The sequence below is a fragment of the Vanacampus margaritifer genome, chromosome 10 (assembly GCF_051991255.1).
Source record: "Vanacampus margaritifer isolate UIUO_Vmar chromosome 10, RoL_Vmar_1.0, whole genome shotgun sequence".
Lineage (NCBI taxonomy): Eukaryota > Metazoa > Chordata > Actinopteri > Syngnathiformes > Syngnathidae > Vanacampus > Vanacampus margaritifer.
The window spans coordinates 8,460,159-8,604,337 of record NC_135441.1 but is presented as its reverse complement, the minus strand read 5'-3'; the positions used below and the strand labels follow the sequence as shown (position 1 = coordinate 8,604,337).

At 39.1% G+C, this 144,179-nt stretch overlaps 8 protein-coding genes across 13 annotated transcripts in view; 5 read left to right on the top strand and 3 right to left on the bottom strand.

Annotated features, from left to right (window-relative positions):
• The first annotated feature begins 11,726 nt into the window (after positions 1-11,726).
• On the top strand, positions 11,727-12,743 carry cysltr1 (cysteinyl leukotriene receptor 1). Its single transcript, XM_077578601.1, has one exon. The coding sequence runs from the start codon at positions 11,727-11,729 to the stop codon at positions 12,741-12,743; it is 1,017 nt and encodes a 338-aa protein (XP_077434727.1).
• A 38,702-nt stretch (positions 12,744-51,445) lies between these two features.
• On the top strand, positions 51,446-69,147 carry LOC144059632 (endothelin receptor type B-like). Its single transcript, XM_077578867.1, has 8 exons — positions 51,446-51,591; positions 56,116-56,642; positions 60,608-60,720; positions 60,807-61,011; positions 61,902-62,051; positions 63,726-63,859; positions 63,969-64,077; positions 65,958-69,147. Exons 2-8 carry the CDS (start codon positions 56,256-56,258, stop codon positions 66,096-66,098), a joined length of 1,239 nt encoding a protein of 412 aa, XP_077434993.1. The 5' UTR covers positions 51,446-51,591; positions 56,116-56,255; the 3' UTR covers positions 66,099-69,147.
• Positions 69,148-71,821: 2,674 nt separating this feature from the next.
• On the bottom strand, positions 71,822-81,460 carry polr1d (RNA polymerase I and III subunit D). The gene is made up of 6 exons (XM_077578721.1): positions 81,319-81,460; positions 80,661-80,786; positions 80,158-80,255; positions 79,993-80,069; positions 77,612-77,694; positions 71,822-72,101 (listed from the first exon to the last, which is right to left on the bottom strand). Exons 2-6 carry the CDS (start codon positions 80,697-80,699, stop codon positions 72,054-72,056), a joined length of 345 nt encoding a protein of 114 aa, XP_077434847.1. The 5' UTR covers positions 80,700-80,786; positions 81,319-81,460; the 3' UTR covers positions 71,822-72,053.
• Positions 81,043-86,879, top strand: sybl1 (synaptobrevin-like 1). Its single transcript, XM_077578720.1, has 8 exons — positions 81,043-81,206; positions 81,477-81,642; positions 82,569-82,626; positions 82,755-82,892; positions 83,173-83,263; positions 85,139-85,206; positions 85,304-85,396; positions 85,860-86,879. The coding sequence occupies exons 2-8, from the start codon at positions 81,497-81,499 to the stop codon at positions 85,923-85,925; spliced, it is 660 nt and encodes a 219-aa protein (XP_077434846.1). The 5' UTR covers positions 81,043-81,206; positions 81,477-81,496; the 3' UTR covers positions 85,926-86,879.
• Positions 86,880-87,418: 539 nt separating this feature from the next.
• Positions 87,419-112,024, top strand: mtus1a (microtubule associated tumor suppressor 1a). 2 transcript variants are annotated; one of them, XM_077578788.1, is made up of 16 exons: positions 87,419-87,569; positions 88,508-88,617; positions 94,554-96,111; positions 96,338-96,506; positions 97,137-97,358; positions 97,640-97,717; positions 98,506-98,622; positions 101,867-102,075; positions 106,654-106,720; positions 109,048-109,262; positions 109,342-109,447; positions 109,577-109,650; positions 109,729-109,821; positions 110,300-110,416; positions 110,497-110,594; positions 111,044-112,024. In XM_077578788.1, exons 3-16 carry the CDS (start codon positions 94,648-94,650, stop codon positions 111,267-111,269), a joined length of 3,255 nt encoding a protein of 1,084 aa, XP_077434914.1. In that variant the 5' UTR covers positions 87,419-87,569; positions 88,508-88,617; positions 94,554-94,647; the 3' UTR covers positions 111,270-112,024. The 2 variants fall into 2 exon arrangements, with proteins under 2 accessions (XP_077434914.1, XP_077434913.1); XM_077578787.1 differs by lacking the exon at positions 88,508-88,617.
• A 1,847-nt stretch (positions 112,025-113,871) lies between these two features.
• On the bottom strand, positions 113,872-120,655 carry pdgfrl (platelet-derived growth factor receptor-like). The gene is made up of 6 exons (XM_077577728.1): positions 120,197-120,655; positions 118,573-118,846; positions 117,609-117,760; positions 117,241-117,534; positions 117,024-117,160; positions 113,872-114,160 (listed from the first exon to the last, which is right to left on the bottom strand). Exons 1-6 carry the CDS (start codon positions 120,249-120,251, stop codon positions 113,972-113,974), a joined length of 1,101 nt encoding a protein of 366 aa, XP_077433854.1. The 5' UTR covers positions 120,252-120,655; the 3' UTR covers positions 113,872-113,971.
• Positions 120,656-121,708: 1,053 nt separating this feature from the next.
• On the bottom strand, positions 121,709-135,731 carry slc7a2 (solute carrier family 7 member 2). Of its 3 annotated transcripts, XM_077577726.1 has the most exons (13): positions 135,464-135,731; positions 135,312-135,377; positions 133,355-133,732; positions 133,135-133,290; positions 131,372-131,537; positions 131,108-131,244; positions 130,697-130,919; positions 129,236-129,375; positions 126,670-126,772; positions 125,378-125,592; positions 125,059-125,225; positions 124,864-124,972; positions 121,709-123,259 (listed from the first exon to the last, which is right to left on the bottom strand). In XM_077577726.1, exons 3-13 carry the CDS (start codon positions 133,722-133,724, stop codon positions 123,120-123,122), a joined length of 1,926 nt encoding a protein of 641 aa, XP_077433852.1. In that variant the 5' UTR covers positions 133,725-133,732; positions 135,312-135,377; positions 135,464-135,731; the 3' UTR covers positions 121,709-123,119. The 3 variants fall into 3 exon arrangements, with proteins under 3 accessions (XP_077433852.1, XP_077433851.1, XP_077433853.1); XM_077577725.1 differs by having other exon boundaries at positions 135,312-135,731; XM_077577727.1 differs by lacking the exon at positions 129,236-129,375 and adding an exon at positions 128,878-129,014 and having other exon boundaries at positions 135,312-135,731.
• Positions 135,732-143,266: 7,535 nt separating this feature from the next.
• mtmr7a (myotubularin related protein 7a) overlaps positions 143,267-144,179 on the top strand; it is an 11,729-nt gene continuing 10,816 nt past the window's right edge. The window contains exons 1-3 of one of the 3 annotated variants that reach the window (XM_077578002.1): positions 143,267-143,499; positions 143,787-143,909; positions 144,029-144,179. The exon at positions 144,029-144,179 is cut by the window's right edge and continues 12 nt beyond it. In XM_077578002.1, the coding sequence (XP_077434128.1) occupies positions 143,476-143,499; positions 143,787-143,909; positions 144,029-144,179 (298 nt within the window). In that variant the 5' untranslated portion in view covers positions 143,267-143,475. Of the gene's footprint in view, positions 143,500-143,558; positions 143,692-143,786; positions 143,910-144,028 lie in introns of those variants that run through there. The other 2 variants (XM_077578004.1, XM_077578003.1) reach the window with 2 other exon arrangements.

The window sequence follows — 144,179 nt, the reverse complement described above, 5'->3', positions numbered from 1 at the left end:
TTTTACAAATGTGTTTTATAATATTGGTCACAGTAGTGTGTAACTGACTTGCAATAGTGTCTCATCATGTCAGACTGTGTTCGTGAGATGACAACAAAACAGCATTTTTATAAATATGTGTATGTTTTTAAATATAAGTGTGTACTGTATGTTATGAATTTTGCAAACAGTGAAGGAGTTATACAAAATGAGTGTGGTGTTTGGATCATTTTGGCAATATTTTGAAAAAAAAGAACCCTGTTAAATGGAGAAATGTAGTGACTTCAATGGGAACTTCTCTGATTAGATTGTGCTTGTGCGCAGTATGTTTTTAGTTTTTCAGTGATAAAGACATGCCTCCAGCTGTTTTCATTAAGTATGCAACATACATAGCAAAGTAGGCCCACTCTGCCTATGGAAATGCTGTCACTATAATATGGAATTTTCCGAACACATGGACATGATGGTCATTGTGTGTGTTTGATTATTTAGGCAGTCTTCACCATAGAGTATACTGTTGAGTCTATCATCTTTCAAACTTACTATCGTTCCTTACTGGAAGCTTTCATCTGTATCTACTAACTCACTGTGTAGTCCGGGAAAACAGGTTATTAGCTGCCTGAAATTGCAAATGTTTCAATAAATGTCTGCGGTCGCATGGAGCATTTATGTGATAGATAACATGACCTATAAAAACATCTGCAGGGTATTGCTTACATGCTCTGCACATTAAATGAACCATTCAAAAATGCTTCTCTGCAGATTTCACTGATCGCAGGCCACCCAGGCATTGATGATACGATACGATACGATATACTTTTATTTTCCCCGTGGGGAACTTTTTCCTGGATGGTGCTTTACTTAAAAAAAAAAAAAACGTTTTCAATTTGCACTCACCAAATCTGTTTGAATTGGATGCACCAACTGCCATTTTGCAACTAAAGCAGTGTAAAAGGACTGAAAGAAGTCCGAACAGATGAGATCAGAGGTTGCTCTCACTTCCATGTATGGAGCTGGAGCTGCTGGCTCAAATATGCACACTAACAGCGAGTAAACACAAGACATCAAGAGCACATTCCTCACCACATATACAACAACAGTATAAGGTGTGTTGAAAACTTTATAGATTTTTAGCATGGCATATGGCTGTTAGGTTGGTTATAACAAGCAAGAACAGTGCACTGTAGCAGCCAAGGCACAACTAAAAACAGGCCTTCCGCCGCTATAATCACCTTCCATATGAAGCTCATTATCAACATAGCCCAGAAAAAAATATATTACCTGTGCAGCAAGAGCTTGATACATTTTGTGTGTGGGGGAGCTTTTTGTTCCTGAACCCAGCCCACTGTTGCATTCATTCAGTTGATGTCTTATGTACTTAAATTAGCATGAAAGATTCATTGTTATTAAAATTGTCTACACACATTTTAATCATTTATACCTGATCTGATCAAAAGAGGCTCCAGAGCAAAATAGTTCCTCTGCTCTACAGGAGCACAAACAGCTCTCATGAGCACACGAATGTCATAAGACTTTGGTATTAACATCACAAGTATATTTTAAAATGTAAGCGAGTCACCAAACTTGTCTAATATGGAGGGTCACATGCGTGTTTGCTCAGAAACTAGTTTGTTGTAACTGGAGCATTTCCTGCCACATTCAAATCAATGCAAGTTATCAGTACACAACATTCTTGTGTGGTGATGGGTGTACACACCAAAAGTAAAATTGTAAAGCCCAATGAATTTAATTTTTATTGACACGTTTAAACAAATGCATGGACAATGGATTTGATGAATTATAATTAAAATGTCAAGATTAAAAAAACATTAGTTCACAATGTTTTGTGCAATACTATTGAGCCACTGGGTTATGTTGTTCTTTTTTTTTCTTTTGTCCATTTGTTTGAATAGATGATTGTCGGCATTTACAGTTCAACAATGCTTTAGCTACAAAAAAAAATGTGATGTGAAGAGTTCACTTTTGCCTGGTTCCTTCGCGTAAACCTTTGGTTTCATGTTTATTTTTGCTAGTGTGTAATGACTAAATGAGTTAGAGCAGAAGTGGCCCGCCCTTTCACCACACAGGCCATTCAACTGTGAAAATGAGTTTGTTCATTTCCACCGAGGCATCCGGACTTGATTTGCTAACCACAAAGCAAACTCATTAACAACTTCCAAAGGAAATGCTGCTGAATAAACAAGCATCCTCTATAATCACTTACAATAAATCACTTTATTAGATCTGGTGCTTACCTTTTATCATTTTAAATTCCAATCTGCATTTTGGACCTCAAGTAAAAGCAACTCAGATGAGTCAGGCAAATGTAAACAGTAGTTACAATGTTTTACATCTGGTTATTCCAAGCTGAAACGAAGGGGGGTGATGTCACCTTTGGAATTTATTTTACTGAGAGCCATTAGAAAACCACTATCATTTAGTTATAAAGGTTCAAACAGTTGCGAAGAAGAGGACTCTTTCATATGTATTTGTGATTCATTTGCAGTTCACCAGAACACAAGCATGCAGACACACACAGCATGTTAGAAAACAACGGAAGTTGATTTAAGATCTTAGATAACAAATTAGCAATAATAAGAACAAATTGTTGTGATAAAGTAATTTAAAATGGCTGCTGAACAGCCTGATAGCAAAAGGAATAATAATGATTTGGAGTACGGTATATTTTACTTCTACTCAGAGGGGCATGCTTTTTTTTCTCGGGGAGAGCTCAGTATTGATCATTTGACATGTCATCATCATTGTTCTCCCTTTTTTTTTTTTTTGGTATGTGTGTGTGTGTGTGTGTGTGCGTGCGTGCGTGCGTGCGCGTGCGTGCGTGCGTGCGTGTAAAAAAAAAAAAAAAGAATTCCCATACCGTTCACCTAAACCGAACACTTCAAAATCCAGCCAGAGTCGTGGGGCCGCCAGGAGACCCAAAGAGGGACCAAAGAAAAGAAAGAAAAGCGAAGCCCAGCACCGACCAGACACCACCCACCGGGCCACTAACCAGAGTCATTCACCAACCCCAGAGACATCTAAATTCCAACAAATCAGGGAGACCTCAAGGGCCCGAAGGAGAAACTGAGGAAAGGTAGAAAGGACAGACGAAGCAGAGTGAGATCCACAGACACCCGCCTCCACCGAATCAATGACCTGAGGGAGAAACAAATTGTGTCTGAGTTTCGATAGATGATGGTGTGGTGGATCTGGCATGCATGAAAATCTCCACCAAAGAGGGGAGCCATCGACCCCCGCCAGGACAGAGCAAGCGCAACACCTCAGGGCCCCCCAGGCCGCTGCCGCGCCAAAGGACGACCCCCGGGCCCCGCAGGGGCCACCGGCCGGAGAGCAAACCCAGGAGCAGGAGCGCCCCCCACCCCAACGCGGCCCGCGCCCCCAACCCAACGCAGCAGGACGGGGCACCCAGGCCCACCAGGCACCCCACCGGCCCACAACCCCCACTCCCACTAAGACCCCCCCCCCCCCACCCCCGCCATCCACCCCAACCCAGCCCCAACCGCCCCCAGGTCCCCAAATCCCCAGACACCCCCCCACCCCAGAACCCCCCACCCCGGCACCCCCACCACCACCACCCCCCAACCAAGCTGCCCCGCCCCCCGCCCCCACCACCACCCACCGACAGCCCCCCAGACCCCGGGGACACACCGCACCCAGGCATCTGCGCCGAAGAGGGGCCGGGCAGCGGAGCGGAGAGGGCACCCGCAACCACCCCACCCCACCCCCCCACCACGCGGAGGGACGGAACACCAGGGGCAGAAGGGGAGATGGGGGCACCGGAGGACGGGCGGCATCCCCGAACCCCAGGCCCAGCGGGGAGAGGCCCCGGTCGTCACCCCAACGATCTAAGTGAAAAACTAACCCTTTTACTGAGTTCGCCAGCTTGCCGACTGGCGAACTCTACCCCTAAACCGTGAGTGTGACCCCACCCAGTGTATATACAAGTGTGTGTGTGTGTGGTGCATTAAAATTGGGGGCAGGTGAACCGGAGCAGAGGGAAATTATATCCCCCTCTGCTCCGATCCACCCGCCTCCCAGGCATGTCAAGGAGTTCCTCAGAGGGGCATGCTGGTGGCGGCCTGAACTGGGCGGACAGCACGTGGTCAGGTTGGCTGAGAATGCTCTTTGCCTTCATTTTCACCTGGTTCTCCCATAGGGAACACAAATCTCTCCAGTTTGACCCCAATGATTTTAGAGCAAAGCTGACAACGCTGTTCTTGTCCTTGACAGACAATCCGTTGAACCAGAAGACAAAGGAAAATGTTAACTGACTTGCGATAAATGAACAATAAAAATAACCTAAAATCCTCCCATTGACACTGAAAAAGCTCAGATTCGTCATTAAATTTATTCTATCGTGTCTACTTACAATAGATTCTATAGACTCAGTGTGGAAGTCAAACAAGGTAAAAAAACAACTTTACTGCACATTGTTTGTGTTGGTAACATGACTTTCAAAACAGCCGCACTCCATAAGTACTGTCATTTTTCATTTGATAGCGTGCTTCAGGCTAGATGTCGACACAAACCCAAATCATCTTGGGTTCATCTCATGTCTCTTGCATCGTTCCTAGCTCCCGAAAACATTGAAAGGACATTTTGACAGCATTTCAAAGAAAACAAGCATTAATATTCTCACTCATATGCATAAAGTATAATAAAATGAAACTTAAAGCATTCGTGCTTGATAACTAAACGGAAATGGCAGGGGAATGCACTTCCATACTGCTCTTTGAAGGCGTACATGTTTTGCTCACAAACCGGAAGTTTGTTTAGCAATAATAGTTTTCCTTTAAATATGAATACAATTTGTAATTATCAATACAAACAATTGGAACCTTTTTTAATGACAAATAAATTATATATATATATATATATATATTAGGGGTGTGAATTGCCTAGTACTTGGTGATTTGATTTGTATCACGATTCCATAGGTCATGATTCGATTCGATACCGATTAATCCCGATATGAATCTATAAATTGTCCGTCCGTCCGTCTTCTTCCGCTTATCCGGGGTCGGGTCGCGGGGGCAGCAGCTTTAGCAGGGAAGCCCAGACTTCCCTCTCCCCAGCCACTTCAGCCAGCTCATCCGACGGGACCCCAAGGCGTTCCCAGGACAGCCGAGAGACATAGTCTCTCCAGCGTGTCCTGGGTCGTCCCCGGGGCCTCCTGCCGGTAGGACATGCCCGGAACACCTCCCCAAGGAGGCGTCCAGGAGGCATCCGAACCAGATGCCCGAGCCACCTCAACTGGTTCCTCTCAACGTGGAGGAGCAGCGACTCGACGCTGAGTCCCTCCCGGATGACCGAGCTTCTCACCCTATCTCTAAGGGAGAGCCCGGCTACCCTGCGGAGGAAACTCATTTCGGCCGCTTGTATCCGGGATCTTGTTCTTTCGGTCACGACCCACAGCTCGTGACCATAGGTGAGGGTAGGAACGTAGATCGACCGGTAAATCGAGAGCTTCGCCTTTCGGCTCAGCTCCTTCTTCACCACAACGGACCGATACAGCGTCCGCATCACTGCAGACGCTGCACCGATCCGCCTGTCGATCTCCCGCTCTAACCTACCCTCACTCGTGAACAAGACCCCAAGATACTTGAACTCCTCCACTTGGGGCAGGACCTCCTCCCCGACCCGGAGAGGGCACTCCACCCTTTTCCGACTGAGGACCATGGTCTCGGATTTGGAGGTGCTGATCCTCATCCCAACTGCTTCACACTCGGCTGCGAACCGCTCCAGCTCTCGCTGGAGGTCACGGCTTGAAGAAGCCAACAGCACCACATCATCTGCAAAAAGCAGAGATGCAATGCTGAGGCCACCAAACCGGACCCCCTCAACGCCTCGGCTACGCCTAGAAATTCTGTCCATAAAAGTTATGAACAGAATCGGTGACAAAGGGCAACCTTGGCGGAGTCCAACCCTCACCGGAAACAAATTCGACTTACTGCCGGCAATGCGGACCAAACTCTGACATCGGTCGTACAGGGACCGAATGGCCCGTATCAGGGGGCTCGGTAACCCATACTCCCGAAGCACCCCCCACAGAACTCCCCGAGGTACACGGTCAAACGCCTTCTCCAAGTCCACAAAGCACATGTGGACTGGTTGGGCGAATTCCCACGCACCCTCGAGGATCCTGCTGAGGGTGTAGAGCTGGTCCACTGTTCCACGGCCGGGACGAAAACCACACTGCTCCTCCTGGATCCGAGATTCGACCTCCCGACGGACCCTCCTCTCCAGCACCCCTGAATAGACCTTACCTGGGAGGCTGAGGAGTGTGATCCCTCTAAAGTTGGAACACACCCTCCGGTCCCCCTTCTTAAAAAGGGGAACCACCACCCCGGTCTGCCAATCCAGAGGCACCGTCCCCGATGTCCACGCGATGCTGCAGAGACGTGTCAACCACGACAGCCCCACAACATCCAGAGCCTTCAGGAACTCCGGGCGGATCTCATCCACCCCCGAGGCCCTGCCACCGAGAAGCTTTCCAACCACCTCGGCGACTTCGACCCCAGAGATAGGGGAGCCCACTTCAGAGTCCCCAGACCCTGCTTCCTCAAAGGAAGGCGTGTTGGTGGAATTGAGGAGGTCTTCGAAGTACTCTCCCCACCGGTTCACGACGTCCCGAGTCGAGGTCAACAGCACTCCGTCTCCACTATACACAGTGTTAACGGTGCACTGCTTTCCTCTCCTGAGACGCCGGATGGTGGACCAGAATTTCCTCGAAGCCGTCCGGAAGTCGTTTTCCATGGCCTCACCGAACTCCTCCCATGCCCGAGTTTTTGCCTCAGCGACCGCCAAAGCCGCATTCCGCTTGGCCAGCCGGTACCCGTCAGCAGCCTCCGGAGTCCCACAGGCCAAAAAGGCCCGATAGGACTCCTTCTTCAGCTTGACGGCATCCCTTACCGCTGGTGTCCACCAGCGGGTTCGAGGATTGCCGCCACGACAGGCACCAACCACCTTACGGCCACAGCTCCGATCGGCCGCCTCAACAATTGAAGCGCGGAACATGGTCCACTCGGACTCAATGTCCCTCGCCTCCCCCGGGACAATGGAGAAGCTCTGCCGGAGATGGGCGTTGAAACTCTTTCTGACAGGGGATTCTGCCAGACGTTCCCAGCAGACCCTCACAGTACGTTTGGGCCTGCCTGGTCGGACCGGCATCTTACCCCGCCATCGGAGCCAACACACCACCAGGTGGTGATCAGTTGACAGCTCCGCCCCTCTCTTAACCCGAGTGTCCAACACATACGGCCGCAAGTCCGATGACACGACTACAAAGTCGATCATCGAACTACGGCCTAGGGTGTCCTGGTGCCAGGTGCACATATGGACACTCTTGTGCTTGAACATGGTGTTCGTTATGGACAGTCCGTGGCGAGCACAGAAGTCCAGTAACAAAACACCACTCGGGTTTCGATCGGGGGGGCCATTCCTCCCAATCACGCCCCTCCAGGTCTCACTGTCATTACCCACGTGAGCGTTGAAGTCCCCCAGTAGAACGAGGGAGTCTCCAGGGGGTGCGCTCTCCAGCACACCCTCCAAGGACTCCAGAAAGGGTGGGTACTCTGAGCTGCTGTTTGGTGCATAAGCACAAACAACAGTCATGACCCGTCCCCCCACCCGAAGGCGGAGGGAGGCTACCCTCTCATTCACCGGGGTAAACCCCAACGTACAGGCGGCTAGCTGGGGGGCAATGAGTATGCCCACACCTGCTCTGCGCCTCTCACCGTGGGCAACTCCAGAGTGGAAGAGGGTCCAGCCCCTCTCGAGAGGATTGGTACCAGAACCCAAGCCGTGTGTGGAGGTGAGTCCGACTATATCTAGTCGGAACTTCTCAGCCTCGCACACCAGTTCGAGTTCCTTCCCTGTCAGAGAGGTGACATTCCATGTCCCCAGAGCTAGCTTCAGTAGCCGGGGGTCAGACCGCCAAGGCCCCCGCCTTTGGCTGCCACCCAACTCACTGCGCACCCGACCCCTTTGGCCCCTTCCACCGGTGGTGAGCCCATGGGAAGGGGGACCCACGTTGCCTTTTCGGGCTGTGCCCGGCCGGTCCCCATGGGTATAGGCCCGGCCACCAGACGCTCGCCTTCGAGCCCCACCTCCAGGCCTAGCTCCAGAGGGGGGCCCCGGTGACCCGCGTCCGGGCAAGGGAAACGAAAATCCAATGTTTGTACTCATCATTGGGGTCGTTTGAGCCATGCTTTGTCTGGTCCCTCACCTAGGACCTGTTTGCCTTGGGTGGCCCTACCAGGGGCATGAAGCCCCGGACAACATAGCTCCCAGGCTCATTGGGACACGCAAACCCCTCCACCACGATAAGGTGATGACTCACGGAGGGGATCTATAAATTGATTATTGTGATTTTTTTAACCCAAATTTAGAAAATACTAATCACTAAACTTGTACATGTACACTGTAAAATTTGTATGAAAATGTATTAATCTGAAAATTCAGGTTGCAGTCCGTTTCATGTTTGAACAGCACTGAAGTAAAATATTAAATCTTAATGTTCCATTAATATAACATTCTTCCATGCTTAATGTGTAAATCCTAACCCTAAATAAGACGTTTTGTTGAATAATCCCCCAAAAATTATGTTTAAAAATCGATTCGGCCGCATATTGAATCGATTCGAGAATTGCGCGCTGTAATGTTGCGATATATTGCTGAATCGATTTTTTCTAACACCCCTAACATATATATATATATATATATATATATATATATATATATATATATATATATATATATATATATATATATATATATATATATGATTTTATTTATTTATTTGTTTTTTAACAACCTCCACTTAGCTGAAATTCACCTATTGTTTGTAACCTATCACCCGTGAAAAGTGAGGAAACACTTGTTGTGTTTCATTTTTTATGTTTGTTCATTTGCGTTTTTGTTTTTTTTTATGTTGAAAAACATTAGTAATCCTACCTACCATTAATTCAACCTAAAGCGATAATGACTGCGCTTTAAAGTGTGAAAGCGTTTTGCAATGAATTAACTTTTACTTGATTCAACAGGAATCTAGGAAAGTTCACCTGCGCCATTAAGCATCCAGGTATTTATTTCACAGTCACACTGGTTGAATTTTTTGCCTAAAAAGTTCCTGAATCCATTTCCAATCACAGAATCTTTTTGGAGCGTATCATTCTTTATTAACCAAAAAAACAACTTTCCTTAAGTGATACAATTGGGTTAAGTTGGGGGAAATTAATTCCGGTGTATTTCCACATTATGCTGTGTTAGAATACAGTAATGTCATTAGTGCATTGACCAAGATGACGAAAGTTAAACCTCCGGAGGTCACCAAAGATGTTTTCCCACAGATGATGACATCACCATGCATGATGCACAGTGATAGTGAAGAAGTCCCACCTTCAAGAGATTCAAACTAGATGACGCTCTTCAGAAGCAGCCACCTGCAGGAGCGTTCTTCTTCAAGCACGGTTTTGACATCAGGCAGAGAGGACCAGCCATTCGCTGACCGTGCATCGGACTGAAGTGAAGATCAAGCACTGTAAAGGGACTTATTGGTGAGCGTTCACATTTAATCAAAATGAAATTCAGCTTGAGCAAGATTGACTTTAACATGTCAGATGGGTCTCTGATGTGTGGTTTAACTGAATTTTAGTACATACGGCAGATCGTCATACACATACACATGCATCCAATGTGAGAAAAAGCATGATTTAATATTGGAGTACTTGAAAGTTGTGCATGACTATACTCCATTATAAAACAATTGTGATGATTGATGAGCAATTTTCGCTGCATGAGGCTCCCCTCAGGAGAATGCTCTGCCTTTCTACACTACTGGAAACTAAAACTACAAAGAACAGTTGCCAGTTCAATATGGATCTCATTAGTATGCGCAAATGTAGTGAGTGGAGATGTCAAGATGACTGTTACATTTTCTTCATAGTGGCCAATATAGTGGCAATATCTGAGTGTTTGTCAGTTTTGCTTTATTTAACTAACTAACTAACAAACACTTTTTGTTTTAACTTGTCAATATTAATGTTTCAAAAACTTTCACAAAAATACGAGTTGTATTTTTGTGAACATTTTTGAATAAGAGATCTACTGAAATTCACTATGGATATAAACGATTTCATCCCAAAAATGTGGTGATATAACTATTGCAAATGGGCAAACCTTTCCGCCTATTTAAGTGTAGTCATGAGTAGTCCCTCACTCTATTGCTGTGTGTGAAAAAAGGAGAGAAGAAAAAAGAGTAGTCCTTCACTCTTGCGTGTTGATTCTACAAAAGTAGAATGGAGCAAGATTAGGATGGAACATTTGATCACATTTAATTAATTTATTTATTTCATTCTTGGGCATTGTCTTCTTTGTTACTCAAATTAATATGCTATATGAGTAGAATAATAATCCAAATAAATAATAAATCTGCTTTTGTAGTTTATAATTCTCATAACATTCACCACAAAAATTCTGGACCTCCTTTGAATAAGTTCCCTGTAAACAGCAGGTATTAACAGCATGAACAGAACATTAAAAAGAATAATAATCAGATCCGCTATAGCATTTTTATTTTATTTTCATCAAACATCTGTGATGATGAGGCAAATAAATAATAGAATGTTTCCACGTACCCCCTGTAATGTGCTCACGTAGGACTAGTCATTGTGGTTTGGTGCACTGAATTAGTTTTTCTATGGAAATTTGAGATGTGAGATTTGAAGTGAAGTAGGCTACTTGGTTTTCTTTTGCTTTTCCACGCAGCTATCGGTCGAAATACAAGCACTTGTTTATAAAATTGAAAGATCAGTGTGTTGTTTGCGTCTTTAAATGAAAAGTAGTAATCACGTCTAGTAGTGTGACGTCATTGTGTGCGCGCTCCCGTGGCAGGGGATACGATTTTTTTTTCCGGGCTTAAGTACATTGGCACAACACATGTTACGTACGACGTATATATATATAGATATAGATATATAGATATATCTATATCTATATATATATTTTAGAGGGCGGGGTAATATTACGAGAGAAAAACTTGCAAATTTGCCACTTTATGAAGTTGCGAGTTTTTTTCTCGTAATATTGCCCCCGCCCTCTAAAAAAATATATTTGTACGTGGCCCTAATACGCTTTTGTAGTTACGCAATGGGCGCTCTCGGCCCCGCGTTCGTGGAAGAATTTATTTAATTTCACTCAATATAATATGGGCTCCAGGAGAGGGCCGCAAATTTACCTGGGGGACGAACCAGCGATCCCAACTATGGACTAGGAGCTCTCGCCCGCTCTCCAGGCGCTCTCGGCCTTTGCGTACGTCTAAAAAATTTATTTAATTTCACTCAATATGGGTGAAAAAAAGAGGAACACAAAATGTATGCTTTACACACTTTTATTTCAAATATTACATACTGATATTATTATAATAACTATTATTGTGATTTTTTACAAGCTTGATTTTTTGCACCAATACATAATACACCCCCCCCCCTCCCCAAAAAAAAGTGCAGAGTCTAATATGCTTAAGTCAGCAATTTATTCTTAGATTTTAGATTGATTTTTAGATTTGAAGTGGAACAGTTACCATGTGACAGGATAAATGTCCAAGCTAATCAGAGTTCTTGGCTTCCTCTTGTTCGCATTGCAGGTGAAAATCTGTGAACTAATCTGACTTTTTTTGAGTGTCTTACATTCAATGTCGTAATTTGCCCTCGTTTCAGCAGCTGCAGATGGAGCAAGTTAATGAGACGTACAGTGAAGAGAGCAACTCTACTCTCTGTCCCTCCATCGATGACTTCCGCAATCAGGTTTACTCCACGTCCTACTCCCTCATCACAGTGTTAGGCCTGGCTGGAAATGTCTTCGCCTTGGTGGTGCTGATCCGAACGCACCGCCCAAGTTCTCCTTTCCAAGTCTACATGCTCAATCTGGCTGTGTCCGACCTGCTGTGTGTCAGCACTCTGCCCATGCGGGTCGTTTATTACGTCAACAAGGGACAGTGGAACCAAGGAGATTTCCTATGTCGCATCTCCTCCTGCGCCCTCTACGTCAACCTCTACTGCAGCATTTACTTCTTGGCGGCCATGTCCGTGACGCGTTTCTTGGCCATTGTCTTCCCTGTGCAGAACAGACTCATGGTGACAGTGAAACGTGCACGTCTGGTGTGTGTGGCCATTTGGATTTTTATCTGTTTAGCGTCCTCACCCTTCCTGATGTTTGGCCAGAAGTTTGACCCAGCCACCAATAAAACGAAATGCTTTGAACCTCCGATAGGTCAAGCTGTGTCAAGACTAGTCATGTTGAACTATTTGTCTTTGGTGCTGGGTTTTCTCCTCCCCTTCCTTATCATTCTGCTTTGCTATGCTGGCATTATCCAGACCTTACTTTCCCGCACCCTGGGGGTTCGACGTCAGCGGGACACGGGCCCTAAAGCCATTCGAATGATCGTCATTGTCCTACTGACCTTCTTGGTTAGCTTCATGCCGTATCATGTGCAACGCACCATCCACATTCACTCCTTGTACCGGACTGACACATCCTGTTCTGAAAGGGTTGTTATGCAAAAGTCAGTTGTTGTGACGCTGTGTCTTGCCGCAGCCAATTCTTGCTTTGACCCGTTGCTTTACTTTTTCTCCGGGGAGAGTTTTCTCAACCGTATTAACTCCATGCGTCTGTCACGATCAGCTAGCACCTATAACCATTCGATTAGGCTAAATGTTGCTAGTATGGAGACTGGTGACAACTAACAGCTCAATGCCACTTCTTTTAGACCCAACAGGAGCGCTGTCCAATAAGGTGAAATTATGACACGTTGAAAAAGGCACAAACAAAAGCGGACTAGAATCGACAAGAATTTTGTCAAACAAAATGTAAAGCACTGTAATTAGAAGATATCCTATGAATTACTGTGTTATTGTTTACTGGGTCATTCCATGCCAAATCACCCCAAAAATCTGAGTGAACAGATTTAGATTTTATTGAAAATAAAATTGAAACTTGTTGATAGTGAAGACACAACTCTAAATGTCAAATCTTGTGTCAATTGGAGCAAGATTTTGAGAGCTATGGCAACAGGTATTGTTGGAAAAGAAATCAAATTTATGTTCTGTGTTCTGTAATTTTGTAAAGCGCTTTGCAACAGGCAGCTGCGGCAGTTTGAAAGCGCTATATACAGTTGGGCTTGAAAGTTTACATACCCCTAGGATATATATGGTATATTATGCGCGCTGCATGGTAAGAAATAGGCTTAGTGCCCATAACATCCAAAATACAATTGTTTTGATATTTTCAGAGGTTGACGTTGACATGAGTAGAGATGTACGTGTGAATTTTGGTGACGATTCGCAGCTTATCTGTGCCATTAAGCGGCGTTTAGCTTTTGTTTAGCTTAGCTTTACAGTTGTGCTCATAAATTTACATACCCCAAGGGTATGTAAAATTTCAAGCACAACTGTAAATAAAGATGACTTGACTTGGCCTTTTTTAGTTGACCTTGAAATTGATCTTTTTGGATCACATGATTTTAACAAAACTGTTCATGAAATGTAATCTCTCACATGCTCATGGTATCCATAACGTCAGATATTTACTGAATATTGGAGTCAAAGTATCCATATGATTTTCAATGAATATATATCCTGACTCCTTATTGCTACTAAACAAAAAAATTACATCTCAGAAATGTGTTGATGTTTTACAGAACATGAGAGAATACATTTCATGATTTTTTTGTTTTTGTTTTTGTTTAGTACAATGTCCACAAGGTCAAATTAAAGATCTAAAGTTTAAAGTCAAAAACGCACCAATCTTCTTAATGATTGCACATTTGGAAGCCTTGTTGAATTCCCTTTCCAACAAAACCATTTGGTGAAGATTGACCCAATAGTTCCTGAGAAGTATTCAAAGGAAGCCAAAAAATGTCAAAATTTGTGGGGGGGCACAGCTCCCAAACCAATTGACCAAAAGTTGGAGATTTAATGTTGTGCCATCACTATCAACAAGTACACCACGTTTCATTAAAATCAAAATGTGGTTGGTTAAACCCACTGGGTGGCCATGGAATGGACCTACTATGTTATTAAGAAAGCCTCCATCCTAGTTCCTTTGCTACTTTAGAGTGGCGCAGCAGCTGAATTTGGGCGAGAGGGTGGGGCACACTAGAAATCAGTCACCAGTAAATCCCAAAAAGTAACAGACATTTATTTTCCTACAATTGACTAAATAAATTGACATTGTATTTCCAGGCTTCTTTTCAACTTAAAAACATAAAAAGTAAAACATAAAAAAGCGAAGGGCAAGGTAATGTTTTGACAGTTTTTATGACTGTCTTTATTCAACACCAGAAGTTTTAAATAAGATAAGGATGTGTAGAAACAGTTTTGATAAAGATATTTCACACAAAACGTGGTATGTAGCATTAAAAATTCAATGTCAAGGGGCTCAGAAGAATTTGTTGTATTTTGACCAAGCTGTATCATATCTGTATTGCATGACTACTTGTGGTAATGCTACAAGTGTCGCTATGTTCTTATCTTGGCTTTTCAGCAATATTCCCCATTTGCACTAATAGCATGTACAGTATCGTCATCATTCACAACATGACTTGAAAACAATTTGCTTGGGATTTTGCTAAAGCTAGCAAAACCTTGGGTTTCATTGCTTTCGCAATCTATGTCATGGTCATGGAATTTATCATAACAATCAAACAATCACAATAAATATTGCAGATAAGCACTTTCCTGTGAATGTATGTCACTGCAATCAGTTTTTGCTTATGTCATGTACGCACGAGGCCAGGAAGGGCATAAGGATGCTGACTACCCCATGCTTGTACTTGTGGTTAGTATTCCCCTCCAGGGTCTGCGTCACATGGCTGAATGTATAGTACTTGGCTGCCAACATGGTGCCTCTAGGCAGTAAGTATCCCCATAAAAGCCACATGAGCCTTCGGTTTGTTGTAAAAAACAACAACAACAAAAACTCACCAGTGGAGGAACATAGTGATTTTTAAGAAATGTTATCAAAGTGATCATTTTAAAATGAAACATTTGCAGATATTTATTGAATATTGAATTTCAATTTGACATCTGTTTCCAATGACCATTATCAGTGATTTATTTCACTTTTGTTATTAAAGGCAATTTGAGCAAATTTGTTATTTCAGAGGTTTGTATTAAACTGGTAGCTCTCAGTTTCTTAAAAAAAACAACAACCCTGGTACCGTATATATTTCATTCTGATGGCTTGACAAGTTACAGCCTGTGTCCACTAGATGTTACAACAACACAGATATTGTCCTTGCTCTTTAATATTCCACGCAGATTATTTTACAACATTGTGTTTTCCTCTCTCCCTCTTAAAGATGACATTCCATATTAGTCCAAGGGGTACAATTCATTCATTTCTATCTGTTGTCACTGGTACATCAATCACGCTATAAAGACAACGGTGAAAGAAATACATGCACTACGGGAACCTTAGGGGCCACATACAAACAATTAACCCAAGTAGTTGGATTTACTGTAATTTACGTGAAAAGGAACCTGTGCCGTAATCCATCTTTTTGTTCAAACATTTTGGCAAAGGAGTGAGTGTAGCTTTCCATCTGTAACAATGAAGGTTGTTAGAGCGAGAGTTAATCCCAGAAAAAGGGTTTCTCTAATTTCCATAAAGAGACCACATTTACATACATTTAGACAACAGATTATCAAGAACATAACATAACATAACACTGAGATCTGAGACCGACCATGCTGATGCGCACATAGAAGGCCACTGTATTAGTGCTTCATGAACAGATTATATGGAGCACATGATGAACTCCCTCCTCCGTTTGCACAAAAAGATGTTTGTTTCTGTCAGAAAGCACAGATGGGGACCATGGTTGCACTGTTAGTTTGGCTACTGCATCTTCTAGCATTTAAAACACAGAAGTAAAGCACCTTGAAAACGGTTTCACATGATTATGGGTAACATGAAAATTGTATGTTTATTTTGATGGCTTCCCAAACGCTAGAAAGTATTGTTGGGGAAGTTTTGAGGCTTCGGTTTGCATGCCCTGGAGCAACATTGTCCAATAAAAGAAGAAGAGGCAGCACAGCTTATCAATCATTATTTGTAGGCCGACTCCCCCACCCTCGACTTTTTTTTTTTTAAAGAGCAGTGGGTGGGGGTGGAGGGGGATTTAGAAGGGCAGGTTTTAAGCCGTTCCTTCCACCCATCATTAAGGGGAATGTGAGGTCACTCAAAACTGACAAACTGATGGCTAACAGCCAGCGGGCGAACAGAGAATGTTGCCTCTTGTGGAGTCCTGGACATGAAGTTGATTTATCCTCGATTGGGCTTTCTCAGCAGGGTATGGAGTTAAATTAGAGTAAAAAGTTTTGCATTTGAAAAAATAAAATGTGAAACTGAAAATTCATATATTGATCTTGAATTGGTCATTCTTTTGAAATAAATTTTTTTTAAATTTTATGTGGGGGCGTGGTATCAACTGAGCAGAGCGTGTAATCATGATTGACAGATACACAAAAAGTGCTTTGGAACCTCCCCCAGTGACAGTGTCTTCAGGAAACAAAATCAAACTCAATACCAACATATTCATTTGATTGACAGAATGAGAATTGCAGAATAAAATTTGATGGTCTGTGTACTTTTCAGCCATTTGTATGGGTATTGCCATGACCGGCAACTCGCCAGTGCTGCCGTGAATCGTTTAAGAACTAAAAGGACATATTCTGCGCAACTGATTGTACTTACTTGGGTTATAATAGTTAAGGTATGGTTCCCATTCTATGTTTTTTATTATTATTATTATTATTATTATTATATACTGTATTACTACAATTTCTTGACAACAGCCTGTATGTTCTGAGGGTTATGGTTAGGTTGGTAATGCTGATAACTGCCTATCAACAGTGGCAAAACAAAATGAAAACCTTGTGAAAAGACACAACACAACAAATATGCAAAATGCTGTTGTCAAGAAATTGTAGTAATATATAATAAACATATGTATTTTATTTCAAACAAAACAAAACAAGGAACTGTATCCAAGCCCGTGACATTGCACTTAAAGAGCCAACGCCTTAACCATTACACCACAAGTTGGTACACTATCAGTTGAGCAGAATTTGTTTTTTTAGTTCTAACTTCTCACACGATTCACGGCAGCACTCGAGTTGCCGGTTATGGCAGTATATCCATCTGGAAATAAAAATGGGAGATGACTGCTATTTTTCGGACCATAAATTCTTATTCTGCCAATCACATTAATATTGTGTAAATAAGCATTTCATTTTGTTGAGTTCGATTCTCACTGGGGGAGGTTCCAGAGCATTTTTGTGTGGCTGTCACTCATGATTACACCCTCACGTAACATTCGGGTGAAAAGTCTGAAACAACACGTGTGTTGGAGAAGAGAAACATCCAAAACCTGCAGGACTCCGGCCTTCAAGGACCGAGTTTGGACACCACAGCAGTATATATATTTGCAAGGTTGGGTTCGGTCTAAATGGCTTTGGTTTCTAAGTCTTCCATGAAAAAAGCTGCTCATGATTGTAGCATTTCCCATAGCAAAGCCTTCTTTCTGATAGCTTTGCATGTGACTTTCAGCATCCGTATCAATTCAATTACTAAATCACATTTGGCCATTTGAAAAACATACCCAGATTGAAGGATTGCATGATCCATGATTGCAGAGTAGGACACAACAAAAATGGGAATGTTTTGAAGGGTTCTCAACTAATTGGGTTGAATTTGATGGTCTTCAATACAAAGTTGGACTTGTTTGCAGTGTAGTGAACATCCCACTAACTGACATTTACTTTTTTTTTCCAGAAAAAAAAAGAGAACTGATATTTACAATGGCTGAAAAATGGGTTGGCTGGATGGGTCAGTGGAATGTGCCGCTGACTTAGGATACATGGTAGTGTGGATCAAATCCCAATCAGGGTAAACGCTTAGGGAGTCAAACTAACACTCACTGAGAGAGAAAACTGATGTTTTTTTTAGAAGAGCTTCTCTTCTGCTCCTGACAAAATGTACTCTCTCCCAGTGTTAAATATTTAACTATTTTAAAAGTGTTGATTTAACTCTGGAGAGTGTGGTGCTTTTGTCAAGGTTCATGTGGGGTGGAGGACCCAAATGCAGAGAGGCAGGAGAACCACGGCAAGGTTGAACGGAGTACTTAACATAATTTATTGACAAAAACACCAACAGGGATACTGGGTAAAAATCGAGATAAACAAAACCAACAAAGCGCTGAAAAGAACAAAAATCTAAGTAACAACAAAACAGTGAGGGTAACAATGACAATGATCCAAACAAGGCTGAACGAAACCAAGAAAATAAATACAAGCCAACTGACGAGACAACGAAAGACACCTGGACAAGACACAAGTGGCTGGGGGAGATGATTGGATGACACTAGGGAACAGGGTGACGAGTACAGGTGCAAAGAAAACCTAACGAGCAAGACGGGACACAAAGCCAAAACAACAAACCTAACCAACCTAATCCAACTCTTAAAATCAACTCTGTGGGAGTCAATTCAGCACTGGACTTTTTGCTGTGGAAAAGATTATCCATGTTTTTATCTCTTGATTATTGTTATGGTATTGTGACTAGACTCCCTAATGCAGCATCAAACAGCTGCAGCAGCTCAATTTATGACCATAACAAAGAGATCAGAACATATTACTTGTCCTCACTTTACACTGGCTCCCAGTCAGCTGTAGAACAGACTTGTAAAGTTCTGCTTCTGGTCTATAAATCACGGAATGGTTTAGTTCCTGAATACATTAAAGAAATGCTAAATGAATATAAACCCAGTAGAGTGCTGTGTGCTACAGAGTTCAAAGCAAACATGATGAAGCAGCATTTGGCTGTTATGCTGCACACAAATGGAATAAGCTGCCAACAGAAGCAAATTCTGTCCTTCAGAAGTGGTCGGTTGGGGGAACTTTACTTCGAAGTTTTCCCGTCCCGATTAGGTGTATTTGACACACAGGGAAGTAGTGTTGCTCTACAACAGCCGAAACTATGAGCATCTCCTTACACGCAGGGGATGAACAAAAAAAACACGAAAAACTGCCATAGTGCTAAATGGATGAGTAATTTGTTGTGTAGAACTGTACTACATAACACAGACCGCTTTAACTAATTTTATACTTTCTAACTGGGGTAAGATAACAGTATTGGACACAGTCTCTCATTGTGATGTAATACAGTACTATACCACAACAAACTGCAACCACCAAAATACATATGTCAAATTAATATCTCACTGCCACTATCAAACAAAACGAGTCGTAATGCCAGTCGTCGTAATGTTGTGGCTGGTTGGTACAGCTGGAATACTATGAAAATGTTTTTGGTACCATTTTCTAACAATAAAGGCCAGTATATACACCTCTCCATATATTCATTAGGTGAAATATTTTACAGAAACAACAATGAACAAAACAAACAAAATTATTATTTCAGAGCTTGAATATAATCCCGCTCTATTAAAACTGTGCAATCTGGCACTGCCATACATTTGTGGCCAAAATATGAAAATAATCTGAAACAGTCAAAACTACCTCAGTTGCAGTATATTTAGAAGCGAAAGTTTCGTCTGCTCATGAAAAACAATCCTTGCTTCAGTCAGCCATTAACAAATGTCCCGCCACATGATTCGTATGCACGTCACTGAACAAAACCTTCATTGTCCTGATGTTATGTCATAAGTGTAGACACAGACATTGGATGTGACTGGAAACAAAAAGTTGATCGGAACATTTGAAGCTGTCTAATGCTAGTTACACTTAAATAATGTTTCATTTGTTGATTTCCCATCGTTTGACAACCATTACATTGAATTTCTGTTCTGCTTGTCTGCATTAGGGTCAGGGCTGAGCTGGAGCCTTTCCCAGCTGACTTTAGGCAGTGGCAGGGTACACCTTGGAGTGATTGGCAATCAATCGCACTACTCATTTGATCATAATACATCCATTTTGTCAACAATGCTGGGCGTAACGCTTTACAGTCATATTTTACGATTAGGCAATAACAAAGTAATGCAATGATAAATACATTTATCCAAATGTATATATTTTCTGTCCTGTAACACGTTCCAATTTTGAGGTTGTCAGACAATATTGATCACCATTAATAAAGGAGAAAGTGATACATTTCCTCACATACAAATACATTTTTAGCGGTAACCTCTCATCCTATCACTGCTTCATGTCCTACATGGCCGAGTAGTCATTGTTTTTTAGACCAATTAGTGTCATGGTTTAAATGCCAAACATAAGCAAAAAGCAGCATTTAAAATTATGAAGAAGTAAGAGTCATTGTGCTTTTTAAACATGGTTTCAATGGCTGCGCCATTAATTGCAGTGTACAAAATGGAGATCACTCTGATTGTCTGTTAGCTAGCAAATGCTAACCGTTCCTCCTCTGGGCAAAGACCTCTGCTGGCTGATGGCGTCACGCTACGGCAAATCCAATCAGACAAACTACATTACCCCCACGTTAAATAGGAGTGATGTGCTCGTTTATTAGTTCCATTTGTTCGTTGAATTCACCTGTAATCTTTGTCTCTATTTAGTAAATTGTGTTTTATTATTTTTTAATGAAAAAAAAAAGGTGGGGGCGGGAACATGTACTCAGGAAGTATCTCTCTTTATCAATGGATATTTTTGGTTTTATTACACATTCCCCATCAATCCATCCATCATCCATCCATTTTGTTCGACCAATATCAATTACTGTATACTGAATCTACCATTACTATTTGTTTTAAAAAAAAAGATCCAGTATACTACACTACATTTAAAAAAACAAACATATTGGCAATATAAACTTGTCTTTCCCATGTGTATAAATTAATTTGAGTATGTTGATAATTCTGTTTATAGCTACAGTCTGGGATGGATTATTAATTCACTAGACCAAATTCCCATTCCAATATCTATATTGTAACAAAAATGCATCTTGTTATTGATGCAAACATTAATCAAAGCAGTGAACTCCCACTAAAGCACAGGTGTAAGAGTCCGGTCCTCGAGGGCCTGAGTCCTGCATGTTTTCGAGGTTTCTCTACTCCAACACACCTGATTCAATGATCAGGATCATACTCAGGCTCCTGCAGATCTTGTTGATGAGCTTTAATATGAATCAGCTGTGTTGAACATGGGAAACTTCGAAAACATGAGGACCGGACATTGACACCGCTGCACTATAGATTCAAAACATTTAACATTAGTTAAAGATCTTTATTACAAGTTAACTTTGCCAGCTATGGTTGCAAATTTGGCATTTTCCTTTTAAAATGTAGAAATCACAATTAAATCAATTAATCCCAGATAAAAATAATAATAAAGTAACTCAAAAGTCATTTAAACTTGAGTAACTCATTAATCTACGGTACAACTATTTACTTTTAAATGCAAGTAACTAGTAATATAAAATATATTACATTTGGGAAGTAACATGCCCAGCACTGTCAAAGGATATTAGAATATTTCATAGCCCCCTTGTAGAGGCAGGGTATCAAAATCCATTCTGACGTCAGCATCAAGAGCATGTGGCCAAAATGTTGCTGCCTTAGGACAATAAATAAAGATCACAGATTATTTCTAAGGCCTTGAATGTCACAGCACTTTTGTCTGACAACATACTGTATTCTAAATGCAAAGGTGCAACACATTGGACCGATGGTATACGTGGGAGATAGAGACCCAACTGTGAGTAGTACATTTCAGCAAATATTTGACACACCCCTAAAAGTAACTGTAATGGCCCCTATAAATAGTCAAACAATAAATACACCTCAGACTATGATCCCAAATCACTTTATGAACATTTTTAACACAAATATCTTCAAGCATTACTTGTACACTTTAAAATACAGTAATTATCTTACAGCTGCTAAGTATACACAATCACAATTTAGAGCACCTGTACGCATATGTCAACAAAGACGATGATGATGATGAATAATTCATTGGAATGGTGCAATCCGAGTGTACATTTGTGAAAATGTGATTGTGTGCTGCTGAGGGACTTGAACAGAGAGTAGGACAGTCACAGCGTTGTCCAAAAGACACTCTCTTTGATATATCGATCGTGTGCTTAAGCTCGTTGTCCTAAACTTTTGTCCCAGTCTTAGGTCAAGAGTGCTCTGAAGCAGGATATCTTATATTTTTGCAATTATTTTTCCCTTCAATGCTGACCCAATTCCTGCCCCTGAAAAACATAATGATGCGGCGACCACAAGGCTTCACTGCAGCGCTGTTATTGGCCTGCAGGTGATGAACAGTGCCTGGTTTAATCCAAACGTGACGTCCAACATGCATGCCAAGGGTTGGTTCTAATTTTCTTTTCTCGTGGTCTGAAAATCATTCATGTGCCATTGGCCAAACACCAAGTGGGCTGCCGCGTGCCTCTGACGAAAGAGGAGATTCTGTCTGTCCACTCTACCATACTGGCCTGACTGGTGGATTGCTGCACAGATAGTTTTCCTTCTGGAAGATTCTTCTCCTTCTTACCACAGAGGAATGCTACTCTGACAGTGTATTGGGTTATTGGTCACCTCCCAGAAAAAGGAGCTTCTTCCCTCATTGCTCAGTTTAGACCGATGGCCAGCTCTGGGCTAGGAAGCATAATGGTGGTTATAAAAGTCTTCAATTAACCAACAATGTAGGCTCATTAGTACCTCTAATGCAGCAGAATTAATATTTTAATTCCCCAGATATGTACCGCGATACAATCATGTCTTGGAGATCTACAGACTATTCCTTCTACTTCATGCTTTGTTTGTGCTGTTTAGGTCAATTCCTGACAAATCATGCCAATTTATTAATTGGAGGGGACTTTAACTTAGTCCTATACTCATATTTAGACGAATCTCTCCCAAAGAAAATTACAGTAATTACGAGGCAGCACCCCGCACGTGAGGTCCCACAGGGCTCAGTTCTAGGTCCCCTTTGCTTACTTTGCATCGGCTCATTAATCAGGAATTTTTAATCATTCATTAAATGCTCTTGCCCCGTGCCTCTCTGAGCACCCCTCACTCTCAGGTCAAATGCTCCTGGTTGTGCCAAAAATCAGGCTGAAACTCAACAGAGAGCTCCAAAATCTGGACCAGTCTTACTTAGCAAATCAGGCAGGACTCCTATTTACCTATTTTTATATCACTCCTTAAAATAGTGCATCTCTTCTCTTTGGTCTTTTGATTATTATTATTATTATTTTTTTAATTCCTAATAATTGTATTGCTTTTTTTTAATTGTATTTGTATTTAATTGCATTTATTTGTAATTGTATTATTTATGTGAATGTCTTTGTATTTGGTGCTGTTTTTTGCAATGTACAGCACTGCACTGTGCTTGCTTTTAAGTTGCTTAACAAATAAAGTTTAGTAAAGTATAAACACAATGACAACATACAATAGATTTAATTTGTGCAATATGTCTTCACCTTATCTAGATAAGCTCAGCACTTTATTGTACTTGTATTAATTTTAGGGGTGTCAAAATTAGTGTGTTAAATTTGTGTTAATTTAAAGTTCCTTTAAGGCCACTAATATGTTTAATGAGCGATTAATGACCGCACCTTACTTGAAAAGCCTGTACTGAGGGAATTCCAGTCGCAACGCAGCAGACACGTCCACATCAAAATTTAGCAATGATAAATGGAATAATAATAATGCATATATTTGTGGAGGTCAAGTTGTATGTAACAATTTTAAAAATGTGCAGAATTTCACAATTTGCTTCATTATGAAGATTAGATAGCTATGAATATGAAAAGAAAAATGCACTGAGCTGCCACCCAACGTCGTACAAATGCAATTATGCCATCTAGTGGCAGAAAAATGACCTCAACACAAATCAATATCACACTTTTCTTTTTTACAATAGAGAACATCCTTTAAGATGACTAAAAGATGAAGCCATATTTGTATTAGTTTACCATTTTTTTCCACTTTTATGTTAACAAGAGTATGAAAACTTAGGGGGGAAAAACTTTTTATTGTACATTTAGAACAGATATAAAATGTGCAATTAGTCGTGAGTTAACTATTGCAATTATATGATTAATTATGATTTAAAAATTTAATCACCTGACAGCCCTAATGATGTTTAATGTAAGCATGGTATTTAAGATAGGACGGAAAGTGAGGAGCAAAGATGACGGAGAAAGAGGCAAAATTGAGCATGAGACGGGAAAAAAAGGTCTGTAAACTCTAAAGGTTTGAGTTGCTTACTGTAGTTTAATCTCTTCCAGTGAAATTTTCCAACCAAAGATTGACTGTAGAAGAACCTTGGATGCTTGGTTTGTTAATTCAGAAGTACTGTGCATGATAAAAAATATATATCAAAAATTAACCTTGCCATTCTCAATTTGCGATTTTATTTTTTTGTTGAGTGTAAGTCACCTCCAAATAGCTGCTAGTTAACATACAGTACAGGCCAAAAGTTTGGACACACCTTCTCATGCAATGCATTTTCTTTACTTTCATGACTGTATTTATATTGTAGATTCTCACTGAAGGCATCCAAACTATCAATGAACACACATGCCATTATGGACTTTAAGAAAAAGGTCAAATATTGAAAGCACGTTTTATATTCTAGTTTCTTCAAAATAGTCACTCTTTGCTCTGATGATATTTTTGCACACACTTGGCATTCCCTCGATGAGCTTGAAGAGTAGTCACCTGAAATGGTTTTCCAACAGTAATGAAGGAGTTCCCAAAGGTGAGAATGCCAAGAGTGTGCAAAGCAGTAATCAGAGCATGGGGTGGCTATTTTGAAGAAACTAGAATCTAAAACCTGTTTTCAGTTATTTCACTTTTTTTTGTTTGTTAAATACATAACTCCACATGTGTTCATTCATAGTTTTGATGCTGTCAGTGAGAAACTACAATGTAAATAAATAACAATGAGAATAAAGCAATTGACACATTGAATGAGGTGTGTCCAAACCTTTGGCCTATACTGTAGGCTGTCAGCTGTTTATGCACATGCATGTGTTCAATAAACTTCATATATGGTTGTTGAACTAAGGAATCATTCATTTTGAGTTACTTCAATTTGAGTGTGCAAGGTTAAAGGGCAAAATGAAAGGCGATGGTCATTGTTCAGTTCCAACTGGAGGAAGGTGATGCAGACAAAATACTTATTCGGAGCTGGCGGCGTCTTAATGAGACTCAAGCTGGCTGGAGAATATGGCTTCAATGATGGAGCCAAAACTCCCACCTGCACTCTTACTTTGAATGATACAAAACATGATGGTTCAATCCCAAAAGTATTCATATTCTACCTTAGCTAATGTGAGAGTTTGGTTATGAGCTGACTTTTACAGAGATTACAGAAACTGTAGAAGATCGAAGTCAATTGCTTTATAGGCTACAGATGTGTCTTTATAAATACAATGACAAAAATTTTGAGAACGTTACTAAAGCCAAAAAAACAAAATAACAAAAAACAAAGTATAAATAATAATAATCTCAAATGTCTAAAATCATATATTTTCTACACTTTTGTTTCGTGTGAAAATAACCCATCTCAAGTCAGTGAATTTTTAGCACCATGTCCCTCTGTTAACTATGTCACTTCATTAGCCAAGTTTGTAAGTTTCTAAGAACATTAAAATCATGTTTGTAGATAATAATTTATACATTTATAAATTGTTGCATGTTATAAAAAGGTGGTGAAAAGAAAGCTGCTGCTAATTTATGGTAATAAAGCTTTCTGTATATATGAAAGTTCGACTCTATTATGAAGCGATAAACAAATTGTTAACTCCAGCTACTGCATGTTGAATGAAAAATTTCCCCATGAATGTGACTAGTAACCATTAAAGCTTTTAATACTGCATGTCCTGTGTCTAGGGACCTTTTGAGTAAAATATGCAATTGGGCTCTTCTCAGCAAAAACGTGAATATTCATTTCACACAGATAATCCAAAATGTGGACAACATCTGCAATACTGCAGATGTTTCACAATGAACAAACATCTCATTTCACATCCTTTTTCCCATTTTCTTTTTGATATTTGGCTTCACACCATCTTAGTTACAGAGAAGAATGCAACTTTGGTGTTTATTTCTCTGGATGAAAATTCCACATAAAGATAAGTTAAGTGGAATAGGAGTTACCAAAAGATGCATACATTATTCAAACAATTCTGTTCACAAAGAGTAATAAAAGTATTACAACAATAAAATTATTTTTTGGTTTTAATTCTATAGTCTCTGTCAGGGGACAACGTGGTTGAGAACCCAAATGCAGGAAGGCAGAGCGAGGAGGCAGAGGTGAAGTCCAATAAGGTTTTTTTTAATATAACAAAAAATGAGGTCATAAAAAAGGGTAAAGGCCCGAGAAACAAAAACAACAAAGTTCAAAATCCAGGCGTGGCAAGACATGGGGGAACGTCAAGGCATGATATCGACCCATCATTTATCTAACTTTGTTGTATGTGCAATCATCACTGTTGGGAATGTTACTTTATAAAAGTAATTAGTTATAGTTACTCATTACTCGCTCAAAAACGTAACTGTAAAAGTAACTACTTCATAATAAAAGTAATAACTTGTCAGTAAGGTGGGGGCTTTAGGACCCAGATGCGGGAAGGCAGAGGTGCAGTCCAAAAAGAGGTTTTAATTTCTAATCAAAAAAACTAACTTCAAAATACAAAATAAACTGAACTAACAAAACATGAAGCTAAACATGACAAAACAACTAAGGCGAGACTAACAACATGACATGGATCCTGATAAGGCAAAAAAGGTCAGCGTGACGTGGCGAAAGACTTACGACAGTGGCAACAATGAACCGACACAGACAGGGGGGAGACAACCGACTAAATACACCAACAGTAATGACATAACAAGACACACTTGGCTGAGGGCACTGATTGGATGACACATGAGGGTAATGGGGAAAGGTGGACACAATCAGGGATCAGGGTTGACACAGACACAACACAAGGAAGGGCAAGTGACCTGAAACGAGAGGAGTCAGACTTTTCACAATAAAACAGGAAATGACACGACAACACACAAGGAAAACAGAGGCTAAACATGACAGGGACTAAACAAGACTGAAAATAAACATGACAGAACCCCTCCGTCGAGGGACGGCTTCCAGACGTCCCTCAAAAAGTTCAAAAACAGGGCGGGCGGAGGGGGCGCGGAGGCGGGAACCTGACACATCCCTCAAGACTAGTCCGGGGGACGTCCCGGACGCCAGACGAGGGGAGCCCGGCGGCGCCGATCCGGAGGGCGCCCCGGACGCCACACCGGAACAGGACGGCCGTGAGGTGAGAGGACTTGAGGCTGCCGTGGAGGCGGCCGACGAGGCGCGAAGACTTGAGGCTGCCGTGGAGGCGCGAAGACTAGAGGCTGCCGTGGAGGCGGCCGACGAGGCGCTTAGACTTGAGGCTACCGTGGAGGCGCGAAGACTAGAGGCTGCCGTGGAGGCGGCCGACAAGGCGCGAAGACTAGAGGCTGCCGTGGAGGCGGCCGACGAGGCGCTTAGACTTGAGGCTGCCGTGGAGGCGGCCGACGAGGCGCGAAGACTTGAGGCTGCCGTGGAGGCGGCCGACGACGCGGTCGACGAGGCGCGAGGACTTGAGGCGGCCGACGAGGCGGCCGACGAGGCGCGAGGACTTGAGGCTGCCGCGGAGCCGGCACGGAGTCCGGGGGCTGTCGCGGAGCCGGCACGGAGTCCGGGGGCAGAACCAGGGAAGAGACGCATGCGCGAGATGCTGTGATTATCGCGAGACCTACAGCGAGACCAGGACACCCCAACATGGCAGCGCCCTGCTGCTAAGATAGAACTAGCTCTATTATGCTAAACTAATTCGAGTTTAACCATCATATATCTTGGCTTTTCTCTTTTCTCTTTCATCCGACAGATTTGGAATACCATCCAACGTGGAGGACCTCGAACGCTTCATTGACGGTTATTTTTACAACTGCGCGATGGAGGACTCTTCCGTCGAGAAACCGTCTAAGAAACCCTCTAAAAAGAGAAAGAATGACTCAGCGACGGACACGGACGACCTAACTACTACGGAGGTCTCGGTCAGTATGCTGGAGTCCATAAATAAAAAGTTAGAGGTCCTCTCCCTAATCTGCGAGGAGGTGAAGGGATTTAAGGTAAGTATGGAATTCCTCAGCCAACAAATAAATGATCTCCAACGCAACAATGCCGAGATACACGCTACACTCGTGACTGTTTCAGCCGAGTTAGAAACCATTAAAAAGGAAAATAAAATGCTAAAAGAAACTATTCTGGATGTTCAATCCCGCAGCATGCAGGATAATTTAATATTCTTAGGTATATCCGAGAACACCTCTGACAATCCAGAGGTTGAGATAAAAAAATTTATGACGACATCGTTAAAAATTCCTCAGGAGACGGTAAATAACATCTCCTTTCACCGGGTACATCGGCTTGGAGCTCGTAGGGGCAACAGACCCCGTCCTATTATCGCCAAATTTGAGCATTTTAAACAAAAAGTATTTGTTAAAAGTAAAGGACGGGAGCTTAAAGGGACCTCATTTGGAATGAATGACCAATTCCCTAGAGAGATTAATGAGCGGCGAAAGGTACTGTTTCCTATAATGAAACAAAATAGGCAGGAGGGTAAACGGACTATGATGGTCGTTGATAAACTATACATCGATGGCCAACTATTCCGGAACCCCAACTCCACTCCCTGGCTGTTCTAATTAGCATCGATGGAACTAAACTTTGTTTGATTATTAGATGTATACATATACATATAATGTATATGTGGTTATAAAACCTAAAATATGAATACTCATTATGTTTACGCTATATTATAAATATAATAATAATACATAACTATATCGAAAAGTAGATTTAAACAAAACAAAAAAAAATCTCGCTTGGGTTACCAGTTACTGGTGTATTATAATGTTGTTTAACTCCCCACTAACGTCCTTCACTTTCACATCCCTACCCGTTTTTTCACTGTTATATTTACTTACACATTTCCTTATATTTTACACAAATTATATAAATCACCTAACTACTTTGATTCTATCCTATAACATGCCAGTATTGACAAATGGCCTATGCAGATATTTACACAGGACTGAGCCTATATTGTTTGTATGCATAAATTAGTTCTGGTTTCCTGGAATGTTTGTGGCGCTCGCTCACAGGCAAAAAGAATAAAAACTTTAGACCATCTCTTAAAATTAAAAGCAGATATTTGCCTCCTGCAAGAAACCCACCTACAAAAATCTGAAGAAAAATTACTTATTGATAAGAATTTTAGCCAAGCATACTCTGCCCCTTATAACAGCAGACAAAGAGGAGTCTGTATACTCATACATAAGAATTTACTCTTTACTCTAAATAATACAATAACAGACCCAGAGGGCCGATACATTATTATTCAGGTAACTATATTTAATAAGATATATACACTTGGCAATTTATATGCCCCTAATAATGATGATCCGGCCTTTTTCCATGAATTTTTCTCTCAGCTGTTTGATTTAGCAGCGAACTCTACTATTATTATTGGAGGAGACTTTAACACAGTCTTAAATCCATTAATTGACCGTTCTAATAACACAACATGTATAAGGCGATTACAATCTACTAAAGTAATAGGGGAATATATGGATGATTTTGGCCTCGTCGACAGCTGGAGATTTAAAAACCCAAATAAGAAGGAATTTACCTTCTTTTCCACTGTACACCGGTCTTTTTCAAGAATTGATTATTTTCTTACAAATAACTCTATTGCTGATAAAACTGTTACAAAAATACATCCTATTATTATTAGCGACCACGCACCAGTCTCACTTTCCCTACAAGTTGATTATACCTTTAAACCACCACCAACATGGCGTTTTAACATCTCTCTGCTAAACGATGCAGAGTTTGATAAAATTATAAGGAAAGAATGGGCAGACTTTTTGGAAATAAATGACTCTCCAGGCCTATCGCCATCTCTTCTCTGGGAAGCTGGGAAAGCAGTAATTAGAGGTAAAATTATATCATATTCATCTTATAAAAAGAAACAGGATCAAAAATTTGAAAATGACTTGGAAGATAAAATTAAACAACTGACGGATGAGTACGCAATAAACCCAAATGACCAAATATGGACTGACTTACAAAATACAAAAATACAGTTAGACGATATGCTAACTAAAAAGACAGAGTTTATAATACAACAATTGAGATACAACAACTTTGAATATAATAACAAATCAGGTAAATTTCTTGCAAACCAACTTCAACGCAATCGGGAAAAATCTCTTATAACGGCTATTAAAGGGACAACTGGTGAATGTACACAATCACCAGAAGAAATTAATCAAACTTTTTATAACTACCCTGAGCATATTGAGGCATTCCTCAGTAGCTTAAATATGCCTCAGTTAACTACTGAATATAAAGATATGTTAGAAGCACCACTTACTATAAACGAGTTGTACAGTGCTCTAGATAGTATGCCTAATGGCAAGGCACCTGGCCCAGATGGTTATCCGGCTATATTTTTTAAGCACTACTGGTTAATGCTTGCTCCGCTATTCTTAAGAGTAGTAACAGAAATTAAAACTAATGGTTACATACGTCCACACATGAATACATCAGCAATTAAACTTTTATTAAAGCCAGAAAAAGACCCCAGCCTTCCATCAAGTTACCGTCCGATTCCACTAATTAACACTGATATCAAAATTATTACTAAGGCTTTCACATCTAGATTAGAAACAGTAATCTCGACAATTATTCATAGCGACCAAACAGGCTTTATTAAAGATCGTCATTCTACTAATAATATTAGGAGGCTCTTTAACCTTATTAGCATGTCACAGCGGCATGATAAGAAGGCAGTTATTATATCGTTGGATGCAGAAAAAGCTTTTGACAAAGTTAACTGGTCCTTCCTCTTTGCTGTTTTAAATAAATTTGGCTTTGGGAAATCATTTATCCACTGGGTGTCAGTATTATATGATTCTCCCAAAGCTACAGTTACTACTAACGGGATTATATCTAAGAGCTTTATTTTACAGAGAGGCACAAGACAGGGATGCCCACTATCCCCTTTATTATTTGCAATATTTATCGAGCCACTTGCAATAGCCATACGCCAGGAAAGAAGGATTCAAGGAATTCACTCTGGGGTAACAGAACATAAAATTAATCTATATGCCGATGATATTTTACTTTATCTAGAAAACCCGGCGATTTCGTTAGGGGAAGTATTTAACTTAATAACTAAATTCTCACAGTTGTCAGATTATTCTATTAACTGGACAAAATCAACACTTCTACCTATTACAGAAAATTCTTGGAACCCTGCAAGCCAGGACCCACATTACTCATTTCCTATAGGTAATTTAAAATACTTAGGCATAAAAATCTCACCTAAATTAACTGATTTAATTCATTTAAATTTTTCTCCACTTCTGGATAACATTCATAGTGACTTGGAACGCTGGAATAATCTTCCTATTTCTTTAATAGGACGAATAGCCACCGTTAAAATGAAAGTTTTACCTAAAATAAACTATTTTTTCTCAATGATTCCATTTAAACCTACGGCTAAATGGTTCCAGTTGTTGGACTCAGCCGTTACAAAATTTTACTGGAAAAAAAAAAAAGCAAAGATTAGTCTATCTACTCTTCAGAAAAGTAAATCCAAAGGTGGTCTAGAGGCACCAAATTTTATGTACTACTATATAGCTAACCAGCTACAATATATCGTTCTATGGGCACAACCCAACAGAGATACTAACTGTTGGCTGGAACTAGAACAGAAGGATTGTAATAACCTCAGACTTCTAGATTTACTCTTTATTACAACATCGATTAAGCGACATAATTGTTTTAAAAACCCAATGATCTCCGCCACCCTGACTGCTTGGTGGAAGGCATTAGAAATTACAAAAGCCCAAGTGGAGCCCTGTGGGCTTTCTCCCCTATGGCATAACCCTGACTTTCGAATTAACAACCAAACGTTTTATTTAGGTGTGTGGGAGCAGAAAGGAATCACACATCTTCACCATCTCTTCTCAGATAATATGTTTATATCATATACATCTTTGCTCCAAAAATACAAAATAACAAACGGAAATTTTTTACATTATCTGCAAGTTAAAAATATGATAAAGAAACAAATTCCAACACTTCAGGGTACGCTCCAACCGCCTGGCTTAGCTAAAGATATTACCAAGCTTTCTCCGACAACAACAAAAAAACTTTCAAAAATATATAAGTTACTTTCATATACGGATAAAATGTCTTCACCCATCTTAAAATGGGAGACAGACTTGTCTATAGCTCCGGAATCTGACTTTTGGATTCAAGTTTGTGAAAATGCATTTAAAATGACAAAACACACAAATTTACAACTTATCCAATACAAAATAATCCATAGAACATACATTACTCAATATATGATGAAGAAAATGGGCCTCTCCGACTCCGACATTTGTCTCCAGTGTTTACAAAACACTACAGACACTTATTTTCATGCTTTATGGTTATGCACCCCGGTTATGTATTTCTGGACTTAAGTCTTAGAAAAACTTTCCGCTATCTTGGACTATAGGATAACTTTATCTCCAAACTTGTGTTTGCTAGGTGACCTAACAACAACTGACCTACCACATAAACAATTTCAATCTACACTTGTAGCCCTTACTATCGCTAAAAAAACAATTCTTGTTAACTGGAAAAATAAACAAACTCTGAATATCGACCAATGGTCTAACCTCCTCATAAATCACATTTTAATGGAAAAAATATCGGCCTCAAATAAAAAACAAATATCAAAATTCATAGAAATATGGTCTACGTATATAGAATATTTTAACCTAATTCTGGTTATTTAATTCTGCCTGTTACCACATCGTGATAACTTACATTGATGTCTCTGCATTTGGCAGTTTGTTACTAATGGTTGTGTTTTTATAGTCAGGAACCCAGTTGCTGTCAACAGGATCGAGCAGATTCACCTCCAATGGGCACTAAAGGCTTATATTCGGATTCACTGCATGCCAGGGGACTAACTCTACAGGTGCTGTCCCCCCTGGCTGGGCGTGGGCGGGTCTGCCCCTCTGTTGGCTGCTGGGTGGCGGCTGCGTCTTGGTCGTTCCCTGGGTCTCGTGGTGGGTGCTGTGTTGCGGGGCTCTCCTTGGTGTCCGGGGCGGCGCCGCCCCGACGCGGTCCGTCGCTCGGGGTCCGGCGACGCGGGTCGGGGCCTGTGGGCCGCCGGGGTGCCCCGTGGTTCCCTCTCCCCTCCCCCTTCCTCCCCCTTGCTTCCTCTCCCTCTTCACCTCTCCCCGCCCGTCCTCCGCCTCCCTGTCCCTTCTCCCTCGTCGCCCTTCCTCCTCCTCTCCCCCTCTCTCTGCGGCCCTGCCGCTGCCTCCTGCCCTTCCTTTCGTCTCCTTCCCCGTCCCCTCCCCCTCCCCTGTCCGCCCTCCTCCCCCTCCCCTAGGCCGGGGGTTCCGTCCGTGGCCCGGGTCTCGGCGCTCCGGGGGCCGGGGGAGTGGGCGGGATTGGTGTTGTGCCCGCCCCGCTCCGGTGGGCCTCCGGGCACTTCGGGCGGGCCCCGGTATCCGGGGGGCGAGCCCCGCCGGGGTCCCGGTGGGGTGGGTGGGGGTTTTGGTGGGCGGGTGCGCCTCCCCCCCCCCGCCCGGTTGGGGGGGGCCCAGCTGGTCGCTCCTCTTAACTCACTGCACTAGTTTTGCACAATACATTTTAGGGCTCATAACACACTTTGGGGGGGAGTGGGGTGGGGTGGAGACACCGTCTCCGCCCTGCAGCTCCCCTCCAAATTTTAATGCACCACACAACTGGGGGGGGGGGGGCATCGGTTGGGGCGGCCGCGGTATGGAGCAGTGCTGCGGTCGCCTGTCCGTGTGCACCCCCCCCCCCCCATTAACTTATTTTAATGCACCACATACGCTCATTGACATGCCTGAGGGGCGGGTGGATCGGAGCAGGGGGGGATATCATTTCCCTCTGCTCCGGTTCACCTGCCCCCAATTTTAATGCACCACACACACACACTTATGTATATACACTGGGTGGGGTCACACTCACGGTTTAGGGGTAGAGTTCGCCAGTCGGCGAGCTGGCGAACTTAGTAACAGGGTTAGTTTTTCACTTAGATCGTTGGGGTGACGACCGGGGCCTCTCCCCGCTGGGCCTGGGGTTCGGGGATGCCGCCCGTCCTCCGGTGCCCCCATCTCCCCTTCTGCCCCTGGTGTTCCGTCCCTCCGCGTAGTGGGGTGGGCGCGGGTGCCCTCTCCGCTCCGCTGCCCGGCCCCCTCTTCGGCGCGGATGCCTGGGTGCGGTGTGTCCCCGGGGTCTGGGGTCGGGGGCTGGGGGGCTGTCGGTTGGTGGGGGTGGGGGCGGGGGCGGGGGCGGCTTGGTTGGTGGGGGGGTGGTGGTGGGGGTGCCGGGGTGGGGGGGCGTCTGGGGATTTGGGGACCTGGGGGCGGTTGGGGCTGGGTTGGGGTGGGGGGGCGGGGGGTCGCGGGGGGAGCGGGGGTTGTGGGCCGGTGGGGTGCCTGGTGGGCCTGCAGTGCCCCGTCCTGCTGCGTTGGGTTGGGGGCGCGGGCCGCGTTGGGGTGGGGGGCGCTCCTGCTCCGGGGTTTGCTCTCCGGCCGGTGGCCCCTGCGGGGCCCGGGGGTCGTCCTTTGGCGCGGCCGCGGCCTGGGGGGCCCTGAGGTGTTGCGCTTGCTCTGTCCTGGCGGGGGTCGACGGCTCCCCTCTTTGGTGGAGATTTTCATGCATGCTAGATCCACCACACCAGCATCTATCGAGACTCAGACACAATTTGTTTCTCCCTCAGGTCATTGATTCGGTGGAGGCTGGTGTCTGTGGATCTCACTCTGCTTCGTCTGTCCTTTCTACCTTTCCTCAGTTTCTCCTTTGGGCCCTTGAGGTTTCCCTGATTTGTTGGAGTTTGGATGTCTCTGGGGTTGGTGAAGGTTAGTGGCCCGGTGGGTGGTGTCTGGTCGGTGCTGGGCTTCGCTTTTCTTTCTTTTCTTTGGTCCCCCTTCGGGTCTCCTGGCGGCCCCACGACTCTGGCTGGATTTTGAAGTGTTCGGTTTAGGTGAACGGTATGGGAATTCTTATTTATTTATTTTATTTTTTTCTCACGCACACACACGCACGCACACACGCACGCACGCACACACGCACGCACACACGTACAAAAAAAAAAAAAAAAAAAAAAAAAAAGGGAGAACAATGATGATGACATTTCAAATGATCAATACTGAGATCTCCCAAAAAAAAAAAAAAAAAAAAAAACATGGCAAAATGTTCTTAACGTGCGATTAATAACCGCCTCTTACATGGAAATAGCGTTTTTTGGCCCCTGATACCGATTCCAGTTTTGCAGTATTGGCCGATGCCGATAACATACCAAAACCTAGTGTGTGTGTTTTTTTCAACATTATTATTATTATAAATATTATAATTTTATACAAGGAATTCAAATTATGTCCACGCTATAAAGCAGGGGTGGGCAAACGCAGTCCTCGAGGGCCAAAGTCCTGCAAGTTTTGTATGTTTCCGTTCTCCAACACAGCATATGATGTGAACGTAGCCTAAGCGAGTGTTCCTCAAATGTGTCGCTATCTATGAGTTATCTTTTCTTTAGAGTTGTCATGGTGCTTGTGAAGTTGTGAAGTCCCGTAATGGTTCTTGGTGGGACAGAATTGTCATTATATAGACGTGACGGCCTTTTTTCGGCAGATCTCTATCAATGTTATTATGACCAACGTCAGTCTTGTCAAATGAACGCTGAATCAGTTCCAGGCCACGGACGTGGACTCTTGCTAATAATGTTCATTGTGAAGGAAGACACGCCGTGACACGCTTCCCGCGGCATCTACAAAATAAGTATAATAAATAACACTACGCATTCCAGCTGTCAAGACACCTTTATTGTGACGAGGTACGGCAACAACAGTGCCTCTAACTGTGCGCAAAAGACATTCAGAGCAAGCCTTCCGGAGAAGCGCACACGACTGGGCAACCGCCAACTTACTGTAAGCTTATTTTGAGCTTTGAAACTAATAAATCAATTGTAACGTAACGCGTTTCACGTACAATAACAATAAAGTGTTTCAAATATGAGAAAATAATTAGTTAGATTACTCCGTTTATGAAAAAAGGACGGAGTTACCAACGCCGTTACTCCCAACACTGGCAATCATACTCTAGCGGGTTATCCCATCATTTCAAGTAAATGTGAACAATTTATAGAGAAGCTCTAGCTCAACCACAATCCTAATGAGGACAAGTGCTATACAAAATGTGTGGTTGTCGGCTGATTGTAAACACTTTTGCGCTACGGCGATGTGTGTGACTACGCTATTAGGAACGTGTGACTGTGTTAAAGGTCACTGCCCTGCGATGCTGAGGAAAAGAGCTCTTTAGTTTCTGCTTCCAGTGGTCATTGTGTTTGTTTCTACCATCACATGATACCTGGTCACAGTCTCCTCATCAGCGTTATCGTCAACTACTTCCACAATCCATCACAAAGAGACGCACACAGAAAATTATGAATTCAGATACTAACAATGGGCTGCTTGTTTTTTTGGCTCATTCGGTGTTTAGAAAGCCTCCTCTTCACATTTTGCTTAAGTGACTAAGGTCGAGATCTTGATGCCCGCATGACACAATGAGCCTGATTTACTACGATCCCAAATAATGGGAATTATAAATCCACTATACTTTAAGATTGCTGTCTTTTACTAAGATTATTAACAGCAGGAATTAAATTGAATGTTTATTCACCCTGACAGACTAACACAGCCTCATCATCAACTTAGAATGGACTGCTTTTTATATAGCGCTTTTTTAGCTATAGGGCCCACAGCGCTTTACAAAGCCTCACATTCACCCATTCACCCATTCACACACCAGTGGTCAGGTGCTGCCGCGCAGAGCGCTGCTAGGCAAGGACACTTCCATGTGGTCACCAGGGGTGAGGATCACAACCACAGACCACAACCTCACGGTTTGGAGACCACCACTCTATCACTTGTCAATACCCTTCCTTAGCCATCACGGCGCTCCACAAGCTGCTGTACCTCTCCCATTTAAGGTGGAGGCTGTCACCTGTTCACACCCGCATACCATGAAGTCTCTGCAGCTGAGTTCCTGCTGGGCATATTGAACTTCCACAAACATTTCCTGCTTCGCGCACCTACTACTTGTGCTCCTTTTGCAACACATCATGTGGCAGAAGAGGTGGACCAGGCAGTAACGATGACAGCGGCTTTTGATACACCTAAAACCATATTAAATAACGCTGCTGTGCTGATTCACCCATTTCAAGTCACCCTCACAACAGACACACCCGACTACGCACTGTCCCTTTTCAGCAAGAAACTCAGTGTCAATGAAAGAAAGTACAGTACTTTTGACATGGAGATTTTTGGTCTTTACTTCGCCAGCTAATGCTTTGGTTTCATGTTGGAGGTCCAGCAATTTTAAAGCTTTGTTGTCATTAAGCCACTGACTTTTAGACAATGCTGTGGTGTACAGCAGCGTTGGCGTTCTGCCATATCAGAATCGAACACTGACATCCAACACGCAGCTTTCTCCTGAGCGGTGGGTGGATCCAATCATTTGGGACTGGACTATGCAGGACTCCACCATTTCGGCCTACTGGACAGCCCTCGTTGCACTGTAGCTGGAAATCGTGCTGTTTCATTGCATTATTGGGAGGTGTTATTTCAGTCATGAGCCAAAGATCTGTGTATACCGTGTGCATCCAATAATCTGTTTTGAATTTTGGTAACAATTTGGTGGTCTACAGTCTTGGACTGTTGTCTTTATAATAGTTAGTACAGATTTGTTTATTTCATCTGTCCCTTCATTTACGCAGATTAGATAAACATACAGCTGCTCTTAATTTACAGCAGTGTTAATTAACAAAATTTTAAATGTTTCTGTAATGGTAACTACATACGTAAGTAGAAGCTCTTTAACCCAAATTAAATCTTATTAATAAAATACATTATGTACAGTATATAGCAAAAACTGAAATATTAATTTAGTACATTATTATTTTCTTAGAGGCACACAATGTTAACACAAGTTGAGAGGGGGGGAAAGTGCATGATTATTTTCTCATTCTACTTAATAATGATGATGATTATTATATTTAAAAAATAATAATTTAAGGAGAGCTCAGTATTGTTCATTCAGTAATTTTAACGATTTGTCATCATCATTGCTCTCTGTTTATATATATATATATATATATATATATATATATATATATATATATATATATATTTCTATTATACATTTTTTTAAATTCATTTTTATTTTGTATGTGTATGTGCATGTGGGTGTGTGTGTGCGTGTGAGTGTGTATTGATTAGTTCACCTAAAACCAATTAAAAAATCCCATACCGTTCAGCTAAACCGAACACTTCAGAACCCAGCCAGAGCCGTGAGGCCGTCAGGAGACCCAAGGAAAGACCAAAGAAAAGAAAGGAAAGTGAAATCCAGCACCGACCAGACACCACCCACCGGGCCACCAACCAGAGTCCTTCACCAACCCCACAAATCCAAATTCCAACAAATTAGGGAGACCAAAGGAGAGACTGAGGAAAGGAAGGAAGGACAGACGAAGCGGAGTGAGATCCACAGACACCAGCCTCCACCGATTCAACGACCAGAGGAAGAAGCAGATTGTGTCTGAGTTTCGATAGATGCTGGGGTGGTGGATCCAGCGTGCATGAAAATCTCCACGAAAGAGGGTAGCCGTCGACCCCGGCCAGGACAGAGCAAGCGCAACACCTCAGGGCCCCCCAGGCCACGGCAGCGCCAAGGGACAACCCACGGGCCCCACAGGGGCCACCGGCTGGAGAGCAAACCCAGGAGCAGGAGCGCCCCCCACCCCAACACGGCCCGCGCCCCCAATCCAACGCAGCAGGACGGGGCACTGCAGGCCCGCCAGGCACCCCACCGGTATATATACATATATCAAAGCAAATTATTGTATCGCCACCGGATAAAATATGACAAGCGTTCAAACGTAACTTAATCGTAGCACAAAATAATAAACCACAGCTAAATGTCACGGCCACAGATGTACAAAGTATGCTGATCAGAGGAAAAACACAATGAGCAGCGTTGCGTCTTCAATTACACTGTCCGTCTACCAGTAACATGGAACATGAGACCTTCATTATAGGAGGTCCGCGGTGATCTTCTTCTTCTTCTAAATGACCCAAGGATTTAGTGCGCACAAACACACTGCAAGCAAACAGAAGTGGACAAATTCAGCCTTTCAAAACAAATACTCAACATTCCTGACGGGGGGGGCACACACATACTGACATACTCCCACCGTGGTAGACCACCATTCAAAGACACTATCTCTCAAGTGGATGGACAACATTGTTGTCTGTGAGTATGTGCAGAAAATGACCTTGAAAAACGTAATGTGACTCAAACTGACCCCACGTCAGATAACAAATCTCGTGCTCTAACCTTCTAAGGGAGGAGGGGTTTTTACTCGTGCCTTTCCTCTAACTTAACTTGCTTAACTAGAACTTGAAAACATTGGCAGTCCTGTTGTTTTTGTAGTTTCTTTTGCACAGATGTCAATTTGAATTTGTGTCTAAAGTCTGTCAAAATAAGATTATGAAATCATTTGTAGTGTGTTTCTATTACGGTTTTCAGAGTCAACTGACGAAATCTGAGTAAAGATTTTTAGTCTGTCACTCCTTGCAATGATATCATCTTCTGCTTTTCTGGGAAGAATAAAAATTATTGGTGTGGGGATTTTTTGGATGATTATGTGTTTGATCAGAGGCTGCACTCAGTGCTCTTAAAGTGGCAGTAATTGTGGTGAAGTAATAAAATGCAATAATTTTGGAGCATGTGCACTATGATGCCTCAGAAAGGCAGCCCAATACTGTAAATTTTGAATGTCAAAATTTTGACATGTTCAAAATGTGATTGCGACAAAAAAAAGGGTTCGAGAGCATAAAGATGGTTTGAGCGAGTGTGGCAAGTGGCTTTGCAACGTTTTGGAACAATGATAAAGGCCAGACGAAAAAGCAACACTCGCTAGGTGCCTGCACGGCTCAGTGAGATACGGGCGTAAGAGGATTTATTTTTTATATTGATTTATGTATCTTTTTTCTCCTTCTGGCATCCATAGCAGAAAGATGGTGGCGATACATGTCAGCTTCCAAAGGTCCGCCACAACCTATGTAATATATTAGTAATTACTACAAGCTGATGGTTATTTATTGCTACCACGCAAATTTCCGATAGCTAACATTAGCATAATCATTTGAATTTGAGCACGGAAAGCTACCAGTAGGAAAAGAGCCGAGTCCCGCAAAGGCAGCTTTGGTTGGAAATCACCCCTCACCTTTGACCTCACGCCAGCGAGTAAAAGCCGGGCTGTATTGTGCTTTTATCCAGGTAGGCTCCCTTTTTATTATTATTTTTGTTGTCTCCTCAGACAAAAATATTCATTTCTTGGGTTGTTTTGCAGCTTTTCCATGACAACAGTAATCACATATAGACGTTCGATGCAACTTCCATCTTTGGAATGAATGGGGAAAGGGGGACGGGACGTGTGCCATAAAACAGTCTGCATGTTTGTAGTTTTTTTGTGTGTCTGAGTTCCCACCATCCTCCTCAAAGTTGTTTAGTGCCAATTTGCAGTCTTCCGTCAAACCAGCAGCACACACAAATACAGACGACCATGCTTGCAATACTGGCAGCAGTGGCTGCGACTCACACAGTGCTGGCCAACACTGGTCTTATCAAGATATTGGCCATTGGCCATGTCTTAAACCTCTTCCTCTTGTCAGGGTCTGTTGAACTGTGACCTCCAGGGTAGATGCTGAAAACTTGAGAGATTAGCTAGCAGATAATATATTTGTATAAGCGTTCACTTACAGTGAAGTGTAAAGGGGAATGGAAATAGGAGAATTCAAGTTTGATGTGAAATGGACAGAAAATGCATCAGCATGTGACTTCCACCATGTGAATGCACATGCTCAAAATGATTTTATTGTTTTTTTTGTTTGTTTTGGGCTTGGGTTTTTCTGGATTTCCCAAATTGAATGCGAACTAGAAACACCTTTCAGATGTGAATTTATCTTCTGCTGCTATCGTTGTGTATCAGCAGTTTCCCCCTGACAATGTAGAGAGGAAGTACCTAAATATCCTGACTAAACAGGCCACAGACACTAACTAACCAATTGTTCTCTGTCTAAACATATGCTGGCCAGTAATAAACCAGATGCATTCAGCATGTCTCCCATTTGTTGATGTCTTTATTTAAAAGTCAACATTCATGTTCTCTCGACAACACAGCCGCCACAGTGGTTAAGTCAGTGATTGATTTTTACGAGTGCGGTAGTTGCTAGTGTTGAAACACTCAAGCTCGGTCTTGGTCTTGAGACCACATTTTTAAGGACTTGGGCTTGTCTTGGTCTTGGACTGGCAGGACTCAGGATTTTCCGTTTGATCTGTTCGATCGATCAAGATGAGCATTGAGCTGCTCAACTTCATTAACGTTATATGACAATAAGGAGAAGCACTTAGTAAAACAACAACAAGCTTCAATTTATGTGTTGCTAACCTCTCACCACCCCCGTTGTGACTGCAACATTCGCAGCGCTATGGTTTACATACAGCAATTATGTTCTTTATCAAGAATGTAGTTTTAAATCATTAAGATTTGAGATGTTTGCATATTCTGCTCAAAAGATTGGAGACACTGTTATGTGTCATTAACCCTATATGCCTAACGCCAAACCTATCATATTAAATAAATGACATTTTGAGCCCTCTATTTCATGAGTCGAATGTTTTTCCCCCCATTAAAACCCTGACGTATATGATCTGACACACCCATTGCACGGATAATCCTTTAGAGGGCAGTATCACCCAGCTGATGGCTTTTCCAGCAACCTTGCAAGATCGCCTCAATTGAGAAAGGAGAGACACCTATATTTATTAATAGTGGGAAATGTTCTTTATGATTTTTGGATATACTAATATGTTTGATATGCCTGTTTATTATTATATTTTTGACGGTTATAAATGTACGAATTTAAAGCATTGTGACTGGATGTATCAAATATGACACAAATCAAAAGTCATATGTGGAAGTTGATTTTCATTTTGTTTTGTTTTGTTGTTGTTTTTTGTTCAAAAGGACCAATAAGTACTCTATTTACAAAGAATCCGAATGTATTCTCATATATTTCACGGTTCAGGCTTTATAAGGTTAAATTAAATAGGGAACTGAATAACTAATCAACCATGTAATGATTTTTAAATTCGATTTTTATGGTATAACTTTTTTATTTTTTTGTCTTGGTGAGTTCTGTTCTAAGACAGTGTGTTTGTGAGCACAACACTCCAGTAATGATATTCAGGATTTGTCCTGAATGAATTTGACGGGTCTTCCTTTGCATCTCCCTGATGCTTTTTGGACATCCATCAAACAATTATTTCACGAAATACCCCAGTTCCATGCTGAAAGAGTAGGGAGGGGCAGCTCACATGCCATCAAGAAAGGTTCTATTTTTTTTCTTTTCCTTTTTAGCACAGACACATGCATATTGATGGTATGTGCCTATTCTATATAATAAGCAGAATGAAACAGGAAACGGATATGTAATGTATACTATAATACAATACTGTATCTCTTAATAAAAATATTTCTGCATTTTTACTATTACCTGCACCGGTCATATTATATGGGGAAAGCCCTGGGCCAGGCTAATGTAAACAGTTCTCATTTACATGTGCATTAGATTTACAGTGTGTAACACAAGAATCATCAATTGATGCCATGTTACGTGTGCAGCCACCAAATTTGAAATGCCAAAGGTTCATACGTTTTCTTTCAAATACTTCCCTGCTGTTGTTCTGTCATCGCTGACTAACCTCTGCAATACTAGAAGTTAATTTATGAATAGCTGAAGAAAAATGTCAAAATTTATGATTTTCTGAAGCCATGAGGGTTGAGCGCAGCTGGAAGCAGAATAATTGGAAATCCTGCCTTTGCAGTCAAAGAACAGAACACTGTAATCCCTGGGTTGTGAGAGGCACACCAACTTCCAGCCAACCCAGCTGCAAAGTATAAGCTTAGCAACCAACAATCCTTCAAGACACAACTATTATCAGCTACATTTATGAACACACTTTACAATATGCGGAGAGTGCTTATTCTCTGACCTTTTATCGTGGTCATTCGCCCAAAAGCCCCAAAGATTGAAGAGCAAAGTAAAATAACTTTAGGCATTCCACCATTAAAAAAAAAAAAAAAAAAGTCTGCATTGGAAGATCTAGAAAATTCCAAAACTGTGTTGTATGTGTACAACTAGAATTTGAGATATATCATATTGCACATCAATTTCAATTCAAAGTGAGACATGCATGACATTTGCCAGGACAGACCTGTCAATGACTAATGCAGAATGGTCTACCGCCCAATAGGGTGTGGCATACCAAATGTGCTGATTTAACCATTGTTGTTCGTCTGATCTAAGTCCGATGTTGGGTACCGTAATTATAAAGGTCAATTCATTCACCCATGGAAGGAATGCTAAAGCTGCACCACCCCCCATTGTTGGAATAGTGGGGAACTGCACAACTTGGTACTGACTGAGAGGTGTTTCAACTAGTATGTTGCCATTTTCCTGTAGCCAAACGTATCCATAATGTATGTAAGGCCCTCAAACTCCAAAATGCAACTGCAAATTACAACTTTGTACAGCATATTAATAAACACATTGTTCACTGAATACTGTGCCATTGAGTGGCAATGAGTAAGCTACTACTCCTGTTAGGTTTTGTTATGGTGGTAAACCCACATGCAGAGAAGCAATTCTCGGTTATTTTAACCACTGTTTAACCCAGGGGTAGCCAAGTTCGGTCCTAGAGAGTCCTGCATGTTTTTGATGTCATGTAATTATGAGCTGATGGTTTGAAACACCGGGGTTGCAGGTATGAGACTTCGAAAACATGCAGGACTGCGGCTCTCTAGGACCGAACTTGCCTATCCCTGGTTTCACCCCTAACGGCCAGTTAAATTCTTAACCCGCCGTTAACTAACCGACCGTTTAATATGCGTTGTTCAAAACATGGTTAGCCACGCTCTTAATGAACAGCACTGTCAAAGTTAACCGTGCCGTTTACGTCATTGTTTAGCACCAATATACCCCACAATTCCTCTTTCTGTTTACTTCCGGGTTGGCAAAAGAAATGGATACGGTCCGAACAAACCTTGCAGGAACTTTTCTGCTGACAAAGAAAACATTATTCAAGCAATTTAGGAATTTTTGTGTGTGTGTGTTTTTTTTTTACTCTGTGTATTTTCAGTGACTATATTGTGTAATATTTTTTGTATTTTTTCCAATATTTTTTGCAGCATATAATATTGCACATTTTTGACTGATTTTGTTTCTCATATTTTTGTCTGTTTTTGTAATTTTGACTTTGTTGTATTTTTTGTGTACTATTTTTGATTGAATAGTTTTGTATTATTTGTTTTGTTTTGTATTAGCATACTTCTGTGTGTGTATTTTTCCATCTAATATTTGTAAATATTACTAATATTTGTAATTACTGCATTGAATCAAAATTAATAAAATAACAATAATAATAATAATTGTTATTATTATCATTATTATTGTTGTTGTTATTACTGTTATCATTAAATTAATTGAAATTTAATAATTAGCTGCTATTCACAGTGTTGTTGTCTGTTTGATTTTTGACGTGAAAGCAAACAAGAAACATCAGAGGTAGCCTCTCTTTGGAATAATTTCCCATTAAATGTTGGGCAAGTCCCCTCTCTGTCCATTTTTAGAACTCATCTTAAAAAACGATTTTATTATTTCTCTTTTGATTGAGCATGAGACTTGGCATTGTATTACTGCTAAGCGGTAGAGTGTGCGTAACTCTTCATCAGATTAATCACCAATGTCAAAGTGAAGCCCTCGATAGACTCTCTTTTTCTTGCGCTCAACTGGCATCATGAAGGCAGCATTAGCCACAAACGCCATCTAGACTGAGTTAACCACACTGTTAAAAAGTTAGCGGTGGTCCTTAGGTGTACTCTAACAGCAAGTTAGCATCTTTAACAATTAAAGTTAACAGAGTTTTAAACAACAAGATAACAGTGCCGTTAAAGTTAACGGTCGGTTAAATCTACTTAACCAGTGGTTAAAGATATAACCGAGTTTTGAACAACCGGGCCAAGAAACCAAAGTTGGGTTGTTCATTATACAGTCCCTGACAAAAGTCTTGTCGCTTATCCATTTTGTAGAAACACCAGCTTATAACCTGACTTTTAATTAACCCATTGGTTCTGGAAATGGCTCATATAAAAGCTAAAAGGTGCACAGTGCAATTTTTCCCATCATGCTCTTGGTAGAAACCTACAAAATAGAGAAGCAGAAGGTAATTGTTACAGCTGCCTATGGTGTATGCAGTAGTTTGTACAGGAAAAAAAAAAACGGGGAAAAAAACAAGAAGAGTGAATTCAATTCAGTAGCAGAAAAAAAACTAAAAAAGAGTGATTTCAGCAGAATACGAGCATGGCTCAAATTATAAAATATAATTCATAACTATTATATTGTATAAAAACATTTTTATCAGCATTTAAATGAAGAGAATCAATCCCACGTCACTTCACATTAAACCACTGAACTAAACAGTTGCCGACTCTTTCATGAAAAAAGCAAGAAATATCAATGTTAAACATTCAGTAATCGCAAAAATTAAAGTATGTGAACATTCACTCAATCGTGATAGGTTAAAGAGGTTGGGTTATTGTGAACACGACTATCACCGCTCCTCTTTCTAAATGGTCCATTTTCACAGCATGGCGCGTTTTTCCGGTGTTTCCCATTCATTCACGTCACTCTTGTTCGCAAAGTAGCTCATTTATTGGTTGATGGCTGTGTCGCGTCACACAAAGACTGAAAGACTTAAGGGAGGAAACAGATATATTTTTGGAATTAATTAAAGAAGCGAATATTAATGCAATTTTAGATGGAAAACAGCAAAGAAGTGCTACGGTTTATCAAGAATTACAAAAGCAAACTCATACAACGTCCTCACATGGCGCAGTCGCTCGCAGGTCTTCTTCTTCTTTTAAATTACACACTTCTCTATGGTGTATGTATGGAGTCCCCTCTCAATATTCGCAAAAGAAGAGTCTGTTTTAAACATTTTCAGTGTATTCACTTAAAACATTTGAAACAATTGCATGGAAACCTGACTAGTGAGAGACACTTGGACAAGGCACACGTGGCTGTGGGAGCTGATTGGGTGACACAAGGGACTGGTTGTCAAGCACAGGCGGACACAATAAAACTTAACGAAACAGACAAGAACAACAGAGACGCAAGGAAAACATGACAAGTAACTAAAATCAAATCAATAAAACACAGATCGTCTCCTTAGAAAGAAAAAAGGAACATTACTTCGCCTTCAAATTTTTATTGTCCCATACACTAGGGATGGCAGAATTTAACATTGAAATAACTGAATAATTTCGAACAATTGATTTATAAAAAGAATCGAAACATCTCCACACAGTGACATCGAACGGCCAATTGTAAAATATCAAATTTGACTTCCCAGTAAGGATAGTAGCTATTAGCTGTCTGCCATCACCTAATTTGCACAATTAGCAATCACCATATAATTGTAATGGACGCCAAAAGAGAGAGAAATAATATCATTATTTCCCTTTTTTCGCACATCACAATTATCATGTGAGCAAAATGAGTTCACCAAGTATGACTCATGGCTTAAGTACCACAAAGTAATGTGACATTGAGAAAAACAATATTCTTGTGACATACAGGGGGAAAAAAAATAAAGAATCACCATCGAGTACTGTTTTATCGGACCTATGTATGGTAAAGCTAATGCTAAAGTCCACTTTGCAGCAAAGATTGAGGCTTGAATGAGGAAATCCTTGAACTCCCTGATGACATTGAAAACATACACATTCATATACATTAGCTATGGGAACTAAAGTGGGGTTAATGGTACATTATATCACCCAGGCCAAACTTCTCTACTTTTGAGTCTACGATAACAACACACAGTTAAGGTGACTCACCAGGCATGTTTTTTTTTGTACTCACTTTGATAACTACAAAATCTTCTGTGATTACATTCTCATTTGACATATTTTCTTTCATTGTTGTGTAGCATTGCTTTTTCATCTTTGTCCTATTGTCATCATTGCCCATTCATTCCCTAAATTGTCACAACCTAATCTGCAGCTACATTGTTGCTAAACCTGTACAGTAGATGTAGCGAGCTGATTATTTCTTGTACAAGGGGTCATGATTGTGCTTGTTGATCAATATGATAAACATACTGAACAGTACAGTATGTGATGGTACATGGGTTTGTTCGCTTGCATGGGGTGAGTCTCTGATGTTAAACTGCACTCACGGGCACACTCGGCAAGCGCATCCCACATGCCACTCATATGCTATCAAAGAGCTTTATTTTCAAGAATATTGAACACTAAATAAAATATCTTAGATAACTAAAATATATATAAGTAAAACAGACTCAGGCTCTGTTCACAATAAGGCCACATAACACATATAACAACCTATCTGTAGTGGCAGAACCCTAACCCTAACCATTAGATGTATTTTATCTCCTTCAGAATGTCCTCTGTTCACGTATATGTTCTATGCACCCCCACTAGTCTAAACTCTAAAATTCTGATTAATATTGCATTTGTGGAAGCAGCAAAGTCCACCTGTTTGTCCGTCTCAGGGGGCGGCCATTTTGCCACTTGCTGTCAACTGAAAATGACATCACCGTTGCTCAGGGCTCAGGTAACGACCAATCATGGCTCAGCTTGCGAACATCACATGACCAAATTCAGAAATATTTTTTTTTACTTTTGTGTTGCAACTTTCATCATTCAGATGAAACATATACCGGATATTTAATCCTAATGGCCTCTCAGGCTTTATCTAGTTTGAATTCAAAATTTCCCACAATGCTGCTGTGACATTACGGTTTGGAGCTAAATCTACTTATGCCGCTCAACTGTCTGTGATTGTACAACTACAGCCATCAGGAATTCGGGAGTTACAGGAATTTCTAGAGTTTCCCGAATGGACGGTCCAATATTGGGCCGGGTGCCCCCCGTCAATGAATAGTAATTGTTTTTCTATTTTCCTATTTTCCTGGGCCGAATTTCCCAGTCTGTCATGCCATCTGCCTGTGATTGGTTGTTTTTCTTCGGATGTAGTAGTTTCTTACTTGGCCTCTTGGAGGCACAAAATGGGCATATTTTTACACATCATATATATTATGTATAACTGTCAGGTCATAATGACAGCTTTAATAAACATGACAAAAAGTTATCTTTTCTTTAAAGGTCACTAGTCGACTTGCACTGATTACACACACAGGACAGTGTGATAGTTTAAAAAAAAAAGTGGAAAATATAAATATGCTGTGGATTAATTCTAGACATCTGCTTGCTAACTATCAAGGACTGAGCAACAAAAATTATATTCTATGGCTGTAGCGCTTTCCCCATTACAGTCTCTTAGAGAATATCTGTGAAAAGATTTTCATATTTCATGCTTGACACCCAAATATTTACTTTTCAGCGGTAGTGGGAATATTTAAGGCCAAGACAAACATTGCGACTTCCACACTGTATGTAGAAAAACCTGTGGTGCATTTTAGAGTTCAGTTGTCTTATGCTAAGGGTTGAAGTAAGAAAAATCTGAAATATTTATTGGACAGTTCCCCCACCCACCCACACACACACTTTTTAGATCAGTTGGAGCCTTGGCATGATTTACAGTCTATTGACCTTCTCAATAGGGTCACTGGCTTTGTAAACCTTTGAAGAGTGTTCAGGCACACAGCGCAACATGTAATGCAGATGCAACCGCAAAAACCATCAACCGGGAAGCGCAGGTGTGACGGAAGTCAGACTTTTTACATTTGCACATAGTATACGTTTGTTGTTTCCAGACCAAGGTACTTCATAAAGTGATGAAAACGTAATAAAACAATAATAAAAAGATGAAAATGTATATAATATGGTACAGACAAGGTTCTTTTACAACAATTTTGTCATGATTCAAGCTGTTTTTTTTTTTTTTTAACTCATTCACTGCCATTGACGGCAATAGACATCAAAAATTTATTTGGACTATTTCTATTAGTTTTACTTTTTTTCCACTTTTGTTAACAAGAGTATTAAAACCTAGAAAAAAAATGTATTGTACATTTAGAACAGATATAAAATTTATGATTAATCGGGAGTTAAGTCATGTGATTAATTACAATTTTAAAAAATTAATCGCCCATGCCCCTAATAAAAAAAGAAGATTATTAAAAAATTAAATTTTTTTATTGTAATTAATCGCATGACTTCAATAGTTAACTCGCGATTTAATCATAAATTGTATATCTGTTCTAAATGTACAATAACAATTTAAAGGTTTTCATACTCTTGTTAACAAAAGTGGAAGAAATAAATAAAACTAACTAGAAATAGTTCAAATGAATTTTTGACGTCTATAGCCGTCAATGGCAGTGAATGAGTTAAGGATTAAACCACTCCAGAACCAACTTGTGATTGAAAAAGCAGCTCATTTTTCAACAAGAGGAGCAATACCATCTCTCAACCACATACGCCGTGTAGTACTGAAAGAAGCATCCAATCTCAATTCTTGCCTGTCGCCATCCCCTTTTCTTGTTTGTTTCTCTAGAAATCACGCCCTTGTCTGCTGCTGATCAGCTACAAACACGTGAGCTGTAATCCATGTCTTACTGCTGGTTTCCTCCTGTGTTTGTTTGGTTCTCTCATCAGACACTATTTTGGTGAAGAACAAAGTGTCTCTTAGAACTGTGCACAATGTCAGGTTCAGAGCAAGCAAGTTTCCTGTGCGAGGGGATGAAGAACACCTGTTTTGGAAAAGTAAAGATTTACTCCTTACTATATAGCAATTCTTCGACGATATGCTTCTGCCAGCGTCACATGACGAAGTGATACAACATGTCAATTATGTCTGACCCCCACCCACCCCATGCAACCAGGGGATTTTTTCAAATTAGTCTTGCATTTATTTATAAAAGCACATGTGCTAATGGCAAAAATAAATGGCCAGAAAAGTTGCATCCTGAGATTGTTAGGTTAAATAGAGCGCACAAATAGGGCTTTTGTGTAGTGTGGTTAAATCTGTGCCCACTGTTGATACGAAGGTTGTGTCATGACCAGTGTGACGTATGTTTGATGTGGATGTTTACACAAGTGCTTTTTGGGGGGGGATTGTGTGACCTCAAGAGTTCACACATAATACATGTAACACCTTCTTTTTTTCAATGTGGTACGCATATAGAATAACTATTTGGTACACAATATAAGGCCATGGCAAGATTTTTTGGGGGAAGAATTCCTGATATATTTTATACTACAAGCTATGAATTGAGAATATTTTTTTTTATGACTTCCTGACTCAAAAGGTGCTCATGACTCTTTGTTTGATCTGCAAACTCACTATGCCCCCCCCCCCCCCAAAAAAAAATAAATAAATAAAATAAAGGCCCTCATTTTGCAAGTACAACAAGCATATTTATTCAGAGATGGTGCAAATGACTTTGTTTGAAATGCTAACTATTCCGGCAAATGCCCAAGAGGCTGCTGCTCCCGTGACAGAATTTTTTCAAACACAACAGTCGGAACTCTTCTTTAATCCCCAAAGCAATGCCATAAATCCACAAGAAAGAAACAAGCTATAATTCTGTAAAGGAAAATTAGATAATTTCAAGGAAGATTATGAACATGCACAGTAGGTCACAACAGCAGGCGCCGCTGCACATTCTACTCAAAGTCCTAAAAACAATAATTTGTATATTGACAATCTACTAATGGATTTGCTTCATGATTTGGGTGTATTTTATTGCATTATACCAAGATATTTCACATTTTAGTTACTACGGGAGAGGAATATAATATCAGAAGCAGCAAGTGTGTTGGATTGCATTTCTAAACGAATCTACAACCACTATATAACATTTTATTTTTAATATTAAAAAGTCATTCTTGAGTTTTATTTTTTATTTTATTATAAAAAAAATGTTTTTAAACAGCTCGTATTATGAACGACAGCATTATGTGGCAAATGAAGTGAACATCCAGGAAATGTTGGACATTAAGAGAGCTTGAAGCCCGGATACTTTTGTAAATGAATAAATTGATAAATAAATAATAATAATAAATACATTACACGAATCATAGTGAAGGCGCACTTCGGTCGTCTATGCTGTCACGTGATAGGCGGTGTGTTTGGCGCATATAAAGCCGCGCATTGTTGCTCGAGCGCATCAGAGGAGCTCACACAAGGAAGAGTGGAAGAGAGCCAAACAGCACGAGGACGTACTGGACACGACGCGAAAGAAACTGGTGACGTTTATTCATCCATCAAGACAATTACTGGAACTGATGGAATGTCGATGAGGAAATTTTAACCTCAAGGACAAGTCGCTGCATTTTTGTTCTGTGGTAAGTAATTTGGCTGGTTTGGATGAAATAACTGATATACTGTTAGAATTGGTAATAAGTTGGATGAATAAGTAACACCACCTCTTGACAGGCTTTATTGTTTATATTTAAGTGCATGCTTAAACCTTGGCAAGAAAATGTCATGTGAAAAGTTCACAGACGCTTCATGTGTTTTGGAAGTTACAGTGCTTAACAAATTTAGTAGACCACGGAATGCTGACCTATATATATATATTTTAAATATATTTATCAATTTATGTATAGCCTATCTACTATATAGTTCTGTTATGAATAACTGAAATGTTATGTTGGAGCTCAATTTGAGTGTTTTCCCAATGAAATGTAAGTTTGTTTGTTTAAAATAAGTTTAAAAAAATAGTAAAACACATTAATAAACGTTGATTAATACGTATTCATTCATGGTTAATTTGAAATTTAGTTCTTTTCATATTACTGGGGAAAAAAAGGGGGGGGAGGGGGCTTTCTTGGTTAATTCTTGATAGATTCTTGACTTCTCGGAGAAGCTATTTGAGATGACAAAAATTTAGGTAGGCTTATAAAACATTTATTCAATTTGGAAATTCAAAACGGTAAAAATGTTGATAGCTCACTGAAATTGAAAGACTGCGCATTAAAGCAGTTCCTAATACCAGATGGCCTCTGAGACAAACGGTTTTTATCTTGTCATTTGGTAGTCCGCATTTTTCATTTTATGATAAAACCCATCCATCCATCCATCCATTTTCTTAACCGCTTAGTCCTCACAAGGGTCGCGGGGGGGCGGAGCCTATCCCAGCTGGCTTCGGGCAGTAGGCGGGGTACACCTTGAACTGGTTGCCAACCAATCGCAGGGCACACAGAGACAAACAACCATCAACACTCACAATCACATCTATGGACAATTTGGAGTGTTCAATTAACCTACCATGCATGTCTTTGGAATGTGGGAGGAAACCGGAGTACCCGGAGGAAACCCACGCAAGCACGGGGAGAACATGCAAACTCCACCCAGGAATGCCGAAGCCCGGACTCGATCTCACGTCCTCAGCACTGGGAGGCGGACGTGCTAACCAGTCATACACCGTGCCGCCCTTTATGATAAAACATTTAATCAAATTAATTAGACCAATCATTTAAAAGGGCCCTTTATTTTGACATTCACACCCCTGTAATACTTGCAGGAACAAAATTGTATACTGATCAGTAAAACTACTTCCACTATAGTAGCCTAATGGTTTTAAAGATTGTACTGTGTGTATTTGTCTCCAAGATGCTTATCAAATACCGTGGCTTTTTTTTTTTGCTTATGAATTTTGCTGCTGTGCACCTAAAATAAATAACAGTTAGCTAAAGCTGGCTATGGTACCAGAGTAGTATACAATGTGCATACATTTCACCTAAATGCTGTACAGTCCATACGTGCAGCTACAAAAGCACACATTAGGAATGTGTTGCAGTTTTACAGTTGTTGAAACTGCACTTAATCACATTTGTTATTACATGCTTCATCCAAACATGGTTTGTAGTTTTGTATGGCAAACTACACATTTCATGGTTAGAGTCAGATTTTTTGTTTGTGGTGATTCATCATTATTCCTCAGCTCTGGATCACGGAATGTCTGTTTTCTTTTAATAGTCCATCGGTGTTTGTCTCTGAAAAAATAATTCAAAAATCAACAGGAACATTCAGTCCAATACTAAAGCATTGTAAAAAGAAAAAAATTATAATAAAAATAAAGTCTTTAAAAAAAAATAACTCCCACCAATGTCACTAGAAAAACACAAGCATTGATGTATGACTGGGATTTATTTCACTGTTTATTGTCTTGAATATTGTTGTTACTGAGGAAAGTTCCAGAAACAATCTGTGCAGTGTTGTAATCGTGTTTCCATTTTAGAGCTAACAAACAAAGAGAGTGGTGGAGTTTAGCGCAAATGTGTTGATTTCATACATTTCTGCTACCCTGTCTGGATTTAAATACCTGCTGATCAGGGCCGTTGTTTAATTTATATCCACTGGCCTTTAGCCTGTGTCCTTATTTACAGGCCATCCTGTGCACTTTGGTACCTTTTCACACTTTCATCATCCTTCAGCAGTCATTACTCGCGTTAATCAAATTGCCATTTCTGTTCATTTCAATTTCAATACACGAGTCCTTCCTTTCCTGGGTCTCTACTACATTTGTTGTTGAGCTTTCCATTTTTACAGACCATCTCCCTTTAATTTTGGAGCTGTCACAGCTAAAGGTCAGATGTAAAATCTTTTGGATTAAGCTCTCTAAAAACAGTTGGGTCAAAAATAACCCAACTATGGGTCAACAATTGACCGATTCTCTACTAAAAGACCCATTTCTTGACCCAAAGTTGGGTCAAGAAATGGGTCTTTTACTGTAACAACTCATACATATTGGTCTGATCCTTTACTTGGGTCCCAAAAAAATGTTAATAAAAAAAACTAGAATGTTAGGTCAAATTGACCCATAAAGTGGATCGGTCCTTTTTTTTTTTATCCATAATTGGGTTACTTTTCACCGAGCTGTTTTTAGGGTGAGTAGTTGTTTCCAATCCAGATTCACATCCTACCTACCACATTGTTCTCACTTGCACGCTCAGTGCCTAATGACCTTGTCGCTTGACTAAAATGGGCCAACACAAATCAGCTGAAGAGAAGATTGGATGGAAGTTTTTAAGTTTTTATTTTTTTGGGGGGGTTGTGTTATGTGTGTGAGTTCATCCATGTGATTTTGTCTGTGTGTACAAATACAACAAGCCTCTGTGTTTGGGACTTAAGCACAGCTATCAATGCTTGCTGTGATCGGCAGACTGTGCATATGCATGAAGGTACTTTATGTGCATTTATGTACATATTCAGCAACATTATAGTGTAAAACAGTATTCAAATCAGTTGGTGATCTACTGTGTTGGTCCACAAGCATTTTACAGTATTTCAAGACAGTTTGTGCGCGTATGATTTGAGATTCTCCTCTTTTCTTCCACATTCCAAAAACATGCATGGCAGGTTGATTGAACACGCTAAGTGAATGTGAGCGTAAATGGTTGATTGTGTATGGATTGGCTGGCAACCAGTTGAGGGTGTGCCCTGCCAAAGACAGCTGAGATCGACTCCAGCACACCTGCAACCCTCGAGAGGTTAAGCGGCTCGGAAAATGAATGGATGGATATCGTGCATATATGGGTAATTGTAAACAGATTTTTTTATTACCCTGAGAGATGCCCCTGGCAAAGTCTTCTAATGGTTTACGCATGAGGTTCCCTGAAATTTTCCATCCAACTCGTAAATTGGTAATATCCATTATCACCATTCCAATTGTTTGACAGTTGGTTCTGCTTAACACATGACAAGACTCTCTGTTCACATCATTGTAAAAAAATGTTTGCATTAGGGTTTTTTTTTTTCTTCTGGAACACATATGTTCAAGACATAAATGTAATGCCAAAGGTTCTGGCTACAAAACCTCGCAAAATGTATCCCCAGGGTCTGAGAAAATTACTTTATATTGTTACAAGGGATTTAGTCGTATAGTGGTTAACATAGCTGGCATGGGAGGCATTCTGCAACAATGTGCGCTTCACTATTGCCCTACACGTGTGGGCGGGCACAGGCAGTAGACCGCCTTTAAAGGCCAACTTTTTCTTCTTTTGTGACCTTTTGTGACCAGGGCTTTGAGGTCTACAGACTCAGGTCAATTAGTGGAGCTCGGGTTTTAAAGTAAACACGGTGAAGCGACATTTGGCAGTTATGCTGCACTCAGAATAAACCACAAGTCTAAATTCTTTTAAATCCATGGGATGGGCAAGTACCAATACCAGGTATCGGTATCTGTCAGATACCGGGACTTATTTCAAGGTATTGGTACGTTCGGCTGCCCTCTCCTGGACATTTTGCAATCAGCAACTAGATATTTGAAGAATAGAAAATTGTCATTATTTTCATAAATGCTTTATTGGGATATAGAGTTTTTTATTTAAAATGATCCGGGTGTTTTGTTTGAAGAGGGAGGATTTTGTGTATCAAACGTGCTAATGGTATCGGTACATGCCGTAATGGTGACTACTGAAGAGTTACATTCCTACATTTAATGTCCAAATCTTTTGGTTGCAAATGTTCTTAAATTTGGCAATATTTGATCTTTCAGTCATTTTAATAATCTCTTTTTTTTCTCTTTGCTCTGTGAATGTCTCCAGTTGTTCTGTTTGCTCATGTTTTTAAATGTTGTGCTTTTGGTTGTGTGAAGCACATTGTGTTAACATAAATGTGCTTTATAAATAAAGTTGCCTTGCTTTGCCATTTAGCTGAGATGCAGTTGGGGGATTTGTTCTTGTGCACAGCCAAATTATGATATGTATGATACTTGAATACTTAACTTTAATGTGCTAATAAATTCAGAATGTACTCATATTTTCTAGCATGAATGCAATAAACTCGCCAGTGTTTGAAAGCTCACCTCTAAACACATTTTTTTTGACTCGTAATGCATGATGATTTGTCTATTTTCTCCTCAGGACATACATCTTGCAAAAAGGATCCAAGCCAAAAGCAAATAAGTGTGGAAAATGGGTATGTGAGATTGTGTACGTTGAGACTGCTGCGTGCCTTTGACTGAGGAAACGCCTCCCTGTGAAAGAACCTCCCTTTCTTCACAATGAAGGCCATCGCTTTGCTCTGTTTCCTGATGGTTGTGGAGGTTGAGGCCTCTCGCTTCATCCGGGACTCCCCGACTGTGCCTGACACTTCTGAAGTCTTCAAGAATAATTCTTCCATCTCACGACAACCCCCACCGCCGGCCCGGCCGAGGGGCTCCTTCCCTCCCATGTGCATAAGGCCCACAGAGATTAAGCACGCCTTCAAGTATGTCAACACCATTGTGTCCTGCCTCATCTTTGTGGTGGGGATCATTGGCAACTCCACGTTGCTGAGAATTATATACAAGAACAAGTGTATGAGGAATGGACCCAACGTCCTGATTGGCAGCCTGGCACTGGGGGACCTACTTTATATCATCATCGCCATCCCCATCAATGTGTATAAGGTAAAGAAAGTGTGCTCATTTGGATTGCTGTCTGTGGCTTTGCATCTTATTATGTTGCCCTGGAGTCAGCCAACATTGCGGGTTTAGGAACACAATCTGCCATTTGATTTTTGATTTTAATTTGGTTCTTTATTGAACATATAAACACAAAGAAAACACATTACAGGTCTAAAATATAAATTGAAGTAAAAAAGAAAAGAATAGGAAGAAAGAAGAGTTCAAAAGGGGTAGGACGAAGTTAAAAACTTATCTAGTCCTACCCCTTATTTGTTTTATGTTAATAAAATAATAAGGTCGTGTATTTCAAAAAAAGAAAATGTATAAACCTAATCATATATACAAGTGCACTTTAACATACGCACATTTGCCAGCGACACATGCACATGAAATTAATAGACATACACCATAATACATTTATATACAATTTTCATTACACTCATACAGATACATCCAAAGAAATTACAGCATATATACATTTTTAACAGCTCATGTCTGATGTAAGTAATTTTTTAAAACTTTGCTTTTAAACAAGTTTTTTAATTCAGCAAGTGACTGACATCTTTTCAAGTCAGTTCCAAAATCATTTCACAAATTAACACCTTTTACAGAAACACACCTTTGCTTAATATTTGTTGTTGTTTGAATATTTTTGTAGACACTTGTACCCCTTATGTTATAAGGACTCTCTCTAATTTCAAACAGCTTCTGAGTACTGTGGCAGAGTAGATTGTTGTGTACTTTATACATTATTTGTGCTAATTTAAATTCAACTAAGTCATAGAATGTCATTGTATTTGATTTAATAAATAGAGAATGAGTTGGTTCTGTATATTTTGATCGATTTATAATTCTTATGGCTCTTTTTTGCAGTTTGAAAACAGGATCGGTATTTGTTTTATATGCGTTTCCGCAGATTTCCACACAATAGGTCAGCTATGGTAATAATAATGAACAATATAATGTGTTTAATGATTTCTTATTCAGAACATCCTTAGTTTTAGAGAGTATCCCTATAATTTTGGACATTTTCCTTATGACATCTATTTGTGACTTGCAACATAATTTTTCATCAATTTGTGACTCCAAGAAATGTATTTTCATACACTACCATAATTTTGACCTGTTGTGTGGTTTGTCTAGTAGTACCAAAAACTAAATTGGTTTTGTTTAGGTTTAATGATAATTTGTTTGAGTCAAACCAGTTTTTTAATGTGTTTAGTTCATTCTCCACAGTAGTCAGAAGCTGCTTCAGGTTCTCTACTTAACAGTAGAGAGTTGTCTCATTGGCGAATAAGACACTTTTGAATATTTTTGAGACACAACAGATATCATTTATATACAATATAAATAATTTGGGGCCTAGCACAGACCCTTGGGGGACACCATGAGTGATCTTCAAGTGTTTTGATTTTATATTGTTAAACTGTAAGTATTGATAACTATTATCCAAATAACTGTTCATCCATTTATATGCCAAACCTCTTTTGCCATATCTTTCTAATTTATTTGTTAGTATTAAATGATCAATAGTATCAAATGCTTTTTTAAATCTATAAAAATTCCAACAGTAAATTTGTTATTATCTATGTTAGTAGATATTGCTTGTACAAGTTCCATGACTGCCATTGAGGTGGTCCGTTTTTCTCTAAACCCATATTGATTTTCACTTTAAAGCTTATGTTTTTCAATAAAATTGTCCAGTCTATATGAAAATATTTTTTTTCTAGAATTTTGGAGAAGTTTTTGAGTTATATTGGTCTATAATGTCTTTCTCCATTTTTATGAATAGGAATAACTTTTGCTATTTTCATTTTTGATGGAAATATACCGGCTTTAAATGACAAATTACATTTATATGTGAAAGGTTGCACAACATATTCTATAATACTTTTTACTAATGTCATATCAATATTGAAGCAGTCAGTGAACTTCTATTTTTTTTATATTTTAACAACATTTAAAATATTTAAAAAATAAAAAGTCCACTGACTGCTTCAATATTTAAGGACGGACCCTTTACACTTTGAGATGCTCTTGAGCTAGGAAACTGAAAAAACTCACTGAGCCAGAGGTTGTTTGTTTGTTGATATGGAGGTCATGTCTCGGCCATGGACCATGTTAATTACAAAATTTTGATCGCAGCTTGTGGGCAGAGCATGTTGGGACTCTTGGCCTCTGCTGTTAAGAATTAACTTGTTATCATTCTACTCCAAATGCTTAGATTTTATCTAAACTTTGTCACGGATAATGACGTGAACTAATTGGTCTTTGAGGGCTGGAAACTTCCCACTGCCCCAACTACAATACCACAATAATAATCGGTTATTGTTTTTCCCTAATATATATATATATATATATATATATATATATATATATATATATATATATATATATACATATATAATTTTAACTAAATTTTATTAATTATCATGAAATTACTGTATTATTGACTAAAACATGCGGCCATATCTTTATTAGTTTAACATTTTTTCCACTTCTATGTTAACAGGAGTATGAAAACACTTTATTGTACATTCAGAAATTAATTCATCTCTTTGTTTGACAGTATGAATGCAGCATTATTATACAATGGAAAGCGTAAAGCCTTCTTCCAGCTTCTGTATTCATTACATTAAGACGTCACATCCAATTCATCATCCTCTGGCCAGTGTTTAATTCATTATGGACTTATTCCACAAGTAATTCAGTGTTCCTGCATGCACTTACATAAGTTATAGATTTGTGCTTAACAGTGGTTTAGTGGCAATCAAGGAAGGAGGAAATTACATGTTTCCTCTATTGCAGTGGACCTCCAAATACACATGACTCGGCACCATTCGCAGATTTTTTTTTCAATATTTTTTGTTTTGTTTGCTTTAGAGTTTTTTCCTTGTGAAAATATGTATTGAACGTTTATCAGTTTATCAGGTTTTTTTTTGGGGGGGGGGGGCACAAAATCAGTTCTTGCACTTAACCCAGATATTATATGCTAATCGCAAAAACTCTGAGCAGGAATAGTTAAATTTCCTGAATCAAATTGGATGACCTGAAATAACCTTGGTCGATATTATAAGTAGGGATGTAACGATAATGACAATATCGTGATATTGCGATATTAAAAGTGCCACAATCTAGTCGTCGTCATGTCACGATATTAAAAGCAGCGCATCTGATAATTTTATTCATTTATTTTTTTTAACTCAGGTTGATTTCCATTGGTGCAGATCTAGCACCCTCTGCTGGCTAGTTTTTTTTGTGCAGTTTAATTTTCATACGGCATGTTTTGATAGCTTTCTATGTTGAAAATCCAAGCTAAGGGTCAGATGAAGGGGAACGTAATATGCTTGTGAACCGAGTCAACATGTGGAGGAACTCGATGTGTGCGTGCATTAGAAAGTAAGTGCCTCAATATTAAGTGTCATTTGAGATTGTAGGTTGTTTATTTGCATTGCTGTTATGTACAAAAGCACAATATTGTGTTTTTTTAGTGAGCTAATTTTTTACAATATTGTTAAAAAAATTTATATCGCCAACCTCCCCACAATATTGTGATAATTATCATAGAGCGACCTTATATCGCGATACTATCGTATCGTGATGTTTGGATATTGCTGCATCCCTAGTTGTAAGCAAATTTAGTCTGAATATTTAGTATTTCTGTTACTTTGGTGTAGTGCAGCTCAATCTGTAACGCTGGAATTTAAGATGACATTTTAATAATAAGCTATCAGCACATGTTAAAGACACAATAAGACAAGACACAATGATTTGAGACACTGCCCTGATGCTGAACTGATTTTATCAGCCTCTGGGAGAAATAATTTATCTGAAAGGAGACACACTGCACTGTTATTTTTGGCCTGGACTACCGTATTAAAAGAGAAAAACAGAGGAATACGATTGAACTAAGATGCAATAAACCATTCCCTAACCACAAATGTGCCTGTTTTTATCATTGTCTGCAGCTAATAGCAGAAGACTGGCCATTTGGAGTATATGTCTGCAAGATGATACCATTCATCCAAAAAGCTTCAGTGGGTATCACTGTTCTCAGCCTGTGTGCTCTAAGTGTGGACCGGTGCGTATGTTTGTAATCCACAAACAACTTTAGTGTGAGCAAGTGGCTGAAAACAAATGAGTGTGCATTCTGCATTGCATGTGCAGCTACCACGCCGTAACATCATGGAGCCGGGTGAAGGGCATAGGCATCCCAGTGTGGAAAGCGGTGGAAGTGACACTGATTTGGGTGATTGCTTTGCTGCTGGCAGTTCCTGAGGCGCTCGCATTCGACATGCTGGAGATGCCGTACAGAGGCAACAAGTTGCGTGTGTGTCTGCTGCATCCAGAGCAGAACTCCAACTTTATCAAGGTAGGCAGTACTGTCGATCAGGGGTTACCGCTTCAATTGGCCAGGAGTCGGCTATGGGCACCAAAGTATTGCCCTAATGTTTCAAGTTAAATAAACTGAAGCGGCTATTTTGATATACAAAGTATTGTATCCCATTTATAAATTGTTGTAAGTTCGGTTTTATTTTACCAAATATGGTTCCTTGACAGAATAAAAAAGGGCTGTTAATGTTTAGGGACTTGATTTAGTCCTTCATCTTAACTCATTCACTGCCATAAATTCATTTGAACTATTTCTATTAGTTTAACATTTTTTCCACTTTTGTTAACAAGAGTATGAAAACCTAGGAAAAAAATGTGTTATACATTCAGAACAAATATAACATTTGTGATTAATCGTGAGTTAATTAGTGAAGTAATATGATTAATTACAATTAAAAATTTTAATCGCCTAAAGCCCCTAATTTTTAATAATCTTTTCTTTTTTAAATATTTTCTTTTTTTTTAATTAAATAAAAATTAACTAGTGAAGTCATGCGATTAATTACAATTTAAAAATGTACTGCTCTGATGCCCCTAATTTTAATAATCTTTCTTTTTTTTAAGAAAATATTTTTAAAAAGAAAATTTTTTTTTAAGAAAAGATTTTAAATATATATATATAAAAAATTAGGGGTGATTCAAATTTATAACTGTAATTAATAGCATGACTTCACTAGTTAACTCACGATTAATCACACATTTTATATATGTTCTAAAAAAAAATCCAGGTTTTTATACTATTGTTAACAAAAGTGGAAAAAAATGTTAAACTAATAGAAATAGTTCAAATGAATTTTTAAGTCTTTAGCCGTCAAATGAGTTAAATAGTTTGAAAATGCACTTCCTTTGAGTGTGTTTGCATCTTTCCAGTTTTACCAGGATGCTAAAGACTGGTGGCTGTTCGGCTTCTACTTTTGCCTACCACTTGCCTGCACAGGAATCTTCTACACCCTCATGTCCTGCGAGATGCTGAGTCGCAAGAAAGGCATGCGAATTGCACTCAACGACCACATGAAACAGGTATGACTGCAAGCGGTGTGGCGCACATGGTAGAAAAAAATAATAATTATTATATGCATTGCAATGTCAAATAACTTAATCAGTTATTAAATAACGTCATGCTGGTGGAAATAAAAAAGTGAGAAGTGCAGTGCACATACAAGAGCAGTGGAACGACGTCATTTTATACCGTCCACAATACCATTTTTTATTTTATTTTTTTACACATTAGGTCTTACTAGTATCACTATTTTGACTGTATTTCAAGTGCATACATAGAACAAAGAGTGAAGCCACAACAATGTCTGAAATCAGAGCTGCAGCATGCCCGCCTCTGTGGGTAATAATTGTGTACCAAAAAGAGGAATTACTTAATTGCCACTGCTGGGTGTCCAAAATACAGGCTCGAAAGTAGTAAGTAGTCACAGTAGGGTTTCGAGATAGTTCTATTTAAAAGGCATTGTTTTGTGATGCATCGATAACTGAATCAAGTGGTAGCCTTATCCTAATGGTTGTGGTCAACTTAAGCCTAGTACACACATAAAGAGAATCGAGCTGTTTTTGTCCCGATTTTGCCTCTTCCCGACGCCCGACAATCTTATAAAATTGTTTTATAAGATTATCTTTATGTTTGAGCTGTGTTAAGAGTGAATTTGTCCCGATAATTGGGTCTCAAAACCAGTCGGGGCCGACAATCTTAAATAATGAACATGTTCAATATTTTCGCAGAAAATCAGAGGTTCTCCCAAGCCAGCTGACTGAATGTACCCATACAAAAAAGCTTTCTGACATGACAAACGAGTGCCCGTACATTAAACAAATCAATGTCACCTACCTGAAGTTCATCCACCCATGTTATGAATTCCTAGCAGTTACAAGGACCGTTGCCGTGAATCGTGTGATAACTACATGTAGCACTATTACCTTGTTTGATGTGTAGACATGTGTGGTGTTAGTGTTTTAACGCCATAAGCGCGTGGTCGCGGGTTCGAGCCCTGCTATCTCTGTGTATTGTTTTCTGTGTGTGAAGCCTACACAACGTCATTTTTGTATAAAGGTGGGTTGCCCAGGCACCAGAAATAATTTCCAAAGCAATTATTTCCTTGCAAACATAAACATTTTATACTGCTGCCGTCTCCTGTTACCTTCGGAAACATTCGGCAAACATCGGCGCATACCCCGAAGTGCCTGGTCTTTGTGTTTGTGAAGTCACTATCAACAAGAAAGCGATGAGAACTGTGGCTTTATGCTCTTTTTTAAAGATGTTTTTATTTAAATATCGCCCCTGGCTTCTTTGTTTGTTTGTTTATTTTACTGTATTAATAACATGTTTGTGTTGTATTCATAATTTATTTGTGTATTGTTTAGAATTGTTCTATAAAGTTATATGAAAAAAAAGTGTTGGTGAAGTCACATGTGATCACGCGAGAGCTTTCCCTCAAAGGACTGAATTATTGTGTGTGTGTGTGTGTGTGTGTGTGTGTGTGTGTGTGTGTGTGTGTGTGTGCGGAGCTGTGATAGATTATCTGAGCACCCCACACACAATACGACCAAAACTGTCAAATGCCTGATTTATTTATTTTTGTGTGGGATCTGACAAAGATAAAAAAAATTCTTTTAAGATTTGAAAAAATCCTTATGTGTGTGCCAGGCTTGAAAAGCCCCCAAGTTGAACATCATTTTGTCTTTGTCTAGAGGAGGGAAGTGGCCAAGACGGTGTTCTGCCTTGTGTTGATTTTCGCTCTCTGCTGGCTGCCACTTCACCTCAGCCGTATTCTCAAGAAAACAGTCTACGACCAAAATGACCCCAACCGCTGTGAACTCCTCAGGTAGGCAAATACGCTGCACATGTCATGAGAACCCATTGTTCTCCGTCTTGTGACTTCCTGTTGAATTCACCGTAAGGCCCTGTCATCACTTCCCACTCCCTCTTTTCAGTTTCCTTTTAGTGATGGATTACATCGGCATCAACATGGCTTCACTGAACTCCTGCATTAACCCCATTGCCCTCTACTTTGTCAGTCAGAAGTTTAAAAACTGCTTCAAGGTGAGATTGCCAAGACACAATTCAAAAGGAAGATAGTTGTTAAGCTAGATGTAAATCAACAGAAAGGAGGTTTGTTTCTGGCAAACCCGTTTTAAAGCTAATACTTAAATTCACAGTTACATTTATAAAAGTAAAACGCAGAACAATGGCGCACATACATGATGGTTGGTGGTTGACTTTGGTGGTTGAATGTGAGTACAAATTGTTGTTGGTGTTGATAAGCATCGACTGCATGGTTACTATGATACAATGTAGTATCCTTTTGGAGAAACAGAAGCAGTATAGAAATAGCGATAGAAATCATATAAATAGAAAATGGATGGAAGGACAGTACACACATACATACACAAACGCACACACACACACACACTGCTGCACTTATGTGCAAAAAAAAAGAGCTGGATGATACGCATACATTTTTTAAATTAAATAAAATAAATAAATAAAAGAATAAGTACCGGTAATACAATAATGTATTATTTTTTTTAAATTAATTTTACCTAATCAAACTGAGAATAAGTATTAAATGAATCAAGGATAAAATACAATAGGGGTGTCAGGTGATTATTTTTAATTGTATCTGTTCAAAATGTGCAATGAAATATTTTTCTTTAAGTTTTCATACTCTTGTTAAAATAAAAGTGATTTTTTTTAAACTAATAGAAATATGGCTGCATCTGTTAGTCATTGATACAGTAATTTAATAATAATAATAATAATAATAAAATTGAGTTACAATTAAAAAGATGTACTCTACTGTAAAAAAAAAAAAGTGTGATATTGATTTGTGTTGTGGCTATTTTTACACCACTAGATGGCATATTTGCATTTGTAAGATGCTGGTGACAGCTCAGCGCATTTTTCTTTTCATATTAAGAGCTATCTAATCTTTAACATGAAGTAACTTGTGAAATTCTGCACATTTTTTAAATTTTAAAATACAACTTGATTCCAGTTTCCACAAATATTATTTTATTATTATTAAATGTCATTATTATTATTACATTTATTACAATTTTGACATGGATGTGTCTGCTGCGTTGCAACTGTAATTCCCCCAGTACAGGCTTTCCAAGTAAGGGACGGTTATTAATCGCAGCGTTAAAGGAACTTTAAATTAACTCAAAATTAACACACTAATGTTGGCACCCCAAATATAATTAAAATAAAAATAAAATACAATTATCTAGAGGACAAATACCATTCAAAATATCTGGTAGAAATGTAATTTTCAATGTTAACTGTTGTTGTGTACATTATAATTTAGTGCAATGTGGGTTTTTTTTCTTCTGGAGAATAAAAAATATGTATATAATAATAATAATAATAATAATAATTTAGTGCAAAATGTGTAAAATAAATAAATCGAATGAATTCGATACATCGTCGATGTCATCGAATCATTGAAAATTTGCTATGTAACTATCATAATACCGCAAGTTGAGCTTTTTAGTGCCATATTTTGTTACAATGCGTGACTGCCGTCAAGTAAACGGCACATCCAGCCAGTGCATAGGCTTGTTTAGCACTGTTGAACTGTCAACCAAGCTAGCATTCAGCATTAGCTAAAGTATCACAACGCGACAAGATTTAGCCATCACCCCTTAATACAAGACTGTATTACTGTAACTTTACTTTACAGTGCGTCTCATTTACAGTAATTGTCCATTCATTATCTGTATTTCTATTTTGCAAGGTAGTGGTAATCATTCATAAATGTCAAGAGAAATGAGCACATTAATTATGCAACACATCCCCATTGTGTGCCAATGCATGTGTTCATCCATGGGAAAGTTTCAGAGGGCCGACTAATTGGCTCCCTGCGGATAAGACCTTTCCTGCATAAAACATGATGAATAATAACCATTTTGTCCTTGCAGTCTTGCCTGTGCTGTTGGTGCTATGGAACATCTATACTGGACGGACGAGGTTCCGTCCCAGGGTGGAAGGGCTCTTACCACGGGAATGGACTAGATCGCTCCAGCTCCCGCTCCAGTCAGAAATACTCAAGCTCCTCATAAATATCCACACAAGCTTAACCTGCGCTTCTTTTCTTACAAACCCCATGCCAATGGACGTGATATATTGAAGTCTTCTAGACTCGAATTCCGAAGTGGAATGAAAGATATCAAAGGGTCAGCCCAAAGTGGACTGTACCTGCAGTGGGACGACACCAAGGCGTTACATTCACATTCCACACTTAAGCTCCTTAGGCTGAATGTTGCTCAGAGGAAGCTAAATGCATTTATCAAGTCTATGTGAATGTCTGTACATGACTATTAATTCCATGTAAAATTGCAGAAAAGCACAGACATATGTATGAAAATATATACTATATGTATATCTACATCTCTCTACTTTGTATCTATATGTATGTTTATCTACATTTAAAAATTAGGCTACGTACATGTACATACATAGGCTATACTGTATATATACTGTATATTTATCTAGAGAGAGACTATAGCCTTAGTACTCTTCTACTCGCATAACAGCACGGAGGCTTTCATAAGCTTAGAGAGAAGGCAATGTGGGAAAAGATGACCCAGATGTCGTTGCTTTAAAACGGCAAATCTTGCTTCTGCATATGAATAGAATCAGTATGTAAAACTGAGGAGTGAACATCATGCCAGAGAAATTGTGGCGATGTCACGTTGTCAAATGTCAAGCGAACGGCAGCTGCTTGGAAAAAATATATAATGTAGCAGATCATTGACAATTTGTGACACTGAGGCGGTCATAATGGCTGCTATTATTTCATTATTCCTGCTTGTTATTGCTTGATCCAAATGTGTATGACATCTTGTCTTATGACGGCTACTGTTTCAGGGCAAAATGAGTTAGGATGATCCTCGTGCTAGCAGTTATTATTTTCACCTCCGTTGCTGTGGGGTTGCTGTTGTTACGACCTTTGGCTCGGCCTACCGGTCACAACAGGAAACCACTTCAAAGAGACTCATTTGAAATCTGTTCAATTAGTTGTGAAGGACTGTGCTGTTTTTAAGAAGCACTTTTTGCTCATGTTTATAAGTCTTTATGAAGCATATTTTTTATACATTATCATTCTATCAAATATATTGCGTGGACTGAAGTCAACTTTTGAAATCTTCTGCATTTCTAAAGGTGAGACCTTACAATGTGAACGACAGTATATTTTTAAAGAGATGTAGCAAGAGTATCTAGAAAGCGCTCAGCAGTTGTGACTAAACTTTTTGTGCCATTATACAGTTCACTGTCTCACTGTCTGGACACGAATGTCGGGACACCTGACTATTATACCAACAGGAACTGTGAATGGAATAAAAGTGACAACACTGTCTGCAAGATATTGGAGTATTATTATTTTTTATTTTTTTTAACGTCAGAGGTTATTACTCATTGCTGTCCAATGTTTGATGGGTTAAGGTCAAGTTTCTTCGACTCTCATCCAAACATGCCTTGACGGACCTTGTTTTGTGAACTAGGGCTACCGTACCCGGTCTGTTAGAACATTGCAGGAAGTGACAACCTTTAATAATTTATTTCCAAGATCAATAGCCTGAAATCACAACGGCCGCTTGTCAGTCTCATTTAGGTATGGGCAAATAACCGCTAATATATTGATACATCAAGATACGAACTTATTCGTTCCGTGACCCCATTTGTAGCTCAAAACAAATGTAAACTGAGGCAAATTTTCCCATTGAAATGAATGGGAATGCAATAAATCTGTTCCAGCACCCAAATTATATTTATCAGAAGCGGGCATGCCGTCAGTATTAATGGACTGTCTGCCAGTCCGTCAGTGATGGACACCTATTTTGCTGATAAATGATGAGAAACTTCTGACGGAAGTTAGTTTTCGTCCATCACTGTAATCGTCTCTAATCGGTTAAAGTACAGACGGAGTTTGTCACTGTTTTGTTGACGATTTGTCTGTTAGGCCTAAAATAGTGGTGATGAAGTGATGACAGAAGTTTGGTTAAAATACAATGACGGACTGACGGTTACAGTTAGGTTCATCTGAAAAAAAAAAAAAAAATTTAAATGGATTGACAATGACGGAAGTGTGCCCAGGGCGCTGACGAAAGACCAGCAAAGTTTTGTAAATTGTCTATCTCTACATTTAATTATGTATTAAGAGGACAACAGCTCCTCCAATGAACAATAATTATCTTCCAAAATAAAGATCATATTCAGATGTTTTTCTTGAGTCTATTTTCTAATTTAAACCGATTTTAAAAGTGTGGGTACTCGGATGATTTGGACAAACAAACCGCTCTAACATGATAAGATGTCGGCCCACGGAAAATATTTTGCTGTATATGAGTGCTTGAAGTTCAGTACAAATGGATATAAGTGTTGTAGTATTTGACTAAATGTGAGTCAAGAATAGCTTTATACAGCTTAGAATTCATCTTACTTACAGTACAGTATATGAAGTCCCATTGTTATTGCTTAGTGTCCTGCCTTTTAGTATTGATATCGCAAACATCAAATATGTAGCACTAGCAAAACTATTGTTTGTTAAAAGGCTCTCTTGTCAACTTAATGTTGCAGCCTCCAAGGCTTTTTGATAACTGATTATTTTCCTTGTAGTTGTCAACACCTGTACATTGTGATAAGTTAAAAAATCATACTGGAATAAACATTGCTATCTGGTGACCTTTTTCTTTTCTTTTTTAAATAAACATCATACATTGTATGACATGCAATTTGGTTGACTTTCAGGCCAAGCATTAGCTGTGAGGATGACTGCAATTTGTCTGTTCAAGACAATTCAATTACATTTTTGCAAATGTAATTCTGCAAATGCCAAATTCAATTAGTACTTTTGGATCCAATGAGACAAACCTGATCTGTTGTTGGACACTTTCAAGAGACGTGTTCCAAGTTTTAACTGTGAAGAATAACAAAGACAGTGTTTGGTTTGACTGAAAATGTGTAAGTCGGTTATTTAATCAGAAGATAAGACATGCACAGCTGTCATGATGTGGTACACACTACTGCAAAGTACAGGCACAACATTGTTAAGGCGTCAATCAAAGCTGAGCATTGTGACCGTTGTAAATAAAAGCATTGTTGGATACAGCTCTTGTAATGCATATTGTGTTCAATTGATAGTCTTTGCGTTTATTCTACACTTGAACTTTGAAATATTTTTGAATTTTCCTCAATCATTATATTTTTGTGTAAGTGTGCAAAGATAAACCATTATTTTCAACTTTCACTTGTAGGCCTCCATTCATACGCTGCATTTGGAAAGTATTCACAGTGCGTTTCCTTACATTTTGTCAAGTTACAGGCTTATTCCCCCAAAAAATTATCATTACAGTTTTTTGCAGTGTAATATGTGTGCACTAGTAGTGGTTGTGAACTAAGGTCCCAGGATCTGGTCCACAAAACAATTTGAGATAAATGACGCTGTATAGGGCAGTGAGGATCGATCCAAGTATTGATCGAATCGATACCAAAGAGCTAGTAACGATCCTTTACATGAATTTGAAAATGTTTTGGTTTCTCATGGTCCCTCACGCAATGCTCTGTAGTGCATCCGCATGTATTGGCCCGCCATTCGGCAATGACAGCGATAGGCGGCATGGGAGTAACATTTTATTTTATTTTTTTTACAGTGAACAACATTTTTCACTAAGTCATATTATGCTTTGTTTGAACTTTTCCAACTACTAGTTGAGCTAGGTATTAGTGTAGAATCGTGTTAATTTTATCCACCATTTTAAAATTTAGTCTCAGTTTTAGTCTAGTTTCAATCCCGCTTGTTACTTTTTATCATAGTTAAAGGTGGGGTCTTAAATTTTGACCGTTTCGGTTTGACTCCTCCCATGGCTCAACCCCCCACTCTTCTTGTCAACATTGCACCTGCTTTCAGCAACAACTCCCGCCGCTCTGTGATTGGCTGGAGGGGTAAACATTGACTTTCCGCCCAGAAACGTCCCTCTTTTGGCAAAACACAACAAAAATGGCTGGGGGAGGGGGAAGTTGGTTGGTGGGTGGGTACACAAAATCACCACCACACAATAACAGAAGCCCATAAGTGTTGATTAAGAAGAATTTCATGTGTATACTTCCAGTGTTTATTTCTGAGTGAAAACTTAAGACCCCTCCTTTAACCTCATCGCGTTTTTTTATTTAGTCCATTTTTAGTCGACTATAAACCTGGCATTTTAGTCCAAGAAAACATAATTTTATTTGTCTAGTTTTAGTCAACAAAAAATGCCAATATTTTAGTCTAGTTTTAGCCAGGACAATCATTTAACCCCTGTATATATTATCTATTTTTTTGTGGTAGCAGATTATGTACTATTTCACATAAAATGTTCTCATCTTTTTGTTGAAAAAAAACTTCACACACAACTACAGTATATCATCAAGTGGCTACCATGGCTCCATGTTACGAGCTAGTTTAGTTAGCTAGCATTTGTTAGCGGTCAGATTAACATTATTGTTGGAACGTTATAGTCGTTTGATTAATGTTACGTTGTAACTATAATTTTCTTTTAACCTTTCACCACGAATCCTCCTCCTGTGTGTCCCATGTGTTCGTGCATGTTGCACTGGCTAGCTGAAGATTTAAAAAGGGGTGTATAGTGACAGATTAGCAGAGACAAGATTTGACAAAATCATATCATTTTTGTCTCGTTGTTGTTCATAAACTATACGTCCATAGACTTTAGTCCAGTTTTTATGAAGTGGAGTACATTTTCGTTTCATGTTCATTAGTCGACAAAAAAGCATAATGATTTAGTCCCACTTATTGTTTATTAATGAGGGTTTTAGTCTAGTCGTAACTATAATTTTCTTTTAACCTTTCACCACGAATCCTCCTCCTGTGTGTCCCATGTGTTCGTGCATGTTGCACTGGCTAGCTGAAGATTTAAAAAGGGGTGTATAGTGACAGATTAGCAGAGACAAGATTTGACAAAATCATATCATTTTTGTCTCGTTGTTGTTCATAAACTATATGTCCATAGACTTTAGTCCAGTTTTTATGAAGTGGAGTACATTTTCGTTTCATGTTCATTAGTCGACAAAAAAGCATAATGATTTAGTCCCACTTATTGTTTATTAATGAGGGTTTTAGTCTAGTCTAGTCTAGTTTTAGTGCGGTGAAAAATGTGTGTTGACGAAATTATTTTTTAGTTTGGGGCGGGGGTTTCTCCCCTATAAGTTCTTGACTGTAAAAAGTTTGAAAACCCCTGGTATAAAGTATAAAGTATACGTTTATAATTGGAATCATAGCACAGAATAACTATGCAAGCTACATGCAGGCAGTTTGTCCTGTTTAAATGTTTCCTGAGCATGGCTAAAATGAAACACAAGATAATTGCTACAGCATATAAATTCCTTTCTGAAAAAAATCTAATGTGTTGACGATTGTTCCCAAAGCTGCCAACCACACACGCAGCCATGCTTTTATATGTGAATGACAGACGGATATGATCAACCCCCAAAAACGTACATGCTATCATTTACACTTCAATACCCTCATTTTTTTCTGCCTGTCTAGGCAAAACAACTCAAGCCAAATTCTTTAGCCAATTATGTAGGCTTAAGATCCAAAGTTTGCTTCATATGTCAAACACCTCTTCAAACGGACAGATGCAAACAATTTTGTGTTCCGAGGACTACGTGCTTTGGAAAATCTTTACCAGGGTTGATACATGAAGAGTTATGAGGGCACATATTACAGATGTATACTGCAGTCTTGGAGGAGTTGAACAATGAAAACAAAAAGGAAACAATGTGTTGACACTGAACATTTATTTGTGTTCTGAAGTTTAATGTTTTCACTCCTCAAGCCAACAAATCAGGAAATAGGGTCAAGAAAAAAAATAGCAGCTTTTGCTCACAAAACGTGGACTGTAAATACTTTGAACACATTGTGCTTTCTGTATAAAACTATACTTAATATATAAAAAAGAAATACTGTATATACACAGGAAGATATGATGTTATCGCATTTTGCTTGATGGTCTTCATTCCATGGGTTGCTCCTGCTTCTCTTTGAACTCTTTTACTCTTGCCTGGAACACCAGAACAGAACAGAACATTCAGCTTGAGTTGAGACACGGACACAAGAGCCTCTTGCTGAGAGGCTCTGTCATGGGTTCAAACAGCGCAAGCTAAGCGCAGTGTTCGCTGACAGCCTGACTCTAAAGGAAGGTGACAGTGATTCCTGAATCGAACACGAGGCAGTCACGGCACAAAGGCTTAGTAGCAATATGGTAAATGGTGCTTCATTTATATAGCGCTTTTCCACCTTACAAGGCCCTGAAAAGCGCTTGACATTGATTTGACTACTCATTCACCTTCTGATGGCGCAGCATCAGGTGCAACTGGGCGAGGTCAGTATCTTGCTCAATGATACTGGTCACAACGGCATGGGATCGAACCTCTGGGTTGTGAGACAACCACTCTACCACTGATCCACACCGTCCCCATATATAATTAACTCATTCACTGCCATTGGCGGCTATAGACGTCAAAAATCCATTTGCACTATTTCTATTAGTTTAACATTTTTTATGAAAAACTAGATTTTTTTTCATTGTACATTTAGAACAAATTTGTAATTAATCGTGCACTAACGAGTGAAGTCATACGATTAATTAAGATTAAAACTTTTAATCGCCTGACGCCCCTAATTTTCAATAATCATTTCTTCTTTTTTCTTTTTTTAAATGAAGGACTACACAAATCAGTCACAGTTGATATGCTGAAATCAGAGGATTTGGACAGTTTTACATTTTAAAAAATGGCTCAAAATGATTACTTGATTATTATTATTATTATATATTAAAAAAAGATCATTTTAAACTAGGGGTGTCAGACGATTAAAATGACTTCACTAGTTAACTCACAATTAATCGCAAATTTTATATCTGTTCTAAATGTACAATAAAAAAAAACTTTAAAACAAAATTTAAACTAATAGAAATAGTTCAAATGGATTTTTGACGTCTAGAGCCGTCAATGGCAGTGAATGAGTTAATATAAGCAACTTAAACCCAAACCAAATATAGAACAAGATGTATGATAATTGTTGGTTAGTATTATCAGATGTTAGGGAGGAACTAAGTTTAGCCTGAGTGTTACAGAGAGTCCCCCCCCCCCCCAAAAAAAAAATTTAAAAAAATAAAAATAAAATTGTTACTTTTAGGGGTATGAGTTAAATGACTTGATATTTCAGCGTTTAGTTATCAAAGTGTATTTATGGTTTTAACTACAAAATGTTTGGGGGGTGGGGGTCAAACACTCATGTCCCTCTCCCCCTCACATCAGGGGGTCCCTATTCTCCACAAAAAGTGAGGGGTTACTGTAATGCAGGGGTGGGCAAACTTTTTGACTTGCGGGCCACAATGGGTTTGAAATTTTGACAGATGGGCCGGACCAGGAGCATTTGGACCTCATAGCACAGTAAAAACACACAGATAAATGTACAACCCAATTTACTTATACTAAGCACTAAGGACTGCGTTTTTCAAATGTGCAAAATCCACTTATTTAAAACAGCTTTTCCAATAGCTTCGTTTTTATTGTTTTAGCTCAACTTTTGCTGTGTTTTTATGCTTTGTAAAGTGACCTTGGTTGTTCTGAAAGGTGCTGTTTTTAAATGAAATGTATTATTATTATTATTATGATTGTTATAAAATAGCCCTAATCCAGGTAGTACGTTTGCCTCAATGAATATGCAAGATGCGGCATTTACACACTATTTGGCAAAGTGGGAGGAGAAATGTAAATAGATTATAATAGCACATACACTGTGATCTGTCAAACCTGGTGACTGCATCTATTATTAATAGATTTTAATTCAAGGCGTAAAGTTAAAGAATTTTTTTCCATTGGCCCACCCATTTTTAACCCGGGCCCACAGTACGTGTGACACATGCGGCTGCATGATAGCCGCTGCTGCCTGTCACACGCTGAGGACAAAGCGCGTACATCCAATCCGTCTCTGACCACTTTTCCATCTCCGTGGGGGACGCATAGCACACGGTGTTTGTGCAGCAGCTCAAAAAGAAGCCAAAAGCCAACGAGGAAACGCTCATAGAAGTGCTCGACGCACGCCCCGGGGATGTATTCACCAATATCAACAGTCTCCTGCATGCGCGCTCCTCACCTCACCTATGACAACACGTAGAAAGACTATCTTCAGCTGTCAAAAGGATCAAAACACGCAACAGTGCCACAATGTTGACTGATAGACTGAACTCTTTGTCCCTGCTTTCTTTCAAAAAAGAATTGACCGATTCTCTGGACTATCAGGACATTATTGCTGTGTTGAACACAAAACCCTGCCGTCTCCTGCTGTAAATGTCCAAATCCAGGAAGAATTGTATTTTATGAATCAGTTATCTTGAGTTAAGCTTACTGTCATTCTCCCGTTTATTTTAATAAATTGCAAACGTTGTTATGAATGTGCCCTGCGTATCTTTCTGTCCCCTTTCTGTGCGTAAACGAGCTTATCAGTGAGACCCAGTGATCATATTTTCCGGGTGTGTAGAAGTTACACAGCAGTGACTCTGGTGTAAAACATAATCTGCACAGGAGTCTGAGGGAAGTGGATCCCAACACCAGTCATCCACTGCTCGTACTGCTGCAGCTGGAGAGCGCGTTCTCCAGCTGCAGCCGTCACTCACAGCAGTCCTTCACTTTACGTGAGACCGCGCCAGCGATTTTATTTTCTGCGCCCTCGTAATTAAAGAAGCGAAATAACGCCATAAAACCTTACCTAAATCTAACCTCCCAATTCCAACCCTTAATGCTGAGTGTCAAGCAGAGTGGCAATCGGTCCCATTTTTATAGTCTTTGGTATGACCCGGCCGGGAATTGAACCCACGACCTCCCAGTCTCAGGGCGGACACTCTAACCACTCGGCCCACTGAGCTGAACAAAAAAAATAAAATAAAAATAATGCATTTTTTTCTAGCCTTATTGGATAAATTCGGCGGGCCGGATTGAAACGCATAACGGGCCGTATTTGGCCCGCGGGCCGGGGTTTGCCCATGACTGCTGTAATGTGTGTTAATGCCACCTACAGGACAGGAATTGAACTGCACGATGAAGCTTGCTGGTCAGAAAATTAGAATATCGAGGATCAAAGTCCATTTCTTTCAATAATCCATCCATCCATTTTCTTAACCGCTTGTCTTTACAAGGGTCGCTAGGGGTGCTGGAGCCTATCCCAGTTGGCTTCGGGCAGTAGGCGGGGTACACCCTGAACTGGTTGCCAGCCAATCGCAGTCTTTCAATAATTTGTTTAAAAAAGTGAAACTTACATGTTACATTCGTTCACCACACATAAAGTGAAATATTTCAAGTCTTTATTTGTTTCAATTTTAATGGTTATGGCAGAAAGACACAAAAGTAAAACATAAAATAAAATCAGTGTTACACAAAATTAGAATATTTCATGTGACAAACAAAAAAGGATCTCAAACAGAAGTCATATGCCCTCAGTACTTTGTTAGGCCGCCACAGTTCAGGCTTTTACTGCTTTGATATTGGCCTTTAGGTCGTTTGAATTTCAGGGTTCCTATTCCCTCGTCTTCCTCTTGGCAATACAATATCAATTTTCAATAGGGTTTAAGTCAGCCAACCAAGTGCTGTTATTCCATGGCTATTAAAGCAGGTATTGGCTCTGTGGGCAGGTGCCAAATCCTACAATGTTGAGCTGTGTCACAATATTCTAATGGAACACTGGATTTTTATTTTTGTGTCTTTCTGCCATAATCAGCAAAATTGAAACAAATAAAGGTGTAAAAAAATCACTTTGTGTGGTGAACTAATGTGACATAAAAGTTTCACTTTTTGAAACAAATTATTAAAATATAAGGGACTTTTCCTTGATATTCTAATTTTCTGACCAGCATGTGTATGTTCCATGTTGGTTGAATCTTGAGTTCTAAATTCAGAAGTGCATTTATTGTGTCAGGCTCAATCCAACATCACCACCACAAGACCTTAATTGGTTCTACGAAAAAGGTAAATAATATTTAGCGTATTTAAATATTTAAACAAAGAAAAGTGAACCACTGTAAAAATTACATTAAATAAAACGCCTGAAACGTAATGGCCAGCAAAAAGTTATTTGCAGGGCAACATTGCCACCTAGGGGTGCTTTATAGGTATTGTTGAATGAAGTAGTGCTTTCTGTTAGTAAGCTTCTGACTAGTAGGGGGGGGGGGGTATGGAGAAAACAACGGTGTCTCTACAAATATCTACAAGTTGGCCAGATCTCCTTAAAGTTCAGTGTGATGCTTTTGACTTTGACTCTATTTTTCCAGAAAATATTGGTGGTCAAACTAATTACACCACTTTGGGGGCGTTTAACTGCTGAGTTTCCACTTTATTTTATTGCTTATAAACATATGAACATATAAACTCTTTTCTTTCTTCCTATTCTTGTTTTTCTTTTCTTTTTTACTTCAACTTTGATTTTATACTTGTAATGCGTTTTGTTTTGTTTATATTTAAATGTTCAATAAAAAATAAATAAAAACATATGTATTACTCTGTTGCTTTAGGAAATTGCTCAAATGTAGACGCTTATAAACACAAGTGCTTTATGTCTTATTTGACTGTCTTAGCTGACCTCAGTTAAACAAAGGCGCTACTTGTTTTTCAAGTAAAGTATTCATTTTTTTAGGTCACGCATTGAAAATCATGCACTTTCGTTTCGTGACTATTTCTGCTTCATCAAAGTACTCTGATTGGACGATAAACCGAACCACTTCAAAGTTCGTCTTTGCATACATTGGACATGTGATGCGACATTCCCGCCAAGCCGCCAACAAGTCTTTCTGATCTGAAGATTTTGGCACATTTTGGATCACACTCAGAAATGAATGTTCCAAAAGAAAGAGCCTGTCATGACCAGCTGTGGAGTTGAGCAGATTAGCTCATGAGCTGTACTTTGTGAAGCAAGGCATGGGGATCATATGTGCGGTGTATACTGCCGACGAGGTTAGGTCATACAGGTTTTTTTTTATCCATATGGTTTCTATACCATTTATCCTGTTTTGGGTTGCTGTAGCCTATCCCATCTGATTTTGAGTGAAACGCAAATTACACCCTGGAGTGGTCACCCGTCAATCACAGGGCACATAAAGACATTAGTTGTTTCATATCAGATTCACTCTCTAAACATCAGTGACTTGCCCGATTAATTAGTTGCACATTACCACTTCCCAAACTTAATTTGTTCCAAGACTCCGTTTGCAAACTGTTTTTCTAATGTTGCCTTTATTGAGTTTAAAGCTGCAATATGGAACTTTTTCCCCCCAAAAATATCTTTACACTAGCCTTTTTATTTGACCATTTATGACTGAAATGTCTTCTCATTAGCAGATTAACGCCTTAGCTGTTCACAATGGGTACTCCTGCAAGCCTCTGGCCAATAGATTTCATGCTGGATTTGAGTTTGAATTTCCCGCGCCCTCGCGGTGTGTATGTGAAGAAGGGTCTGTGGCAGTAGCGATTCGACATTGAATATTCTATGTTCAGTAGCTTTAAGTTTATGAAGGCTTACCTCAAAAGTGTTGAGAACATGTTGACAAACATCCCGGAGCTCAGTCAGGCCCCTTCTCAGAGGCTCTACGGATGGAGTTCCGTCTGGGGAAAACAACAGCAGATACCAGTGAGGAAATGGCCTCCCAATAAGCATCAATTGGCCGAACTGGCAAATCAATTCTTCAAGGCGAGCCGTCTACTTCTCCATGTTGGTATCCAATTTGCGTAGTGTTCCAAATCTCATACAAACTACAATAGAGTTCACTCTTGTGTTGACCACCCTTCACAAACCATCAAATATGATCGCCAGCTTGCCTATTTCTAATGAAGCTGCCCACGTGTTCTGAACTATGAAATTGACATTGGATCATTTCCCGTGGCATAACTGATTACTTCTCATGGCACTCTGGTTGAGAATCACTGCTTTAAACAAAGGAGACTGTTCAAGACCAAGTCAGCTAACAGAGAAGATAAGGACGGGAGGGGAACAGAGCAAAAATCATCCGCCTTTAAGTGGAGGATTTGATTAGAAAAATCTAGAGTTATATTACTGCAGGCGGCACGGTGGATGACTGGTTAGCACGTCCGCCTCCCAGTGCTGAGGACGTGAGATCGAGTCCGGGCTTCGGACTTCCTGGGTGGAGTTTGCATGTTCTCCCTGTGCTTGCGTGGGTTTTCTCCGGGTACTCCGGTTTCCTCCCACATTCCAAAAACATGCATGGCAGGTTGATTGGACACTCCAAATTGTCCATAGGTGTGATTATGAGTATGATTGTTCGTCTCTGTGTGCCCTGCAATTGACTGGCAACCAGTTCAGGGTGTACCCCGCCTACTGCCCGAAGCCAGCTGGGATAGGCTCCAACAACCCCCGCGACCCTTGTGAGGACAAGCGGTAAAGAAAATGGATGGATGGATGGATGGATATTACTGCATACCCTCGAATTGCTGAGTGCCCCACCATGTGTTTTACAGATTTAACATGTTAGTATTAAATGGGTAAATTGCCCCGGGTAATTTATTTTCACACTTGAATGTGTGTTGCAATGTTTATCCAATTTTACCTGTGTCGTTATGTCAGGTTTTATCATGGTGACTAACCCTAGAACCCGTAAATTCTCTAATACTAAAAAGTCTAACGCAGATATAAAGATACCTCGCAGAACTTGTAACTTGGTATCAGTTGAAATCCTCTTATCATATTAAGTCAAACGTTTCTGCTTTGCCCTTTTGTGATGCACACAAAATACAACATTCTAATTGAAGCAAAATTGTAATAAAGCTATATAAACTACAGTATAGCCAATGTCGACATTGTAGATGTGAAAGTAACAAAAAAAAAAGATTGTTTATGTTTATGGAAAAAGTAAGTGTATAACAATGCAAATGATTAAAAAGTTACCTAATTGACCTATTTTCACAGTCACATTATAAGAGGACTAAAAAAAAAAAGTGCAATAAACTAGGCACATTCTTCCTGTTCCTGGAAAGGTCACTGTTAACAAGGTCAAAAGCTCGAGCGTGAGGCCAAGGATTCCTCAAGAATCCCTTCCTTATGCCAAAGACTACAAGACAGTTTTGCGTAGATCATTCATGTGATCAAACCACAGTTGAAAAAATATATTTTTTTGTTCTGTAAGCGCAGTCATTGCTCTCTTTCATGAAAGTGGAATGTGTGGGGTATAAAAAGCAACGGGAAATTTTCTTCTTGATCAAGTCACAATCCATAAAAAATATCTATTTGACAAAACTATGGGTTAGCATTTGCACTAGCCCAATGTCTGTAAAATGTAACGTGTAAATGTTTCTGTTATCCTTTATTATGCATACAATGTAGAAAAAAGTACAATTTATATTCTACCACATGCCTGTAAGCAAGGATGAAGCAATAAAATACATTTATATAGACATCCTGGGGTTACAGCTCATTGGGTTTTCGAAATGGCTCAAGCTCCACTAAAGGCAAAAGAAATTTAACTAGTGATGCAAGTTATCGCCAATCTCAACTCAGTCCTCCCAAAAAAGAAACAAACAAAAACTCCTCACATCTCTCTTTGTAGGCCTGCATGTTTGTCTGGTCTCTAACGATAAACCAACGATGAACTAACCAACCAACCAACCACGTGGAGTGAAAAATTATATTTCTCTTTATGGCTCTTAATGAGCCATTTCATGGAACTTTTGAAACATACTATCAAGGTTAGAAAAAAAAAGACCATTATGGTATTTCATAAAAATAAGATGTATGTGTATCAGAAAGCTTGTAGAGTTTTGTAGCACATGCAAATAAAATGGTTACGTTGTTGCTATATTCCAATTTGCACATGTCTGGTTAAATAAACAAAAATATATTTTTTAAATAATTATTATAATAAACAATGATTGCCATCGGGTGTCCTTTACCTCGTGTCTGAATGCGAAAGTTGATCTTGCTCTCTGATGGATGGGTGATGGTGTAGCCGCAAAATTCGACAGACTCGCTGGTAAAAGCAAACGTGAAATTATTGTGAATTTTTGATTTAAACTAATGAAACACTACTTTAGACAAAATTGGCCAAAAACACTGACTCTTTTATGATCATATATCGCAGAGAGTTCCCCAGGGTATGGTCTTCCTCATGCATCACGAATGTCACACTGCCCTCATCGGAACCATCGGCTTGGACCTACAACACATTGGGGGAAATAATACAGTTTTTATAAATCTAACAATAGCGCTCTCTAGTGGAAAGCACATCGCGTTTTGGACTACAATGTAAATGAATAAAAGAGAGCGAGAGAGAAAGAGAAAAACAAACGTGGTTTGCGTGACATGGCAGAGTTAAGGAGATTTAAGATCACCAGGAATGTGAAAAGCTTAAATGTTGATTAAAAGTAGTTTTGATTTTGATGACGAATGTTTCACGTGTAATAGCATAGTAGCAACTCTTGCTAACCGGCACAGTTGCTACTACTGTATCTTGGTGTGCAGTTTATAGTTAAAGCGGTTGCCGAGGGAGCGGCATAGTTGTTTTCAAAGTTGGTTTGCAAATTGAATAATCTCCCCGCTTGTTATGGTCAAATCATCTTACCATTTCAAGAATTCGTTTCTCCTCGCCTTCTGCAGCCATGCTTGTACGTTTACACTGCCACTGTAAATAAACAATTCAACCCGGCATTTTGTCTGACAGGCAACGGTCGGGTAAATTGTTTACTGTCTGTGAAACGCAGAAAAAAACACATTTTGATTAACTGAAGCTGTGTTATCGTCTTATTTTGTCAATATTTAAAAGTTGAATACATGATGTTAAAGCTTAAATTAGCTCCAAATATCCTGTTAGAACAAAATAGGGGAAAGCTTAGCTCGGCTTAAACTGTCGCAATACAATGACGTAATTAGAACCCTAACAAAACAGGAAGTCAATGAATGTAGTCAAACATTTAACCAATTATACGGAGCTTACATTTATGACACGTACAGTGGACTACATTACCCATTTAAACCCGTGAAATGGTTTCTGCTTGTTACAAAGCAGAAGTCACTTGAAAGGGATTTGCTAGGTGCGGAAGTCTTGTGAGATGTTGGACTTTCGTGTAAATGTGCTTAATTGAACACCGCTTATAATCAAGGTTTTGGAGTAAGTGTTGATTATGACATTCTATTGCTATTAGCGCATATTTGGATCAGCATTAAATGCGTAATGCCTAGTGTTGTCTTTGTGGTAGCGTACCTCCTGCCAGCCAACTCACCTCCTGCTGTTTGGATATTCACAATCTGATGCGAATGTTAAGGCAGACATTTACATTGCCAGTTATCCTTGATAAAATAAAATAAAAAAGTTCCATACACTGTACACGGATGTTTCAGGTTCGTCTCCTCCGATCTTTTCATGTTCTTGTGTTGACAGATCTGTGGCCAATTACAACCATGGCAATTCTATTTGCCGTGGTGGCTCGAGGAACAACCGTCCTAGCCAAGCATGCATGGTGTGGCGGGAACTTCCTCGAAGTGACTGAACAGATCTTAGCCAAAATTCCATCCGAGAATAACAAATTGACATACAGCCATGGCAGGTAGGTGTACATTTGCTGCACATGCATAAACGTTGCATCCTCCTTACCCAGTAATTCCACATTGGGCTCTTGTCATTAAAGTATCACATTAGCGTGTGTGTCGCCGAAAAAGTAAAAATCATTACAAGTGATTGAGTTATGCATCGACATTTACAAGAATTGGGTAGACATACCGCAAATTACACAATTTACTACTAGTTTCACGCAGGTACAGACAATGTTAGGGAATACCTGCAGATTAGTGTGTACTATCGTTTGTAAAATGTAAACTATCCATTGTTATCTATTTTGTATCGATTGTTTATAAAGTTAAGTTGCAATTCATCTTGTTTACAAAGAAAATCATACGTTTACACTTGGGTAGTTTATTGACCATATGGACATAGTTTAATCTATTGTGTTTAGTATTTTTCCCCCACACAACCACTCGGTATGTCAATAGAATTTAAAATGACACCTATCTGTTGTCAAACAAAAAAATAGAGCTTTTTAATTGAACTAGAGGTGCAACATTGACAGCTAATTGATTAGAAATAAGAATTGATTGTTTCAAGACCTTGTTTAATTTCAAATCCTTGTAATTTCACCCTCTCAACACTAGATTTTTGTTGTCCGCCATGAAAGCAGATGGATTATGGTTGTGTTTAATCAAAATGAAACATTTCTAAACATCTACTTTTGCTTTGAAAAACAATGATCAACAATTTTATGTATTTTCTCACTTGTGACCAAATCAGTTACTAAATGACTAAAGCATGGCATATATAAACTATGTGCCCTCTAACAAATACTTTGACAAGGAAAAAAAAAAATTAGTTTCTTCCATTGGAAAGAAAGAGTCACTCTTGTTTTCAGCTGTGTATTCTTAACACAGGGTATGCGATAGAATATGAAATAATATTCTTTAAAACCCTCTTATCTTTCAGTTATCTCTTCCATTACATCTGCCATGACAGAATCATATACCTGTGTATCACCGATGATGTAAGTATTGGTTCATGTCATCATTTAATATTCTGTTTAACCTGCTTGAAATCTCAGCCACTTTGCAAAACAGACATGCAGTTGCTGTAATGTGTTGTTTATTCGTATGCATTGTGTGTGCGCAAAAGGACTTTGAAAGATCCCGTGCATTCAGCTTCCTCAGTGAAGTCAAGAGGCGCTTCCAGACCACATATGGATCACGAGCACAAACAGCTCTGCCGTACGCCATGAATAGCGAATTTTCAGCTACACTGGCTGCCCAGATGGTGAATATGACAACAATATTATGAGTATCTTTAGTTATTTATTATTTATTAGCTGTCTTTTTTTCTGTTAAGGAAATCTTACCTAAACTTGTGTAGCTTTCATATCTCATTTATAATACCACTGATGTAATTTCAGCAGTTCTGAATGTGCATTTTATTCATTTTGTTAGGCTAGACAAATATGAAATGCTTCCAAGCGACATATGTTGCCGCAAGTTTTCGAGAAATTAGTCAAATTACAGTATGTGTGTTCTCATTTTATTTGCACTTTTCTGTGCAGAAACACCATTCAGACCCCCGGGGATCAGATCGGCTTACTGAAACACAGATGCAAGTGGATGACCTGAAGGGCATTATGGTCCGCAACATAGGTGTGTGTCTCTTCAATGTAGAGAGTTGTGTTTTTTACTTATGTTTGTATGTACTGTGGCACCTCCAAGACCAAACACAATCTAATCTGTCATGTTAGTCAATGTCTGATTTGTTTTTAATTAATGATATGAATCAGAAAAATTCATTCCATGGTTAAACTGTCATTTTTATAATAACGTCTTTACCCGGCCAGGCGGAGTTTAGAAGTTGACTTCTAATGTAATGTAAAATCCGTTACTGTTTAAGAAAAAAATAAAAGTATTGTGCATAGCAGTGCCAAAGGATTTATTTCCCTAGCAGTCAGAGATTGGCAGAGTATGTAAAAAATGTGCTCAAGGAAGAATATTGATACCTAAGATGAATATAACTAAAGTACAAATAAAAAGTAGTCTTCCAATAATTGGTTGAACAAGAGCAAGTACTCAGTGAAACAAACTTCAAGTACTAAGTAACTTGGTGAGTAACTTCTGTTTTATTTTGTTTTTTATCACAGCATAAATTGTGAAAAAACATACACGAATGTGCAACTTCAGATATTGCCCAACAATATCAATTAAACTGAAAAAATCTTTGTAAAATAACAAATGAAAGAGGCTCTATGGAAGAAATTAAATTTCGTATCTCTACTGCCATGTGTGGCCAAAAAATAAAACGCTAACGCACTGGTACGACCATAACTTTATACCTGAAGACTCAGAACAGAGTCCATACTTGCCAAATCAACCCTATCTCCTGCATGGCTTTCGCTCGGTCGTTTCTCACACTAATCTCCCAATTTTATAATAAAGTAAACAGTTTACACAGTGAGGAATATTTAACACAGTATCTGGCAACCCTGGCCTGTTTGCATGGTAAGCGGGCGGTTATGAGACTCCCGCTGGAGGCGGTGATAGTCAAGAAGCACAACGCACCTCCCCGGGCCACTTGGAGTGGGTGCTGTGGGGAAAACTTGGAAACGTTCACGCTTAGAAGGGGGGCGTGTGTAAAAGCAGGCCAGGCAAAGAGCACCTCTACAGAGTTGGTACAGCGTAGTTTTCTTACTTCACATAACTTTTAAGTGTACCTGTATGTTATTATTATTCACCACACAGTCTTCTTATCATGACACAGGGGCCCTATTTTTGTACCCGGTACAAGTCTAGCACAACTCGTGGTCTGTGTGCACCGTTGGAGTTTTCTTTCTTTTGTTATTTTTGTGAACATGTGTTTGCTCTATTGTGGGTGGGAACACAGACTACTTGCTTCCCGGCCAATCGAAGTGGCTCCTCACATTCTCTTTAAATTCAGCGCAGGAGGGGCGCATGGCCTACAATGTGGCTGGAGAGTCATATACTAAGTGATAGACGTACGTAATGTACGTTTTTAAGGAATTGCAAGAATATCTCCACTTGAAGATGATGTAAAGTTGGCCAGTGTGACTAACTAGACCTGCTTCCGGGCATAACATTTAGTCTACATTTTGGCCATCAAGTTGTCAGGTGTGCGGGGGTCGTGTAAAAGTAATACATGGAATATGTGTTGCAAATTCACAAAAAGCAAGGATACTTAGATCTTGTAATCTTTTAAGTGTCATTTTTGTTTAGAGGGCTAAACTGAAGTGTGATTTAAAAAAAAAAAAAGGGAAATATTTTGATTACATTTGTTGTGTAGTATGCCCCAAAAATGAATTAAAAGTTGTTTTTTGTTTTCAGAGGCTGATACAAATTAGGATTATTGGGCCTTGTCGGAAAGTTGAGTTCTACAAAGTGCTGTTCCAGTTTATTCAGCTTGAATTAAACATGTCTAAATTATTGTATTAAATTGGGAATGTTGGTTGTGTGCTTACTTGTGAGGTTAAACATCTTATCTTTATTATCTCCTTATATGTTTTGCAGATTTGGTTGCTCGGAGAGGTGAGAAACTGGAGTTGTTGATTGACAAGACAGAAAATCTGGTTGATTCTGTAAGTATTTTGTCTTTCTTTTTTTTGCCGTGTATACTTAATAAGAGCTAGCTGTTTAATTAAAGTAACTGATATTCCTTTCCTGTTTTTAATTTAGTCTGTCACGTTCAAGACCACAAGTCGTAATTTGGCCAGAGCCATGTGTATGAAAAACCTCAAATTGACCTTGGTTGTTGTCTTTGTGTGCCTGGTGAGTAACTGTAGCTCATATGGTTGTTTATGAGATTTAATTGTGTTTGACTTTGCGCTATGTTTGTCTGGATGTTAACTAACACTGCGGCACATTTTAAACGCACCATCAAAGTAGTACCTGCACTAGGCTGGGTGATAATTCAATAACATTATGTATCACAATCGACACACGATCAATATCAGTACAAAATGTGGTCAGCTATAATGCATGCACATGCATTAGTTGATGAGTTGTTGTTTTTTATAAGATACATTTAGATCAAATGAAGGTTAATGTAACGGGATCAGTGAGACTGCTTTGGGGTGGCATCCTCCACAAATAAGCATTTACTGTGCATTGCTGCAGGAGCATAGATTTAAACAACATTAGATTAGCTATTGCTTCTGTAAAGACATTGCTATTGTGATGTACAAACGAGTTGACCATAGGAAATTAACTTATTTCTCTCTGTCTATTTCAGGTGGTCATTTACATTATTGTGTCTGCTTCCTGTGGCGGCCTCTCCTGGCCCTCTTGTGTCAAATGAGGAGACCATGGGCGTAATAGGGCTGATTTGAAAAAGGTGTGAAGCGCCTGTTCAGTCGTGGTTGCCAATGGATAGAAAAAGGACATTATCCTTGCTTTACTTAAGCCTCAGTTCGCCTAAAAGACACTTGCTCCCACTGCTGCTTTGATAGTGTACACTTGCCTTGAGGAGAGGAAGTCCCCCATGCACTCATCCCACCCAAATGGACAGCAGCAAGCTGGCCTACAACTGATTGCGGCACAGTAGTCTTGTCAACTCTTTTGTCTTTGTTTGATTTGTAGCACTTTGTCCGATTTGTAGCACCTGGACTGCATCTGTGTGTTTCTTCCATTCAAACTAAAAACACAATGCACCAAAAGATGACTTTATTCACATGTTTGTTCATTAATGTGCACTGATGAGCCTTGATGTATGGAAACCACAGGCTTCAGCAATGTGGACAAGATCTACCAGACACTGTCCCTGGTCCCTTTACTGAATACTAATATTAGACAAAAATACATATAACAAATAAACCAGTGCTGGGGTCCTAGAAATATCAAACACATATGTTGTAAATCTGTGTGAGTTTTTCCCCTCTTAATCACATAGTAAATCATGCAGTAAATGATGTAAATCAGAATACTAAATAAATATACAGAATATTATACAAAAAAATATTGTACATCTGAATGATCATGTATGTAATATTAAATATTTGGCATGTGACTGATGATTGATGTTAATTAAATACAAATTCAAAATGTGTTGAAGAAAAGCGGCATGGATAATGGTGGATGGATGTTTGTTTTTTCCTTTGGCAAAGTCGTGTTGACTTTTATTTTTGAAGGTCTCGCATAACAATGCCCCCTTTGTCTTTTGCTTATAGTGTGGTCTTTGTGTGTTTATATTGTTTATAATTATGGAAGTATTTAACAACTGTACATTCTGATTTGAAATAAAAACCTGATGCTATTATGGGGTTGATGTCTGCAGCAGTAAAAGAAAGCCAGAGTTTCATATTAAATACTGGAAAATGTACTAAATATTTATTTTCATTTATCGACAATTTTGCCATTGACAACATGATTATGTTTTGCCTTACACAAACATAAGGCATTGTATGCATTTATTTGACCAGGGACAGCACACAACACAGTCACCAAGACAAAAGTTAGAAGAGATGTTTGTGGTACCGGGTTATAGCATGAATGCTAATTTCCACCTGTAGCCCCTGGGCAGGTTGTTCATAAAAGTAAAAGTATAAATATGTTAGTATATGAGAAGAGTAACAAGTCGATGAATTTGCATAAAAACGAGATTATGTCACGGACTGATTGATTCCAAAACCACCATTTTTATCAGGTTTATATGAATTAAAACGGACATTGGAAACTATTAATATGTAAGCAATAATTTTCAAAACAGACAAAAACTAAATTAGGACAAAATCAATAAAAAGTCATGAAAGGATTATGTATTTTAATCGACGTAACTAAATGGAGAAGGGTCAAAGTTCATGCAACTAAAAAGTAATCGAGTCACACGTGTGCGAGATGTGTGAACGTGATTCGGGAATTAGAGATCAACTGATATTTCTAAAACTCTAAAACAGGATTGTTGAAGAATTGAGGGAATCCTTTTGCCTCGAAGCTACGGTGACAGGTACACACTTTGTACGCTTTGTTTCAAGACGTTTATTACAAAGCACTCAATTATTGACTCCTTTAATCAACAGACGATAGAGTGCTCTTGTCACTCATCCTACCTGTGTCCGTAGTTTAAATGATGATAAATTCACCAACACAAACATTTCGTGACTGAAAGCTAACGGTGTTACGACGCCAGTTTTGTTCCTGTTTATTTAGAGGCTGTTGAGATAATTGACCCAATGATGTCGTGTTTGTGACGGCGAACTAATTCCTCCCTCTGGCGTGTTAATTGTGGCACTTGTGTAATTCCTAATTTTTTTACGTTGCGAATCGTCAGTCGTTGCCATTTATAGCTTTAACAACGAATGAGGTTAAAATTAGCCGTAGCTGTCATGTAGCCTTTGCTCAAAGAATGATTTATGGGCTATAGTAGCAATAGCATTTACCAGTTATTTGTTGGCTTATCTATACATAGAAACCACTTGTTGGAGGATAATCCGTCCATAATGTATGTTGGCAATCTCGTGTGTGGAAGCAGGTGATTTTAAATTAACGTTACTGCAAATAACCACAACAGGAGTCACCCATGCTCACTCAATGTCAATCTGCCAGTGTCTGCGCAAAAAGTAAAGTACTGTACACCAATTAATTCCTTCGTGATTTCAACTCCCCCGATTACATCAGAAATCATCAGATTTGTTTTGACTGTGAGCAGTGAGATATTCAACTAAAAGTGCCTCTTACATCAATTAATGAGTCGCTCAAAACTCTCAGGTCAGAAGAGACCGTGATGATTGTCCAGGCACTCACTGGTTACCTGCTAGAACATGTACCTGCGGCCGCCATGTTGGAGGCTGATACAGTGTTTTGCTTCGGTGCTTATTGAGTGAGTTGATAGCCAGTGCCAAGAAATGGTGAATTACTGTACGGTGTTCGGCTGCCACATTACAGGTGGAGTTAAAAGGTAAAGACAGAGACTGCGGCATTCACAAATCAGCAAAAATGAGATTACTCCGACCAGTTACCCAGTCAAAACCTGTGTTCTGAGCACTTCATTTAAGGTAAGCTTTATAACGAAGCAATATTTAAAAATCATGCTGTACACACAATATTAAACTAATCTTAACATTTTAGTTTAGTACTCTTAGAACAGTTTTATAAAATATATTGTTACCGAGGTATTGTACGAAATACATACACCCCAGAAATGTAAGATTCTTTGATTATTAGAATTGCAGCTGATTTCTACCATGCTAACTGCTACCTAGCCTTGAGGCTAATGTTGGGGAACTTCAGTGCTGTTTTAGCTAAAGTAAGCATCTGACAACTAGGTAATTAAGTGAAATAGTCTGTTTGATTTCCAGAAATGTTTGAATTGCATTGTTGTAGTTGTTCATGCTGGCCACTTTGCCATCATGTCTTTGCTATTAAATCCAGACCTTGTACAACATTTTAACCCTCATTGTAGCACATCTTAACTTAAGACAGGAATTAATTTGGAGCGGAGCTGGTATGACTTGATTAGGGTTAATCAGAAAAAAATGACAAAAAATGGACACGTGTTGGTCTACTAGTCTTTCTATTTCAAGTCTAGCTTATCCTCCTGATCTTAACCTTAAACATGGCACAAAATACATGATGAAAAGCTACTGTATCTGATGGAAAAGTGAGTTGATGTTTACAAATAGCTGGGTGTTTGCCCACCCCTTAGTGTGAAATGTAAGAACAAAATTTATATCTTACCTGAATGTTGTCGAATTGTAGCATCACAATTTGTCCACTCTGCAGGGCAATGTTGTCATGGCCAGAGACGGTTTGGTTAGTACGATTAGTGATGCATGGTAGCAGCTATGAGCACCCGGCACTTCTTATATTTCCCTATCAGTGCTTGTTTGGTTCTGCTCATAGTTAACTTCTGGGTTTGGGGTCTGCGGTGGTGGTCAAGTGTTTTTTTCCCTACAGAGGACACCTTTGTTCCTTTTACTGACTAAAATCTCCTAACACGTCACCCTGCATTTTGGGTTTGGATGATTATATAGGACTATTTGTAACGGCTTTCTGTCTGATACTGATCTTTGCAGTCACCTATACAAAGACAAGGGGAAGCTATTGTAGCCTGTTTGCATGGTAGCTGAGGGACTTAATATATATATATATTTTTTAACTAGAACAGATCAAAAGCAACTTAATCTGATTTATGACAATTTGTGAAACTCTTAGAAAAGTAGAAGCAAATGTTTTTTTAGGTGGCTGGGTTTTACTCTCGTTCTGTGTTTAAAACACAAAACTTGTTTTACTACTAGATGACTCGTCACAACAACTGTAGTTGGAAAATAATTAGTAAAATGCATGAATTATTAATAAATCCTCCAGTTTCCTAGACTCTTTAGCATTCTGCGCCATGAGTTAAATGCCTCTCCTCTCCAGATTAGACCATAGTACCTGGCTGTCAAGGGCCTCGTATAGATTAAGCATAAATAGCAAGTGTCTTAGTCTTGGCCTTTGGTGTCATGCTGCTGCTGTAGTATTGGGATCAAGTGTCAAGTTGTGTGTTCGACATTCGGCTAGTCATTAGTCAGTGACGTTTTCACTGTAAGATCATTGTATTTTACAGGGAGTACCAGCAGGATTACTTGCAAACTGCTTTCTGTCTAGAATTTAGGATTGTGCAGTATTCCTATGTGACACTGCATTCCGATCCTCTTTTTACTTATCCGTTTCTAAAAGGCTGCCTGATCCTTCCCCTCATAAGAGAGACTTTGGCTGCTTAGCAACAGTGAATACCATTTAAGCCTGGCAGCCTGCGGCTACTCCCCCTACACGCCCCTACACTGGGCTCAGCAGGGATGAGTTAACATGTTCATTTCTTGGCTAACTTGGGCCTGGGCATAGACTTTGACCCTTGCACTGCTACCAAGAGTTATAGGAAATGTCACTTGATGAAAGGCCCTCGAAGAGAGAAAAGCTAAGCACACAGGGCACCCTAAGCCAAAATGTAACATTATGTTTGCACAGTTGACTGAACGCAAGGAGGGAGCTGCGTCTGCGCGATTGCTGATAAGTGAGTCTCATAACTACTGCTTGCTCAGTTGGTCAGATTTAGGACTTTTTATTTATTTATTTATTTGCAAAAGCAGTAATTCCCTTTTAGTTAGTCGTATAGTGATATTTTCTTTCATTTGTTTATTTTTCAAGGTGCCGTGTATCATGATAAAATGTTGCCATAAATGATGTCGTCAGGGCTTTTTCACACTTATACATAAGATTACTGGATCAAATAAGCAGAATGTGTGCCCTGTCCTTTTGTTTCCGAATGCATGGGTGAAGTCCATTGATCTCTGAAGTGCAGGCCCTGGGAGGGTTGTGTGTGTACAAACTATAGCCAAAGCAGGATTTGAATTATAATGCTTCGTTTTTGCCTGTTACCATTCAATCAGATTTGGGTTGTTGTGTTTGTGTTTTCTGTGGAATTTTTAACTTGAATGATCTAAAACAGAGAATAATCAAAAGGTCAGATGAAGTTGCATCTTTATGTTGTTTGCTGCTTCCCTATGCCTGAATTCACAAATGAAACAAAGTATAAAATCCAAGCAAAACATGCTTTAGCAAGAACTTTTTAAATATCACTTCACTTAAAGTGTAGTTGACGCTTAATCAAGGATGTCAGTCAGTCTGCATGCTCGAACTGGGGGTGATATGATGCTCTTCTGTGGTATGAATCACAATGGCGCTTTTGTTGTCTTACAAGACTGGTCTTAAAAGTGAGAGTTCGCTAATTGCGACTTACTGAATTTCAGTAGACTCATTTTAGAAACCGCTTGAGCCTGTAAAGGGTTGTGTTGCTCGTGGCTCAAACAAAGCACTTTCTTTGGGCCGAAAAAATCATGAATAATTTGTTCACCCATATACTGTTACAATGGTGGACTATAATGAGCGCAAGCAGATGCTCTTTTGAGACTGCAAGCATCATTTTACAACCATCAGCCTTTGTCTTTCGGGGTTATTACAGCATGTCATCCTTTTCCATCTAAGCAAGTGGTTCTCAAACTTTCGACACCAAGTACCACCTAAAAAAAATAGTTGGCTTCCCAAGCATGACCAGAATGTACAATATAGTATAGTAGTATAGTTGGTCTATGTGTTAATCAAAAATTGGATATTTTACTCCTAAAAAGTATATTTAATATTATTGTAAGCAACTTGCACAGTTTAAACATTAACACTGTGCTTAGAAAAGAAGAAATACAACTTTGAGCTAAATAAACTTTTGGAGAACCAAAATTTCTGAAAGATAAAGTGCAAATGTATTGTACTTGCATGATAAATTCAACTGAATTGTACAAAGATACTGTACTACTAGATAAAAAAAAAAAAGTTTTTCAATTTCTTTCCAGAAAAAAAAATTGCCATTTTTGCACACATCGTGCATTCTAGTGAATTTTCAGAGTAAAAATGTTGTTGTAACATTACTCAGCGACTCCATATTTTTTGCCCTTATTTTATATTAAAATAATAATACAAATAAAATAAGGCTGTTATATCGGATTATAAATGGGGGAAAAAAACTGGATCGGGACCGATCGGACGTGAATTCACAATCCCAAAGCACAAACTGCAAGCATAAAGGGCACAATTACTTTGCGGGGGTTAAAGAGAAAATATTATATTATATAATTTTAGCCGAAATTAATAATGCATAGCTTACAGAAAAGAAAGCAAAACAATGAAAAACATCAGACACTTTAACCCAGACGTCCACAATCCATTCAAATACCATTGTACACGTGTTAGAACAGCATAGCTTAGTAAAAAGAGTGTGGCGACTAGACTATGGAGGACCAAAAGTGCCAAAATTAAATAAATGAATACACCATTAAATATGGAATTAAATTAATCAATGTGCTATTAAATATGTCATTAATTAATGAAATTACCTATGATTATTTGTGTGTGTGTGTGTGTGTGTATATGTGTGTGTATATATATGTATGTATATATGTATATATATGTATGTATATGTATGTATATATGTATATATATGTATGTATATATATATATATATGTATGTATATGTGTATATATATGTATGTATATATATATATATATATATGTGTATGTATGTATATATATATATATATATATATGTATGTATGTATATTTATTTATTTATTGGATGGATGGATGGATGGATGGATGATTAGCCTATTTGCTATTATTTAATTAATGACACATTTATTTAATTATTGATTTATTTAATTAATAAATGACACATTTATTTCATGACACATTTGTTTAATTATTGGTTTATTTAATTCCATATTTAGTTAATAAATGACACATTTAATTATTTCATGACACATTTTTTTTAATTATTGGTGTATTCATTTATTTAATTTTGACACTTTTTGTCCTCCTTACTAGACTGGCCTGCCTGCAGTCCAGACCTGTCTCGCATTGAAAATGTGTGACGCAATATGAAGCATAAAATACAAAGAAGACCTCAGACTGTTGAACAGCTGAAGCTGTACATCAAGCAAGAATGGGAAAGAATTCCACCTACAATTCAACGATTAGCGTCCTCAGTTCCCAAACCTTTATTGAATGTTGTTAAAAGAAAAGTGAGGTTAACACGGTGGTAAACATGACTCTGTCCCAGCTTTTTTGGAATGTATTGCAGCCATAAAATTCTAAGATGATGATTAGCCTAACATTCCAAAGACATGCATGGCAGGCTAATTGAACACTCCAAATTGTCCACAGGTGTGATTGTGAGTGTGGATGGTTGTTCGTCTGTGTGCCCTGCGATTGACTGGCAACCAGTTCAGGGTGTACCCTGCCTACTGCCCAAAGCCAGCTGGGATAGGCTCCAGCGACCCTTGTGAGGACAAGCAGTTAAGAAAATGGATGGATGGATGATTAGCCTATTTGCTAAAAAACAATAAAGTATATCAGTTTGAACACTAAACATCTTGTGGGAATGCTGAAAGCATTTATTCTCCACATTTTTTTCCCTTCAATAACTCCCACATAATATTTCCGATTGACACTGACTGTTCGAATATCAACTCGGCTTCAAAAAAATCACACCTTCCGGGGTAATTATTGTCTATTCCACATTACTTACAGTATTGGCACAATTTAACGTTACGTATCAACTTTTCCCATTAATTTTCAATTGGACTGACATTTAAATTTTTCTAACTCCCACGCCCACTTCAATGCATACAACTTCTTATCATTACCAGCTCTCTGATACTGCTCAGTGGTGCAGTTGGTAAAGTGCATTGTCCAGTAACCAGGAGGTAGCGGGCTGGCTATCATAGTTCCACTTTTTCATTTAAATGAATGGAGGGTACTGCATGCCTAGGTGGCGCTATTCAGTGAATTATTATTTTTTGTATTTTTCTATTGGATATCATTAGTTCCACTTTTTCCATCTAAATGAATGGAGGGTACTGCATTTCTAGGTGGCACTATTGAGTGTTTTTTTTTCCTTCATTTTTTCATTGGATATCATTTATTCCACTTTTTCCATCTAAATGAATGGAAGGCACTTTCAGATAATACTTTTCCATATAAATGCTTGCTTCAAAAATTCACGCCTCCCGGGTTCAAGTGTATTTTTATTCATTTATCTTTCAACTACAATTAATACTTTGTTTTTTCCCCCACATAATTTATCTTTCAATTTACTTCATAAGCATTCAGCTATTAGCATTCAGTTTTCAGCATTCCCACGTAATTTCTACAGAAACTGCACTTAGTCTAGTATTGGTAATGTATTCAATTAAATATAGTGATTTGCAAATATTTGTATTCTGTTTTTATTTGTTTAACATAAGCGCTTAAAATTGATGGATGGTTAACGTCCCGGCTTCATTGGAATTGGGTTGTGAATTATTGTATAAATAAAGTAAAAGTCTTTGAACATTGTAGGACTTTGCATTCATGGTGATTTAGAATGTCAAGTAACAATATATTTTTTTCTCATCTACAGATGTTCATGGAGGATCAGCACATTTGATTGGATTAGTGCTGCTAAACTGATGTATTTTCAGAACTTGATTCTGTGACCTTGCCACAACCTCTCAATGTCTAATTCAACGATTAACTTGTCTTACAATGAATTTGTTGCACCACACAAAGACATTCATCTGTGTCCTCCTGCTGAAAGTCCGTACGACGACGTATTCTTGACTCCATCGCTACCGAACTTCTCCAGTAGTATCACTGATCACAGAGATGGAGAGGCCAGCGCCTCACCTGACATCAACATGGCACCCAGACCTACCCTGGCAGATGTGTGTGAAAAAGTTACTTTGAACTCAGGGCATCCATACATTGGCATGACTTTCACACTGTCTAATAGCCTTGAGCTTACCTCCGAGGAAGACAATTTGAGTTTGCCTAAATCTGCTATGATTACGCCAAATGAAAAACATGGGGTTCTTCAGGGGACCTTTGTGTGTGAAGAATCTTCAGATCATAAACAGTTGGCTTGTGTTGAATCGGAGCCATTGACACATTACTCTGGAGCCTTTACACCAGATAAATGTGTTACTGTTATGCCTTCTCAGTCAATTATACAGGATATAGATAACGTTAATCAGACTTCCACACCAGTACCAAACGTTGCAAAGCAAATACTTCCTTCCCTTTTAGAATCCCCTTGCATTGAAAGCAGTTCAACAATATTCCCCAATGAACAGCAGCCAGCATCTACCACGCCTCCAAATCATTGTGCTGTGGGACTACATCCATTTGTCAGAAGAATCAAGAAAATGGAGTCAGCCTTGACCAATGTAAACTCTAAAGTTGCGACAAGAACTGTGCACAAAAAAATAGTGTCAGGGTCATCTCCACAACATAAACGACTGCAAACAATTGTGCTCACTAAATGCCCTGAACATCCTAGAGGAACTATCATAATTAGTCCAAGTAAAGTAAGGAATGGCAATGTATTTGTTCCTGTTGCTGCAAAAAGAGCAAACAGACAAGCCAGTCCAACTGCTGCTCGCTTGGGTTTAACAATCACACACCCTTCTGAGAATACTGTGGGCAATGGAACATGCAGTAGTAGCAAATCCAATGCAGCAATGAAATCATCTGTAGTGCAATGCAGAAAGGCCAGCACAGAGACGGAGAAAAATGCTTTAAGCCAAGTAGAACACTCGCCTGCTCAGTCCAAGGGCAGCCGAACCTTCTGCGTATTATCCCTTGAAAAATTCCCTGATAAAAGTTTCCAGAAAGGTCAGAAACCAACTGCAAATGATACATCAAACAAAACTGGGGTCAAGTTATGCCCAGCTTTGCGTCAGGTCAAGACGAGGCCTCATTGTTCATCAGAGACTTTGCCTTCCTCACTTCAGCCACCTAAAGAGAAGAAAACCATTTCAAAGTCCTCATCTAGCATTACAAGTTCAAGACACGAGAAACAAAATAAACCAGCGACCCCAAACAACTCTTCCCAGAGAAAACTGTCTTTGCAGACTGAGGCCTCTAAAAGACCTGCTGCAAGCCAGAGTCCTTGGGTGCTGAATAAAATTAGCCTAGCGGTAAGTAGATTTTGGTCATACAATCAAAATCAATGATCCATACACTGTTGATATGAATGTAACTGTTACTGAGAGTTGCAAATGGTCAAGACTTGAACCTAAAGGATTCCCTAGATGTGGCTGTGTTCTATTTGAAAATTTGCAGGTAGTTTGTATGTTTGTCTGATGTATAAGTCTTAACGGGAAGTTTAAAAAAGCTGGGAATCTTACACCAACCTCTTTGCAGACAGAATCTGGCAGAGCAAGAGCAGCCACTTTGGAAAAGAGCAGAACCCAAGGACCGCCATCCCAAAACCAACCAAAAGGAACATATCTTTCGCAACCTCCCAATGCCAGTCACAGGCCTGCTATTCAGTCTGTTGGCACCCCAAAGTCTAAGCAGAATATGACTGCAGGTAAAATGATCAAATTGCAGGTACATTTTAAAGGTGTTGTATAAATTATAAAGTATTTGACTTGGTTGCCGCTACAATATTTTGGAAAGTTTAGTAGCTTCTCCATTAGAGGGTGACATTTACCAGTTTGTATTTCAGGGAAACAGTCCTTTAGAATAATCTCACGTCTGGTTTCTTGTCATCTCATGAGTCTAAACGGCCGCCTCCTATCTTTCCCTTGGTCATCATTTTAAGAGCAGTCCTAGGGAAGGAAAATGAGTTTTCCTGTGAGTAGAACTCATTTTGGTGCTTGGAAAAACATGGGAAGGAACAGGAAAGTTCAGCACTGCTGTTCACATATGATCTCAATGTTTTAATAGCAACGTTGCGATCTACTCTCCAAAAGGATGCATTCTGACAATGCAATATTTTTTGTTGTAAATTTTATATTTTGTCTGGAGTATGTAACATTGGTGAGTTTTATTTAAGTATGGTCATTTAAGAATAGAGTAGGTTAACTTTTTCATTAATTAATTAAAACAGTATTAAAAGATGATTGATATGTTTTAGCAAATTTTGTGTTTCAGTCCTGAGAAATGCACCACCAAGCAGTCTGTCCATCCTAACCAGTTTCCTCATTCCATTTCATAGCAGGGAGTCCGAGGAATTGGGGAACAAGAGACCCAGCCTCGGCAGCACGTGTCAAACCCCAGCTGAGTGTATTCCGACCACCTGCAACTCTGTGTCCCACTTTCATGAGTCCTCCCTCTACTCCTACCTCTCGACTACCTCGCAAGCCTTCTGTGCCATCCAGCAGACTCAACAGAGGAAGCATTCACAGTGATCAGAATGAAGGTGCAGCAAATACACAAGGTGAGCCTGTCAGTGTCTTACGTAAGGCTGTCAGGGTCCAAGTGTGATTAGTGTGTTATGAAATTAGGCTTTGCTGATTGTTTTCAAGTATAAGATACTTTTTTTTTTATGCAAACAAGATGTTGAGGAGAGGGTCTTAATAGTGACCCACTTAAAGGCAAAGACTTGTCGAAAATCCTTCTCATTCAATGTCACTTAGCAAAGTTGCTGTTATTGCAAGGGTGTCTTGTGATACTGCCACATGCCCAGTTTTGAACCGCTTACCTATGCTTGCCTCACAGGTTCTGCTGTAGCTGCACAAACCCCTGTTAAAACGAAAGCAAGAGTCATACCAACCCCTGGAAGGTGGACTGGACAAAGTAAGATCACACCTATTTACAAAAACATCAACATGCGCATGTTGGAATGTGTCTAGTAGTGCTGATTATTCAATCGATTATTCAATTGACTAATCGACTAATCTGATTTGTTTTAATTTTGCAGTAGTGTATTACAAAAGCATCTTCCCCCTGATTACTGTTTACTAACCAGTGACTGGTGTTTATTTTGTACTTCAATTTGTATAGTGATAAAAAGGGGGTGGGGGGGGTTGATGTTGTACCTACTATGTTACCGGTTCAGTCATTGTTTTCCAAAGTGAAAACATGTTCGCAAATGTTTTATTTTGATTAAACCCAGAAGATAATCAGTCTTGACTACAGAAATCGGTGAACAATTACTGTTGATATGCTGAAACCAGAGGATTTGGATTTTAAATAAAAAAATGGCTCCTAAATGATTACTCCATTATTAAAACAGTTGTCGATTAATTTGATAAACAATTACTTGCCGTTTAGTCACTTAATTTGATAATCAATTACTCGCCGTTTAATCGATTAATTTGACAGTTCTAGCTTTACAAGAGGACTTTCACTGACAGTGTCCTTAAACACTCACAGCTGAATCCCTAAATCCAAGTATATCATTTACATCCTATCACCACAATACACTACACTATACTATACTGTAGAATACTGTACTATACTATACTGTAATATAGTCAGGAATTTGTGTAATCTAACTTTACTTTTGCCCCATGCATCACGGATAAGGTTATTATTTGATGACTCAGTTTTTCCTCTAAAACGTCTTTCTGTGTCCCTAACAGTTCTACCCACAACAAACACGCCTACAAGTACCAACAAAGAAGCTACTACTTCTACTCCTGGTCCTCTAAAAAGAAGCACATCTTCTAGATTTGTTGGTTTAACACCAAGTAAACCAGGTAAGCAGTTTTTAACAGAGGTCAGTGCATTGAGAAATATCTTATCTAGGTATAACTGTGACTCTACAAGGCTGCTTTCAGTTCAGCCAACAGTGACAAGTTTGCACTTTTAAGTATAGAAGTGAAGCAGGATGAAATGGTAGAACATGAGAGCATGGAGAGTTAGATCAAATTCCCATTGGCTCCAGTATTCCTGCTTGCTCCTCCCATCGCCACTCTCAACCTTGAGAGGCAGCCAACCCACCCACCCACCTTCCTGCCCTAGCATCCTGCCTGAGCTACAGTGCTGCTAGTGTTTTGGTCAATGACTGAAGACTTGCTTTACCAGCAGTTTGCAAGGCCTTATACGAAATATTGCTGAATGACCTTACATGGAGACTCTACCATGATGACCTGGGAGCTTTCACTTTTTCCTGTCTGTTATGTCTCAATGGCATAGATGTTTTTTTGGAGGCGAGGGTGCAATTTATGCCTTGCAGCTTTTTTGGGGTTGGGGGGTTTCTAGCCAACTTTATAACATTGAACTTTTTTTCTCTCCAAAAACTTATATATGTATGCGGTGGCATTCTACCTTGATTTTTGAGAGATGTTATGGTTACCAAAGCTCTCACCCTCAAACATCCACGTGCGTCTGACAGCAAAAGGCTTACTCCGAAACATTCATCTGCTGTCAGGATGCTGGAAAAACACGGTGGTTTTCCAAGCAGGTTAGTCATCTCATTTTGGCTCGGCTATACGGCCTCAATTTGCTAATGTTTTATTTACAGTACTTGACTGGTGTTGTAAACTGTGTGCCTCTATGTTTAGCATGGTTGTTTACTTGTCTCTTAAGCAGGAGGTTCAGCTTTCATTTAAATACAGCAGTCACCGTAATTTCATCCAGGGCAGTGGATACAAATGAGATTAGAATGTTGGCTTTCACTATACATCCATTTCAATAGCCATGCATGGTTTTTACATTTGTGCATGAGTGAAAAGGGGAGACACAGAAACGGAGAGAGAGAAAAGGGACCTTTTTGGCCACATAGAGAAGGAAGACCAATTTATCTTGTTTGAGCCTGAAATGAGGCAAGGTTATTTTGGGCTTTACGTTGAACCTCACAGTGACTGTATATCAGCACTGTAGGAAAACTAGTTGGTTTCCCATAAAAGTTGAATGCTTTAATTGCCATTTAGATTTTTGAAAATACGTATAAGGAAATTTAGTTAATTCTTATCATTAACTTATCTAAACAAATGACACTACTACTATAATTTGGCTTAGAAATCTCACAAATCTGATGTAGTAGTGAACAAACATAGCGTCCCATGTAACGTAAATGAGGATGACTGAACTGAATTTTCTTTCATTGTGCTAACAAAGAACTCAAAGTAAGTGATTATGACGTGACGAACAGAACAACTCATCACCAGTTCAATGCTGTGATATCTCCTTACATGCCAACAAAAACACCACAGTAACTGTTTTTTTTCTCCTTTTTCTTTTTGACATCTATTGTCAGAGCAAAAGGAGCAGTCTGTAACAACTTGCAGATTTTTTTTTCTTCTTGAAAAGTCCCTAATTCTACACTGCACGCAGCTGCTGTGACAACCAGCTGCACAAAAGTTACAATACGGTGGAAAATGACTAATTATTGTTTGAATAATTCCGAATGCGCTGAAGAAGTACCATTCTGTAACTGTCTTTGTCCATTCCGAAGCATTTTGTCCACTTACTCCAACAACTGAAAGCTTGAATGCTTTAAATGGAGTTGTTGCCCATCTATTATCTTGGATACAAGTAAAATGTTAACTAAACACATGTAACATAACATTACCTCTCATATTATTTTAATAGGAGCTAATTTTCCAGGAATATAGTTGATTCTGGAAAATGTTATAATTTCCCATTTCCTCATCACATTACACTGCAAAAGCTCAGTGTATATGAACATAGATTCAAGCTAATTGCAGATGTTTGAAAGTGATGGTTCTTGTACAGACAGCAGAGGGCAATCTCATTCAAGTAAACCGATTTGCTGACAGGCAACAAGAACTATAAACGTCAGATCAAGTTCATCCAATGTCTCTAGATTTTAAATTCGAACAGCATTTCCCATCAAACAAAGAATTCTATTGAGCTTTAATCTGCTCTACCAATCACAATTACTTTATATTAGTATAAATTATTATATGCTGTATTTATTTTTCATATTTGTATTATATGCCTTATTTGACAGCTTTGCAAACAACAATCATGTTGCTTTTTACTGTATAGGCATTTTGTTTGGTCTGGTTTTAGCATTGACACTCAAGCGTTCATGTTATTAATAGCGTTCCTCCATTTTTCCTGTGCTTGGGTGAGCAATCAACTCAGACCACGATGCCTGGATTTCTTTTTACATGAATGGTACTTAATGTAGTTGGCTTTATGCTATATGGATGAAATTTGTTTGATTTTGCAGTAAATCTAAAGTTATTGTAACTTAGTGTTAAAGTGTCCAGATCAGAGCACACTACAGAATGTATAGAGCTATGGTTTGTTTGTTTGTTTTAAATCACTAATTGTCTACTCACTGATTGAGTAAATTGACATCGCTGTGGGTACCCCACGAGACCCTCTTGGTACAATAAATTCTGCTCAGTGAAAGCTGGTATTCCAGATATGTCTCAGTTTAGCCTTATCGGCAATGTTGCGCAACACGGTGTATGGTTCCTCCTGGTGAACCGGACATTGCAAAACATTTTTTTTTTCAAAATGTGTGAATTATTTATGCTACTTTAAACATAATGTTTATGTTATAATAGTCTGATAATGCAAACTTTGTGTTTTTCTATTCTCACAAATGTTCTTAATAAACAAAGGTCTCTTGTTTGTTGGATTACGTGGGGGGGGGGTAATTTATTTATAAAACTGATGTAAATCTAGACTGCACTAGCAGAACAAGCTGCCCTTGGTGACCAGGTCCACAGAGCTCTGGATTGAATTAGGAAATGGAAAACTAATTGCATTTAGAGGATCCATTTGAATGCCGTGCTATCTGTGAAGCAGTGCTGGGAATTGTCAGTGCACTTGATTGGACACATGTTGACTGTAGAACCATCCACAACTTTGGCAGTGGAGCTTGCCGCATCATTTAAGACCATTTCGAGTTGAGGCGGGTATTATCGGACCATGTACAGTACCGTACTACGCTCATGGAAGGGGGATTGATGATGATGATGATGAACACTATCACGACTCTTGATGCTTTTTCTTTTACAGTAGAAAAGAACAAGCTGAAAAATTGTTCCCGACAGCAAGTCTCAACATCCAAAGCAAAAGATAATATTGGACCTCCAGATGTGGTGCCTCTTAATGTTCAACGGGATGACAGAAATGTCCAGAGGATCCAGAATCTTGTGGGACTGCTTGCAGCCTCCAACTGCAGATTTGAAGCGGTGACTATTGTCTTGCAACAAGCGCTGGCTGAGGTATGATCATTTTGGGAGGATTTTAATTATTGTACAATTAAAGAGAATTATATGCACAATTATTTTGAGAATAACGGCCAATTACACTGTTATACGGTAAGTAAATAATATATAATACAATAATAATGCTATAATACTAACAATAACAATAATGCAACCGAAATGCTATTTATACGTACAGACAATTCATCACCTCAACAGTTTTTCTTTTAAACATGGATATTTAAACACATTGTTTGAATATCATGCATCGAGCAGTGTCATGTGACTGACTTCCAGGAAGCAAATGCCTCCAGGGTTTATTCTTGCCCACTATCCATTATGAATAGGCCTGACAGATCAGGACACAGTTCAGCTTCAATCATCTTTCTTCCTTATTACATTACTGTCAAAACAAAATTATTTCTTGGGAAAATACACAGTTATTATCCCTGGTTACATATTGGTTTTTACTTTTATTTCTTTAATATGCATGAGCGTAATTGTGTTGACTTGTGTGAGACAACAAAAGAGGGATAAAAAAAATATATAGAAATTGTTGTAAAACGCCCTAATTATGTTGCTGACTGCACAGAGAATTAAATTCTTCATAGTAAAAATATAGATTTTTTTTTTTTTATTCAGTAAAATATTTGATTAACAGTGATAGGTGGTGATATGATCAATATGAATTTTCAAATTGTATTAATCACTCAAGCACTCATGGTACATTAATCACAAAAAAACACTGCAATTAGATTGATCTTTTTTTACATGTTTTTTTAGGAGAAAAAAACAAGGCTCACTTTAAAGCTGATAACTGATGTGCATCATCAGTCTTTTTGATATGAATAATCGTCAAAACAACCCCTTGAAGGATTTGAAGCATGAAAGACCTCATCCATTCATTTTCTGCGGTATTTAATGGTTTTGTTTTAGTTTTGTGGGGCATATAAGCAGTCCTACATCTCTGTTTATATAGTAAAGTGTGAAATACAGTACAGTGTATCAATAACCAATTCAGACAATGATGACAGCCACACTGAATAGCACTTAGACAGGACCTAGGCTGTGTTTGGAATCACTTGTGCTATCCACTATATAGTGGCCTATAAAGTGAGTTAGACATTTTGTAGTGCAGTTTGAAAGTTTAGTGCAAGTACTGTATAGGTTATTCTCTGTCTAGTGCCCTTACTGTATCCCAAAATTCATCTTGAAAAGTAGTGAACAACCTGTAGGGGCATATTTGGAAAGTCGTGGCCTAACCTTTTATACTACCTTTCCTTAACCTTTGTGGGAAGCATCAATGGGTCAATGCAAGATGAAATGGTGCTTCCTTTCAAACAGGAAAATACAGCATTTTTTTTTTAAATGAATCAGATTCATCCATCCATTTTCCGAACCGATTATCCTCACTGGGGCCATGCCGGAGCCGATCCCAGCTGTCAGTGGGCGGTAGGCAGGGTACACCCTGAACTGGTCATCAGCCAATCTCAGATTCCACTTTTCTTAATCAATGTCCTTGTGCAACAGCAAGTATTGCTGATGAGCGTATTCACTTGGTCGTTAAACTATGTCTGTAGCCTGGGCTTTACGTATTGTTGCCGTAACATATAATAGGTAACATTTCCTTTCAAAAAGTCCGGTCACTATGCTAAAGGTGAGTCAAAGGTATACAGTAAGGCTAGAGAATTGAAAGAGAATTTAGAATTCAAACAACCTTTTCTTTAAATATTGTGGTACCTTCTCACTCGGATAGGGAAGAGCCCCATGATCACTAGAAAAGCAATAAATTTCTTGATGCAGTTGGCTAATTATCATTAAAATATCTTTAATACAACCCCTGGCCAAAATTTTGAAATCACCGCTCTTGGACGATGATAATAAATATTAAATTTGGGAGAAAAACGACAAATAATGGCTGTTCCATAAAACTTAGCTTGTTTAAAAAAAAAAGTTGTGCTTTAGGGTAAGTAAACTTAAAAGTGCAACTGTATAGTGAGGAAAAATGGGACAATACCCATAAAATCCAAAATACTGTGGCAATTGTTTACATCTTTTCAGAGGTTGAAGTGGACATGAGTAGAGATGTGCATGTGAATTTTGGTGATTTGTTGTATTCTTGTGTTAATAAGTTGTGTTTAGCTTTTGTACATATACAGTTGTGATTCACTTAATTATAAAGTAACTGTGAAATCATGACAAAGACACTGCACCACTAGTACTTTGTTTCACCACAAAGGGTTGTGTTGCAGAACCAAGAAGAAGCATAGGAAAGGCACACACTTTTAACATACTGAAAAACTGTTTCTGAATGTATTTGATGTAGTTTTTAATGCTAATTAGTTGTCAAATTAATTTGTCTGCCTTGTCAGGTGATAGCAGGATGAGCCCTTGTGACACGATTTTACATAGTTGCAGTTCCATATCGCTGGTGTCAGTCATATCGTTTGACGAATATATGCTTTTGGTTAGTTCACATGCATGCTTTTTTTTTGGGACCAATCGAAAGAGTTGAAAATGGCTGTGGTCTTCGATGTAAAGGTTGAACAAACGTGCTGTTTTGCTAAAAGTACAAGGATTCCACCAGATGCCAACAATATGCACAATTTAAGCCTTAAAACGAGGGAGCTTCAAATTGGTTGTCAACAAAGAGTTCACTGGAAGCACATGTGGCAATATTGTTGTTGAAGCTCCCTGTGTTGAAACGGTCAACATATATTCTGCTGATACTTTTGACCCAATCACTGATCCCTGCACCATTTTCCTCTTTTGCTTGGCAGGATTGTGAAACTGATTGCATCAACAAACGCAAGACAGTGTCATTTCCCTCAGCCCTCACTCACTCCCTTTTGCAGCACACAAAGCACATAGTAGACATCAGCTCCATTAGCAAAATATAAGATGGTGTAATTAATTAAAATTCTATATGCAGTATTGTAAAGCTAAGGATGCTTATAAATGAGACGGTTATTGTGTGCCGGCAGTGCACAGTGGAAACTACTGGTCATTCAAAGGCCCAAGAATAGATGGCTCTTCCCATCACAGTGTGAGAATGCCCCAGCTGTTGGCTTGATATGGTAAAATGAGCTTGTGGCCGTACCACTTAGCCAGCTCTGCACATTGTTTCTTATCATCTGTTTGAATGGTGTGATAATGTTGTGGACAACTGGCTGTGAAAGTAACAGGCAACACGCAAATAACTTGACTCTTACTGACTTTGACATTCAAAATATTTCCCAGATACTGTAACTTGATGCACTGAAATCAAGCCTTAGCAGACAGAATTTGGCAATTTGAAATTTCGTCAGCATTTCTCCCAGTACAGAACGATTTTCTCATCCAGTGGGATAATTGAGAACTGGCTTCTAATTCCTTGGTCAACCAGCTGCAGATCATTATTGCCTGAGATTAGTTGCTAAAAAGTGAAACTGGCCATCTGATGTGTCACTGTACAAAAAGGGCGTGTAACGGTGGAATTATGAACATGAGGTCCACAGAGGGAGTGGTGCAGAGCTTTAGCGGATGATTTAATGCGGCGTTGGATGAGAGTGGGGGATGGTAGTAATGAAAGCTGTCCTCATGTCCCCCTGGGAAGGTCACTTCCCATCTTAAGGTCTGCTCCATCATGTCTACAAATGATCTGGTTGCTCCATTTGGACTGCTTGCATGTGCTGTCTTAAAGTGACCTCACCTCAGTAGGGTGGAGCCTGTTCTTCCCTTGGAAGCCTGCCCCTTTGTGTGTGTGTGTATTTGTTTTAATACAGCAGTGCACTTAGCAGTCAGTTAGCTCAGCTGGAGCAACATCTTGTAATCCAGGAGGATGTAAATGGAGGTGGTGCGTCCACCTGGACCGCTGTTTGTCCTGGCTTACTTGGTGTGTCCAAACCCCAGTGGGGGGCAGGGGTATCCAGGGATCGAAGGCTGATGTCATGGGCTGTTCAGGCAGCAGAGTGTGCCTTAATGCTCCCTGTGCTGCAAAGCAGGTAACTTCCATAGATGCTTCATTTATAGGCATTGTTATAAATGGCAGATGAAAGGCTTTGGTGTATGTTTTGTATTGAAGAGTGATGTTTGGTTCACCTTTGCTTTTATTTTTTTTAACATTTAGATTTATGGCCATTCGTTATGTTGCATGTTGTGATCACAATTAGCGATTGGCACAGTAGAAGAGTAGATTAAGTGTCTAAACGGTTACGTGTCTCTTATCTTCTTAAAAAGCACCGCAGCAAGTGCTGCTTCACAGACTTGATCTTTAATCAAGGAACCGTGCCAGCAAAAATAATTAGATAACTCTGAACATGAGTTGTCTATCAAGTTTTACTTTTATTCTCCTCCCCTTATTCCTGATGTTTACTTTTGTCAGCAACTGTAGTCATGTATTTGTATTTGCTAATATCCTGGCTAACTGAATTCATTAAACATTCCAATGAACATTTGTGACTTTGTCATATTGTTTTTTAATAATATATGGCATTATTGTCTTTTTTTTAATATTACAATAATTTAGCGATCTAAACTCTGTTAAATGTTTGTGTCAGATTTAATTCCGTTGTCTCTTTGATTTCATGTGTTGGATGTGTTTTAACTTGTGTGCAGCGTGATGAAGCCACGGGTCAATGCAGAGAACTCTCTCAGCAGTTGGTCAACCTCCGAGGAGAGCTCGGTAAGATGACCCTGGACTTGCACTTGGTGATTGTAAACACATACATGGCACTCGTCTTACGCTTAAAAGTTTCATAACTGTCAACCCAACAATGGGGAGTAAATGGGGGTGTGCATCTCTTGATGCTTATCCCAATACATGGGGTACGATACAAGTCAAGAACAGTACACGTCAAGCGGAAGCATTTGATTCAGTGGGATTACGATTCAATAAGGTACAGCTGTAGCTTCGATGTTGATATGTTATGAGCTCTGCATAGCCCAAACTATTCTAGTTCAATTCAAAGAAACAAATCATCAGCAACATTAACCCGATTACCTGTTGTCCATCTCTCATAAGACGATTCAATATGTATCTCGATACATAGGGTATTCGGTCGGTTCAATTAAATCAAAACAGATTTTCCAATTCAAATAAATTTTTGTTACACAGATAATAGTAAGGCCACGATGTCATCCTAAAAGCAGTCAGACATTTATTTTGTTCCAATTAATTTTTTTGCTTTGTTTGCTTTGAGCAGTCTTCGTTTTCAATTTTAAGCAAAACATGCGGTATGTGTGCAAGCAAAGCATCAAACAATTATCTCACAACAATCATTAAGTAAGCTTTTTGTTCATTTAGTTTGTTTTATCAAAAAAAGTCTCAAAATGTTAACAGTAGCCGTGTTAATTTACAAATGGATGTGAACGGCATCTTATTTGCATTATGCAATTCATGAAGTCGCATATTTGCATTTTTTTTCCCCTGTGGAACCTGTCTTCAGCTAAGGTTCACTGAAAAAAAACAACTCATTCACAGGTTTGGTGCTCTTTTTTTAAAGTTTCAAGATGGTGCCAACGCCCTGACTTATATCATAGAGTCAAGGAACTGTTTTGAAGTGATACTTGATTAAGCTTTTACTTCCCACCATAGGAGCATGTTCCATTAATCATTGTGAGTACTTTGAAAAGGGCAATAAGTGAAGCCTAGGGCTGGACTGGCCATCTGCCGTACAGGGCAGATGCCCATTAGACTGGTGTGTTTTGGGGCTGATGCAATGCTATCACCATATATAATAATATTTAAAATAAAAAAAAAAATTAAAAAAGGAATCTTTTTTTACATTTTGTAAAATAAAATATTCCCCCAAAAATACACATTGTAAAATTGAAAATCAATTATTTAATTTAATATTTGTCTAATATTTTGCCATCAATGTTTTGAAGATTTATGTGCCTTAAAAAAAGCAAATATTTGCAAACCATTTTCTGTCCACTTACTTGACCCTTTTGATAAAACCAGTCCTTCCAATTGATTTATTTCCATTAATCTTATTTTCAGCTTGTTATGCAGACACACACACACACCTTGTTTCAAGTCCCTCGGGACTTACACATGACCGCTATTAAATACTGAGCACTGATCTAACACATTCTTTTGTCGAGTGGTCCGTCAGCTACCCTGACCTTAAGTTGACCTTGTTGCATGTACTCTAGCAACAACTGTTTGAAAGTGTTCGTGTTCACTTTCCTTTCCAGGCCTCACATTCCTCCTAAAAAAAATCCATTGATGTCCTCAGCCAGCACTGTTATCCAGTCAGTGCCACGCTGCCTTAAAATGATGCCAGACATTGCATCTATCTCTATCTGTTGCTCCCAAATGTCCATCCCATGTGAAACTGTGGGCCAGAACATCTAACTTTAGTCCTGGTATAAAATAGATCCACATTCACCATATGAGCCAAATGGTGTTTGTTTCAAGGGGCGGAATTGGACTAAAGGCTCATATGACCAGATCACAGTTGCACATGGTTGCGGAATTCACTTTCTTGGCCTCTACATGCCACAGCCTGATAGCTGGTCCCAGTATTGGCTTTGCTTCTGCTCCTGGATCTGCTACGGTTATTCCAGTCTGCCGAAGGTGGTGCTTCACACTCCCACAGTCATTTTGATTTCCTCTGTAACCCACCAGTTTAAACTATTAGACTCTCAGACATTATTGTGAATTATATATGGATGGATGGGATCCATCATTGGTCCAATTCAATGAAAGCTGCATTAAGGATTTAGTCACTCAGCAACTACAGTTGAATATAAACAGCTGAGACATTGAGACTCGTAGACAGAAGCAGAACAAATGTCTGTGCTTAAACAATGTTCATGAGAGCAACAATAACAAGGTCAAAGGGCCTTGTCTGAAATCTTTTACCCATGGTCCAGTTTTTGCAATGTGGAAAAAAATGCTTTGCCAAGTTTGGGCAAACGCCACACATTTTAAAGCCACATAACCTCACCAGGCATCGTGGATATCAAGAGTAAGTGTACTCAATTGACATTTCCATTTTGCAGAGTGCTCAGCCAATTCATCGGAACGACTGGAAAAGGAAAAGCAGGACTTGCAGGATGCGCTGGAGTGTGCAATGCGGAGACTGCAGGAGCAGCACCAGAAGGACCTGGAAGAGCTGGAGCAGAGGCTGCGGGCCTTTTACCAATCCGAGTGGGACAAGGTCCACCTCAGCTACCAGGAGGAGGCGGTCAAGTGCAAAGCTCTGCTGGAAAAGCAGGTTTGCTGCTCTCATTATAAAAATAGTGAATGCACATCAACTCTGGGATGAGCTAGTAATTGAAATGTTTCTCCAAAAGATGGAACAACTTGAAGTCAGTCATGATTCCATGAAGCTGGAATTGGAGCACAGCCATGTAGAACAGCTGCAATGTGTTGAACAACAACATGAACAGTCACTGGAAGGTGAGTGATGGAGAGCTGCATTTCATGTCATTTTGGATTTCCACTATTTACAACTTGATACTAAATATTCAGCTTGCTCAATGTATTTAATTATTTTAACTGATTTTTTTTCTTTCGTAACTTTTTCAGAGCTCAGGAAAAGTTACACTCAGCAGCTGGAGTGTTTGGATGTAAGTTTGAAGGATTCAGAAGCGGCACTCTCTGTAAGTTGGACAGTTTTTTTTTTTCCCCAAGACAACCTGTCACCATGTCATGCATTAAAGTCTGCCTTTTTTCTGCAGGCACAGATTCAAATGCTGACTCAGGAAAACGCTGACCTGATTGAAAAGTTTAAAGCAGAGGAGAACAAGCGGAGAGAGCTGGCGGAAAGTCAGGTACTGGTCTCTGTATCTCGATGTTGTTGTACGGGTGGGAAAATCATAAACCAAACCATCCACACAAAAAAAAACATCTTAAATGACTGACCTCATGATCTGCTTGCCAACTCACTAAAAACACAGCCCTTTCCAATTTTTCATCTCTTCTGAGTGCAGTGTTAAAGCGAGTCTGCCTTTTTTGCATCAGTATTGATTCAAAACCCACTCAGCATTCTGCCACGTAATTAAGGGATCTTCATTAAACCCCGCCCACCATAGGATTGCTGACAGTAGCAGGGAAAAAAAGGCAACATTTCAAAAATGCCCTCCCTGTTAAAGCTAAAACAAATATTCTAGTTTATCACTAATTATGTAATGGGGTTGAGATTAATGCACTCAAGTTCTATTATTTATAAAATTAATTGTTGCTGGAGTGTTGTTGCCGTTTTTCTATGATCCTAAGGAGTCCCAAAATGTTCTTGTTCTTTCCCTGTAGAAGGACTCGCACACGGTTTACCTGGAGCAAGAGCTGGAAAGCCTGAAGGTGGTGCTGGATATAAAAAACAAACAACTTCACCAACAGAAGAAGATGATGATTGAAATTGACGAACTGGTAAGCTGGAGAGCCGAGACGAGGGACTGCATGCTGGTGTCAAATATAGCATTGTTCGCTCCCTTCCTTTTGTCTGCCAGCTTGAGAAAAATGTGAAGTTAGACGAGAGCCTTAAGAAGGTCCAGCAGGAGAACGAGGACCTCAAAGCTCGCATGGAGAGATATGCTGCTCGCTCAAGGTGAGTGAGTTTACAGCCAAATTATGTGCTTTAGGAATTGACTCAAATATCAATACTGTCGTTTGATATGGATTATTGGCTGTACTGTATACGGTACGAATAATTGTTCCCCGATGGGACATATTGGATTTAATTTCATCAATGCAGCATCACAAAGGTTTTTGATCACACCTTTTATTAGGTACTTGTTCTTGTTTAGTGTTATTATTACCCAAGATTTCAAAATTGACCAAAAAGGCCATCTTTAATGTTGACTCATTTATGAATGTGTATAATAAGGCTAACATCTGCCCAAGATAAAATAGCTACACTTGAACTTCATCTGCTTGCTAATGCGTGATGAAGAAGTCCAGAACATGCACTATGGTCGTCTATAAACATACGTTTCCTATTTTTATTAACGGAAATGTGTTGTTGGTTGTCTAAGCTGATGGGTTTGTCTCTCGCAGGCAACTGTCTACAGAGCAGGCTGCGCTGCAAGAATCCCTCCAGAAGGAGTCCAATGTGAACAAGCGTTTGTCGATGGAGAATGAAGAGCTGCTCTGGAAACTCCAGAACGGAGAACCCAGCAGCCCGCAGAAGATGTCCCCCAGCTCTCTGTCTCCATCCCACTTCAGCTTGCAGTCACCTTGCAGCCCTGCAGCCTGCCCGGCCTTCCCGCTCTCGCCCAGATAACGACGGCCCCTTGCTTCCAGGAAGCAAACAGACTCATTGGCATCGTCTATCTTAAAGGTCACCCTGTTGAGCTATTGGCGTGGTAACGTTATCATCAGCCTGTGGGGGTATTATCATATTTTGCAGATAGACAGAGATGCAGACTGTAAAAATGATGCACACAAGCACTTAATAAGCAAGGCCATGTTGTTCTTTGGCTGGCTATGGAGGGGATAAAGAATCTCAGGACTTGAATGTCATGAACTGTGATTTTTTTTTTTTTTTTAATGGTTTGTTTTTTGTTCTTGTAGCCACTGGAAGCTCAGCACTCACACTGCATGTTCCTTGATAACACATATTCAGATACAGCCCTGCCGTATTCAGGCTGTAGATTCCTGCACCTTTTAGTCACAATTACGTTAAGGTATGACTCAACTGTCTTAGTGTAAAATTAAACCTAACCGTTTAGCAAGGCACCAACCAGCTTGATACTGTGGCAGGTACTGCATCCCTCTCAAATATGTTACCCTTACTCTTTTTGTGTTTTGATCACGGGACCAATCCCAATTCTGTGTGTGTTCTGTATGTCGGGCCCAACTTCGCCCCCTTGAGAAATCGTAACACAGCTTTAAAATTGGGGTCTGTTGGCAGGAGGTGGCTTTGTTTCCGCACATTGTCTTGGTAATGTCTCCTATGCAGAATTTGAGTGTAAATTCTATTATTGGTGTGTTGACGTTCTTTGAAATATGCAATTAATAAACTTTATTTTAAACCTGCTATATGAAATGCTTTTTTTCTTCTGATATACTACTCACTTGGCTTTATTATTGGCTATTTGTTCAATGTTTCAGTACTTTTTGTGCAACTTGTCCTCTAACAAATTGTATTACAAAATGCATCCTATACATTTATGGGTTCAGTTAAAATTGGTATTTAAACAGTTTCCCTTCATCGTGCGTTTCACATTTTAAGAATTGATCAACAGTACTTCACGATTGCGAAACATCAAAGAAGATGATGCCACAAACTTCCACTGCATCAACGGGTTGTTACACAGAGAGACGGGAAGACAACTGGTAACAAAAGCAACGAGGTGGACATCATGGGCTCAAGCCCCCCAATAAATAAGAATTTTAGCTGAGTGTTTATGTTGTTAGGAGTTAGATGATTTTATTTTATTTATTTTTTTTGCAAGGAATATTTCAGGTGGGCACCTCTGTCAAGCCAAGGTGCTACTCATCAGGTTTCCATCCAAATGTTTCGACAGTTTTATGCGAGTTTTGTGAAAATGCGCAAAACGGACATGCGATTTATGCCCGTCTCCATCCGCTCTTCTTTTGCGATTATGCGCCGCGAGATGACGTTGCAGTGACAGAACTTTGGGACAATGGGGAGTTCCAGGTGGGAATCTTGTTTTTGACGGACTGAACAGAAGTAGTTTGTCTTGTTGGCTTCACTCCCGCATGTAAGTGAAGTGTGTCGTTACACTGAGAGCTGATGTTAATGAAGCCATCTAAAATCGCATTGTTTTTTTTAATTAATTATAAAAAGAATCGTGTTTCTCGTCTCCCCAAACATATCTTACTTTATCATCCGCCATTTATTGTGACTACAAACGTGCGTGTGACGTAGTATCGGTCAAAACATGCAACGTATATCCGGTCTTGTAGTCGCTTATTCGTTCCTTTTTTCGATACGCTTCAAAAACCACCCCTTCCAAGCGTAAAAACTTTTTTTTGCATTTCTGGCATTTCCATTCAGTTTCTTTTTCGCAATTCTTGAAAATTCGGATAAAAATAGGTGGATGGAAACCCACCCACTGACTAGCTAACTAGCTGATTGAGTGCCTGTGACCAAAAAACTTCTCTTTCATAAATGTGGTAATGGAATTGAGCTTCTGACCTTAGACTCGACCCTGGTGGACATCCTTGGAAAAGAAAAAAATATATATATATTTTTTAAATGTTTCTATTCAGTTTCTTGTTAAAGAGCAGCAAATAGCACATTGTACAGTTGGAGTTGTACATTCAAAGGTTTCGAGAAGTTCACCTGTAAAGTGTTTTAGGTTCATCCTGAAATTTCACCTGAAGGCTGAATACCTCCAACGTTTTGAGTGGAGTGTAAAAGTAACTTTTTTTTGGGGGGGGGGGGGGGCAGCAATAGCAATAGGGGGAAAAAATGCTTGTTCTTAATTTGGCATGAATATCTTGCTGTTTATTGGTAGTTGAAGCAGGTTACTTCTATCATTTCTATTTCCATTGTTTTAAAACACTCATTTTTGTTTGACTTGCTAATGAGTCTTGAGCTTTCTGTAGAAAGTCACTGTTGAGAAAGTCAGGGTGGAAGCAGCACTAAAACAAAACACGTTCTGGGCATGTGTAACACATTCCACATATGGAGCGTGTTAGAATGTCAGCCTGGCGAAGTTTTCAACTTGAAGCAGATTCTTCTGCTCGTGACTGGCTACAAGGCCACAGCAAAGCTCTTAATGCTGCCGTCGTCTTTTCTAGTGTCAAGCTTTTAGCATGAAGAAGCGCTGCAGATAACTATAAGTGCATTGTAATGTTGGAGGTGATGGGGAGCTGTATTGTCTTGTTAATTTGACTCATAATGTACTCAATCATTTAGCTTTTTAGCATTTTAATAGTGAGTCTTAAAAAAAAGAACAGAATGATTTTGCCTAATTGTGTGTTACCAATCAAGCAACGTAAGCAGAACAGGTGCTATTTGGACATGATGCTGGTCATCACCAGAGTCTCGCCATGCTTGTTCTTGGCCTTGCAGGAGTACTTTCCGAAATCGATGGTCTCCATATCATCCACGTCAAGGACGCTTTGCGTGATACGTGTCATTTGACCCCGCCCTCGATTGACCAGCCTCCATGAAGTTTGGATGTGAACAGGACGCCGGCCCTGAAAAAACAACAACGAATTTTTCCCAGTCATACGTTTTAAAAATACTGCACATGCGCCATGGAAAAGTATTTACCTCCTTCTAATATTCTTGTTTTTTGCAACTTTAATGTTTAAGATCATCAAACAAATCACACACGTCACTCACACACATACCTCAAGTTGTTTAGAAAAACAAAACAGTGAAGCTTTTTTAGGGGTGTCAGGTGATTAAAATTTTTAAATCGTTATTAATCGCATGACATCAATAGTTAACTCAGATTAATCACATAGTTTATATCTGTTCTAAATGTACAATTAAATATTTGTTTCCAAGTTTTCATACTCTTGTTAAAATAAAAGTGGGAAAAAATGTTAAACTAAGAAAAATATGGCTGCATCTTTTAGTAATTGATACCGTAATTTCATAGCAACTCATGAAATTGGGTTAAAGTTAAAAAGATGTACTGTACTGTAAAAAACGAGTGCAATATTGAACTGTGTTGAGGTTATTTTTCTGCCGCTAGATGGCATAATTGCATTTGTAAGACGTTGATGACAGCTCAGTGCATTTTTATTTTCATATTAAGAGCTATTGAATCTTTAACATGAAGTAACTTATGAAATTGTGCACATTATTAAAATTGTAAAATACAACTTGACCTCAGTCTCCACAAATATATGCATTATTATTAAATGTATTACTGCAAAATTTTGACGTGGACATGTTTGCTGCGATGCGACTGGAATTCTCCCAGTACAGGCTTTCCAAGTCAGGGACGGTCATTAATCCCGCATTTAAAAAAAATATTGGCATTAAATTAACTCAAAATGAATGCACTAATGTTGACACCGCTATTTTTTTTTTCCTCTTTGTTTACCTCCATGCTCCGTTTGATGTACTTACTCTGATTGACTGTTTACATGTATTTTTATTTTTACTTATTTATTTTAAACATCAGTCCGTGCCTGTGTGGCTTATGGTGAAAGTGACTAGTGACGCACCGAATATTCGGCCACTGAAAATTTTCCACCGAAAATGAGAAAAATATGCATTTTTGACAATTTGCCGAAATAAAATTGGAGCCGAAAAAATATGGCCGAAATAGGGTGTTTTGGTTAACGCAAGCAAAAAAAAAAACTGCTGCAAGCAAGCATATGTATGAATTAAACGCTGGGGTGAGCGTATCCCCTCACTGTTATTTCATGAGCAGTAGCCGAAAGCTAGCGTCTTGAGGCTAACTCGGTCATTGCTATCTCAAATAGCGGCGAGGAATAATGGCAATGGGACAAAGTGTTAACAGAAAGTAGTACCGTGATCTTCGTATGCGCGGAAGACAACACAAGGCAAGTGTGTGCGTTGGCAGCTACACGCTAGCTTACAGCGATCAAACATTTTTATTCTGCAACTGAAGTGTCATAGCAAATTGTTTGCTGCTGAAATGCAAATAAAGCCCCCGTTGAATAAGCAACACGGCACTCAGTTCCTTCATCTGTATTTATTTCACATGACTGAAGCGAGAACTGCGTTTTCAGCAGCGACCCAAATCAATTGAGGTTGACGAGTGACGACACTCCAAAAAAGTTAACAAAAGTAAAGCTTTATCTCCAGATTATAACGTCCAACAATGTGCAAGAAAAGCACTGTGTCGTGTGCTAACGACAACTTTATTTATCATAGAATAACAAACGCAATGATATGACACTGCACTGTGTGCTTACTGTATGCTTGTGGTTATTTTCATCCATCCAGCTCATTTATTTCTCAACCATTACTGTAGTAATATGTGTTGAAAATGTGGAGTGGACTGTAGCTAATGGTGAATCTGAGTGATATTAAACATTGCTTTTTATGTTGATACTTTTTTGAGGGGCGTTTCGGTCTTCGGGTAAGCGTTTCTCATTTTCAGTTTTTGTTTTTGGCCAAAAATTTTCATTTCAGTGCGTCCTTAGAAGTGACGTCAAAAGTCGAGCAGTATTTGGCTCACTACTGACGCCTAGAGGCTTGGCATGCTGCTAAATGAGCTTAAAAACGCACTTCTCCATTTTTGTGTGCGTTTATGTGGATGTGTTTTTTTAAACAAACAAGGCAGTGTGGACGGATTTTTTTTTCTACCAGGGAAGGGTGGAAATATTCAGTTTTAAAAATATCCTGCTACGTGTGTACAAAGCCTAAACACAAAATAGTATACATCTAAGCACCTTATGTACCCTTCTTGCAGAAGTTAGAGCTGCTACCTCTGTAGAAATGTTTGAATCTCCTTAAGCCTTACTTGCTTTTAGGTTAAACCAAACATAAGCCTGTCAGGTAAGCCACTTCCCGGAGACGTTGCTATGAAGAACTTAAATATTATGTTCTAAATTTAAGTAACTCATTCACTGCCATTGACGGCTATAGACGTAAAAAATTTATTTGAACTATTTTTTTCCACTTTTGTTAACAAGAGTATGAAAACATAGGAAAAAAATTATTGTACATTTAGAACAGATATAAAATTTGTGATTAATCACGAGTTAACTATTGAAGTCATGCAATTAATTACAATAAAAAATGTAATCGCCTGACGCGATTAAAAAGAAGAGAGAAAAGATTATTAAAAATTAGGGGCGTCGGGCGATTAAAATTTGTAATCGTAATTAATCGCATGACTTCACTAGTTAACTCACGATTAATCACACATTTTATATCTGTTCTAAATGTACAATAAAAAAAAATCTAGATTTTCATACTCTTGTTAACCAAAGTGGAAAAAAATGTTAAGCTAATAGAAATAGTTCAAATGAATTTTTGACGTCTATAGCCGTCAATGGCAGTGAATGAAATAATATCCTCAAAAGTGAATTGACTGATTCATTTGTTGTTTCCAGAAAGACTCTCTCTCACCTGTCCGGGATAAGACCAGGTGAAGCTTATGTCGACGTCCGGCTCCCCTATCACAGTACAGGTCACGTTAACGTTGTCGCCACCACTCGCCAGCTCAGAAGACGCCTTCAGGCTTACAAATGGTGGACCACTGGGGACTGTGGACAGCAGAATGAATGGTCAGGTACAGTTTGCCTCACAGCAGACATTCAATAAGCACACGCAAAGCCAGTTTTACCCTCAACATAGAGCAACTGATATTTAGTGGAGATCTGCGGTGTTCCTTTGGCCACAGCCTTGCAGTAGAACACCCCCTGATACTCCAGGCCGGGGGTCTGCAGGACGAAACCCTTAGCGGGGTCATAGGTCACCAAGGTCTCATTGGCAGGAATCTCCTCAGCCGGAACTTCTCTGTGCAGCGACACCTTGGCCTGCGGAGTGGTCACGCGACACGGCACCGCGGCCGGCTTGTCTGGCCGCAGGTATACAATCTGGAAGTGGATGTCCGATGGGACGAAGAGGTTGTCCTTATCTGTAAGAAAAGTCCGGCGTTGATTAAAGTGATTTGCTGCACATTGACATTACAAAAGCTGTATGTTCACTCACCTGCAAAATAAATGTGGGAGGCATACACATGTTCGTGGTCCTTTTGGCACTCACGACCGTCGCACACGATCACCCAGCAACTGTACTGTCCCGTGTCGGCAGCTGAGGGCGACGTCAGGATGAGCTGACTATACTTGTCGCTCTGTACGATGCTGGAGGTGGAAAGGAGAGAAAGTATGGGAAGTCATTTGAGTATTGTTTTGATATCTATATTGAGGTCCGTGGACAAAGGACGAATATCCTGGACCTTGAGATGGATATCGAAAAAATGGTCATACAGCTTTCCGTAAGAAAGCCACATCAATTTGTCAGTGGTACATGCCATGCAGGGGTTTGTCTTTACATGACTGTCCATCTGGCTCCTTCTTACTGGGCTTAGGTTGCCTGAGGCATTCGCTTAAGCAGGTCATCCACTCTTGGGAAATTCCATTACATTTTTGTCAGCTAAAATGGTTCCGAAAAACAAATTGAGGTACACAGAAATGGCCAGCATAAAGCTTAGACGGATTATGTTTTATTTTCATAAAGGCGGTATTTTTTGGGGGGCGGATACAGTTCTTGTATTGGGTCTCATTATATTGTGCCAGTATACCTATAAGTCAACCCCCCCCAAAACAATTCTTAACAATAACATATTCTATGCAGCGTCAGTAGTCTAAATATGTTTATAACCAATCACAGATGATCTGTTTTCTGAAGGTGAGCTGTGATTGGTAATTGCCTGAGCAACATTGATGTCATCTTCAGTCGACAGTAAGTGGCAAAATGGCCGCCGCCTGAGATGGATAAAAATGGCTGGATTTTGCTTCATGACTCATATTCCACAAATTTAATATTCATAAGAATGTCATAGACTAGTGAGGTCACATATAACATGTTATTGTCAAGAAATCTTTAAGGTTGACTTCCCCTTTAAAGCTACATTCCAAAGCCAAAGCTATCCACGAATGCGCTTGCTGATCACCTGAGACGAGAGTCGTTGAAGGTGTCCAGGTAGGTGGGGTAAGACCACCCGATGTTGCTGCCTTTGCATCGAAGCTCCATGTTATTCCCGGGGGCCAGAACCGTGCTCTGGCTCAGACGCAGGAAACGGCCCTTTTCCAACACCTGTGTCAGCAGACTGTGGCTTCTCGCACCTCCCTCCTTCACTTTGGGGTGACGTATCTTCCCCCGTTTCCCTCCTGGTCTAATGCGGTTCTCCCCTGAATCTTTTCTTCTCTTGGCTTGCTGGCAGGAGCCTTTAAAAAATAATTTGTGGATAGCTGACGTAAAGACCCTGTAAAGTGATTTTACTCATTTGTTTGTAAATACATTAAATATCGTCGACATAACTATTGTACCTTGCACAGATTTGAGAAACCCTGTGCCAGATGTAGCAAAGCAGCCCCAAAACAGAGCCTCTTCCATGTTTCACTGTTGGGACAGTGTTCCTTTTTTGGTATGCTTCATTTTTGTTTTTGGGGCAACACACTGCATGCTGCGCTCCAAGCAATGTCTTTTTCAGAGGCATCCCATCTCAAGACATTAGACTAGACTAGACTGGCCTGCCAGCAGTCCAGACCGGTCTCTCATTGAGAATGTGTGGTGCCTTATGAAGTGCAAAGTATGACAATGGAGACCCTGAAGTGTTGAGCAGTGTTGAAGTTGTTCATCAAGAGAGAATGGGAAAGAATTTCTCTTACAAAGTTTCAATTATTAGTGTCCTAGAGAAGCTGTACTACAGATGTAAACATTTCAAAAACAAGCTTCTGATTGGTTTATATTATAACATAGTGTGCTAGAGGTGTCACTAAATATAGCGACAAAGTTGTTAAGTTGCCAACTCTGTCCAGTTTGTCAGAAAACATAATCTGTACTTAACATTTCCATTAGACAGAAACATACCTCAAAACGGCATGACAAGTGGATATATGTGTTCTGTAATTCTTTTACCTTTGAGTTTTTATTAAGGCGCATGGGAATTGTTATCGCTAATTGGGGGGGATACACAATAGTTTTCTTTTAAGACAAATGTCCATTATTGTAAATTCATAAAAAGAGGGTCACACTGGTTTCCAAGCTGCTACTCTGTTGTTGTTGTTGTTTTTAGTTTGCAGCAGCTGTAATAACATCTGAGCAGGATGTTTGAAATCTTTTTTATTTTTTTTCCTGTCACATGTGTCCAGCTTCACTCTCACTTTTGATGCTCAATGCTGTTAATTTTATTCCCAGTGAGCAATGAACTAAACCTACCAAAACAATCTTTATTAGAGTGAGGAGTGTTACGTGTTTTATTCTTCATTAAATAATGAAGGACAGCTGCTAGCAAAGGCAGGATTGTCAAAAACCTACAAACTCAGAAAACAGGCTGCATGTGTGATTGTACAAAATGTGCTCACAACAAGCCAATAAAAGTAGCTGTGAAAAGCAAACAAGCATTTGGGAAACATGCCAACACCAAAAATGAGCTTTCGAGCCAACATCACAATTCCAAACTTCAGAACTTTGAGACAGATGTGATAAGCACCATGTTATCATGCTACCGCCAATTCCTCATGACACAAACACATGTAAATCAATTGCATTGAGGCAAATGTTGGAGCACTTACCATGTTGGAGCGCCACCCAAAAGAGTGCCAGGCAAAGCACAACACAGAGCTTCATGATGTGCTGGATGTTGGAACCTAAGGCTGTGCAGGGCGAACGCAGGCTTTTAAAGGGGCTTCAGGGTGGGAATGGAGGTCAGATTCGGAGGTTTGCCGGAACACTGCAGGCTCCAGCTACTCTCTTCAGCTTTCTAGCTCCATCCCTCCTTGAGAGTGAGAGGGAAAGAAAAGTCGGACAAAACTCAGGGAATTTGAGACTACTCACACTGCTCGCTTGGATCTGCTGAGTCAAATGTTCTTCAACGACCTCTGCTGGCCAAGAGCATGCATGACATCTGCCAGCTGTGCTTTTCATCCTGTTTTTACTTTTCTTCATCATTACGTGGATGGCGTTCGTTTTGTACATGGCTAATGGCAATCCACTGGGCTGGTGTGCAGTGAGGCGCTGATAATTCATATTTACACCTTTATGAGACAAATGAAACCAATGTATTTGCCATTAAATTATCAGCCTGACATTTAAAACTGGTAAAATTGTATTTTTGGTGTTGGCAATAGTTTAGATTTGAGGGATTAAAAAAACTTACTTTATTTATACGTAATATTCCTTGTTGGCTTTTATTTGGAGCAAAATTTTAGAATGCAGCATACTTGCCTTATGAAATGAACATGCGCAGTGAGATGGACTGTGTTGTGTTTTTCAGCAACTAAAGACATAATATTTGCTTTACATGAAAAAAAAAAAAGTTGGTAAATGAAAATGGTAGCCCATCTATGTCAGGCGAAATCCTCTCTGCCTCACATCGTGCTTTTACTTGTTGTTTTATGTGATCAACAAAACTATACAATGACAATATTACAATTATGAATGTTAATTACACTATTGCCTGATTATGGAAACTTCAAGTGCAAGTTAAAAGTATCTGATTATATTAAAGACAGGCACTCCTCTGATGTAGTACTGTAATTCTACCAATAGAAAGTGCTGTTGCCCTGTGCTACTATGCATTTAGTGAGGGACAAGCTGAAGTGAGGCTGGCTGCGGGTTGCTGCTCTTTACTCTTCCTCTGGCCTATGTATTGGAACAGGGAACAGGCAAATTCAGCCATCATCATTGCATTAAAAAAGAAAATCAATATGAAGCACAGACTAGAGAACAAAAAGTGAAAAGAAAAAAATATATGGGTTATTCATTTTTTACTCTTCACAGTTGAGGCCATCCATCCATCCATTTTCTGAACCGCTTACTCTATTTCCATCTCATGACCGTACATCCCTGTGTGGCATCTACTGGTTTTAGTATTCTTACCAAAAAAGGTACAGACTTGAAAAGCTGGAAACTGTATGAACGTCAACAAGCGGATGCACAGGTTTTTGTGTGTGGTTTTCTGGATATAGTGTCTTTCTGATACACAGTTTAAAAGGCAAGAGGAAAGCTTGTATAAAATAAACCCTGCTTCTGGCTCATTAATACCCAATCCTATGAAGGCTGCATAAAGACAACAATTTCAGATATGGGGGAAACATACAATTTTATAAAGGCTGTATTAGTATACAGTATTAAAGCCCAGTTTGCCATAGTGTGATTAAAAAAAAATCCAACACACAAAATTTCTCTAGGACATGATAATAATAATTTCTGGACTATAAGGTGCACTTGACCATAAGCCGCGCTAGCTCAATTGAGGGAATACTAGAGTTTGTTACACATATAAGCTGCACTCGACTGTAAGCCGCAGGTGTTTTAATGTTATTGCCCCGGGTTCCCGCTACTTTCTTTTCCATAATGAGGGCGTAAATTGTCTTGCTCTCGTTCTGTCTCTCCTACTGTATTTGGGCTCACTTGGTTTGTTTTGCTCTGCCTGAGGCTCTTGCGCTTCTTTTATAGTGCGCCCCCTTGTGATCTGATGGATAAGCCGCACCTTTGTATTAGCCGCAGGGTCGAATGCAAGTGAAAAAAGTAGCGGCTTATAGTCCAGAAATGACTGTAATTCATTCAGACTGTAACAGTTGAAACATACATAAAGGTTGCTAAATGAGACTTAGTGACAGCAGCAAAGAATAAGGAATTGTTACATAACACTAAATGTAGCTTGTCTCTTTTTTCTCTGGTAATTAACTAAAGCAACAAATAAATGCCTACTAAAATAAGACAATCTATCAATCTAAACATTTTTGTATTTGTAGAGACGTAATCATGTGAAACAATCGTGATGAAAATCCATCTACATTTTAGATATAAAATTGCTTTGTGCAAATAGAAAGAAAATAAAAGTGCTTTAAACTACACTCACTGATCACAACATTAGGCACACCTGGACAATGATATGTAATCAAAGAGCTGTATAAAATAATTTGAATGCGCAAAGATACTCATGTTGAGTTTGGTTAGGCACTGTCAGGGGTAAGCGGCATCCCATTAATATTTTTTGTGGTTGTATTTTGCAGTAGTGTCTCTACACAGTGCAGGTGTATATAACGTTGTGGCACATAGCACATAATTGGTGTAACACAGGCTTAAAAAATACACTTACACCATTAAATGAAGAGAGGAATTCAAAAAAAAAAAGTTTTGCAAAGACAATCTGCTTATAATGAGAACCTAAATGCGTAACAAGTAACGTCCAAACTAAAAAATATCTCCGTCTTACACCAACTGCGTCACTCTGAGGGAAGTCACTCTCCAGTGTGTTACCTGTCCTTTCCATTGTGCCCTAAACACAACAGTTTGTGTGGTCCACCACATTGAAAGAGCTCAGCTGAGAGCAGCCCCTCGTCCTATGACCACTGACACACAAAAAAATACTGACATGGCTTTCATAGACTGAATGTAGCGAGGCCCACGTTGATGAAGCTGTTAATACAAGTTCCTGAAGGCATAGCTGCTGCATGTGTTTCGCCTCAGTCTCTTAGCACTGGCGTAACCTTAAAACTGACTGGTCTTCTCTGGGCAGATGAACGTCTCCTGTTGCTTCTCGCCTGCATTGGAGCCAGTCTGCTTGCTCTGGAGAAAGCGCTGGCGCTCCACACTGTGCCACATGCCATAACCGAAGTAGATCAAGAAGCCTGAAAGAAGTAAACGGATGGAGAAAATGACATTACTAATTGGTAAAGGCTAAGAAGCTGCTTAGTGCCTCATAACCACTAGGGGGCCCACAAGTTAACTGACAGTTAAAAGAGCCTTTATTTTTTAGCTATCATTGATGAAGGACATTGACATTCCGATTTTTCTCAAAGGAGAAATCAAGACAAAAATGTTTTTTTTTTTTACAATAATATGTTCTATGTTGCCCCACAAGTCTAAACACCCTAATTTATTTCCCCTAAAGCTTTTGCACATTTTAACATGATTTTATTTAGTCCAAAATTTTCCAACTTCAAATACTTTTTTTTTTTTACAAGACATTTTTGTTGTATTACTTTAGGTACTTTTGCTCAGTTACATCATCATTTATATATGTGGGTAGATGATGGTGCAGCTTTTTAATCTCCCCGCAAAAAAACAAAAACATGACAGTTTTACTGTGATCAAATAGCATACTGTTTTTTTAGCATACCACTTATCAAATGGAATGTGTTTCAAATGAAGCCCAGTCCTGCTCCATTGCGTTTATTGCTTGAGGACTGGAAGATGTCATTCAGATAAAAATCTAATCTTATTCAACATTCTTCTTTGGATGTCAAATCCAAATATATTCAGTCTCATAAAAACATAAAGTAAGTCTCCAACTGATAACTACATTCTAAAAACTACATGGTAACTACAGTAATTTCTGGACTACAAGCTGCAACTTTTTTCACTTGATTTCGACCCTGCGGCTAATACAAAGGTGCGGCTTATCTATCAGATCACAAGGGGGCGCAAAGAAAGCTCAAGAGCGTCAGGCAGAGCAAAACAAACCAAGTGAGCCCAAATACAGTAGGAGAGACAGAACGACAGCGAGACAATTTGCGCCCTCATTATGGAAAAGAAAGTAGCGGGAACCCGGGGCAATAACATTAAAACACCTGCGGCTTACAGTCGGATGTGGCTTATATGTGTAACAAACTCGAGTATTACCCCAAATTTAGCTAGCGCTGCTTATTCAGGTGTGCCTTGTAGTCCAGATATTACTGTAGTTTTAATTGGATTTAGAGCAAGGATTAGGTTAGGTTAGTTTTTATTAGTTTTCATATTTTTGAAAATGTTTCATTTTAATTAAGTTCTTATTAGTTTTAGTATTCATTTTAGTTGTTGTTTTTTCTAAACTATATGGAGATTTTGTTGAGTGCATGATTTTGAATTGTTGGAGGGGAAAAAGGTCACTAAGTATTGCGTAATAAAGTAAACTACAATTCTCAAACATTCTCAAACTGTTTGACAAATCTACTGTACTTCTTCACGGATGTAAAACAAACCCATTTAAATAAATAAAAAATAATAAAAATAAAATAAACCCTGTATGATATTAATTGACAATCACGAAAACAAAGGCCATTTTTGCTATAATTATAGTTGCTTTTGATTAGTTTTATAAATGGAAAATCTAGTTTCAGTAAGTTCTCTCTCTCTCTTTTTTTTTAAAGCATTTTCATTTTTATTTTATTTTGCCAACGACATCCCCCCCCCCCCCCCCAATTTTATCGTTAGCTATCACGATAATATCCTTGCTTTGTATTAAGAGACTTACCTAGCGCCATCCACACAGAAAAACGTATCCAGGTGTCTCCACTCAATTGAACCATGAGGTAAATATTAACAAATATGCTCAGAATAGGCAGAAATGGCAAAAGGGGAACCTGTTGTGATAGACACACATGCACACAATAACTGTAAGCTTTTGTGATCAACAACATTAGTCTATAAATCCAGACGTCTTGTATACCATGAAGGAAACCTTCTGAGTGGTCTGCGGCTGTCTGCAGATGATGACGACGCAACTGCCAAAGACCAGGAGGCAGGCAGACAGTGACGCAAGGATCCATATTTGTATACCAATGATGGAGTCGATGTGGTAAGTGGTCAGATAGCTGATCACGCAAACCAGCAGCACTGCGTTTGGACAAAAAACACACATGCAAACATTTCATTCTGTGGCTAACTAGAGTATATCCTCGTTTTGTGAAAAATGAAATGAGCAATTGCAGTAATCTTATCTCCTCTTTGATAACATCAAATAGATGATAACATACAATTTGCCTCACCGAGCACACAAATTGCAATGTTGACCGCACTGGATGAATACTCGGAGGGTGACGGAGGTGGGTGCAGAACCGCCTGCAGAACCGAGTCTTCTGATTTTAGCGTGTTGAGGTGCGACTCGGATTCGGTCAATTCAGACTCGCCCTCCTCAGAGGACGGACAGTCCCTTTTACAGCCGCCTCCTCTTCGATGCTCTAAAATGCCATCTGGCTGATACCTGAAGGTGAAAAATTATTAGATCTGTTGAAAAATGTCAAAATGACACTTAGCAATAGATGGAAATAAGAGGTGTCAAAATTAGTGCATTAATTTTGAGTTAATTTCTTAAAAAAAAGTTCCTTTAACGCCACAAATTTTAGAAAGCCTGTACTTGGGTAATTCAAGTAGCAGACACATCCACGTCAAAATTTAGCAGTAATAAATTTAATAATAATGAATATATTTGTGGAGACTTGGGCCAAGTTGTATTTTACAATTTTAATAATGTGCACAATTTCATAAGTTACTTCATGTTAAAGATTCAATAGCTCTTAATATGAAAAGAAAATGCACAGAGCTGTCACCAATGCCTTACAAATGCAATTATGGCATCTAGTGGCAGAAAAATGACCTCAACACAAATCAATGTCACAAAGTATAGTACATCTTTTTAATTTTAACTCAATTTTATGAATTATGAAATTACTGTATCAATTACTAAAAGATGCAGCCATATTTCTATTAGTTTAACATTTTTTCCATTTATGTTAACAAGAGTATGAAAACTTCGGAAAAAAAACATTTTATCGTACATGTACATGATACTTTTTATCTTCTTTTTTTTTTTACTTTTGCCTTCATAGAAACGGATAGTAAACATTACACAGTGCAAACATGAGCTTTACAGGTTGCGTTTGATTGGCCGACACGCCAGGTTGTACTCTGCCCCTTGCCCAGAGTCAGCTGGGACAGCTGCCAGCTTATCAGTGAACTTAATGACGACAAGTGGAGGAGTGTGTGATTGGCAGGCCTGATCAAAACACAAACCTAAAAGCATGCGTAATGTAGAAAACATGTGATAACAATATTTAAGGTGGCAATTTTAAATTAGAGTAAGAAAATATTGATATACATTTACTGTATAAGTCAGCAATGGGCAACTGAGCCATATACAAGAGAGTCAGACCATTCATATTTACTTCTCTTACATCTCAAGTTGCACTTTAAGGCATAATCATACCTGTGGCTTGTCAAGCAGAAAAAAATGTTGCTAAAATAACACGTTTGTTGTTGTTTACATTGCAAATGTACCCACCTGAGAATCAGTACACAAACAGCAACCAGTGAGTAGGCCAGCAGGGTTCCAATAGACATCATGTCAACCAAAGCTTTCAGGTCAAACAGGAAAGCCATGACGGCTATACAGCAAGCAAAGAAAACACAGTTAGTGCATTCCACGTAAAAGGCATGCATACCAAACACATACCAACAGCTGGACTTCTGCAAACTCAATCTTTTCACCAAAACAGATGGCACCAAATTATACCAAACACTTAGATCCAACAAAACCATATACATTTGCAGGCATAGTTCATCATGCAGACATTTCCATAACAAAAATAGTCAAATATTTCCGTCAGCTGATAAAACAGCAGGCATCATCTCCATACTGAGTGTTGTTTGATGTGACACGGAGGTGCTGCTCACAGCTCCTGCTCTTGTGTCCCAGCAGCTGAGCACAGTGTGGAGTTGATCTCAGCTGGTCTTTGCAATAACACACTACATCAATCATAATAACACATATGCAGTGCTGCAGTTATTACTTAACACTATACCATGTTTATGTGGATGATTGTGTTCACGTGGATTCTTCTTAACTCATTCACTGCCATTGACGGCTATAGACGTCAAAAATCCATTTGAACATTTCTATAAATTTCACATTTTTTCCCCACTTTTGTTAACATGAGTATGAAAACATAGAAAACAATGTATTATACATGTAGAACAGATATAAATGTGTGATTAATCTTGAGTTTAAATAATTAGGTAATAAAACAAAAAAAGAAAATATTAAAAAATTTGAGGCGTCAGACGATTAATTTTTTTCATTGTAATTAATCGCATGAATTTAATAGTTAACTCATGACTAATCACATTTTATATTTGTTCTAAATGTACAATACATTTTTTTCTAGGTTTTCATACTCTTGTTTACGAAAGTGGGAAAAAAATGTGAAACTAATAGAAATACTGTAGTTCAAATGAATTTTTGACGTCTATAGCTGTCAATGGCAGTGAATGAGTTAAATCTGAATAATATCCGTTTTTTAAGGTTTTCCCCAAAGACAACTATGTATTTCCAGATTGTAGATAGAATCCTTTACAAAACACCCATGACGCTATATTTGTATAGACAGCAAGTGTGGTCGAGAGTAAAAACTGGCACATCTTGAGTTTTGTGCCAGCACAAGCCTCGAAAAGCTATGCTATGCAGGGCGCTTTGACTGACCAAGTGCATTTCTTTGGCATGCCTCCGGTGCACCTGACAATTTGGTGGCTGGAGGTAGACTAAACTTTACACCTGCTGGAACTATGTCTATGGTTTGGCGCAAGTAGTGCAATCATGCCATTTTGGTGATCTGATCTAGGGGAAGATAGATTCTGAGCTGTGTGAATGTGTGTGGTGGATGTCACCATATTTCATTCATGAATATGACAACGTGCATCGAACACACAGACACGTACAATCGGGGTGGAAGCTGGAAGGCACCAAGTGGCCACTTAACCCAGCGAAGATCTGTGATCAGCTTAGCCAACTTAACATCATGTGGCCATTATAGTCTGATTGCAGTTCCTCATAAATGTACTTTGCATTTGCACTTCAACCTCATGCATGGACTCTGGCAAATCAATTTCTAAGGACTGTGTGGCTCTCGCGAGCTGATTTTAACAAGAATGAGAGGAGCTGGTTCCTGCCTGTGAATCAAGTCAGCTGTGTTCACGCCCACCAACGCCACGTTGTGTGTCAGACTTGTGCTGAGAACAAATTGTCAAAAACACTTATGTCCATTTTTTTTATTTTTGGGGGGGATGTCTGCATTCAGTTGCATTTCCTAAACCTAAAAATGTAAAAAAAATAAAAATAAAAAAATAAAAATAAATAAAAAAAGACTATGTATATCTATCTATCTATCTATCTATCTATCTATCTATCTATCTATATATATATATATATATATATATATATATATATATATATATATATATATATATATATATATATATATACATATATATATATATATATATATATCAGGGCTGCTGGGAAATGGATGCAGAAAAAGACCAGAATGGTCATTTGACTTAAAAAAAAAAAACAACGTTTTCACATGCACTTCAGCAAACAATCACAAACTTGAACATGCAGCCATCACCACCGACACCGCGTGACGATTTAAAGCCAAACAAAGTCCACACCACAAGCCCGTGTAACAGGCTGTTCCTTGTCTTGGCTGCTTACCCGCGGTGGTACCTGCCGCCATGGTGGCAGCCACAGGCGACTGCCGCTTACTCACTTTGGACATAAATTTGAACAGAATGCCATCTCGTGCCATGGCAAAGAGAATGCGTGGTAGGGGAAACATGGCGCCCAACAGGCTATGGAGAAGAGGGTTCATGGTTAAGTGGAGAACACTGACGAAAAGGCACATTTCACCTGCACAACTGTGAAATCACGCATGTACAAAGAGGGACGATGGTAATGGTGGCTAAGGATTTGAATCAGAAATCGTGCAAATGGGTAGTTAAGGAGTTTTTGTTGTTGGGCAGCGTTTTTCACAGTTGATTGGTGGAGAAGCTTGATACTCCCTGGCTCTCACCTGCTACTATACCGGAGATCATAGTGGCAATAAGGGGGGTCTTCGTCTTAGGATTGATTCGGGCTAAGGCTTTGAAAAGCACCCCATCCTCTGCCATAGCATAGATTACACGAGGCATAGGGAAAATGGAGCCCAGTAGGCTGCATGAGACAGCAGACACATGCAAGACCAACACGTTAGTCAAGACGCCCAAAAGCGCGCACACACAATCACATCTTAAAAGCTTCACAGTAGGAGGGGGTGTGACTTTCTTTTCTGAAGGGTTATTGGCTGTACAAATCACAACAACTGGATTTTTTTTAAGAGGATATGATTTGATCCTCCAAGGAAAGTACTAATTGGTGCTATTTTTAGAACAGTCTTTCATTGTTTTAGATGTCACAACAGTTTGCGCTTGGAAACAACAACTATAAATGGAGCCAAAAAATGGGAAAAACTGCAAAAACAACTTGCTCTGTTGTAAAATTGGCAATGGCCAGATATTACCGCAAACACAAATAGTGTACCGTGGGAAAAGAGGTCAATTAAGCAATTAAATTTGGAAAAGAAAGAAAGAAAAGAATGCACATTACCGTACTGTATTACAAATAAACACAAACTATCAGCAAAGAAAGTCACTATACATATATATTAGGGGTGTCGGGTGATTAAAAAAAACATTTAATCACATGACTTCAATAGTAAAAACATGATTAATTAAATTTTTTATATCTGTTCTAAATCAACATTAAAATGTACAATAAAGTTTTCATGCTCGTTAACGTAAAAATGGAAAATATGGAAACTATGGCTGCATCTTTTAGTCATTGATACATTAATTTCATAATAATTCATGAAATTGAGTTAAAATTAAAAAGATGTACTGTACTGTAAAAAAAAAAAAAAAAAAAAAAGAGTGTGATAATGATTTGTGTTGATGTCATTTTCCCTGCCAGTAGATGGCATAATTGCATTTGTAAGACATTGGTGACAGCTCAGAGCATTTTTCTTTTCATATTAAGAGCTATGTAATCTTTAACATGAAGTAACTTGTGAAATTCTGCACATTTTTAAAATTGTAAAAAATAACTTTATCCCAGTCTCCACAAATATATTCATTATCATTGAATTTATTGCTGTTAAATATGCATTACTATTAAATTGCAACAGGAATTTCCCTAGTACAGGCTTTCCAAGTAAGGGGAGGTCATTAATCGTGCGTTAATAAAATTAGTGGCGTTAAAGGAACTTTAAATTAACACACTAATTTTGACACCCATAATATATATACACATATACAATCATTTGACATGAAAATATGATTGGCCATTTAGATTTATTTTTTTAATGCAATGCAGAAAAAAGAAGCCCCTTCACCCACAATATCCCAATTAGCAACGCATATTCCAATAGCAAGACTGGCAGCATGCACAATTATAAATATTTGTATCCCATCATTTTTTTTCAAAGTCAATTGCTTACCTGGTAGACAGGGCACATAATGAACCTACAGCGACCACATATTTGGCAGGGCTCCATCCGACATACTCAAAAGCCATGGGCAGGGGGCTTTTCTCATCCAACAGGTAGTAAGGCATCATGAGTGTGAGTGCGGCCGAAACACCAAAGTAGGCCAGGAAACACACAGTCAGTGACACCACAATGCCGATGGGAATGGCCCTCTGAGGGTTCCTCACCTCCTCACCTGCAGTGAGAAACAACCAAAACTACATCTATAGTAATCTTGTGACCAAACATGCTCATTGTGTGACAAGTTTGGCAATGTATGTAATGGTCTGAATCAAACATAAACTACATATCAAAAGAAGATAAAGCATTTCTTCCCAACCAATTCAACATGGAGGAATTTACAACCTGAGGTCGAGCTCATACCTGTAGTTGCGATGCAATCAAAGCCCACAAAAGCATAGAAGCAGGTGGCGGCTCCAGCTAACGTCCCACTGAAACCGTACGGCATGAATCCTCCAGCTCCATAATCACTGCTCACGTTGCCCACCACTGATAAGTTCCTAAAACAACAACACTGTCATTTCATCATAAATGGTACAAAGGACAGGGAACTGTGCATTATTTAAAAGAAAAAAACTATTTAAGAATATATAATAATGGCATTATTACTGGTAAAACTATAGTTACCTGGCCACTATGGTGACATTTACTAGAGATTCTTCAGTTATCTTCCAGTTGCTTGCATCTCCCTTGACAAAGCCAGAGATGATGACAAAGAGCAGTACAAGCACATTGATAGACGTGAAAACTTTATTGACCCAGGCTGACTCCTTCACCCCAAATGACAGCAGACCTGCATGAGCACAAACAGACAAATAACACACATTTAGAACAAAATGTTGCCATCTGGTATTTATTTATTTATTTATTTGAGTCTAATCCACGCTGCTAGTTTAGGCTTGGTTCAAATTAGGGGTGTGTTAAGGGGGAAAAAAGTGATGACCATTCTAAGAGCCCATAAATGTTATGCAACAGGGGTCAGAGACAATAATATTCTGTAAGGCTCTATATTCCTGGCAGTGACCCCAATTTTATTATTATTTTTTATTAGTTGAATGCTGAGGAGAATGTTTTACTGTAATATCATATTTTCCAGACTATTAGTCGCACAAGGCAAAATAATAATAACAACAATAATATAATAATAATCATCATCATTAAGAAAATAAAAAACAAATACAGTATATATATATATATATATGTGTGTGTGTGTGTTTTTTTTAAGTTGCATTGGACTATCAAAGTTTTTAGGGGAAATGTATTTTCAAAAACTGACACTAAGAACAGTAGAGCTCAGACTCCTACCCAAAATCCCCGTTGCCTAATCATGTTGACGGCAGTGAACGAATTCCGGTTAAATTAGAAATGTCTGCTTCCAACTACAGAAAAGTTATTCTATTTACTGTAGTTTAATGTCTTATTTCATAAAATTGAGTTAAAATAAAAAAGATGTACTATACTGTAAAAAACAAAAAACAAAAAAAAGTGATATTGATTTGTGTTGAGATCATTTTTTCTGCCACTAGATGGCATAATTGCATTTGTAAGACATTGGTGATAGCTCAATGCATTTTTCTTTTCATATTAAGTGCTATGCCCTGTAATTGGCTGGCAACCAGTTCAGAGTGTACACCGCCAACTGCCCAAAATTGGCTGAGATAGGCTCCAGCAGCCCCGCGACCCTTGTGAAGAATAAGCGGTTAAGAAAATGGATGGATAGTAATAGCTATAATAACAATTAATATAGCCAACCATAAAACAAAATGTAAAAAAAAAAAAAAGTATCATGTACATGTACAATAAAATGTACGATAAAATATATATTTTTGAAGTTTTCATACTCTTGTTAACATAAAAGTGTGTGGGGGAATCTTAAACTAATAGAAATATGGCTGCATCTTTTAGTAATTGATACAGTACTTTCATAATTCATAAAATTGAGTAAAAATTTTAAAAGATGTACTATACTGTGTGACATTGATTTGTGTTGAGGTAATTTTTCTGCCACTAGATGGCATAATTGCATTTGTAAAACATTGGTGACTGCTCAGTGCATTTTTCTTTTCATGTTAAGAGCTTATTATAAATTTCATAATAATTAAAAAATTATAAAATACAACTTGAGCCCAGTCTCCACAAATTATATGCATTATTGTTAAATTGATTACTGCTAAATTTTGACGTGAATGTATCTGTTGCGTTGGGATTGGAATTCCCCCAGTACAGGCTTTCCAAGTAAGGGGAGGTCATTAATCATGCGTTAATAAAATTAGTGGCGTTAAAGAAACTTTAAATGAACTCAAAATCAACGCACTAATTTTGACACCCCTAATATGAACTACTGGCATATGCCCAATACAAAGTGATCATCTTTTCTTTTTTTTTCTTACCAGACAGCAGCAGAATCAGACAGACTGCAAAGAAGTCAGGATATTGAGCCAGACCAGGAGAGTTCATGCTGAAGTACGTTTTACAAAATATTTCAATATGTCCTCCTGTAATTTCATCAAACGTTCCGCTCCAAGCACGAGCTACTGAGGAGGTACCTGTGACGGAAGAAAAACAGGAATTAGGATCAACACAGATGTCGGCGATGTGGCAGTAACTCACCAATCACATAGGAGAGAATCAGGTTCCAACCGGTGATAAAGGCCCATATCTCCCCGACAGTCACATAACTGTAAAGGTAAGCAGAGCCGGTCTTTGGGACGCGAGCTCCAAACTCAGCATAACAAAGGCCAGCCATGACAGAGGCCAGGGCAGCAATGAGGAAGGAGATGACTATGCTGGGTCCAGAGTCTCCCTTGGCTACTTCTCCGGCCAGGACATAGACACCCGCACCCAGAGTGCTGCCCACGCCGAGGGCGATCAAGTCCACAGTTCCCAGGCAACGACAAAGCTTGGAGTCCTCCAAACTGCTAAGGTCGACCAACTTTCGGCGCACCAGGGAACGGCCAAATGACAGGACCTGCTCTAGCATGTTGTCACCTGAAATTATGTAAGCAGTTAAAGCATGAATATTTGCACATTGATTTTCAGCGTGTTGAAAAGATCTTCCAGCTTTGATGCTGAAAGATCATTACCAAAACACACAAAGAATAAACTAGTGGTAGACCGATACGTTTTTTCAGGTTCGATACAGATACCAATTATAGTAGTCAAGGAGGCCGATAACCCATTTCATTTTTCGTAAAATAGAAAAATTTTTTTTTTAATAATTTTGTTTAAATGCCATTAAATATGTTTGTTAAAACAACTTATCAAATTTTCAACAATTTGAAGGTTTTTCTCTTGTAATTTTAAACATATAAAGAATAGACAGCTTTGTTTAAAACTGATAAAAAAAATTGCTGGGAGCTTCCCAGGTCATCACCATGTGATGAACTAAATAAAAAAAATAAGCATGTAAAAGGCTACCTAAAGTTTTCTACTGTTTTCCAAAAATTCAACCATAATTTCTTAATTTTAACAAAAAATTTAATTAAAGAAAAAAGTGTAGTGAGTTCCCAGTGTCAGCATAATCTTTTATAAGTAAAGTGGAAATTTAAATAAATTCATGAATGAAAAGTTCCTTGTATCTCACTGAGCGACAAATGCATGCGAATGAAGCTGATTTGGGTTTTTTGTCAGGGTTCATAAAAGGTTCCAAAAGATCTTCGCAGACAGTAAAAAATTGTCTGAACATGTACCAAATTTCTTTGCAACAAATCAAAACTGTCTGTGATTATCTTTCAAATCCGGATGAAAACCCCAAATCCCCTACATTCGCAAGCATTCACAGCTCAGTGAGATGCCAGCTTTATCAGCCTTCAGATTCGTAAAAAGGCTGGAACCGATAACCGGCCGGGCCAATAATCTTTTCATCCCGAGGAAACAAGGTGAGGCCATTGGGGGATTTGAAATGGCCCTCACCAGAAATGTCATACAGTTTGGAATACTGCCAAGGGGTATAGTGGGGTACCATTCATTGAGTGAGGATCCCATTAAAAATCAATTGTTTGGGGTTGTGGTGCAAACCGAACAATTCAAAGGACTGCATTCACTAATAAATGCATCATTATGACCCAGCAATCACATTCCAATATCGCTCAATAGAAATTACACTACACCGGACACAGAGAAACTGCATGTTCTTCTTCATTTATTATTACCAAAGTGTGGAACGGAAAAAGCTCCCTTACAATATCAAATTAGAAATTAAATATGTCTCCAATTAAAAAAAATAATAATAATAATTTTGCTTGAGGTGCTTTGAAGTCCTTTGTGGTATTTATAAATGAACCCAGATAACCAATTAAATAAATCCCCATTGGAGAACCATGAGAACTGGATTTTGGATGTGACAGCTCATTTCCATTATAATGTCTACATTGTGTTACGGTGCAACACAGTTTATGAAAATCGTAGACCGTAAAGAGCCCATTTAGTCTTTTTTTCCTTAAATTATTTGCTTTACAAATATTGTGCGTAGCTTTTTCCCTTTTCTTAAAAATGATGCGTCTAAGGAGCTCATCACACACAAAATAAGCACTATTTCTGACATATATCATCACAGATGTGTTCCTACCTTTAATAGGACTCAACAAGGATAGTCCAAAATTCTGATGAAAAAACGACAAGTATCAGAATGTTTCTGCATGGAAAAATGACAGGTCCATTCAAGTCAGACAGGTGATCTCTTGAGCTGCAGCCTAAAATTGTGACTGAATACTAATTCACCTCTCTGACTGTGCAAACTGCTGAGCAGGATTTTTTACTCCTCCCCTCTCTTCTCAGTATTCCTTCATAGGATCTGCCCCTGGGGAGAAATGTCCCCATTCCTCATTTCCATGCTTGTCATTTGGAATATTACCACAATGCAACAAAAGTTATTGCAAGCTACCGTTACACAGCAGAGGGAAAAACGCAGCAAACGTTGTTATAGTCGAAATAAAGGTTGTTCAAACCAAATGAGGCCAAAGCAGGCCCAGGTACAGATGCTTAGCAAGCACTGATAAGTAGTTAAGCAACTGGCATTGACAAACAATGTGTCAAACACTTGTGTTTACCTAGCGCCGGCAAGAGGAGTGCTGCTAAAAGCATAGCTGCTGATTGGTCACTGAAGGATGGATCAACTACATTAAAGGGGGTGGGTCGCCCTCCAAATAGATGACAGGTACAGTATTGCTCAATGATGTTCTATGAGCTATTGGACCCATGGATATGGATCAATATTCTGGCTCACAGGGTCACATCGGGAAAATAAAAATCTTGCAACTTCAGATGCGCATCAACAATTTTGAGCGGAGAAAATAATATTACGTTAGCAGAAGAAGTGTCAAGTAACAAAGTAAAAATACTTTATTACCTTACTTAAGTAGAAATTTGGGATATCTATACTTTATTGGAGTATATTGTAATTTCTACTGAAATATTTTTAAATCCTAATATCTACTGTAATACTTACTTATATTTGAGTAATATGGTTTGCAGGGACTATTTCTGCCAAAAACCTGCTCAAACCATTTTAGAGTGGGAAGGTGGCAGCTGGCCTCCAGAGACACCATCCGAGATACAGACCAGAGATCAAATCAAATGACAACAACCAAGCTCTCTCTGAGTTTGTCCATCCACTCGCAACTCATTCAGGCCACTCCTTGGCTGCATGGGCCACTTCTGTGTCATGATATATGGCTCGAAACCTTGTACCTCCAAAATGGTCAGGAGACCACATATTGCATTATCAAAGACACAAGCCATGTTCAACACTTTTAATTGAACAGGTTTGTTTGTTTTGTAAAATAAATAAATAAATAAATAACACCCGCATGTGTGGACTGATCAATTGTATAGCTCTTTTCTTAAATTTGTCAAATTGTGACTCATGAGGCTTCGACCTTATGCCAGCAAAACAGTGTTGCAGATAATATAACAGCATGGAAGGAAATGTTCACCCACATGTAAGACTCTGTTACCAGGGAACGGTTAGAAAGCAGCCCGCCACTCCACTTATTTCATTGTTGACTTGCACTAATTGTGTGAAGCCAATCGAATTCATTTGCCCACCAATGGCTGAGCTTCAAAAACGGGGATATGGTCAACAGACTGAGTGGTGTTTACCTTCGTACGCCGGGCTGCTCGCTCGAATTAACACTGGTGTCACCGGGAAATTCTTGAGTGAACTTTTACCTAGATGGTACACAACAACTCCAAATATTTAATGAAAAGAACACTAAAAACTTGTTTTTAGAGCAAAGTAGACACATGAACACATAACTACAGTTGAACTTACAAAATCAGACTCCCTATATGTGTTATGATTTAGAACCAACTAGAATTTGTTCAATATACTTTAAAGTGCAACTCAACCTTAAACATTTCTTGACTATAATATGTAATATTAGGGGTAATAATCTTTGAATGTCTCACGATTCGATTCGATTCCGATTTTTGGTTCTGCGATGCGATTAAGATTAAGAGCGATTTTTGCTTCAAAATGATTTGATTGACAATGATTTTGCTTCAATCTATAGATGTGCAAGGAATTGTAATGATCTACTCCAGTCTGACTCGCTAATGCTAATTAGCGCGCTACTCGCGGCACTTTTATCACTCAAAAGAACAGCTCCACGCTAAAAAAAAACTTTTATTGGAATAACTTGATCGTGACTTTTTCCTTTTACTCTCTAATGTGGCTACAACTTAACAGTGTACTAGACCGCGTGGAACCACACTGCCCCTAATTGGCCAACTCGTGTACAACATGAACAGCGCTCCCAATAAAAGCACATACAAACAAGGGCAAGACAGTATAAAATAATTTAAATAAAATTGATTTTGGGACATTTAAAATTGATTCTAAATCATACTAAATGAGAATCGCAATTCTTATGAGAATCGATTTTTTGGCGCACCTCTGTTATATGTGACCTCGCTACTAAACACGACCTTCTGATTAATATTACATTTTTGGAATATGAGTTATAAAGTAAAATCCACTCTTTTTATCCACCTCAGAGGGTGGCCATTTTGCCACTTGCTGTTGACTTAAGATGACATCACAGTTGCTCAGTGCTCAGGCAACGACCAATCCCAGCTCCAGTTTTCTGAAGCTGCGCTGTGATTGGTTGTTACCTGAGACCTATGCAACTGTGATGTCATCTTCAGTGGCAAAATGGCCGCCCACTGAGATGGATTAAAAAAAACTTGATTTTGCTGCCTAAGTCATATTCCAATAAAGCAATATCAACCAGAATACTATATGTAGACTAGTGGGGCTACATAGAACATATTCTTATAAAAGAATAAAAAAATAAAAATAAAAAATAAAAGGGTTTGACTATTATAGTGTATCTTTCCCAACACGATGGAAAGGCTAAAGAGTCAAACAACCTCATCTATGAAACTCAGTGGTGGTGGTGGTATTGTCATGGGTTGGGTTTACATGGCTTCATCTGAGACGGCCTTTATCTAATCTTCACTGATTGTCAAAGCATTGCCTGCGGGCTTCATCTGGCCTAATCTGTTCTTCAATCCGGCACACTCAGTATTATCAAGAGTCCTGTAATATTTGTTGCATAAATAGCTATCTTTTCTTTTTTTTCCCTCTCTAAAATTGGTTAGTAAAAAATGTTTTCCCACACTTGATATAACACACAAGTCTGCCAATTTAAAGGACCATGTGACCAAATCCTCTCTCTCTTGCAGCAAAATAATGAAACAAAAAACAAGCTGCCAAAAAACAAAGACATTTATTAGGGGCAAGACGTGTAAGATTTTTGAGTGACTTGCCGAATTGAGCTGCAAATTGGCTGTTGAAAATCAATGCTGAATCTGAATTTTTAAATTTGAGTCAGAATGGATTATAGCATATTGTAATCAGAGAGGAGTTTTTGGACGTCTATGTGGGAAGTATTTGCGTGTATGGGAGTATTTTGGCTGGCTATTGAGCATCAAAAGAGCTTAGCTGGGCAGTGTAACGCATTTGTCGTAATTTTGCTCTTGGCCTTTCACACTATCCTATCAACAAACAAAAGGGAGTGAAAACTTGGACCTGAAAGACAAGTTTGCTCAGCTCTAGCTAGGATGTGACTAGTAAAACACAACAGATGATGCACTTGTGACCAAAGGAGACAGCAGGCAAGACTCTGATACGATTGAATGAGGTAAATGAATGTGTCTTTGTAAACGTATGATGAAGATAAAGTGCTACAGAAGGGCATACATTTCCCATTTTGATCAAATTGGATTTTTCAGTTTTTGGGACTACGACATGTTTTTCTTAAGTACAATCAGTAATTGAATTGGTTAATGTCAAAACGAATAACCAGGAAGCGCAAGAGAGTTAAGGTCATGGTTGAGATGGCTCAGCTGACTTACAGCAAGGGGCTGTGTACCTTAAAGTGCTCACCAGCCAATTGCAGATCCAATGTATCTATTATCACAAAAATAAAACATTAAAATTGTGCAAGTAGTTGTACATGTTGTGGTGGGTCAGTGTAGAATTATAAATAAGAAATAATCAGATTACATGCTGTGCTTCTGGATTTGAGGTCAACATTAGAAAGCCTTTACATAGAACTTTTCAATATCAGCACAGCAGACCGCAGAAATTACCTGTACTTAAGTTAATTCTCTTTTTATTAAGCAGAATGATGTCTTATCTGTGCATTTGTTGTTCCTTATGTCTCCTCAGTGAACTGCTGAGAGGGATTTCCTGTCTTTATATGGGTCAGTCAGTCTTGGAGTCAAGGCTAGGGCATAAATTAAAACGAATGATGAACACAACATTATTGAAAAGGAGTATTGCCAGACATCTATTTGGACACCTATTGTCTATGGGATAATTGCTTGAACAGACTTTATGGAAAAGTCTGATGAAGACTAATGTGCACACTTGGCAGAGTCATTATAATTTAACCAAAAGTAGTTTGGATAATAACGGTTATTTGCCAGTCTATATGACTAGTGTGGGAGATTATGTCTTCCAACAATCATATAAAATATAAATTCTCAAATATTTGCATAGCGAGAATATATCTTCATGGTAAATTCCAAAATGACAAAAAGGCAAAGACATAAACAGACGACAAAAAAACAAAACAAACTATTTTGCAAATGCAGTTGAAATTGTTTGATTAAATGTAGGTCATGTTTGTCCAATATTACCGCTAAAGCATTAAATAACCAACCCAATGGGGTTTTATGACATTACAACCCCAGGATAATTAAATATTTGTTTTAGGCTCTCACTCACAAGATAATACTGTCCAAGGCCTTTCCTGACCTTTTATTTTACTTAATATTTCCTAAATTGACCGGTGATGCAACGAATATCAGTCATAAAACATATGTTCCGACAACAAGATCAGATTGTTAATTAGCAGAAGCCTGTAATATGATGCTTATGTCATCAGAGGTGAGGCATCGTAGTCATGTTATGTAATCACAGCGCAGACACACAATTTAGCTTTCCTTATACATAGATGTAGAGCAGCAGGAGAGGGCGTGTGCTAAGGCTTAACAATGGCGGAGGCACGTATATATATATACATATATATATATATTTTTTTTTATTTTTTTTTATAAATCAACAAACAACTGTGTCACACAAACAACTGTGTCGCATCTGCGGGTGTATTTTTAGACAGGGTTGTCTTGTTGCCAATGTGAATGTCAGCCTATGTTAGTGCTATGTTAGTCCATGAAAAAGCATACCGGTAGTTTACTCATTTTTGTTCTTAATTTGTATGTTTAATGTTCAGTGTTTTGAACAAATAAAAGTGTGTAAAATTAGACACACAAAAAATAAATTTGATGTATCAATCTTGTACAAAATTGTTTATTTTTATTTTTATACTTAGTCGTGAATTTTGCTGTTCTGTTTCCTTTTCTACTTATTATGTACAGGTCAGTAACTGACATTTGCCTTATTGCCGCCAAGTGGCAGAAAGCTCTATTGTAACTGAGCAACTTATTGACAATTGTAACAGCTCCAATGCATTGAATTCCTAACATATTATTTAATGCAGTCCAAGGTCGGCATGCGAACGGTATGGCTGCATGATTAGGAACCACTTATTTAGACATTTCAGGTATGAACCCATGGCCACCCCTATATGAGTCATGGTTTCACCTTGGCCACCCCAATAAAAAAAATTCTGACTACGCCCCTGAGCATAAATTAATAATCTCTGCAGTTTAACTGACTACTTTTATTGTTTGTTGTTGTCTCTCTGTTGTCCTGAAACAGATGGACGATCTACCAAGTGGTCTCAGAATTTAACCAGTACAGTAGAACAGACCGCAGGCAGGCTTGTCTTCAAGTGGCTAAATGCTGGAAATCAAATGCTGATCATCTGGCTGTGTATTCACACTGATGGCAGTAAGAACTGCAGACAAGCCAAAGTGGTCATATTCACAGGACAAATCATATTCAGTGTCTGACAGCTCCAGTGAAAGGCTTGGAGATGTTCTTGCCCAGAGCAACCTGCAGAAGTCGGACGCTTCTTTTAAGGTACCAACGGGTGGCGTATGAATGTGGAGGAAAAGCAGACTGAAATGAGGTAACTCAAGGATGAATACAGCATCGAGACAAACACTTTCATGTCTTTGAAGGTAACCTTTACAAGCGTTTCCAAGTCTACTCTTAATCTCAGCTGATATCAACCTTTGCAGTTGATTGACGATGAACTCTGCTGGTTGTTTTTTTTTAGTCCAACTGCTCACTGGCCTTCTCTAGAGTGTTTTCCAATGTCCTGTCAACCATCATTCACATCCCCGTCTGCGTTTGTGTAGCCTCTTTTACAGTTTGAAACAGAGGCATGCTCATTTTCTTCGCTGTTGTCAACATCTGCTTTTAAGGAGATAGAATCCTGAATAAACAGAAGTGCCTTGCTAATGTGACTGAATGATCAGTCCAACTGCCACATCATTCTAGTTGGCATAAGGATGTGTATTAAACTGTAAGTTCTCAAAGTTTCAAAGCATGATCATAGCATCGTCACGGTCTTTTGTTGTCTAGCAATTACTGTACATGAATCAAAAAGAATGCCAGCCAAAAGGAGTGTGGGCTCATCGCCGTCATTTTAAACTTTCTTCATTTCTAAGCAAGACTGTGATTGATGTTGAATTATGCTGAGGCCAAATAAATACACTTTTCGGTAGGCTCAGTCACCATTTTCAAAAGATGTATTGTATGTAGGACAATGAGCGATTCCAGGGCTCAAACTGTTCACTTTGCATAAAAGATCCAATGATTAATTTCTGTTGTACATCAATCTCATTCCAAGGATCGCCAACTCCATCCTTAGGTACAAAAAAGGTGGATTATAGTACTAGTTGATTCATTTCTAGATGGGTACAGTATTATCGAATCTTTTATGTGACTGGGGAAGTTCAAAACCGACCTACCCTATACATCTTTGGACCCTTTATGGACCCTTTTGCAAATTGTTTGCCTTAATTACTGTTAATGCATTTCTTGCACTTAATGAATAGCGTTTTTCTCTAGCTGTATCATTTTGTTTTTTTCTTTTTAGAAAGGCAACTGTGTTTTATTTACACTGCAATTTTATTATTAATTTAAAAATGTGTTGCATCATATATATTGATATATGATGCAATATATGATGCACCTTGCAAGGTGCTTCTTTGTATGCCGCCCTGTCATATAGCTAAAATAGCTAACCAAAATAGTGCAAACACCTTACAGCATGAACTACTTACAAACTTGACTCACTACCCACCAGACCCGTAGTACCTGCTCTCAATCATCCACTAGAACGGAAGCTAGTGGTGATCAGAACCCTCGAGGACAGAGCACTATCAATGAAGGACAAAAGCAAACACATCCAGAAGGGTCTTCAAACTGGGCCTGTGCCTTTGTCAAATTTATTAGGTGAAGAAGGGACATACTATATATGAGACCTAGGATAGAAACAGGAGACAGAATGTGGTGGTCTAGAATCAGCAGAAAAGGATGGGACATTTCCTTGAGGACAATGATATCCATAAGGAAGGACTGCCATCTACAGTAGGTAATAATTTATTTTACAGTAATAAAAATAAACTTTGTAATCCTAAATGTGAAGATTGTGGTTATTTTGTACAAAAAAATAAAACATTTTTTGTTCTCAAAATATGCGCCAATGCCAATGTGCGACACATGCGGCAAGTTTTATTGATTTATTCGTCTTAAATTTATTTGGGGCTAATAATCAGAGGCATTTTAATTGGTGATAGGTGTGATGAATAACATTTAACATTAATGGGATTGGTTAATTCTGGATCTGCACATTCCCCTCTAGATTTTTTTTCCTTCCCAAATTGTACAGGTTATAGGTCACATTAACGGTGGAAATAGAAAGGTTTTTTAAATTAATGAGCTCTCTTGGTCTAATTTTTTATTTTATTAAATAAATTAATAAATAAAATAATTAATTATTTATACCAACCCTCACATTTGAACATAGGCGTATAGACTTTTTTTTTTTTTAAATTATCCACGTCATGTGACATGATGCAAAGATCTCCTTACAGGGGGCTTTAGGACCTAGCACTGACAGTGCAACGCAACTGAGAGCTTCCATCATAATGGCTGGACGTGTGTAAACTGAATTGTTTGTTTACCTAAGCGCCACAGACGACGCGTTTTGAATCGAACAGAACCTTGAACGTTTGTGCCCCGATTGCATATAATCAGTGGTGATATTGATTTGTGACTGTGTTTGTGGCTCGCTCCATACAAACCAATGGAGCACATCCGACTTCCAAAGGTAACCGCAAATCTGATTGAGTCATCATTTCCGCAATGCACCTTCCTCACCCGTGTCAAGTCGTCACTCGGTCTGTAAGGTTTATATTCAGCAGTAAAGGACATACAGTCTCCATTGAAAGGGAGTACGCGGCGAGAGCCACGTCGACTGATCGTTGAGAGGGCGTTTCAGTGTAACCTAGGCTGTGTCAATGCAAGTCAATCCGCGGCTAGTGTCTGAGGAGATTGAGAATGACGTCATTCGTTAGCAATGATAGTTTTTGATTGTGCGTCTGCTGCCTCCACCAGGTGGAGAAGGTCAGGCTGCTTGACAGAGTGTTCACCAAAAGAAGCAGATTGGGCACCCTCTACCTGACGGCCACCCACACCATCTTTGTGGAGAGTGAAGGTAGAATGCGCAATGAAACATGGGTAAGTAACGAAAGGAATGATCACGATCAGTTCAGTGTTTTCAAAGACAAAAGTACTTTATGAGTGTTCTTTCCTCTGTAAATGTCAGAGCATAAGATATATTATTTTTGTCTCATTAGGTGCTTCACAGTTTGGTTTTCAGTGTGGAGAAACAAGCGACCACGCCGTCTGGATGTCCTCTGCTTATACGCTGCAAAAATTTCCAGGTTCTTCATTTTGTCATACCTCAAGAGCGAGAGTGCCATGATGTACATTTGTCTCTGCAGCGTC

Excerpts from the sequence above, each read along its gene's own strand:
- cysltr1 (XM_077578601.1), top strand. The coding sequence starts at position 11,727 with ATGGAGCAAGTTAATGAGACGTACAGTGAAGAGAGCAACTCTACTCTC.
- slc7a2 (XM_077577725.1), bottom strand. The coding sequence starts at position 133,724 with ATGCTAGAGCAGGTCCTGTCATTTGGCCGTTCCCTGGTGCGCCGAAAG. Across the intron at positions 126,773-129,235 it reads GATCTCCGGTATAGTAGCAG|CCGTCATGGCTTTCCTGTTT; the intron begins GTGAGAGCCAGG and ends CTTGCTGTATAG. Across the intron at positions 123,260-124,863 it reads TTCTGTGTGGATGGCGCTAG|GCTTCTTGATCTACTTCGGT; the intron begins GTAAGTCTCTTA and ends TACTTCTTTCAG.
- pdgfrl (XM_077577728.1), bottom strand. The coding sequence starts at position 120,251 with ATGAAGCTCTGTGTTGTGCTTTGCCTGGCACTCTTTTGGGTGGCGCTC. Across the intron at positions 117,535-117,608 it reads CTCCCACATTTATTTTGCAG|ATAAGGACAACCTCTTCGTC; the intron begins GTGAGTGAACAT and ends CTTTTCTTACAG. Across the intron at positions 114,161-117,023 it reads CCTGGTCTTATCCCGGACAG|GGCCGGCGTCCTGTTCACAT; the intron begins GTGAGAGAGAGT and ends TTGTTTTTTCAG.
- polr1d (XM_077578721.1), bottom strand. The coding sequence starts at position 80,699 with ATGGCTGCAGAAGGCGAGGAGAAACGAATTCTTGAAATG. Across the intron at positions 80,070-80,157 it reads CGATATATGATCATAAAAGA|CGAGTCTGTCGAATTTTGCG; the intron begins GTCAGTGTTTTT and ends TGCTTTTACCAG. Across the intron at positions 72,102-77,611 it reads ATGTTCTCAACACTTTTGAG|GCAAGAGTAAAAGAGTTCAA; the intron begins GTAAGCCTTCAT and ends CTGGTGTTCCAG.
- mtus1a (XM_077578787.1), top strand. The coding sequence starts at position 94,648 with ATGTCTAATTCAACGATTAACTTGTCTTACAATGAATTTGTTGCACCA. Across the intron at positions 102,076-106,653 it reads TGCAACAAGCGCTGGCTGAG|CGTGATGAAGCCACGGGTCA; the intron begins GTATGATCATTT and ends ACTTGTGTGCAG. Across the intron at positions 110,595-111,043 it reads AGATATGCTGCTCGCTCAAG|GCAACTGTCTACAGAGCAGG; the intron begins GTGAGTGAGTTT and ends TGTCTCTCGCAG.
- LOC144059632 (XM_077578867.1), top strand. The coding sequence starts at position 56,256 with ATGAAGGCCATCGCTTTGCTCTGTTTCCTGATGGTTGTGGAGGTTGAG. Across the intron at positions 60,721-60,806 it reads TGTGCTCTAAGTGTGGACCG|CTACCACGCCGTAACATCAT; the intron begins GTGCGTATGTTT and ends TTGCATGTGCAG. Across the intron at positions 64,078-65,957 it reads AGTTTAAAAACTGCTTCAAG|TCTTGCCTGTGCTGTTGGTG; the intron begins GTGAGATTGCCA and ends TTGTCCTTGCAG.
- sybl1 (XM_077578720.1), top strand. The coding sequence starts at position 81,497 with ATGGCAATTCTATTTGCCGTGGTGGCTCGAGGAACAACCGTCCTAGCC. Across the intron at positions 82,893-83,172 it reads CTACACTGGCTGCCCAGATG|AAACACCATTCAGACCCCCG; the intron begins GTGAATATGACA and ends TTTTCTGTGCAG. Across the intron at positions 85,207-85,303 it reads CAGAAAATCTGGTTGATTCT|TCTGTCACGTTCAAGACCAC; the intron begins GTAAGTATTTTG and ends TTTTTAATTTAG.